A 144,179-nucleotide genomic window follows, 5' to 3' on the forward strand; every position below is an offset into this window, starting at 1 on the left:
ATCGTTTACTTTCTCCGTCTTTATATGTAGATATTACTTTTCTCCGTTACGTTGTTTCCAAAGCAACAACAACTTCCTGTCAACAGCGCTACCTCTCCTTCAAAATAAAAACATATCCATAAATAGGAAGCCAAGCCAAATTACAATTAAGACATATACAACTGCAACGAAAGTAACAAACACAATGCGATATCCTTTTCAATTTCAAAGAACACAAATTGGGTTACATTAACAAATAACTATAAAACAACAATACTGTAGAATAACAAAATGAATGCCGTGAATACACCGAAACACACGTGTTGAAGTGGTTCGCTGCTGATTACGATTGAATGGTGTTACTCCAGTAAGATGGAAATATAATACTTTGTTTATTCATGTTATGTTAAGCTGCTGTTGTTCATTTCATTATTACTAGACTCTTAAGGCTAGAATTCTGCACTAAGCCACATTTTTATTTTATTTTATTATTTGTGACTGAATGTGAACTTGTGAAGCTAGTCAAGCTACCTCTTTCCACTCAATTTGTTTACATGGTTATTTTGTGGTGGACCACTGATAAGCTTTATTTTGTTTTGATCCAATGCTGCACAACTGAACTGATCCAATGCTGCTGTGAAAAAAAGAAGCTATATCCATGTTGGATAGCATGGATAGTTGGGTACTGTCATTTAAATAAAATAATAACCTTAAGGGACAACTTGAATGCTTTATTCCTTTTTTTTCTCTTAATGCATTGCATAAAGATCGGATCGGGAAAAATCGGTATCGGCAGATTGTCAAAATCAAATGATCGGAATCGGATCGGGAGCAAAAAAAGGTGATCGGGACATCCCTAATTTTTAGGCAATAGCATAGGTCCCAGATACATACAAATATATAAAAAACATGTCTATGAAGTGTTTTGCTCAAAATACCAAACAGATCACCCATTCTAGCCATGCCTCATATCCCTCTATTTCACTTCCTGTTTCAAAAGTGCTGATTTGGGGTATAAAGCTTTTTTAAAAAAAAAAGAAATTGATAACAAAAAAAAGGAGGGGGCTGAGCTCATGCGGGAGATTCTACCGGCAGGTTCTCCGGTGATGAAACGCCATATCATGGATTATCAAGGACTATGTCTGAAACAGTATGGAGCTCAAAGGCTTTCTCTCTTGCCGGTTATACCACAAAGTAAGTTCCTTTTTATTTCCTGCTTCTTCACACACATGCTCTCCAGTACAGGTTAGCTCTGAGTGTTAGCGATGCTAGTGTAAACATGCACCGACCATATTACGTCCAAAACAGTCGGGCATTGTTTCTGATAGCAACGTTTCTGATAGGGCCGTGGGTGTAAAGCCAGCCTACATTTCCGCTATTACGTCATATCGGACGCAAATCTGGATCAGCTCCGTTGTGGCCCCGTTTTTAGCGATTTGGGTACGGAGGAAAAAAGAGAGGGTTTTATTTTCTGACGCTGCGTGAGTTCCCTGACACACCGGGTACACATATTTATGTATAAAAGACATCAAAAAGCGCATCTTGCATGATTTTGTCCCCTTTTAAACACTCTCGACACTCAACCCTGATTGTGACAAAGGAAGTTATTGGAGTAAAAGGCAGAGTTATGGGCTCTGTGTGTGTCCCCTCAGGATTTGTTTCTAATGACAAAGCGGACAAATCAAAAACACTACTGTGGGTGACACACATTCACAGACTTTGAAATATTGTGACGTGTAAAAGAAACATTTCAGAACCAGAAGCCAAGAGACGATTTCCTGGGAAAACTTGGGAGCAGGCGTGCGGTAACCCCCCCCCCTCCCTCTCCCTTCCTCCCTGCTTCACCCAGCCCCTCTTTCCTGTGGGTGAGGGGAGGTCGAGGGAGGGGAGAAAGGCTACACCACGAACACCCCGACACCAAGCAAAACACCCTGAGCAGGGAAGTCCCACTCCAGCCCTGACAGCCTGCTGCCGGCTCGGAGGGACAGACTGTGCGACTTCGTAATGAGACCGCAGCGCTTTCCTGGACGCGGTGTCGAAGGCAACAAGCCGTGCCAGGAGTAGAGTCAGAGAACAACAAGTACAGCCACGTCTGTATTTTCATTCGTCATGTGCTTGTGGCTCCTGCTTTTTCAATATAAAAAAAAAATTATTTGAACTTAATATGTTCTTCTTCAGCACATCTCATCTAGGCTAATGTTTTTCAAGCAAGATTCATCATTTAGCCTCTTTGATCATCACAGATGTGAAGATATTGAATTTCCATACTGTCAGAGGAATAAGAAAAAGTGTGCGTCCTGGTTAGAGATCAGTAATTAAACACTAGCATGCCGCGGAGCATTTCCCACTGCTGACAGCACTGTTAGCTGAGTCTCTCAACCAGGACAGTAGGGGTTAAAGCAGTGAACAGAAACATGCCATGGCTTCCATCAGACTACTCACATTATACTGAATTACAGGGGAACAGTCCAAACTATATCTTATAGAAAATTAATTATTTTGCTTACATTAAACCAAAAAGGCTAAACTTACTGACTTAAAGTTCTGGTAAGCCATGTTTGACGATGTAAAGGTTTCGACTCACATCATTATAGCTTAAAAGATTGACAAGAGGAGTCGCTTCATAACACTACAAATCCCACAAGAGACAATTTAGAGCTTTAAAGTGGTTAACTTTTAAAAAAGATGGCATGCTCCAAAGTGTAACTGGTAGGTTCTGAATGCTTCTCAATATCCACCAGCTGACGGTCGTTTAAACTTGATTATTAACGAGCAAGCTGCTAGCTAGTCGTGTGAAGATGAGGTGATGACCTTGATTGTAATCTAGACTTGTCGATTGTCTGTATTTTATACTTTCACAAAGAAACAGACCACTCTACATCATTTCAAGCAGTCAAATCATACAGTGATGTGTGTAAATAAATGCCACACACATGCCTGCAGGGAGCACATTAACCAGCCAATAGTTGCATTATGCACCAACGCTGTGAAGCACTGCTAATTGGCTACAGCCGAGTAAGGAGACATTTGTCATTACATTATTTTCCAGACTAAACTTAAATCGCAAGGGGTGGTTAATAATATAAGTTGTAATTAAAATAGTGGTTCTTAAGATTGGAAAACTGTTATCTTTTGCTAAATTGCCATTTTTCTACACCCCAACACATGCACATCCTCTTTTAATGAACTAGGACATGTGTTTTTAAGAAAGCAAGCTCTTATAGTTTCTTTCATCAGCAAAGATTGTTATCTTAAATGTATTCATGTTCTTTTCAGATTTCCTGCACAATGTTTTGCTTGATATGCTCCATTTTGCCTTTTTTATTAGAAATAAAGGGTAGCCATATTTATTATAAAACCCTTCACCCTTTCTTAGCGAGACCACAGACAGAAAAGCATTGCACAAAAGGCCTGATGGATTCAAGGCTAGGGGCAGAAACCGGGAATAGACTGCGGATCCTAAATATATCCGAGAAGTGACAGGACATCCGAGAGCACAGGGAAGTCTAGACTCAAACTACACAGCTCTACCTCAGATTCTGTCTCAGTATCGAGTGTCTTAGGCCTTGTTATCTCACTGTTTCTAGAAAGTCTGTGGCAAGTTGTTCCATGGAATGACCCAGATTGCATTGATATCACAGCCTTGTCTAATCTAATCGGCTGGACGTTTTGACGTATTAGCCAAATGTCAAAGAAAGGAAAACAGAAGATACTAAATGAAAATGAGAGGGGAGGGGGAAAGGGTACCAGCGAAAGAAGAGATGAGGAAAGAAAACAGATCAGAGAGAGAGTGACTCATCAGAAAAGGAATGTCGCTCCTCTGCCAAAGGAACCACAGACACCACTGCAACGATCGCTCCCTCTCCAATACTTTAAATCATCCCCACCCTCGCTCTTGTCGTCTCTTCCTCTCACACAATGGCCGCCTCTTTGTCCCTCTGTCTCCCTCCCTTCCAACCAATTGAAGTTGTTGTTTCCCAACATTAGCACAGCTTTCATCTCCGACAGGGCATTTGTGTTTCGAAGGGGGGTGATAAATCTAGCTGAACACGGCCAATGGACCAGCACTGCAGCCAATGCTTACATCACTGCATCACAACCACAGATGTTAACTTATTATTACTACCACCACAGGATATGATGCAAATGCAAGGAAGTGGTCAGGAACCCAGATCACCACAGTGACTTCAATCATGACTTATCATTCCTGTTACCTGTCATGCTGTGCACTCATCACACAGGAATGGCTTTAATACAATTCACAGGCTCTGGAATACGAAGGTCAATTGTCGGAAATAAAGAACATTTCAGTTAATGCTAGGGATGCACGATAATTACCGGCCCGATAATTATCGGTCCGATATTAGGAATTATGACGTCATCCCGATAAACCCGATACAAGTATTAATAGCCCCGATAATATACAATATATTTTTTGGGTAAAAAAAAAGAAAAAAATACTGCGGTGTGGGTGGATTGGGATGAGGGGCGCTTGTTTTTCACTCGGCTCCTCCCGTTTTGCCAGTACTGTGGTATTAGTGATTTAGGAAGAGGGGAGTTCTTCACAAATCCAGCGCTCCCTAACTCATGCCTGGCTGTGACGTAAATGGTGTGCGGCCGTGAAGCCAGGACAGTAAACAAACATGTCGTCGGTCGTATGGGACTATTTCAAAGTTTCAGAGTTGGAAAGTTCGCTTGCTATTTGTAACAAATGTAATGCAGAAGTTCCACGAGGAGGGAAAAAGGCAACGAGCTACAATACTACGAACCTGATCAGTCACCTGAAACATCGCCATCGCTACGATGGTGTGTTAAAAGCGTACGAAGACGCCTGCGCTGCTAAACTAGCGGCAAATCCAAAGCCAGCTGCAAAGGCACCGGGGCTTTTACCTATCGACGAGGCTTTTGAAAAAGGCAAGAAGTTTGCCAGTTTCGCAACTCAAGGCATATGCTCGAACCGGAGCTGCAATCATGTTGCGCACTATCCGTGCCGAGTGTGCTGACTTTTCGTGCAATGTCCCACTGTCTGGCTGCCTGCATAAAGTCAAGTGCTCGGCGCAGTTGTGGCGAAATGTCGCTCCTCTGTTTTCATTTAAACAGCTCCTTATATCCGTTAGCGCAGCTAGCTAGCACCAGATGCTAACAACAACAATGCACGTAAGGTCTCTCTCTCGGGCCACACATACACACACCCTCCCGGTCCTCCAGATGGCCAGTCGGTGCCTGCCGGTGAGCGTGGAAGTGTGGTCTGCCACAAGCAGGCAGCAGGAGCGGGGCTGTCAGCATCAGCTTGTAGATGGTATTTTAAACTCGATGCGCTCTGAAACTACGGGGCGGCCAAGGAAAAAAAATACACATGCGTTAATCGCGTTAAAATAATTAGTGGCGTAAAAAATGTTTTATTATCGGTTATCGGTATCGGTCTTGAGAAGCAGGAAGTTATCGGTATCGGTTTCAAAAAACCAATATCGTGCATCCCTAGTTAATGCCATTTATTTTGAGTGTTTCTATTATTTAGACTTTACTCTTACTGCTTTGAGAAGATGATATGCGTCAGAATCTGAGTGGTTTGCCACTTCTAGGGGGAAACCATGGTCAGGTTTACCATGCCAGGAGAAGTTCTCTCTACAACTTGTTTTCATTTTCAATGAAGCCAATCTGCAGAATACTCTGATACATGTATCGTTAAATGAACAGCAATCAAAATACAGCAATGAAAATGTAAAGCCCAGAGTTACACCTACAGACCACTTATCTAACAAACAGTTACAACTCAAAGATATTCAGTACAATGTCAAATAGAAAAAAGCTTTAATGGAAACGATCAATTGATAACTAAAATAGTTGCAGTCTGTCAATCAGCTCTAAACACGTGACCAGAAATCAGGTTACCTCACTCTAGCACAAGCCGATCACCTATACACTGCCTATAATAATGATGGTGCCACCTTCTTTCCCATATTTAGTGTGGATTAATTGCACCACATTCACCTAAAATACAACAATATGCATATTTATTCTATACTGAATTTATCAACTCCAGATGAAATGCTTTCAGTTTGACACAACTGCGAACAAAACATTTGCAAGAATGGATATAGTCTGAGGAGCCTTTCTAACACATCTAGCAACCAGAGACTTTATGTATAACAACATGTAATATGCATGTGCTGCTGTTCAAATGTAAAACTGCTATAAAGTGGCAGAAAGGCTGACTAGGCAGAAGGCTCTGGAGTTTTAATGTATGCCATAAAGCAAGCCACAATCTGCATTAGTGCCAGGGTATTGATAATGCATTGCAGGGGATTTATTGCAGTGTATCGTATCAATGAGTTGTCCCCCCTAAGCAGGACTAAAGCGCAAAGCACTAATTGTTCATTCTTGAATATAGCATTGTGTCTGAAATGTATACATTCTGATCAGTCACAAATAACACTGTTATCTGATGATAACGTTTGCTGACTGATGCATATCACCAATGAAAATGTTTGAGCACAGTGAACAACAGGAACATGTTTGTTGTAAAATCTCAGCAAAACCAAATGTTATTAAATTCAATACTTTTTAACTAATTAATTAAGTATTTTTCAAGCTAAAAATAGGTAAATATAAACAGAAAGTCTCTGTTAATTGTGAGATTTGCAACACAAAAAGGATTTATGCAAACCCAATCCAATAACTTTTGGTACTGATGATTGCCCTTCATCAGCGGGATATGCAAAACCATTCAACTCATCACTAATCGTTGACAACATTACAGATATCGTATGTAGTGCTGCACATTTTAATGTCTTATTTGGTCTTTAAAATGTCGATCAGTGATTCCCAAAAGCCAAGTATACTTGTAAACCAATTAATCAAATATCAAAATAGTTGGTTATTCATTTAATAATAGACAACTAATGGATTCATTGAGTAATCTTTGCAGCTCTGAATGCATGTGACATGTTTTAAATACAGCATGTTTTCCAATTACAGCAAATATTTAACTCGGCATATCCTGCCATTGTAGCTAGGGATGTCCCGATCACCTTTTTTTGCTCCCGATCTGATTCCGATCATTTGATTTTGACAATCTGCCGATACTGATTTTTCCCGATCCGATCTTTATGCAATGCATTAAGAGAGAAAAAAGGTAACAGATAACGGCTGGTCATCCAACGCGATGAATTCAGCTATCTTGGCTGTTATTGTTTTGGTCTTTTCACTGTTCTGGGGCAGTTTCTCTTTCCTTTTAAAAGTCTCTGAAAGTGTCGGTTGTTTCAGTGCCGTTACCTGAGTGGCCGCTGTGTACTCGCCGTGTTGTTGTTGGCGTTTGTTTCTCAGGTAGCGTATTAGATTGGTCGTGTTGAACATAGCTCTGTTCTTTCCACCACGCGGAACCTCTGCCTTGCAAACATTGCATCTGGCTGTTACACTGCCTTCACTTTCAATGTTATAATACTTCCAAACTCCTGACATTTTCTCTGTCCCGACTCCCGAGTCACCAGCTGAACGTAGCCTCTCGTTAGCTTACTGCTACTATTAGACACTGCGCCCACTCTGTTGCCTGATTTGAGAGAAATAAGCAACCAGGTCTATGAAAACAAGCCCAAAAGAAGCAACACATATATGATGTTGTGTAATTTTAAACCAAAACTAAGGCCTCATGATGACTTTAAGACGTGAATATGGTCATTTTTGTTTTGTAACATTAAATAAAGTAAAAATATTTTATAAAAAAAAAAATTCCCGATCCCCGTTTTTTTTCTCCCGATTCCGATCTTTTGAAAATCACGTGATCGGCTCCGATCCCCGATCGGATCATCTCTAATTGTAGCCATTAGCTTCTAGCTCCGTTATATCCTTATGCATAACAGTCTCCAGCTAACATCTGTCTATCTACTTAATTGCAGCAGTTGAATGCAGCAAAGATTGAAGATATGAGAAGACTACCAAAGTAAATCCTAGCTTTAGAACGAGTGCAGCAAAACAATCCTGGAACTCGCTGTAGTTGGCCAATTTACAGAGGCACCTGGGGCCTGTACAGCGTCTCTCATCACGTTCATGGAGTGTGGTGATGTGTTTGAAAGTCAGTGAGAGTAAGAGAAGACAGGCGGAGAGGAAGAGGGGCTGAAAAACCCTTATGCAGCTGATCCGGGAATGATGGGGGTGTACGTGTGAAAGTGCAGTGATGTGGAAAAGACAACATCAGAAACAGAAACATATAAACAAAAGAGTGGGAAAGTGTGTTTTTGCTAGCGTGTGTAGTTCCTCCTGAGAGTGAAAAACGTGTCTGTCCTCGCATGCTTCCACAGGTCATTTGTATGCAGAATAACATGCACACTGACGATCCAATCACCAGGCAGACTTGACAGCGAGAAGACAGTTGAAAAGTGAGGGCGGCCAAGAGTTGACACATAATACGGCACAAGTGTGCGTGGAAAGAAAGATAACAATGCAAAGCTGAGCAGAAGAAGGCGATTAGATTCGAGCATGTGGGTGAAAACTGTCCAAAAAAAGAAAGAGTGACACAGACAGATAGACAGGGCGACAGATGGAAAGAGAGAAAGGGGGCCCTATTATTCAGTTTCACACCCTACAGGATGAACAGGGCCTCTGTGCTCCTTCTCTGTTCAAACACACCTCACGGCTGTCTGCTCCCTGCAACAACAATGCACAGATACAGACACACACACACACTGCAGCCTGCCTGACAGTGAGCACAATAACCCTATTGAGAGGCATCATATGGGGCAGAAAGAGAAAGTGAGGAGAGTGAGATAAAGAACAAGATTGAGAGAACAAGATTGGCGTGATTTTGCACACACACACACACACACACACACACACACACACACACACACACACACACACACACACACACACCACACACACACACACACACACACACACACACACACACACACACACACACACACACACACACACACACACACACACACACACACCACACACACACACACACACACACACACACACACACACACACACACACACACACACACACACACACACACACACACCTTGTCAACTTGACAGCCTGGGATGAATCCTCTCTCTGCTGTCCTTAATTCAGCGTTCATCTGTCCAATCTGGACACGCAAATATGCACATGCCTACACACACTCACAGTATTTTGGTCAAGGGCGTCCCATTGGTATTGTTTCTCAGGGGAAGCAGGGTAGTGATAACGGATCTCCATACTCTTTATCTGATTGCTCACACACACCTGCGCAGAAACACACACGCGATCACACAAGCATGTACGCACATGCACACTTTCCCCGTCTCTTCTCATCAGCTTTGGTGTGTGACCTCGACCACACACAGACTAACAGGTTGGTGCTGCAAGGCAAGAAAGTCCCAACACCACACACACACGCACGTCAGCCCATCATAATTACATCCAATCTGCCGAACTCTTTGGGGTTAGCTGAGATATCGTGGGATATTTTTGGTTGTCTCACATAGCTTCAAAAGGTGACAGCTCACATTACTGGATTGCTATTTCTGTCTATCTCCATGCGCGCTGACGGGATGAATAAATGCCTGTGTGTCTCCTATTTTTCCTGCTTATTAGAAGCTACCTTAGCAGAAGAAGGGGCCATCTTGAAAATGAGGCACTTTCATCGCACCGAAGCCAAACAAACACGCACACCAAAACAGTCTGCAGTGCTTGGTCCAAAATTGAGCCCATAAATGTCCAGGTCACTTTTTCCATAGTCAGCAACTCCTGTATAGAATGCTACAGGGGGAGGGCGAGTAAATAAAGAGCGAAAGAGTAATGATGTGGAGAAAAGAAGCGAGCAGAAAGCGGGGAGAGGGGCAGAATATAAACCTTATATTAACAGCCCATGAGCCCTAAGCAATTACATCATGCAATTACATCACACACACACGCAATTACATCACACACACACACAGTCACACAGTCTGGATGTAGAGCAAGCCAGCAGGGCGAGGAGACTGAAAGGATAGAGAGGGAGGGAGGGAGGCAGTGACGGAGAAAGAGTGAGGATGACTGTGCACCATTTCAACGGTGGTTCAGTCACTGACACTTTCATTCTTGGGGTTAACGCTAATACTTTCAGCAAACCAAAGAGAGTGTGAAGCTTTTAAAAACGCAACCACGGCCTAAAATAGTGAGTCTCAGCTGTTTACTATAACAATGTGTACACTAAATGGTAAATTATCCTTAAAAGGTTTCATTTGTTATGCTTTTTGACAAGCACGTGTTTTGTACACACCACCTAATTGTACACTTAGAAAGCATGTTTGCAAATGTGACGCAAAACAAGAGACAGGTATAGGGAGAGAAACCTCAGTGGTGCACGCCCTGAACAGCATACAGGTCCTCTGCTAATTCATGTTGCCATCAACAACGTCAGTGTTGCTTCAGAGACACACGTAGCACTAGTTTCACCAGTTCTTCTTCTTACTACCCAACATGTCCAGTCCTTGTGAAAGTTAATCAGCAATCACCTGGAGAGAACGATTTTTTTAAAGAAAAGTCAACAATAGCTCATAGTCCCTTTAAGTCCTCAATCATAATAAATCTATACTCTGTCTCTGCCCTCCCTACTTTCTAAAACAGGAAAGTTATTGAAATCATTCTCTAGATTGCCGTAATTACATGACATAAACAAGCCATTAAGTGGATCCATGTTTTTATAAAACAAACAGGCATATTATCTCCAGGGCCTGGCAGAAAATAGCCGAGCAAGGCTGGAAACGATTAGCTGCGTACAGCCAGCACCATGCACCAACACAAGCCTCATCCCTGGGGGGCATGCACGGCCTATAGTCAGACTTTTCCACGTAATATGCGCAAGTCAAGAGAATACCCTCCTTTATGCTTGTTTCTGTCACAATGAACCTCTTTATTACTTAAATTGATGCTTAACAACGACTTGCAGGGGACAAGACACAGAGAACAGCCAGGAGTCAGGAGAGCCAAAGGAAGGCATCAAGTGACCTGTCCGGCTTCCAGCACTGAAACCATTTTAACGATGAGAGTCCATTGATGTTTTGTTTGTTGATGGAGCATTTGCTCCTTCTCAAAATATAAAAAGGACTTCATAGTTCTAATGGAATACATACCATAAGTATAACCTGTGTTTTATTTGAGCTTTGTAGTCACTATGAGTCAAACATTTTAGTTCACATGTTAATTGCAGGCTTTGTTCTAAAATTCACTTACAATTAAACCTAGTCTCTTTACCTGCCTCAGACATATTGTTAGGTACCATGTTTTGAGGGCATTCTGCATTTAAATGGTGCAAGATAAATATCTTCCAATACATGTCCAATATATTTTGAAGAGTACAAAATACATACATTTATTGATGAGCAATACAAAAAACAATAGAGCCTCTGGTTAAAAGCCTTGCTATAAATAGCAATCCAACTTGAAAGTCAATTTCTGAAGAAATGTCAGGGTAAATGCTGGATGAAGAAATTACGCTAAAATGCAATGCTGGCTAAAATATATAAGAGGAGCAAGCACCAGCATCATTTGAAGTGTGAATAGGCTTAATGTAGTATGACATTTATATTTAACTAATAACATTAAGGAATACTTCCTGCATTGACACCCATAGAGTTAAAAGGTATAAAGGTGTTGCAGGATATAGTGAATTTACCTTTAGTCGTGTTAACTTCTAAATGAATTGCCTGTTAGTAGTCAGTTTACCAACCACTTAGCTTACCTGCAGAAAGGCCCTCTCCATAAACAGAGTGTTGGAGTCGTGAGCTTCAACTAAAGACTATATAAGGGTTTCATACATGTAAAACGGCTCTGTTGTATCGATTTTCAAATGATTTCCCCATTAAATCCCCCCCAACATAGCAGCAGAGTCGTAGTTAGCTAACCTTGTAAGTGGCTGTGATCAACGGACGGTTGCTCCCCGACAACGGCTCTTCTCATAAACAACCGTTGCATTCCCTGACACTACGTGGAATATTAATTAACAACATATCCAACAATAAACTCAAAAGAAACACACGCTGGCTCGCATAAATGCCTCATCTCCCGCCGCAGCCTCCCGGTCTCCTCTCCCCCACCATACACGACTTATTTGCAACACTGCGGGCCCTCAGATGCCAAAGCAATGCGTCGTCTACAAGAATATGGAAAGTTAACTCACGTTTCCACTCAAATGTATCGCCGAGGAAGACGGTAACGGCCACAACTCTCTGTATTCAAGCGAACATTCTCGGCATACCACATCACTCACCTCCTCTACGGTGAGTTCACGTCCTCCTAGCTGCGTTCCTGTCTGTTTTCTCCTCCCCTCCGTTTTCCTCGGCTTGTTCCTTTTCTCCTCCCTCCCAGATGCCGCTGTTTTCCGACAGGGGGAACCGGGGGACGCTGCTCCGGAAGCAAACGCTCCTCTGTGATAACCCCCCACTGCTGCTGCTGCCTAATGTAATGTCATTTCTTTATACAGTCGTGCAACTGAATTTTATTTCGTAGCCTATAACATAGAAAGGGTAATTATAGGCTTTTGTAGGACATTTGCCAATTGCCATGTTTATATTTTCTCTATGCTTTGGAGGTTTTTCCCCAATAAAACACATGTTAAACATGGTCTAATATGTGGATGATGGTGATTAAAATGTAGTCATATACAACTTTATTATTTCATAATAATAAGTAACAGGACCAGTATTCAGATGAGTTATATATATTATAAACACATATTAGCCGAAAAAAGCCAATACAGATAGGTTAGAAATCAATAAACAATAGTCTACTTCAAACTAAACCAGGTTATATCAAATCAATAGGCTAATGCTGCTTTCTGGCAATCAAGATAACATGGACACAGTAGATATGTTTTTTTTTTAAATATATAGACAAATAAACATTATAATTCACTTGTAAGGATTACGACCCAATTTCCTCTCTCTAATAATTATGAGCAAGCTGACTTCTGTCTGCTGTATTGTTGATATGTTTATGAATAACAAATCAACCTTCATATGAGCAAAGCCACCACATATGGCAATGTTTGGAAGCATTCCGTTTTACAGCTATTTTAATGTCTTGACAAAGGATAACTAAAATAGCGTTTAGTCTGCACATAAGGGATATTACACACTTAGCACATGTATTGTTTGTTTGTTTTTTCTCAAACGGATATGCTTTGTTGGATGAAATGTACACGCCCCAAAAAACTGCTAAATCATCATACATCAATATATTTTTCTACTTTTTTTTTTTTTTCATGAATCACATATACAACTTCTAACGTACTCAAAACTACCAAACATTCAATCATTGTCAGAAATGTAACCCTTTAAATGCCTGTTTCATTATTTTAATTATTTAATTTCTCTCAAAAATGCCTCATTGACTTCCATTCAAACCACATGTTTTGATCTCACTGCCATTGCAGTATAAAACCATGCATTTTGTAATGTCAGCATTTCATTTAGAAGAAAATTAGTGATATTTGATATTTCTACCTATTCCACCACATTCAACCTTTTTCCCACTGCATGAAATTCTTACATTTTTGCCAGTTATATTATGGAGCCGTGTGACAGGGGGCCCTGAGAATGGTGTGTGTGTGTGTATGTATATATGTCGGAGGTTGTTCTCCCAGGAGCTGGGGAAATCCATGGTGTCCTCACAGATTGTGAGAAGAAAGCCCCCCGCAGCTGCTGCTGCTACCGTGGTGGTGGACCGGACCCTCAGTGTCCTCTCCACTTTCAGAGGAAGGGTCAGAGGAACTCAAAGAAATGCTGGACTCCAGAGAGCATTCGGTGTCAGACCCCCCCTCGAACCTTGTGTCTTCTTCAGATGAGTCAATCAATCAATCAATCAATCAATCAATCAATCAATCAATCAATCAATCAATCAATCAATCAATGTTTATTTATATAGCCCAATATCACAAATGTTACATTTGTCTCAGTGGTCTTCACAGTGTGTACAGAATATCAGTATGACAATACGACACCCTCTGTCCTTAGACCCTCACATCGTACAAGGAAAAACTTCCAAAGAAAACCCAGTTTAAAGGGGAAAATGGGAGAAACCTCAGAGAGAGCAACAGAGGAGGGATCCCTCTCCCAGGACGGACAGACGTGCAATAGATGCCGTGTGTAAATTGAAAAGATAATACATTTGCAACATAGAGTCCTGCAGCTCGCTGGCAGATGAAGGCTGCAAGATTATTTCTGAAGTCTCTTCTGCAGTGACATGCTTCATTTTAGTCCCTTCTCTTTGCTCCAGGTCTTTCTGCTTCTTTGCTCACTAATGAAATAAGTTGTTGGTCAAACTGCATGTTTATATTTGGCAGCCAGGTGCATAAACACACTCACAGCTGTTTTTTAACAAGCACCTCTTCAAAGGTGCTGTAAACTGTAACAGACATTTGACGTCTTTAGGATAAATCCATGTGACTTTGGTTACCCCTACAAGGCGGTCAAATTACTTGTCAATCACTTCGGCTTAAGACAGGATACCTTTTAAACGAATGACTATATTTGTCTAGCTCTTCTTTGCGATTATTGTTTAACCCTGTTATGTAAGCTAAAATAGTTTTACATAACAACCTCATGGGGCTAATAAACATGAAGAATGGTGTCAAAGTTATCTTTGTATCTTTTCTGATGCACCATTGATTTATTAGGATAACTGGCCCATTGACTAAGCAGTAGCCTACAGTCTAATAAAATGGGGACACCTGGTGGTTAGACGTATTTAATGCATTGTTTATTACGCCTGTAAGGACATAATGTAATATAAATGTGGTTTCCACTTTGTGTTCATTTTATAATTGATCATTATTATTATTATTGAAGTATAATTATACCGTCTTTAAAGTGTACAGCAAATTCATCTCTATAAAGATATTTTGCAATGCAAAATGTTGCAACTTCAGACAAATGCTTAAAATGTGTTCACAATTCACATACATGTAATGTAAGAGATGCTTTGGTTTACTGTCTTTGAATACGTTTTGCTATATTCCATGGAATGCCCGGCTTAACATCCCGATAGCAATGAATATATTAAATGCTTTGACAATAAATACATAAAACAATTTCATCTGTGGAAGCCGTAGCGCTGTAAAAAGCACGACCAATCACTGGATGGCCTACCTGCCTGTCAGCCTTCCATCTGTGCACATTGCACACATTTATCTCGTGCCCTCATTGGTCATGTGCGCGTTCGTGTGTGTTGGAGGAGGGGCTCTGTAAGGAAGTCTGAAGGAAGAGGCAGATTTTTTCCGGTTGTGTACTTTCAAATTCTAGCTCACTCGAGCTGGTTTCTCCAAAATCACCTACCCCACCTTTAACTAAGACATGTATTTCTATGTCATCAGTTTGCTTGTTTAAAATGTATTACTGTGTCGTCTTAGAGACTTAGAGCATATTGCCTGCATTTTCTGTTCCTTTTAGAATAGATGTATAATGTTCTGTTTTGTTATGCTTTCTAATGTATGGTTGTTAAAATTATACATTTAAATAAATAAATAGTTTATTAAAATCCATCATATCATCATCATATCATAACCATAGATGGTTGTAACCATAGATATATATCTATGGTTGTAACTACTCCAATTCGCCAGGTGGCGCTCTGATGACATCATCACCGACTGTTGACCAATCATCGGTGACTAGCAGTTTGAAGAAGAAGCGGGTACAGATTCGGGATAATAATGAACGACATACAAAAATAGACAATAGCTACCAATCATGGAGACGGGTAGAAACATCTGACTTTATGTATTTTCTATGAGTTTCGTCGATCACTGTTGATCAATTGTATCTGGGCCTTGATAGAATAAGCACAGTTTGCAAAAGGTCGAGCTTGCTACAGTTAACGGTCGGTCGACCGGCAACGACTAGTGCATTTTAACACTCCTTAGCCCATTAATATTACTTAAGTTTCGTTCATATCTATAATCTTAAACATGAATCGAGCACAGCCAGTTTTTATCAAGACATACGGTCGGGAGAGGCGAATGGTGTCCGCCTGGATCTTACCGGATAACCGAAAGAGAGACTTCGACAGCACACACTCAACAGACGGGGACAGCTTCATCGCGGAACCCTCAAAACCTCCGAGGAACAGGTGACGTTATGTTCATGTCGACGATCTAATGGAGAAACTTTATTCAGTTAAATACTCAGAGGTGGGAGAAGTACTCAGATCTTGTATTTAAGTACAGAGTGTAGGACACTAGAATACTCTGTTACCAGAGTGTAGGAATACTAAGTCCTGCATTCCAAAGGTTACTCAACTAACATTTCAAAACGTATTAGCATAACAATATGCTTAAAGTACCAAAAGTACTCATTATGCAGATCGGCCCATATTATAATGATATATTTTATGTCTTGATTATAATTACGGATGCATTAAAGTGTCATTAAAGCTGGTAAAGGTGCAGCTAGTTTTAATGACTTTCTATACTGCATGTAGATGTATTCCAGGTGTAACTAAAGTCTGATTTAAGGGTTGATTATATTTCATATTATTAATCCAAATCTGTAATGTAACTAAAGGTACAACATACATGTAGTGGAGTACAATTACATGATTTACCTCTGAATTGTAATGGAGTAGAATTACAAAGTAGCATAACATTTTAATGCTCAACTAAAGTACAAGTATCTTCAAATTGTACTTAAGTACAGTAATTGAGTACATCTACTTAGTTACTTACTTCCCACCTCTGTGAATACTGTTATTCTTTAATGACTAACACTAGCATGACCAATATATCATAATGGTTGATTACTTTGCTTATCACACATGGCAAATAGTATCAGTCAGCTTATAAATCAAACAAAACTATAGTACACACATTTCATTAAGTGACAGTCCAGCCATAAGCTTGCCCATCATAGAGTATTGACATTGACAACTGCTTAAAAATGTGCAGCTCAGTCACTCACTTACAACATTTAAGTATTATGTATTGTATAGTATTATACTATAGTATAATTATTAAGTAATCCTTTTTTAAAATGTTTATCTGATATCTGAGTAGTATGTTAGTAGACACGAAGAAACACACATGGCACATTTCATTTTATAGAAACAAGTTGGCTACTGAAATACACAAGGCTCATACTCATGGGCTATTGTTTCAACTAACATGTTCATCCGTTTTTTCTTGTCATAGAGAGAAAAAGACTAGTGTTGCTGCTCGTAGAGAGCGGATTCCTGCAAAAAAAACAACTAAGAAATGTCTGACTGAGAGGAGCTTTAAGGAGGAGAATATCCCCTGTCCTCAGCGTTCTCTGAAAAGCAAGACAACCAGGTGTGTGAAAAAAAACAAGTCTTGCAATGCAGTAATATTAATATACATTTATCATAAGTTAACTGTAAAGAAATATTAGTTAATTCGACATATTATCCTTGAGTTTCTTTGCATCGTTTGATCGTCTTATTGGTTTTTTTCCATGACATGCTTTCTTTTGCTCCTCATCCTCCCTTGCTCATTGGTTGGTTTTAATCTTTTTTGTTGTCAGTGGTAGAACATTCCGTTCTGCCAAGACAAAAGCCCTGTTATGTCTGGTAGACACCAGCAATGATGAAGAAGAAGAAGAGAACATCAGCACACCCTCTTCTCCGTGTCCTCGGCCCGCTCAACAGATCAAGAAAACCAGGTCTGTACAAACAAGGATTTTCTGCATGATCAGAGCTTCTGGTTCTTTTTTTTATGTTACTAGAGCAGTTTCTGCGAGAAGACTTTAGACATTGCCTTCCATTTAAAGAGCAACATGCAGGTTAGAGACACCAGTGAATACATGTGTAGGAAAATGATGTATACCAGGGGTACTCAAACTTTTTTGTTAAAGGTTCACTTGTGAATTTTATACAAGGTCAATGGTCCGGATCAATCCCAGTAAAGCCCCCCCCACTCCAATAGTGGAGAAACAAAACTGAAATTAAGAAGTAGTTTCGCTGCGCTATGCATGGGGCCCCCTTGAGGGGGTTTCCCGACATATCGTTGCAGTAAATTAAAGGGTGTTTCATGTTGTCGTTTCGTTGCTGTGGACATTCTTAATCTTTTTTTATTTTGAAATTGTTACGTTTATTCTGGTTTGTTTTGTGTTTGTATCTTTTATTTTAGATGTATTTATTTAATGTTTTGTGAGCTGAGCTGTGTGATTTTATATTGTATGTATCTCTCTGTACAGCACTTTGGTCTGGAGGTTTTAAAGTGCTATATAAATAAAGTTGGATTGGATTAATCTACTTTATTTGGGGGCCCCCTTCTGGTCCAAGCACTTGCCTGTCGGTAAATGCCACCCCTGTATACACACACACATTCAATACATACATATGATGGCTTGAACTAGTGGAAGAAATGGCACTGTTTGTCTGTAGCCAATGCCTTGATACATTATTATTTATTTATGTACATATTCCCCATCATGTCTATTTAAGTCCCATTTCCTGTTTTTATAGTGTCTTATTGTTTTTGTATTGTCTTGTTGTTTTCATATTGTCTTGTTGTTGCGTGTTGGCACCTTGAGTTCATTGTAATTTCGTTGTACCTGTACAATGACAAATTAAAGATCTATCTAACCTCGGCAAAAATGGCATTAGAAGCATTAGAAAGTCAAGGTAAACTTGCGGTTAACTTGCGGTCTGCAATGCGTGTCACGCTCGCGCACACAAGTAAATAATATATATGCACGTTCATTCTCACAACGCGTCAGACACAAGAAAATATACATTAAAGGGGACCTATAATGCAAAATGCACTTTGTGATGTCTTTTATACATAAATATGTGTCCCCGGTGCGCCGGGGAACTCACGCAGTGTCAGAAAATAAAACCCCACTCTCTTTTCCTCCGTACCCAAATCTGTTAAAAACGGGGCTACAACGAGCGGATACAAATTTGCTGCCGATCTGACGTCAAATCTGCAGCGGACCAACAGAAAGTTGCTATCAGAATAGAAACAATGCCTGACATGTTTTGGACGTAATCTCCTATTTGTTTACATTAGCAAGTCTCGGTAACACTCAGAGCTAATCTGTACTGTAGAGCACATGTGTTTAAAAAGCAGGAAATCAAAAAAGGAACTCACCTTGTGATGAACCCGCAAGAGAAAAAGCATTTGAGCTCCATACTGTTTCAGAAATAATCTTTGATGTGGTTTAGAACAGGATGGCGTTTTATCACAGCAGAGGAGCGAACCCCCCTTCGTTCCTCTGCTGTGATAAAACAGCACCGTAAGACGTAGTGTGGAGTTGCATTAGGTAACGCGAGATACGGCTGATACTTGCGCATTAGTTTCTGTTATGGATCAGTATCAACAGTGATGTGATGTGATGTGACTGACGTTAGCTAACATTAACTGTAGCTAACGCCGGTTACTCACCAAGACAGCTGCCCTGTTCCAGAGTCCTGCACGGGTCTGATTTTCAAGACCCGCACCCGCAACGTGCAATACCGAACCCGCCCCGCTACCCGCACATATTGCCAATTAGTTCCGCGACCCGACCCCGTCGGCACAAGATCCGCGACCCGAACCCGCATAGCCTATATATGAGCACTGAAAACGTGCAATTATTAACACACAGTTGCATATTTGTCTCAAAAAGCGTGGGGTGTTGGTTATTTTCTCCATCTAGGATGACACCAAAAGCCTCCCAGACGTTGGATTTCGCTCTTGATGAAGTGTTATTGAAAATGCTGTATTCTCCGCTAGAGAGCTTCACCTCAGCCATTTCTAATGTGGCGCGCACAGCAGCAGATTGATGCGCTGCAGAGGTTATGATTATGCGCGGTCCCGCGGGGGAGAGGTCTGAGGATTTTAAACATTAAACTAATTTATTATTATTTGAATATATTTATTATGCAATACCCGCGACATCTTTGTTTTACCCAGAACCGAACCCGGAAAAAAGCGTTTGAAAAAATACCACCCGCGAATCACCTTTTTTGTGGGTCACCCATCGGGTACCCGACCCGATGCAGGACTCTGCCCTGTTCTCCACTGATTCTCCTCACACCACAGCTCCCTCTGGGAGAGAGAGGAACGAAGGGGGGGAGAGAGATTTAATACGGTTTCCTGATAAACGTTTCGTTTGATAGGCCTCAGCTGTGGAGAGTAGCTCCGGTCCTTTTCCTGTTAAGGAAACTGTAGACTCGATGTCCTGACAGGCAACCTGCACAAACTTCAGCTCACCATGATTACAAATGGTGAAATGCAATGTAAAATTACCGAGAAAATACCAGCTCACTAAATCACAACCGCTCAAACCACTACAAACTACTACCGCGGATTGGGCAGAGAATGAGTCCGAGAAAGTTGCGACGTATATGTGACGTATATGTGACGTAATATGACGCGTTTGACATATGATGTTAAAAAAAGCAGTTTTTAGTAGCAGAGCTCAAAACTGCTCCTTTCCCCTCTGAATTCCTGCCCTTATGTCTCGTAAAACATATATAACCCTGCATTAACTTTTTTTTTTAATTGTAATTTTCAGGCAAGGTTAAGCATAAATCTAGTAAAAAAAAAACCTGCAAGTTGCTCTTTAAGTATATTGATCAAAGTGTCTTCCAACTAATGCTTGTACTTGCTGTTTTCAGTTTGAATGAGAGCTTGGTATTTCCTTTTTTTCCCAAAAATTATTTCAACACCCTTCACAAAAACATTCAGCCCACTGTCTCTATGTGAAGCAAATCTGGGTATAAATGTTCCAGTAAAAGTTTTTCTGTCTTCTTTTTCTTAGTGGTAATCTTCCTTCTGTGAGCCGCTTTGTAACCCGCCGCAGACATGCCGCTGCCACCACACCCAAAAAACCTGAAGCAACTTTCACTAATATACTCAACTCTTCAGAGGAGTTTACTGCTGGAGCTCCTGGTAGGGTTTTCCGGCATGCTAGGAGGAGGGTCCCTCCGTTGTTTGCGGAGAACTCTGTGAATGTTGGAGCGCCTGCCAGATTTTCCCCCAACCCGTTCCAGGAGATATCCCTGAATGAGTCGACGGAGCACAGCCTCGCAGCCTGCCCCAGGAAACCCATCTTCTGCTCCACACCCTCAGCAGGATCCTTCATCAAACGGCCACACCTTGAACCCCTGTCAGTCACCGATCAATCTTCCAGCCTTCCATTCCTTTCAGTTAGTGGTGTAGGTGTCACATTCCAAGAAGACTTGGCTTCACCAGGGCGGCCCTCCTCCCCACCATGTTCTTCACCATCCCTTGGGCTTCATTTGGAGGAGAAGCCAAAGTCAAGTCTATGTGAACAAAAAGCAGACCTGGATCACCATGAAGAACTTTCTGATGATTTGCTTGTGGAGAGCAAAGGAAGCAGCTGTGGTAAGGGAGCCAAAAAGCCCAGTGAAGACATAAAGACAAAGGATTTGGGGGAATTACCAAGTCTAATTCAGCTTTCTACTGATGACCACAATCAATTTGTATCAGCAGCAGAAGGGTTAGAGTTTATGATCGAGGCTCTGAAGGAGCAATGTTTGACAGAGCGCTGCAGCGTGTACTTGGAAAGATTTGGCGACCTCACTATTTCTCTGCTATGCGGTAAAACAACCTTCTCATCCTGTTTGGCAGATACAAGCGTAGCCCACAGTCTCCGAACAAGTGAACATCCATCATCCGTGGATGGCTGTCAACCTGTGGACCCCTCACAGTCTTTAGTACCATCATTTCATCTCTCAGTATCTGCAGCTTCAGGAACTGACAGTCAAAGCTCTATCAGTTCTCCATCAGCTGAGCTCTCATCCACACAGACATCCATGGAGAAGCTTGCGTCAGTTCTAGAAGTTGAGTCGACTCACAACAAAAACAGCAGTGTTGAGTTTCTCATGGAAACACAATTCCCAGCCAACCACATAAAGGATGAATGTGTTAATAAGAAAGGCACAGTTTCAGTCAGAAGGTCAGATACAAACAAGTCTGGAAATGACAAAACATGTGACATTAAGGACCCAGAAGGTCCCATATGTTCAGGAGAATTCCCTGAGGGAGGGGTGGCGTCTGTTAGACATTCAATAAACCACAGTGGCCCAGTAGATCAGACACACTCTAATGACAGAGAAACAGAAGAAAAAACAGCGCTGATCGTAACAGTCCTTAAGGAGCGATGTCTTAGGGGCAAAGTCAATGTCAAGGTAAAGAGATTGACTAGATTGCAACTAAAAGAACGTCCGCGGCTCAAAGACACAATGCATAAATCACCCACAGTTGTGGCAGACTTGAACAGTGATGACCAGCCACAGAATGCGGGGTCTGAAAGTGACACTAAACATTGTAATGAAGACATTTCTGCCAGGAAAGGCAATGTAAAAAAGAGGGGAACAATGTGCTCTGAGGACAAGATCGTAAAGACTGTCCCCAAAGGAAAAATTATGTCTCTGGCTCCTAAAGAAAAGAAAAGGAAGAGCATGGACCAACCTGGGACGACAAGGAAGGCATGTGTCAGCGGTCTGAGTGTGAGTCGCTGGAAGAACAAAGGCAGCTCCAGCAAACAGAAGGTCAGAGGCAGCACTGCACAGGCGTTTGGAAACACAACGGTGAACTGCAGCATCAACGAGCTGATGTCCACACAATACAAAAAACCACGGGTGAGAATAACACACAGCACTGTACTGCAGAAACATTAGGTTGACTCTATGCTTTTTACTAAGGAGTAGGAGTCATTTCATTTAGAGGCACACAAAGACTTTCAAAAGCACAGTGAGAAATGTTCAATTTATAGCCTATTGTACCTATACTTGTTGCACTGTTGTTCAACTTTCTAATACCTGACATCGTGTACATCATCACAGAAAAAAAATTGGATTTTTGTTTATAATGTGTAATTTTTAGTTTTGACTACAACCCACCCAACAATTAATAAATATGTATTATTAGGAAGGTTTTCAAAAATGTAGACAGGTGGAGCTGTGGCGTCATTGACAAACTGTGATATCCATCCTGTGTGTAGGAGCCGTCTGGAAACATGAATTTCTTCACCCCGGTGAGAGGGGCAAAGCTTAACCTCTCATATCTGTTGGCTGACCTCACACCCAACACACACACCTGGAGCCGACTCAAAGCTGCCCTCTCTGTTCATCGCAAGGGCATGGGTATGACACACACACCGTAAAGTTATTTTTGTCACTCGATTGCTCTGTTCTATTTCATTTCCTTTAATCGTTTATTTGAACAGGGACAATGCACATTAATGAACACTTTAAACAAATAATGATTCAAGTGTAAATATGCCGGATTTTAGCTTTGAGCTCATTTCCATCCGTAGTCCCTCACACACAACATTTAAGAACATGACATTTATATACATAGCAAAAATAAATACATGATATGCAGAAAGAGCAAGAGCAGCATACACAAGTATTTACCACATGGCAGTACAATGTAGCAGCTACGACATATAAAGTGCAAGAGGAGATAAAAGAGCTACATAAAGTGCAAGAGAAGATAAAAGAGCTACATAAAGTGCAAGAGAAGATACAAGAGCTACATAAAGTGCAAGAGAAGATAAAAGAGCTACATAAAGTGCAAGAGAAAGATACAAGAGCTACATAAAGTGCAAGAGAAGATACCCCTGTGTTAAAGTGCATTTCTATTGACATAAAAATGTAATTTAAAGCGGCCAGACACTAATGAGAGTAGGGCTGCACGATTTTAGGAAAAAATGTAATTGCGATTTTTCTGACAAATATTGCGATTGCGATTCGATTTGCGATATTTGTTTTTAACGGAAGTTTATTGTAAAATGCGGCCATAACTCCGGCTAGGAAGGTCGCATCAACATGCTCCCGTCTCTAGCTCGTCCGAGCTACGAGTGAAAGAACTAAACTTACATGAAACTTCCGTTGGGTTGCTTTAAAGTCAAGCTTCAGTTTAAGATTCACCCTGTAATAGAAACATGTGATGGAGCATTACTAACCTGACTCAGATGATCTCACCAAACCATCTAGGAAAGCTCCATTGGAAGCCATTTGGAAAGGGCAGGCACTTTCAATTGGATCAATCTGTCTTATCACCTTCTATCATGGAACATGTTAAAAAAAGAAAGAGGAAGAAATAAAATTAAAAAATCGCAGGCTTTGCGATTTGATAATTGCATCATTTCAAATCGCGATTTCGATTTTAAAATCGATTAATCGTTCAGCTCTAAATGAGAGGGGGCAGAATTAATGAAAGGGTAAGATCATACATGTTGGGCTGTTGATTCATCTTGATTGATGGCATTTTCAAGCTTTTTCTGGATTACTTTCCATTACGATTTTTCGAAGGTCAGAGTCAGCTGAGCAAAGATGCACAGATGTTTCAACAAGCCAGACTAGGTCAATATGTTCACTAAATATATGAATCACTTACTGCAATAAGATACAGTAGGCCATGCTTTACAACAATACAACTTGATTAGGTATTTTGACTCATGCCTAGTTTTCATCTGATCAATATTTAGTGGGCACACTTCAACATGTTGGTGATCCTCCTGAAAGTATGAGTAGTCTGCTTTCTCTGTGTGAATTTATAAATACAGTTTGTTACATTTCCCATTTTCCAGTGTCTTTTTTAATTTCCCTTGCCTTTTCTTCCTCATTCTCTTTACTCAGTAAAACTTACTCTGGGCAGTTTACGCCATTCGGAATCAAGTATGAGCGCTGCAGATTTAAGCCAGGACCTCTTTGCTACTCCCTTTCGAACACCGTTTCCCAAACACCTCCGGTCACAGCTGCAGAGCTGCGATTCTCCGGTACAGTACACATCTCCAGCCTTGAAAGAGTTATGATTTTCTATTTTGCACTGCTTACTTTCTACATGCTTGTTGTTTGACTGATAGGAATGTTTGACACGTCCTCCTTCCTGTTAATTTCCCAGCTTGTGTGTGAGGATCTGTCAGATGCAGAGAAGGTGTATGCTGAGTGTGGCCAGCACCACACTCTGCCCTGGGAGGAGTGTATACTCCCTCAACGTATGAAACAGTGTGTGAAGATAGGAGAGGGGACCTTCGGGGAGGTCTTCTCCACCACCAACGCCTCAGGGGACAAAGTTGCACTCAAAGTACGTGTTTTTGTGTTATACGATGTGTTGTTTACATTACATGTTAGACGCTTTTATCCAAAGCGACTTACATTCTCAATACTGTGGGCAAACCCCACAGGAGCAATTTGGGGTGAAGTGTCTTGCCCAGGGACACAACGACATGCTGACTGCAGTGTGACCATCTGATCCCCAGATCAAGGCTCTATCCACTGCGCCACACGCCTGTTTAAGATCTAACAATGTAATAAAACATATGACATCTTTAGTAGACAGTATGTTTAAAGAAGGGGACTTCCCCATTGGTCAGAAATATACTGAACAAAAAGATAAACGCAACACTTTTGTTTTTGATCCCATTTTTCATGAGATGAACTCAAAGATCTAAAACATGTTCTACATATATATATATATATATATATACACAAAATAACCATTTCTCTCAAATATTGTTCACAAATCTGAAAAAATCTGTGATAGTGAGCACTTCTCCTTTGCCGAGATAATCCATCCCACCTCACAGATGTGACATATCAAGATGCTGATTAGACAGCATGATTATTGCACAGGTGTGCCTTAGGCTGGCCACAATAAAAGGCCACTCTGAAACGTGCAGTTTTGCTTTATTGGGGGGGTCCGAAAACCAGTCAGAATCTGGTGTGACCACTATTTGCCTCACGCAGTGCAACACATCTCCTTTGCATAGAGTTGATCAGGTTGTTGATTGTGGCCTGTGGAATGTTGGTCCACTCCTCTTCAATGGCTGTGCGAAGTTGCTGGATATTGGCAGGAACTGGAACATGCCGTCGTATATGCTAGGGATGTAACGATATACCGAATATCGCGGTAAATAAACGTCCCAATACCGTCGTGAGACTGAAAAAATCTACTGCGATTTCTTTTTTAAATTAATTTAACTTTTTTTTTTTTTTTTTTAAACACTTTATTTTGTTTTAAACCTTTATTTAACCAGGTGGTCCCATTGAGATCATCGATCTCTTTTTCAAGAGAGACCTGTCCAACATGGCAGCAAGTAGGTTACAACATGAACATAAAACAACAGAACACAAAAGGACATCGTATTTGCTACATTTACACACCTAGAGACATTGACAAGTACCAACAGTATATTTATATCTCGCCCTGTCAATAAGCCTCACCTTCTTGGCAAAAACTGTATTGTTTTTGAAGTGGTGGAGAGACAATGTACAGTTTGATCCACTGCTGTCACCCATGGCCAAAGCATATCTCTCCGTCCCACTGAGGTGGCGTTAGACTTTTTCGGATCGTAAAATGTCCGTCATAATCTCTTATTAACCGTCGGGTCTGAACTGTTCACAAGAGAGCACGCTCGTGAACTTTCAACGGGGGGGGGGGGGGGGGGGCACCTCGCGGAACTTTTATGCGTTTTGACTTGGCTCCAAAAACCATTACCTCAGTTTTATCTTTGTTTAATTGGAGAAAGTTCTGACACATCCAGTCATTGATTTGTTCAATGCACTTACTCAGTGTTTGAATTGGAGCATAGTCTCCTGGTGAAATTGTTACGTACATTTGTGTGTCATCTGCATAGCTATGGTAACTTATTTTGTTGTTTTTCATTATCTGAGCCAGTGGTAGCATGTAGATGTTAAAGAGAAGAGGCCCCAAGATGGAGCCTTGAGGAACCCCACATGTCATATTTGTCAACTCAGATGTGTATTTACCTATAGAAACAAAGTTGTTTCTGTCCTTTAAGTAGTCACTTTGTTTTTGACACTTTAAAATACTGCTATCCTACTAAAATGCTGTACAAATCAGATTTATTATGTAATAAAGAAACATTTTCTGAGTAAAACATTTTTTTATTGAAAAAGAAAATATTGAATATTTTTTTAAAATGTATTATTCAATATCGCGATAAATACCGTACCGTGGACTTGTTATCGCGATATTATCGTACCGTGAGTTTTTGGTATCGTTACATCCCTAGTATACGCCGATCCAGAGCATCCCAAACATGCTCAATGGGGGACATGTCCGGTGAGCATGCTGGCCATGCAAGAACTGGGATGTTTTCAGCCTCCAGGAATTGTGTACAGATCCTTGCAACATGGGGCCGTGCATTATCATGCTGCAACATGAGGTGATGGTCAAATCAAATCAAGTTTTATTTATATAGCACATTTATAAACGATTTTTGGTCGAGCCAAAGTGCTGTACATATAATAAAAATAGCCTACAGTAGAGACACTTTACAGCTAATACAACAGCACAGATTGTTCGGAATATCAGTATGAGAAAAACTACACTCTATCCTTAGACGATAGTCGTGGATGAATGGCACAACAATGGGCCTCAGGATCTCGTCACGGTATCTCTGTGCATTCACAATGTCATCAATAAAATGCACCTGTGTTCGTCGTCCATAACATACGCCTGCCCATACCAGAACCCCACCACCACCATGGGCCACTCGATTCACAACATTGACATCAGAAAACCGCTCACCCACACAACGCCACACACGCTGTCTGCCATCTGCCCTGAACAGTGAAAACCGGGATTCATCCGTGAAGAGAACACCTCTCCAACGTGCCAGACGCCATCGAATGTGAGCATTTGCCCACTCAAGTCGGTTACGACGACGAACCGGAGTCAGGTCGAGACCCCGATGAGGACGACGAGCATGCAGATGAGCTTCCCTGAGATGGTTTCTGACAGTTTGTGCAGAAATGCTTTGGTTATGCAAACCGATTGTTGGTCTCAGACGATCTTGGAGGTGAACATGCTGGATGTGGAGGTCCTGGGCTGGTGTGGTTACACGTGGTCTGCGGTTGTGAGGCCGGTTGGATGTACTGCCAAATTCTCTGAAACGCCTTTGGAGACGGCGTATGGTAGAGAAATGAACATTCAATTCACGGGCAACAGCTCTGGTGGACATTCCTGCTGTCAGCATGCCAATTGCACGCTCCCTCAAAACTTGCAACATCTGTGGCATTGTGCTGTGTGATAAAACTGAACATTTCAGAGTGGCCTTTTATTGTGGCCAGCCTAAGGCACACCTGTGCAATAATCATGCTGTCTAATCAGCATCTTGATATGCCACACCTGTGAGGTGGGATGGATTATCTCGGCAAAGGAGAAGTTCTCACTATCACAGATTTTTTCAGATTTGTGAACAATATTTGAGAGGAATGGTTATTTTGTGTATATAGAAAATGTTTTAGATCTTTGAGTTCATCTCATGAAAAATGGGAGCAAAAACAAAAGTGTTGCATTTATATTTTTGTTCAGTGTACTAATGACATCATATTTTAAAATCAAGGTTCACTAACCAGCTTTTTCTATACCGTATTTCATAGCTTTCATCAGTGAATAAAAACTTGCTCACTTGTTTTAACACAAACTAAATAGGGACTTTTGGTCACCAGATAACAAGCACTTGAAGTTAACATAGTGACATTGTCATTTGCTTAAGAAGGCTGTGAGAAAAGGTTGAGTTTAAAATATTTGATAGCATATTTGGTTACTTAGGTGATGATCAAATCTGCATACTGTTGGAGAAATATTTTCCTAGGCCTCACTTACCTCATTCACACCAACGCAACTCCGGTTCAAGCTCCGTGCTAGAGCTTTTCAGGTTCAGAACCGGTTCTTCGGTTTAGCTCCGGCTCTTTTCACACTGCCCAGAGTCCGACTGGTGCTGCGTCATTGCGTCATCGTTTGCGTCATGACGTAACCGTTTGCGTGCCTGCTTCATAAAGCCAAACCGCGCGGAAACCCCTCACAGCTGACACCGACAACAACAACAATGGCCGATTGTGCTCCAGCTTCCTCTGTACCTCTTCGGAAGACCAGATTCCCAGTAGGTAGCTGGTCTCTTCAGTGGACCACTGCTGCTTGTTAAGTTTCTCCATCGTTGTGTACAAGCTGGATAAAACGCGGGCTTCTTGTTGTTGTTCAGGAATTGATCCCGCCCCTGCCCCCGCCTCGACGTAAGCGTGACGTATGTGGTGCTTTTGCTCTGGCCGGACAATTTTTTTGGTGCTTGAAACGAACCGGATTCCGGAGCTAAGAGGCTGCTCCGCTGCGGTGTGAAGAGGAAAACCCGGTGCTTTTCAAGCTCCAGCTCCGAACCGGCCCCGAAACACCGTTGGTGTGAATGAGGTAACTGAGTTCAGGCACCTGTAGCATTGGGTGCTGTGCACTCAGTGTTTTGTCGCCCTATTCCTGCCTGTTAGCGTCAGCTGATAGAGGTGCTATGGTTTTATCTTGTTATGCACAATGTTGATTATTCTCTCAGAACTAGCTAAATACAGTACATGGGTCTGGGGTAGAGATCTTCAGAATTTGTTTGGCATCCTCTGTCAACTCGTGGCACAGCACATGTCTTGTGAATTCTCCGGCCGAAGCTCCAAATAAACCGTCAGTGTTCGCCATCAAAGTCCCTGCTCTCCTGTGTTGAGTTTCGTCTCCATTGCTTCAGAAGTTTCCATCACACATACTATTCTTACTTATGTTTATATTTATTAAAAAAAACTAGAGCAAAACATGCTCGATGCAATTTGCTTTTATTAAGAAACCCCATAGTGAAAAATATAATACATATTCAATGAAATATACAGTATGTGTGTTTGTGGGGGTATTCTGGAGTAAACAGTGGCTCTTGTCTTGACAGGTCATTCCAGTAGAGGGCAGTGAGAAGGTAAATGGGCAGGACCAGAAGACATACGGAGAGATTCTCCATGAGATTATTATCTCAAAGTAAGTGGTACATGACACTGCCCATCACACTACTCCATTTGCCGTGATTCAGCTAAACAGCATTGTTATTTTTTTTATTTTTCTTTAAGGGATCTGAGCAGCTTAAAAGACAAGCAGCAGAACAAAACTCACGGATTTATCGGACTCGACGAGTAAGCAACTCTCTCTTTTCTTAGTATTTTTGACCGTTAGCGTCTCAGTAGTTTTCAGTGGTGATGTGACCCAATTTGTTCCCTTTCAGTCTCCACTGCGTTCAAGGCTGCTACCCTCCAGATTTCATGAATGCTTGGGACACCTTCGACAAGAATAAAGTCTCTGAGAACGACAGACCAGGTCAGTGAGAACAAAGCCTGTTACCATTTTTCAACATGTCTGTAAGGTTGGAAGATAGAAGTTGAATGCTTATTTTTTTTGTACAAGATGATCTGCCTTTTAAACGAATACTTGACCCCAAAAAGACAATTTCTTTATCATTTACTCACCCTGTGTTACATTGACTTCTTTAAGAAAACGTTTTTTTTCCCGTGCTTCTTCAGTAAACAAAGAATAAAGAAACTGAGATATATTTTAGTGTTAATTATTCCTTTAAGGGGACAACAAGCTATGTGCTTCCGGCCAGGCTACCTGTTTGTTTCCCTCATTGTGTCTCTGTTGTTTTTCTCCATGCTCAGATTTCTTTGAAAAGGATCAGTTATTCATCATCCTTGAGTTTGAGTTTGGAGGCACGGACCTGGAGAACAGCGATGGAATGGTAATCACACCCCATCATAATGAAGACTGCTGGATATTACCTCCCATCTGTGCAGGGCCGTGTTCTGCAGTGATGTTCAGCATTTATCAATGATGTCAGTGACGACTCAAAGGATCTCATTGACTCTGAAAATGCTGAAGCTAGCAAACTTAGACAGTTGTTTTACAAATACAAGTGCCATTTTGTTTTGTCTTCCCTGGAATGATTTTTGAAGTATTGCAGTCGAGTCTGTCTGCTCGTTAATTACAGAACTTCACATAACTTTAACTTCAGCATAACCCACTACACTCTTCTGTCATCACTCGAGATAGAGCTCATAATACTTGCACAGATGCTGTAAAGATGTGCTTAAACATTAATGAAAAGACTGCACAGTACTCCCTTGAATTTAGTTTTCACACCATGATGTCAGTCTACTATGTGCTGGAGATAATGCTGAAAGATTCAAAAGAAGCTGAGCATGTAAACAACATGTGTGGCAGTTGATTAATTTGGGTGGAACATGTTTAACTATTTTCCTATAAATTGTTTAGTTGTGGTGTTGAAGTAAACGGGCTTTCCCTAATTCGGGCCTTTCTTATGTCGTCAAGCTGTCGTCTTTGTTCGTGGCAAAGGGCATCCTTCATCAGGTGACAGCTGCCTTGGCTGTGGCTGAGCAGGAGCTACACTTTGAACACAGGTACAGTACACTACACACACACACACACACACACACACACACACACACACACAAAATCACAAATCATAGCATCTATGATAGTCTGCATCAATCAAGCCGAGCAGGACAAGACACTATGGATATAAAGTATTTAAAATATCGATCACAGAAAAAGAAAAAAAAGAAGCATATTGTCAATGTACTTAACAAAAACAACATATATTTTTTTTATTTGAGGAGCTTAAAGGTTAACTGAATATGTGTGACTGGTGTTTAATAAATGTTCTGCTGTGCATGATGGACTTATGGACTTTTGTCTTTTTAATAGATCTATAGAGCAATTAAACAAAACTGATAAGACTCCAATGAGCAGCACAATGAATTCCTGAAAACGTGTGTTTAGCTGTACATAGTAGGTTCTTAGGCCCTGTCTCAGGACGACTATTTTCATTTCCTCGCTCCTCGGTAGGGTTGGGTATCGTTTGAATTTCCACGATTCTGATTCCGATTCTACTTTTCGATTCCGTTTCTTAACGGTTCTCAATTCCGATTCTTTGAGGGGCAGGGTAAAAAAATGATACATTTGTAGCCTTTATTTGACCAGGTGAAAGCCCCTTGAGATCAAAAGATCTCTTTTTCAAGGGTGACCTGCAGAACATGCTTCTTCCACCAAAAAAATTACATTTATTCGAGAAAGTTTTACACAGGTTAGTTTACAGTAATATTCACATTAATCAGTCTGTTTATATTCACTGCTATATAACTGTAACCTGAGAACCACTGAAGCTACAACAGTGCAACAGTCCAACTTTTAAAGGAAACCCCCCCCCCCCCCCCCCCCCCCCCCCCCATTTAAAAACAGTTCTTGTTGAGAAAAACAAGCATATCTGCCTTCTCAGGCATACCGGGAAGAAATGTTTGAACATTTTAAAGTAAAATGCTTAAATCTGGGGCACTTTAAGCAGAATTACTAGAGACTAGATCTAGGGGGTACAACTCTAAACACCCATATGAAAAAGATTTGTTTACATTTTAATAATTAAATAAGTATGTGAACATAACCAATAACCAATAACCTTTTTTATCCCAATAATTATAAAAGAGTGCCTTGGAAATATGTGTTTACATAAATTGTAATCAAAACGTTTGAGACCCACTGAGATAACTTGGACTAAAGTGAACTATCTAAACACTCAGAGTCCTTTACCTCACTGAGCTGAAGTTATCAGCCTCAGTCTGACTGGAGAGGACTCTCCCTCCACATCATTGTAGAAACATCTTCTTCTTCCGTTAGAGCAGCTAGCACCAGATGCTAATAACAATAGCGCGTAACGGTGCACCCTCCCTTTCTCCCTCGCTCGCTCCCACGCTCACTCGCACTTTGGCTGTGAGCTGCGGGCGCCAGATAAGCCAACATCCCCCATTTTCATCACTTACAGCGCCCATCGTACAGGGCAAATGAAAAGTGTAACCGGGATGAAAAGGGTGTAACATTTACTTAATTATGAATGTTGTTACATCAAGGCCGAAAAGTAGGATGAGCACCAATGGTCACAAATGTGTTTTCCCTCCCAGAGCTGCCAGCGCAGCGCCTCCACAGATCTGGCGCCCTAGGCGAACATCTATAACGCCAGTGCGACGGCCGGCCCTGGTCTCAGGTTACGCTGTAGGAAGTGTAGGTACAACCATATATATATATATAAACCTATGATATAAACACGTGTTTATATATATCTATGGGTACAGGGTACAACGCTACATTTCCCGCCCCGCCGCGGTCATACAGTAGGCTACGGAGAGCGGCGAGAAACATTTCCTCAGGCATTGAAAAGCAGAACCGAAATTCACATTTCTAAATGATGCCGTTGGAATCGAAATGTTGGAACCGGTTCCGAACCGGAACCGGTTCTCGGTACCCAATGTCACTACCCGATCCGTCCCCCTGCCCGATCGGTGCTGCGCATGTGCGAGATGGTCCGCCATGTTGGACAACTCCGGACGGGAACCCAAGATGGACACTTGACACAGTGGCTTTTAGCAAAGCTCAAAAAGAAAACTCGAGAGATGAGTTATTGTTATTACAACGTGACTTCACTATTATTTAACAACTCTTTTTATTGGGTTCTTTTATTTGGGGTTAAGTACATTGTCAGAATAAGTGAGAAATGGATTTAACTTCTGTTAGACAGCTATCATACTGAATAAATATTTACTGTGAATGTATGCAAAAATGTATGGCATATGGCTATCTATATATCTTCTATCTATATGGCGCTGGCTTCATCTATCGGGAAATGATCGTATAGAGTGGCGAAGTCCCTCCACTTCCGGGGGACCTCCGTGGGACCTTATTTCGGAAAAATCATGTATTGAAGTCAATGGAGAGAGAAAGATTATCTTTTGATTCCGTTTGAATTGTGCAACGAATTACACATGATGTTTGTCAATTTAAAAGATAATTTTGCAAGTCAACATTTTTTTAAATGTGTCGTAAAACTGTGAAGTAACAAAAAATGTTGTGTGAAGCGCTCAATGAACTACAACTCTGGTCTTGCATACGTCACCAACACCAAGATGGCCGTCACGTTAGCACATTTCACCTCTTTCTTTCAGAATGAAGAGAAAAGTCTTAAAAGAGGTGAAAATCACTACAAGTCTGGCCATGTTGAGAACTGTACATACACAAAAGGGGAGTTATTCGTTCCTTAAGAGCCAGCATGCGGGACCGGCTATACAAGGTTTCAGTGAGTAACATGAGTGTAATGTGTAACGTTAATGTGCGCGACTCTGGGATTTGTAGTCTTTCTAGTTGCGTATTTTTCAACAGTTTTAAGACAAACTGTGACTTTTTTGACATCGAAATTATTTTTTAAGATTGACAAACATCATATGTGTAATTCGTGGCACAATTCAAACAGAATCGAAAGATACGTTTTCTCTCTCCATTGACTTCAATACATAATTTCTCAGAAATAAGGTCTCGGCGGAAGTAGATGGGCGTGACTTCGCCACTCTATAGAGCAGGGGTATTCAACTAAAATTCAACGAGGTCCAGTTAGAGAAAATCTCCCCATGCAAAGGTCCGGAACATCAAAATGTCTAAGTTGCCTTATGAATTAGTGTGATATATATTAAAGTAGCCTGGAGCTTTATCAACGTCTGCATGTAATCAACAGCTGACTGTCAATCAAATAAAGAAAGTACAATTCAAAAACAACAATATTTATTGTCAATTAACATTGAACTATACAGATATACTGTGGATATGTGTAATGTTCCTCTCGGGCTGCATTTAAAAATACAATAGAGAAAATAAATAAAATAGCTTTTGAAAATATGTGCATCTTAAAAGTGCTTAATTTTAGATAAATCAAATAAAGTGTAGCAGCAGCTTGAGTTTCCCTTTTTCTTTGTTAACCATTTCACATCATGACTTAACTGTTTCAGACGATTATGGAACAATATCAGTCTTTACACATCGTAACAATTGAACAGTTTAAAGTTTATTTTTCTTTCCCTCTTATATTGCAGTCCCTCACTCACTTTTTTGTATTCAGTGCGAGAATTGAGCTCGAGCTTGTCCTGCCAGGAGTTTGTAAATCTGGGCTGAAATGGTGTCAGGGCCATTCTCATACACACATGCAGGTGTTCATTGGTTAGCCTGGGTTAGCCTGGGTTAGCCTGCGCTGGAACGATATTTAGTTTTAATTTTGATCCTGGTCGACTGATCATATTGGGCTCTGAGACTGCTTATTTTTTGTGACCTCAGTTCTGACTTGAGAGGGAATGTTTGGTCAAACACTTTGTATTTGTCTCATAGTGGCGTTTTGACACTTTTAATGAGCGCCACGGTCTCTGAACAAATGAGACACATTGGTTCTGTGCTCCCAGTGGGCAGGATGAACATGAATGAGTCCGTCCACTAAAAAGGTTAAAAGCTCTGTTCTCACTGTCCACTTTCCTCTTCTTGGAGAGCGCCATGTGTAATTATTTGTCTCTCCCTGTCTGCCGCTAACATGCCTGTTCACTCTTCTGTACTCTTCTGTATCGCTAATTATTCTCTTCACTCACTTTCCTCTCCGCTTCTCTCTGCCGTGCTCTCATCTCGTCTTCTGTGTTTCTCTCCCTGTATCGCTCACTCGTCTCTTTCGCCCCCTGTCGGCAGCGGTTAAAATAGAATCGCCCCGTCAAAATTGAAATCCCCTATTAATGTATTGATTATAGGTCCGTATAGGCCGGCGTCCGGGTCCGGATCCGGACCGTGGTCCGTCTGTTGCCGACCCCTGCTATAGAGTCTTACACACGGAGCCGTTTGCCCCCCCCCCAGAGCGTTCCGTTTGCAGATCTATCCACCTTGGGACCCGTTATCGTTTGTGGGATCCGTTTCTGTCATTTTGTTACGGCCTTGTGTAAACGAAAGGGCTATACGCAAGAGAAACTATGCAGAACACGAGGACGAAACGGGTTGTATCTGCATAGTATCTGCTTAACTTCACATCAGATGGGAAATGTGGCACACATTGTGTTTTTAAGCCGCCGCAGTGACGCAGTTGGGTGTGTGTATATGGTGTCAGTGTGATTGTTGGTGTCCTGTTACAGCAACTTTAATCCTGTGCTCCTCACTGCAGGGACCTTCACTGGGGCAACGTGCTGGTCCAAACAACCAAGGAGAAGAGAGGGAGCTTCCTGCTGAACGGAGCAGCCCACTCTCTGGAAACCAAAGGGGTGTTGGTCCGCATCATTGACTACTCTCTCTCCAGACTAGAAATCGGTCAGTATGTTATTCCCTCCTTCTTGCACAAAATGTTTATCTAACAACACGATGAGTAATAAGAGGCATATGTTTTGTTCCCTCCAGATGGTCTGACGGTCTCCTGTGATATCTCAAATGATGAGGAACTCTTCATGGGCCAGGGAGATTACCAGTTTGAGATATACAGACTAATGAGACAGGAGAATGGGTCAGTGTTTGAATGTGTCCTTGCTAAACTCAGAAACACCAGTGTGACATGTAACTGGAGTTTCTATGTGCTGTAAAGAGTCATCTTACTATATACTGTACATACGCATACATGTATTAAGAAAGGATAAGGATAACAGAGCAAGCATTGGATTTCTTATTGATTTGACTTTGTCGTCCAAAAATAGAACTCGTGGATTACTTCAAAGTTTGACCACAGAGAACTTTACTGTTAAAGACTCTTAATGAGGTGGATTTCAACAAACATCGATCATTTGTATGAGAGGATATGACTTCTCTATGAGCCATCCAGTCCGACACTGATATTTATTTGGTTGTCCATTGTGATTTGTCTTTAAGGAATGGTTTGACATTTGACAAAAATGCTTACTGTCTTTGCATGGATAACAAGAACTACCTCTTTCGTATTTATTTGTTTACTTGAAGCTGATTTAATAGAGACTGGAAACAGCTGGTCTCTTTAAACACATATCCATCTACCAGACTCATGTTCTGAATTTGTAATTGTGATTTCATCCATCTTGTGGATGATTGGGTTTATTTGAGTGTTTAACACCTCAGAGTTGTTGTGTCACTGATTTGTTTGTACTCTATTTGTCTCAGAAACAACTGGAGTAACTACCACCCCCACTCCAACGTGCTGTGGCTGCACTACCTGTGCTCCAAGCTGCTCTCCATGAAGTACCGGAGCGTTGGAGGGAGGGGGTTAAAGGCAATGCGAAAGCAGCTCACTTGTTTCTATGACAACGTCCTCCAGTACAGCTCTGCGATGGAGGTGCTGCAAAAGTGCCCCATGTTACAGTAGTACGTGAGCACTGAACACAGGACTTTTTTAATATGAGATGTATGAGTTCCATAAATACATTTGTGTAGTTTCTTTGTTAAATGGAAAGATAAGACGGTAGTTTCTCCTTATTCCCCAACCTAATGTAAAGTGTTTCAGAATTTTACTAAGGTTAAGCAACCGTTTGTATTCTTGTCTTACATTTAATTTTAAAGTGTAATAATGCCTGTTCTTCCACTGATGTATTTTTCTTTTAATAGCCGATAGCTAATAGTTCATTTTGTTACTGTATTTGTCCTGAATACATTAATACTGTATATATGCAGATCAAAATATTGTTAATCAATAAATTGTATCTGATTGTTAAAACAATCTAAAAGTTGTATGTGATCACAATTTGTGCAATTAAAAATAACAATGTTATTTGGTAATTTATCAAAACGTTTTATTATTAATAACTAACCATCCAGTGAAACACACACAGATTTAGACACTTTTGTGAACATTATTTGAGAGAAATAGGCCTTTTGTTTAAGTCTTAGATCTTTGATTTCAGCTCATGAAAAATGGGAGCAAAACAAAAATGTTGCATTAATATATTTCTTCAGTGTATTTATTTTTTCAAAATATGAAGGGCGAAAATTCATTAAAAAACGAGACCTTTTAGTTGCTTGGGGTCAGTGAAGTTTATCTTCGGTTAGTTAGGACAAATAAATAAAAAAAAAAAAAATAGTATTTATGCTGTGGGGCATTCGGCCATTGTGGACAATGTTGCAAGTCAATGCACATGACTGCTTTAAGGGAATTAGAACATGAGCAATTTGTCTGCGATATGAGCTCATTCCTATTGTATAAAGTATATTTTATATAAAACAATACGACTAGTTAAATATGTTAAATCTTGAATTTTTCCACTCAAATATCTATTAGAAGGATTATATTAGTTATTGTCAGTAGTATGCAGTTGAAATTGTATTGACAAAACAGACATTCCCAACTGGTTATTTCATAAGTTTAATAAGAAAATTCACTACGCCATATAAAATTAAACACATAGATGTTTTTATACTGGTAGTACTGGTCATTTCATACCTATGATTAAAATGTGCATGTAAACCTGGTCATTCCTTTGCAAAACAAAATATTTTATTCAATTTGTTCAATAAGATTATCATACATTTTTGCATTGACACAAGCTTCATTTTGGTATGGTGAGTCGTGTGTGTCCGTTTGACGAGGATCTTGATTGAATACGTCGAATGCTTCCATACTCAGAGACACTTGGTTGTTGATTTCAAGAAAATGTATGTTTGCCTGGAATAATCATGTGATGGGATAAGAGCAAAGGTTGCATTTAAAAAAAGGAAGACTGCTTTAAAAAAAAGGATATGGAGACATTTCAAACTATACAAACAAGATCCAACAGGCCTATGTTCAGAGAAGAGGTCAGGCATGTGTTTGAGAAGCACTTTTTGGTTGAGCTTTGAGGCAATGTTTGAGATGGCCTTGCTGGTGATGAGCCCGTGTGTGTGTAGTATGTGGGAAGCAACAGATGTGTATAAGAAGCAATGAACTGTGTGAGTGTGTGTGAGAGATTGTGCTCAGAAGGAGAAGTATTTGGTGAACCACTCCTGTTTCAGCACCTCTGTCCCCCTCTGCTCCAGGTAAGGGCCTCTACAAAACACAGAAGAAAACACATGTATTGATTTAAAAATAATCATGATTAATACATCATTATGTTTATGTTTGAAGCATCATGCTTAATTTAAAACTCGGGGTATATGAACCTATTAAGCTGCACTCTATGATGCATTCATGATAAGTCAGGCCAGTCAACTTGAAATCCAATAGAAGGAACAACTGAGACAATTTAAAACTAAGTTTCCAGATGTGTGAGAATGGGTACATAATATACCAATTATGTTAATACACTTTTCAAGTGATTTACAAGATAAATATGGCAGGCAATAAGAAACAACACTTTTCTCATGTTTGTGGATTTTGTAATTATGTGGCCATGTTTTTGGTGTCAGGTGACTGGTATCCCATCCTGAATAAGACAGTTTGCCGATATGTTGATATTTTATTGGAGTCATTAGTTTGCACCTCTCCCTTTATGGATTTGTAACATCACAGCAAAGATATTCAATTGAAATGACCTGATTGATTGGGCTTGTAGGTGTGCATGTGGCTCATGGCAGGAAGGCGACACGTAGCGGATGCCCGTCTGCGGCGAGGGGCAGACGGGGAGCGGGGCGGTGGGCGCCGGGGTGGGGGGGATGCAGGACGTCCGGGATCTGGTGGAGCGAGGGAGGGAGGGGGAGGCATGTTGGTTGAGGGAGAGGGAGGAGTGCTTGTGTGGAAGAGAGGAGGTGGAGTATTGGGTGGTGGGCTGGGGCTGGGAGGTGGACTGGTGGGGGAGGGTGGAGGAGGAGTGCTGATGGAAGGAGGAGGAGGAGGAGGAAGACGACGATGAGGAGGGGGGGACGAAGATGCTCCTATCGTATGAAGCGGCGCTGGGGATGCTGGTGACCCGAGGAGGAGACTCCACACGCTTCCTCTGTTCGGGGGACAAATTCACACATAGTCGATGGTTCAGGTTGGTGTTAGAAAAATAAAAACGCAGTATGTTCAATATTTAAGTTTGGTCAGTTACACTTAAATAATATAAAAACAAATCTTAAATAAGAAGCTCATTTACAGGGTTGCACGATATGTACTAAGAAGAAACTGTATAACTATGTGCTTTACATTTTGCAATTTAACACTCAGGAAAAAAAGTGTGATTTGTTCTCTTGACTGCTAAAACACAAAAGAAAAAGGGTACTCTTGTGAATTTAATTAAAATATAAGGCTGTTCATATTCTATAATCTATATTCTTCTTTTGTCAAATAAAAATAGATCAAAACTTACATTTGACATTGTCTTATTATCATGAATACTTAGTAGCATATAATACATTATATGTATTCACATCTGAAAAAGGTTTTCAACAAACACATTATTTGCATATTTTGTGGGTGGAAATAACTTTTTTTCTTCTGATCTGTACTGTATATGAAGTTACAAATATAATTTTTCTTTAGATGCAGTATGGCTGGTTCATCAAGTTCAAGATGTAGTGACTGCTGTGTATATGTCATTCATTTAAACTGACTTTTTATTGATAAGATGATAATCTCATTTAAAATGGAGAGAGAGCATTTTAGCCTCAGGTGGCAGTGAGGGATAGGCTGGAAAGTGTGAGTTTCAAGCGATACGCAGCCCAACATTTTATTTGATGAGTTTCAAACATTCACCCACTGTAGTCTGCAAGATGTTTGATCTTTCCTTATTTTATGCAGAACAGTGGCTGTGATCAGCTTGAACTCATATGAGTCTTAATATTATTTTAGGGAAGAAGTATCAAATCTTTATAAAAGCTTCAAATAAAAGAAACTCCTGCAGGGTAATTAACCATGTCCTAAACCAAAATCATTGTTAAAAACAAAACCTTAATCCTGCTTCTTTGAAAGGAAGGTGTGTATTTAGCCCCAATATGAGCATATAAATAGTCACCACAGAAGTAGGTCACACTTCAGGAGTGGTTTGTTTTGATCACTTTTTTTTTCTAAATCCAAACTGACCAAAGCATTTTTTTAGCTCTCAAAAAATAAATAAAGTATTTATTACCAACAATCTTTCAAGTGTGCACAGGGTGTGAGTTTAATAATAAATGCATTTTTAGAAGACATGCCTGAATTACACAATCTGCTTAGATTAACCACAACAGATGGTCTATGATCATTTAACCATAACAGACACTAATATGAACGAATGCAAGTGAATGCAAACTGAATACTACATTTATTTGCAGCCTCAGAAGCATCTTTTTCATTGAAGCTCATACATACAGCCGGAGAAAATACACTTTAAGATTACTATTCAAAGTCAAATGGTTCAAGATTACATAATTCATTATTTATTTGAAGCAACCAAGCGTTCATTCTTTAAGAAAATGCTGTATTATTGCTGGCTAAGTTATATGTTTGTTATGATTAGTGATTGAAAGTATGTCTCTGCGACAGACTGCTGATCTGTGGAGTGGGAAGTGTGTCAGAGAGGAACTTGGCTGTGAACCAGTGAGCACTTCTGGCTGGAAGGAGGCTCTTTTTGATGATTATGTCCACGAACAGAGCAGACCAACTCACCCTCATGGTTGGCGTGACGCTTCCGGGGCGGGACTTGCTGTCACGAAGCCTGAGGGTGCTGTTGTCCCCGGCAACAGGAGGGTGGAGCTGCAGCTGATGCCGCTCTTCCTGGAGGGAAGGAGGACGAAGAAGGGCTTTCATTGGCCTCATTCACAGTTGGTGCTGTTGTTGTTGTTGTGGTATTAGAGCTGTGTCTGGAGGCTTTACTTGTGTGCTGCTCTGCCTCATGCCCCACAGATGGTAGACACAGCACTCTGGCACTTGAAAATATGTTTCCTACGCATACATGACCGCTGATGATAAATTAAGGTACTGTTGCTATTTGATTTGAGTCAGTGGTTCAAATGCCCCAGTTTTACATAATCTCTTAGTCACCACTTTTTTTTTAAATATTGCAATATGGCATATCGTCCTGGTTTGAAAGGCTGCCTTACAGTAGACTGTTAGTCATTGTGTCCAAATGACTGACATTTGTTTAATTAATTGTGTAAATATTTTGTCACAACACTAAAATACTACTCTAATAGTTGCAGAGGTGAAAAGTCACTAAGTATATTTACTATACTCACAATTTTGTCGTACTTTACTTGAATATTTCAATTTTATTCTTTATAAAAATGTCACTCCTCTATATCTCTGAAATAAATAAATATGATACTCAACTACATTCATTTGACAGCATTGAAGTATTAGTATCTAATATTGACCACAATGCAAACTATATAGAGTTTTTACAAATGTTTTGTTAAACACAACTTTGAGTTGATAAAAGCTCGACAAAATAAAGATAATTCCCTCTAAGGAAAAACTCGAATTTTTTTATCTAATGATATCAGTCAGACGGACAAAATCAGTACTTTTATATTAATCTTAAAATGCATTTCCTACAAATACTTATGCAATTTACCTTATGTAGGGTCCTTTTTGCAGAACTTTTACTTGTACATTTGTATTGTGTGTGTTCTCTCACCACTAGTCGTTTGATGAGCTGGTCTCTCTCGGTCAGTCTCTCCTGGAGCCTCCCGAGCTGCACGTCGTCGGTCCGAGGCTCCCTCCTCCTGCACCGTTCCTCCCGCTCGCGCAGTCTGCAGTTAAATCATATACACAAACACACACACTTTTCTCACATACCCGTCCTTCTTTTTAAACTTTGCGCACTCTATTGTATCTCCACATGTCCCTCCTCAACTCACTCGTTCTCCAAGGCCACTATGCGCGCCTGCAGGTGCGTCTGGGCGCTGCTGTATTCTGACGCCAGACTCTGCAGCTCCTTCTTGTGCTTCTTCCTGATCTCCTCCACCTCCTCTCTCCTCTTGTCCTCCTCCCGTTCCTTCTTCTTCTCCTCATCTGGCTCCTCTTCTTTTACATCCTCCTCTTTCCTCTCCTCCCAGTGTTTCTGAGATTCCTCCAATTTCTCCATCTCCACCCTCAGTTTCTCCACTTCCTCCTTCAAACGTTGTGCTTCTTCTTCCAGCTGGGCGTCTCTGTTTATCCGCAAATCTACGCCTTCCTCTTCTTTTTTCTTTTCAGCTTCAGGATTCTCCTGAACTGATCTGATACGAGAAAGGGGATACAAGACAACAGATGAAAATAATAGAAATGGCTGAATTAATGCAATAAAACAATTGTGATAAAAAGTGATCCTGAAATTAGCTGGAACATCACCAATGATGTTGCTAATTTGACCCAAATGTACTGTTTTCTATATCGTTTATGTGTACTTTCTACTTGTTTATGAATAGATCACTAAAAAAAGTAAATGTACAGAAAATAAAGCATTTGTACAATTCATTGTCATACACTGGATGGCATACCTGCAAACTAATTGTAATGGTGTAAAAAACTAATTTCTTCAGTGAAAAATTATCCTAAATGTTTAGTAAATAAATGAGCATCTAGTAAGCAGAGATAATATAAGAAGCCTGCTGACAATTCAACAAATCGTAGCCAATTTTTTTTATCTTTAGAAGTATTAATAGTTGTATGTTGATACTAGATAATAGAGCCAGGCTAACTGGTTCACCTGGTTTTCCATCTCATTAGTCGTAGTGATCTTCTCTTCTAACTATCAGCAAAAAGAATATAAGCGTCTTTCCAAATATGTCATGTTTTTCCTATAAGTTGTTGCTTGCAATTCAGTATGAAACATTGATTAGGTAAATTAAATAGCAACTACTTTTTTGAATTGATTTACTATTTGTATTTTTCTTGTCATCCTTTGAAAAAAGCTTGGTTCCGGCAGCCATTTCTGTCTTAAATAACAGTGTAACTGCCATGTGCGACGCTATCTGTTGTTGTCTGTGTCATTGTTTGTTGTTTATATATTTTATGTTCTCCAATAACTTGGAGTTTCAGGCTCTGCACTTTCCCTCATCACCTCATACCTCAAAGACCGCACCTACAGGGTTACTTGGAAAGGGTCGGAGTCCGACCCTTGTCAATTAACTACAGGGGTCCCTCAGGGCTCTGTTCTTGGTCCCCTCCTCTTCTCCTTGTACACAAACTCACTCGGATCTGTCATAAGCCCGCATGGTTTTTCATACCACTGCTACGCTGACGACACCCAATTAATTCTGTCCTTTCCCCGCTCAGAGACCCAGGTCGTCGCACGCATCTCTGCTTGTCTAGCTGACATCTCTCAGTGGATGTCTGCTCATCACCTCAAGCTCAACCTTGACAAGACTGAACTGCTTTTCCTTCCGGGAAAAGATTGTCCCACTCTTGACCTAACAATCAACATTGGCACCTCTATTGTTTCCCCCACTCAGACTGCAAGGAATCTGGGTGTGATCCTAGATAAAAACCTGTCCTTCACTGCAAACATAACTGCTACAACCCGCTGCTGCAGATACACGCTTTACAACATCAGGAGGATACGTCCCCAGCTGACCCAGAAAGCGACGCAGGTTCTGGGTCCAGGTCCAGGCTCTCGTCATCTCACGCCTAGACTACTGCAACTCCCTCCTGGCTGGTCTACCTGCATGTGCCATCCGACCTCTGCAGCTCATCCAGAATGCAGCTGCTCGTCTGGTCTTCAACCTTCCTAAATTCTCCCACACCACGCCGCTCCTCCGCTGCTTTCACTGGCTTCCGATAACTGCTAGAATCCACTTCAAGACACTGGTACTTGCGTACCATGCTGCGAATGGATCTGGCCCTTCCTACATCCAGGACATGGTTAAACTGTACACCCCAGCACGTGCACTCCGCTCTGCATCAACCAAACGGCTCGCTGCACCCTCGCTGCGAAGGGGACCCAAGTTCCCATTAGCAAAAACACGTGGGTTTGCTATCCTGGCTCCAAAATGGTGGAATGAGCTCCCCATTGACATCAGGACAGCAGATAGCTTACACACCTTCCGGCGCAGACTGAAAACTCATCTTTTTCGACTCCACTTCGAGCAATAGAACTATTAACAAAGCACTTATATACTAATAAAGGACTGGCTTACCTAAAGCCAGTTGAGTAGCACTTGAAATGTTTTTGCTCTATGAAACCTGATGTACTTATATGATTCTGTTTTCTTCAAGTTTGTATTTTGTTGGTCGAACGCACTTATTGTAAGTCGCTTTGGATAAAAGCGTCAGCTAAATGCAATGTAATGTAATGTTATGTATACTGTGTACAGTTTGGACGGTTCATTGTATAAAACAATCTATTGTACGCCCGCTTTGGTTTTATGGAAAATATGATTTTTCACTGCTCTCTTGACATTAAGAAAGAATATCATAAGGTGAACAGATCATTAAAATAGTTATAATTTTCATGAATGATGTTGAAACAACATCACCACTTCCTTTACCTCTCCTTTAATTGCTTCTTCAGAGCTGTATTTTCCCTCTGCAGCTCCAGCATGGCACAGCGGCTCTCATCCAGCTGTCTCTCAAACACCTGATTCTGGTTCTGCTGCTTCAGATCCTTCTCACACACACACACACACACACACACACACACACACACACACACACACACACACACACACACACACACACACACACACACACACACACACACACACACACACACACACACACACACACACACACACACACACACACACACACACACACACACACACACACACACACACACACACACACACACACACACACACACACACACACACACACACACACACACACACACACACACAATGACATGGCTTGTCAAATACATGTATTCATTTTCATGTGTGTGTGTGTGTGTGTCTGTCTGTTACCTGTTGCAGAGCCATCATCTGTGTGTGTGCTTGTAGTTGTGCTTGTAGGTCTTCTATCTGCTGCATGTGTCTCTGGGTCATCTGCCTGCTCCACTCTGTGTGCTGCTGGGTCAACTCTGCCCGCTGCTTATCTGATATCACACACACACACACACACACACACACACACACACACACACCAAAATACAGTTGGCCCACTGTAACAGGTACACTTCTGCTGCTGTTGCCATGGTGAAGTGTATCCATGGCAATAGCAACTTCACTGTTGAATTCATAATCTCAATGTGTAAATCGCTCTGTGAGTGTGAGTGGCCGTGCAGCTCTGTATGTGTTACACAGAGCTGTATGTGTATGTTTGTTAATGCTCATGCCTGTTTATGTGTGCGTATGAGTACGCGCGCGCGTGCGTGTTATACCTAGCTCCAGGTGGTGCATTGTCTGCAGTCTGTTCCTCTCAGACAGCAGATCTTCTTTCGCCTGTCTCTCTAACGCCTGCAGAGCCTTGGCGTGACTGTGCCTCTCTTCTCCTGAAGTCTGGGTTTGGGGCTCCTGTAACACATTGTTTGTTACAGAAGCCCCTCGCTAACAGTAAGAGAAACGCACACTCTGGTAGGAGAACATTAGGGTGCCTCTTCACTGCAGCGCTTTCATCAGGGCTGTTTAATTATTCATCACAGAGAAATGATTTGAGTGTACCTGCAGCAGATCCCTCAGTTTCTTGTTTATTTCCTTGGTGTCTTGGACCTCTTTTCTAAGCCTGTCAATTTCAGGGTTGCCATGGCAATTTTCTCCCGGGCACTCCTTCTCTTGCTCCGCCTGTGTTGGCAAGAAAAATTGTGAGCAAAGGATTTTTAAGGCTCTTGTGTGTGTGCAGTAATCCTGAATTGATGAATTTGGAATTAAATGCGAGAAGCTGCTTTTGTTTAAGAATTTGCAGACTCAAACAAGCTTTATTAAAATAAATAAATAACTCACTTCATTGTGCACACAAAATAGACTTATGGAACTAATTAAAAGAGTCCTCTAGCAATTTAGTATTTGCACTTCCATTAAGTTGGAGAACAGTTCAATTGATGCAACTCAAATATCCATACTTTTAGTCTGAAGCAGGGCTTCAAAACACTGGATCCCACATAATCAGGATAAAAGCAGGAAGAGTGGTAGACCCTTCCTCTCTGGTAAACTCAGAGTTATTTTTCTCAGAATTACAGAGGTCATTTTATACAACAGCTTTCACAGGAAGTATTTATCATTACTACTAAATCTAATATGTGGAGTTTGACACATTTGATTGGTCAGGCAATATAAGTATAACCCAAGATAAATACCAAGATAATTTTGAAGGCAATTAAAGGTGAAGAATCATCTCTGACCCTTAACATGTGGTATTTAAAATGATTGTTAGAAGAGTAATTGGCAAAAAATTGCCAAATAATTAGCTGGTTCCAGCTTTATAATTATCTGTTGGTTTTGAATAGTTGTTTGGCCATAACAAGCATTTCAAAAACAGCATACTCGGCTCAGATAAATCCTAATAGGTATATTTCTTCGTCGGTCCACAACTAAGCAGCAAACTTGGCTTTATCAAAAAAACATTTAGTGGATCAAACTGGATAACTTTAGTTAATATGGTTTTAAGAACCTTTCGATGCCAGTCTGGAACAGTGGCAGACCTCAGGTTTACTGTCCACATCTTTATCTCTTCTTTCAGATACTAAAACGATTAACTAAACAGCAATCCAGTCTGCTTATCAAGCTATAATGAGATAATTTTAGGAGAGAGAAATCAGCATGTCGGAAGGTACTTTGAAGAGGGATCACAGATGGTGGTTTGAAGGTTTCCCACCTTTGACTTCAGCTCGCTCAGCTGATTCTGCTGCTCAGACATCTGGCTCTGCAGCTCCTGCTCTTTGTTCTGCCACCTCTGTTCGCTCTCTGCCACGGCAGCATTCATCTCGATCCTGAACTCCGCTCTGAGACGATCCTCACACTCTGCCCTGCAGGCGTGCATCACAACCAGAAGTGAGTTAACCTACATGCAAATGTTCTACTTATTTCTTCTTGTTATTCTCACTGTTTGGGGCTTCTAACGATTACGTTTCAGGCTTCGTAAATGTGGTAGTAACCTAATTATTTCTCACTTTCCTTCATAGCTTTAATTTTTATAAAACCTTGTTTTCTGTTTCATATTAAGCAATAAGTAATTCTGGAGTCGAAACATCTTATTCTTAGGTCTTGTGTGCCTTTGAATGGAAAAGACCCAAAAACAGGAAAGTCATGTTTCTATTTTTAAAGAATAGACAACAATTATGATGCCATACGTTTATAAGAGGGGACACCTGCATGTTAAAGGTTATTTTAGATTAGTTACACCAATTCCAATAAAAATGAATTGCTGTTTACAGCCTATTTATATAGTAATGAAACAGAAGATGTGTTGAATCATGATATGAGACAAGACAGGAATAATTGCCAAATTGTGAAAACCATTATAGCTAGAGTTTATATTGTGGTATTGATTTAATTTTCACTTATGTACTGACACTGTTGTTTTTATCAACATGAATCGTTTTTATCACTGCGGCTTATTTCTAGTCATGTGTTTTACTGGTAAAACATATTACCTGTCGATAAAGCTCATTCTAATCAAAATGATAAAATGCAAGCATTGGCACCCGAGCAATGGAGCAAGAAGTGCTAATGCATTACATTACATTTAGTTTACGCTCTAATCCAAAGCAAACACTTCAATACCGTCCATAGACATGCATACAGAAGCAATTTGGGGTCAACACTTCAACGTGTTAACTGCAGGGCAGGAGATTGAACCACTGACCCTTGAACCTGATACCCTAATGGTATACACCAATTTACCACCTGGGGGAAATGGTTATTTCTTCTAAATCAGTGATTGTCTTAGAAAAAAAGCACATCATCATAATCCATGCATATACTGTAGATGATTATATTTAAGCAGCCTTTTCCAATGATCATTACTAAAACGGACTAAAACAAGCTAAACCTGTCGCTGATTGTTGATTTTGGCTTAACTGTGATCATGAAGTGAAAATATAACATAGAAAAAGACAGTTTCACATATTGAATGAACCCTGTTGGCACACTGACACTAGCTAAATCTTATATGAGCTTAAGGTACTGTGGTGTTGTGCGATTGCTGAACTCATTTGTAGTCAGTGTTTGCTAACTTTGCCAGCCAGCTCCCCTAACGTTAACTTGATGATCAGACAGGATTATTAAGCGGTGACAACAAGACGTTTGCAAAGTAGGTGGATGAAATAGTTGGCTATTTTTGTGCCTGGTTAATTTCAATATGAGGTATGTTAGTTTTCATGGCACCCACAATCTAACTAATATAGGCTAAACCAGGTGGCTGTGTCTTGATTAACTCCAAGTGGTTAAGTGGTGAAGACAGTTGTTTTGAATTACAATTTGTTTCTGGGGGATCCACACACCCCCTGCCAATTACATATCATTCTGAATTGTGCTTGCCCATTTTAAAACAGGACAGCCGGCTGCTGTTTGTTATGAGCCACGATAGAAATGATTTGCTTCTCAACTTTGATCTTCCCCAGTGCTCTTTAACAGGATGACAGGGGGGATTACAATCCGAGCCGAGGCTTTGTAATGTAAGCCTAAGCAGTTCTGGCAGGTTGCTGTTTGTTCTGTTACCTGATCCGGTCCTCAGTCTGCCGCTGACTCTGGTCGAGAAGACTCCTCTCCGTGTTCAGTCGGCTCTGCTCCAGGACTTTCTCCTCCAGCCGGTGTTTGTCAGCTCTCAGGGAGGCCATCTCTCTCTGCTGCCTGTCCCGCTGCCTCTGTCCCTCCTCCTGCGTTCGTGCCAGACGACTCCGGGTCTGAAGGAGCTCTTCCTCCTGACGAGAGCACTGCGGTCCACACGAGGCTGCAGCTTCAGGGGCCCCATTTTCTTTCTTGTCTTGATGTTCGATCGCTGACTGCAGCCTACAGGTCTGAGAGCAGAGGAGCTTTAATTTCACATATTACCACACATATTTTTCACTGGTAGAAAGGCTAATTTTGTATAATTTAACCTCTGACCTCATTGGAGGCATCTTTCAGTTTTGTCCTCAGCTCCTCTCTGTCCCTCTCCAGCTCGTTGCGTAGCTCCTCAGCGTTCCTCCTCTGTTCATCCAAACGTGCACACACCTTCCAAGAAAATGTGTCATCACCATTATTACATTCACAACTTATCTCCTTTATAGCACTTTAACCCAACTATACTATCACCTTCTTATTACTAAGCCTAATTATTAAATTGTCATGATGAAGTTCACATTAACAAAAGGCTCACAGAGCAGGCAATTATGTGATAAAATCTCATTATATTTCTACATTTAAACGCTTTAAAAAGATTCATTAAGGCTGCTCTTTAAAACCAGTGGTGAAGGAGTTGTGATATCTACAATATAGTACATGAAAGAAAAAACGTTAAAGCTACACACATTGTTTTGATTTTTCAGATCTTTGCTTTTTGCTTGCTAATTAATTTAAGATGTTATTTCTTAAGCCCCTCTAAAATATAAATTATTCCCTTTGTTGTTGACCTCGTTATCGTTATACGCTTATAGCTAACATGGGGTCACTAAGGCGTAACCTAATTATTTCTGTGAACGCTTAACAGAGTTTCTAGATTTCTTTTGTAATATGTTGCAACTGTGTCAGACGATGAAGAGAACAAATATTTCTTACAGCGATGTCCTTGTATAGTAAGTAATTAAACCCCAAATCATACTGAAACTGAAATAATGAAGCCGATAGGAGCTGGCAGCCACAGTTACACAGCAGGCTATTTTGACATTTTTGAAATCACTGCACAATAGGAAAAATCTCTACTTTTACTACTGGTTCCTCTTCCTGCTCTTTAAATGTTCAGACAAAAAAATTAAGTAAACCTCTCCCCATTATGAGTGAGGGACGCTGACCTCTTGGTTGGTCTTCCTCTCTGAGCTCAGAGCTTCTTGGACGCTGTGGAGTTCGGCCGCGTGCCTCCTCATCACCTCCTCTATCGCCTTCCGCACCTGCTCCTTCAACCGCTTCCTGTCCTCCTCAGCCTTCTCCACCAATCTCTTCTTCTCCTCCTCGAGCTTCTGCTGCACATTGGCCCTCTCCGCCTCCACCTGTTCAATGTTCTTGTCCAACTGTGAGCGTACGCGAACCCTCTCGACCTCCAGTTCCTTCCTCTGCCGGTCCACCTCTTCGTCCTTCTCTCTCCTCAGACGTTCTTTGATCCCTTCCACCTCTTCCCTCTCTTCCTCCCTCTCTCTGAGCAGTCTGTTTCTGTCCTTCTCAAACTTATTCTTTTCTTGTTCCCTTTCCTTCTGTACGGTTTCTCTCTCTTTTTCTACCTCCTTCTGCAGTTTGTCCCTCTCGTCGTCTGCATGTTTTTGGATTCGACGCAGCTCCTCCGTCTGAGCCCTCACCATCTCAGAGCGCAGGCTGGACAGCGCCTCAGCATGCTGTCAACACACACAACATACGCTCAATGGCCACTTTATCAAGCAAAAATGTACAATCCTTTTCAATACAGCAGCTCTTCATTAAGGGTTTCCTATTATACCATGTTTAGACATATATTATAGGTCTCTGATATATAACAATTTATAAAAAACATACCTATGAAGTGTTTTGCTCAAAATACTAAACAGATCACCCATTCTAGCCATGCCTCATACCCCTCTATTTCAGCCCTGTTAGAGAAGTGCTGATTCTGGGTCAGTAGCTTTTCAAAAATTGAAAGAAATAAAATAAAAAGAGGAGGGGGAGCTAATGCCTGCTCAGAATTCTACCGAGATACTCAGCTAAAGGCTGCCGTGAGTAAATGGCATATCATGTTCCACACCGCATCAAGGATTATTTCTGAAACATTATCTCAAATGCTTTTTCTCTTGCAGGTTTACCACAAGGTTATATCCTGATTTTTTACACATACTCTCTCCAGTATAGCTTAGCTCTGAGTGTTAGCGATGCTTGCTAATGTAAACAAAGACCATATTACTTCCAAAACACGTCGCTCATTGTTTCTGATAGCAACGTTTCTGATAGGGCCGTGGGCGTAAAACCAGCCCACATTTCCGATATTACGTCATATCTGCAGAAAATCTGGATCAGCTCCATTGTACCCGTTTTTAGAGATGTGGGTACGGAGTAAAAGAGAGAGGGTTGTGTTTTCTGACACTTTGTGAGTTTCCTGACACACCGGGGACACATATTTATGTATGAAGGACATAAGAAAGTGCATTTTGCATGATAGGAGACCTTGAGTGTGTTGGTGCTTTTCTTTACCTGGCGTATCTGCCGGGCGTGGTCGTTGTTCCTGCCACTGCTCTGCAGCTCCAGCTCTCTGTTCCTGCTCTGCATTCGGCTCACCTGGCTCCTCAGCTCCTCCATTTCAGTACACACACACACCTCACAGCCCCCGCGGTTCAGCAGCTCCTCTGATACACACACACAGAACGCACACCAAATAAACACCCATAGTGAACACAGGCACGTATTGATCGATTATGCATAATAGAAGCAGAATGGACCTACAGCAGACCCATACTGAATGAGGAAGCGCCTAAAACAAAAAATCGTTCTTGTGCAATAAATAAAATTCAGGGCGTTCTTGCTGACTATAGGTACGATGACACTTTGATGAAACTGTTTGCCTTTATGGAGGATGAATAATGTGCATTTGTTGCATTTTCTGTATATATTATAATGGCGTGAGGCGAAAACTTAATTAGCACTGAGTCAGAATGAATCATGGAAATGCACTGAGCTCAGCTGATTTTCGCCGATGTGAGCTTTCTTAAGCAGACAGGTGAGAGGACAGGTGAGACTACCTGCTCTGCTCTGCAGCTCGTCCTCCTGCAGCAGCAGCCTCTCCTTGGCGACCCCAAGCTCCTCCTCCGCCCGCTTAGCCACGCCCTCGGCCTCGGACACTCGCCTCCGATCCAGCTCCAGTTCCTCCTCCAGGTCCTGGAGGGAGGCCCGGGAGGAAGTACGGCACAAGGGCAAGTAAGGAGGGCGATGCAGAGGAGTGTGGGTTTAACAAAGAGCACAGGTGAACAGAAAGGAAAACAGACAGATGAGGGAGAGAGAGAAGCCCACAGAAACTTTGACACAGATTAGGAGAAAGAATAGAAAAGAAGGCAAGTTAGAGAGAAGGGGAGGGCAGTAGGAAAAAAAAAATTGGGGATGAAATGTGGTGAGTCAGGGAGCTATCTCTCCCCGCTATGAGCCTTTAATGGTCTGCTGTGCGGGCTTATGTCAGCTCTATGCCAGCTCTCGTAGGGCTTCTTAATGCTCATCCGTGAGGTGGTAATGGTGGTGGTGCAGCGAATCTATCCTGCTCAAACTACTCATTAGCAGAGAGTTGGCAGTGGGAATAGCACTCAGGGAGGGCAGCCAGTGGTTAGACAAGCAAATCGCCCCCCCCCCCCACCCCACTCTCTCTTTGCCTCAACCTCGCTCCCTTTCCCATCAACACAATCATTAGCCGGGTGCATCAGAGACAGGAAGCTGCAACATTTCAATTTCCTTTTACCTCCATTTTCACAGCATTCTAGTTTTAGTATGATTGAGAGGGTTATGGGTGTGTGTCTGTGTGTACCTGTATACGCTCTTGCAGCTTGACTGTGTTTCTCTTGCTCTCTGCCAACCTCTCCAGGTGACTCTCCACCTCGGCCTCCGCCCTCTTCACTCTCTCTCGCAGGGCGCTGTGCATCCCCTTCTTCTCCTCTTCTTCCCTCTTTTCCCACCTTTGCCGCTCCTCCCTCCATTCTGTCTCCATCTTCTTCCTCGTTTCCTCTTGCTCCTCATTTAGATCATTCAACTTTTGCTCCCATTGCTCCCTCTCTTCTTTCACTGCTCTCCTCTTCTCCTCGTCCGCTCGAACACTCTGATCCCTCAGCACTTTTACCTCCGCTAAGAGTGCTTTCATTCTTTCCGAATCCTCCCGCTTCTCCGTTTGTCTCTCTTTCTTATTGTCCTTGTCTTTCCTCTGCCTCTGCTGCTCTTCCCGCTGTCTCTCCTCATCAGCTGCTTTCTGTAGCGCCTCACATTTGGCACCCATCTCTTGGATCTGCTCCATGGTCTTCTCGAGTTCTTTGCCCAACCGCAGGCTCTCCTCCTGAGCATCACGGATGTGGGCCTTGGCCTCCTGGAGTTCTTCCTCTGCAGCCTGGAGCCTCTCCTCAAACTTTTTTCTCAACTCTGCCTCAGTTTCACGTCCCCTCTCCTCCGCCTGGATCCGAAAGCACTCAAAGTCTGCCTGTACCTGGAGGCAGAGTGGGAAATGTGTTACACACTGCACTAACATTCAAAGTCACTGCTCTAAGAGTGTGCATCCTTAGTAGTTGGTTGGACAGCCTTCCTTTAGAACTGCTAGAATTAGTCAGTGCATTTGTTCAAATAAACAGTTTTTTTACTCACAACAACACTATGGAAATCTGTCAAACTCTTTCCTGTTAAGCCCCAAAGCCCCCCTCGGCGGGTCTCTTTTTTTTTTCACGACACTGTGTCTCAGGGCATCTTAATATTTAAGAACCTATTAATGTGTTATACCAGATTAACGGGAATAATCTCTGACGATACAAACCATTTTTACCAAAACAAAACACAAGTCTCATAACATCACAACACGTACCTTTACGGAGCTTTTACGGGAGATCGTCTCACCGTAGCTGTCAATCTGATCAAAAGACGTGTTCAATGGCATTAAAACGAGAAAAAACGTGGCTGAATCGGTTAATCCATAGGTTGATAATGTTTCTATCGATTTGAAAAAATTATTTATAATCCATAATTCCATTTTTATGTAAAAATCGGAGAGTAAAAGTTAGCTGCTAATGCTAGCCACCAGAGTTATCGCAGCTTCTGGTTTTGGCTATGCGTCACTCTCACACACACACATTACCAAATAAGGAGTATGTGGGAGTTCCCCTCGATTCCATTGGCTCTGACGGTTAGAAAGACATGTCAATCATCAAAATCGACCGAGGGGGGCCAGAGATATGGAAAATCCACCCAAATGACCCCAGAAGTGGTTTTGTTTTGCTAAATCTCTCTAAAAAGGTCAAATTTAACTTGTTTTGCATCAATCTTGATACAGTGTACTTATTAGATGTTGTAGTTTGGATTCCTAAAGCTTTTAGGCTGCGGCCCCACGAGGACGAAAACGGCTAAACGCATAGGATTAACGCAAACGCAATCGCAAACGGCTTCCGTCCACATGCAATAATTATCCGGATAGTGTCTGCCCACACGAGACCGCTCCGTTTAGCTCCAACCGCTGGAGAAGCTGCAGTACATATGCCGAGCCTGTACGTGGCGCTGTAACTTCCTCCACAAAAGCAGCGAAGAAGCATGGTTGTCATGGTTGCCCTTCTGTTTATTCTCCGCGGTGGGGGCCGAGGGAACCGGGCAGAGTTTTTCGCCAGTCAGCGTGTATTAAAGTTGAAATCTTCCGGACAAAATTATAAAAGTGCCGGTCAAAGGTCTTCTTTGTTATTTATTGAGCTTTAAAACAAATGAATAACGACTCTATATAATATAATGATAAAATACACGGAGCCTCTCTTTTTCCTCCCTCTCTTCGGACAGCGCCAGTGTCTGTCTCATGCAGCAGCTCATCCAGTAATCAGTGACCCGGCCGACAGTAAAAAATAAACATATTTATAACTAGTTTAGGGAGTTTGAGAGGTAATTAAAATAGCTAAGGGTGATGATCTGACTTGAAGTGTGTGTTTTGCTGCAGCGGGAGGAGCTGTAGGTGGGCAGAGCTGCGTGTCTCCGTCCTGTCAGATTAGACTTCACTCGCGAGAGAAAGATAAATAATCTGAATTCAGGATGCAGTTTACTTTGACGTGGGGGTGAGCAGCAGAGGTGGGGAGAGGCGGGGCTATTGCCTCATCATTATTGCTGTAGATGTTGCACAAACAACTGTAGCATGGTCAATAGCGTCCGGAGCACGATAGCAACTCTGCGATCCGCCATTGTTGTTGTTGTTGGTGGCGAAACACTTCAGCACTGGCGCGGGGTAAGCGGAGGTGAGCAGAAGAGGTGGGGAGAGGCGGGGCTATTGCGCAATCACTATCAGTGATCTGAAAATGTCCGTATAGGGCGCACACACGGAGCTGTTTGACCCCCCAGAGAGTGGCGTATGCATTTCTATCCACCTTGGGACCCGTTGTCGTTTCCTCAGTCGTTTAGTGCCATATTCGGTCGTCCTCGTGTGGCCGAACGGTCTATATGACACTAAACAGTAACGCAAACGACCAAATTCGTCCTCGTGGGCCGCAGCCTTAGTCTACCATCCCATCGTCCAAGGGTGGTTTTCACTATAAATAATTTTTTTACTGTATTCAATCTGAATTTACTTTAAAATAAAAACATCTATATTGATTCTGACACTTCTACATCCAACTCACTGTAACCTGGCTTTGAGAAAAAAGATTATTAATTTAACCCTTTTAGAACGGAAGATATGGTCATTTGTTCTGGGAATGTCATTTTCGAGACTGAGACCTGAAAAACAGGTTTGGGGATTAACAGGATGACACCCTAAATGCTGACAACATCTTGCAGTTCAAATATTTTTGTTGGTGGTACATTTACAATGCAAAAAAATGTATACCATTTAATCTCAATGAGATCTTCAAGAACTGCACGAACCACTGAAATGAACAGTGGAAATAGGAAACAACTTTTTTTAAAAGGGCAAGATTGAAGCCACCAAGGTTTATCAGCTACACTGTTGACCTACTCAGTGAGTAGCAACACATTATTCCCTGCTTGCACTGTAGATTAGATCAAAACCTTTATTCAGCTTCTCACCTAACTAGCATTCGTTAGTTATAATATGCAGTGAAGACTCCAGAAAAATATAAGATTGCTAAGGAGGAGGTATTTATTTTGCAGGTCTGTTATCTCTTCATAACTTTGCAGGTAAACTATTCATAGAAGGTAATTATCAGGAAAGCTTTACGAAAAGATATGACCGAAGTCTAATACTTTCTCAGGACGATTGTGGTATTATGCTAATACCATGGTCACTAACTTCAGAAAAACACTGTATATAAATATGATGGCTGCCTGCAGTTTTACGATGTTATGTTATATATTCAAAGAGACAGACTGGTGAAGTATGAATTTCACAGATCTGATACTTTCCAATACTTTCTGGGGACACAGCATAAGACTTCAACGCGGTGTTATGTTTATTGCATTGTTATAGTTGTTGCATTAGTTGTACTATGACCTGCTCCACCTATAAGAATGTATTCCTTCTACTACCAATGTATTCATCTTCTTCTAGCCCATAACCCAGGCTGCACTGCACCAGGATTGTGATTGGTCACAAAATAAAAATAAATAGAGCCCAAAGAGTGCAGTCATTCAAATACTTTCCATACAGGGATGTATTTCCCAGCAGTTTTCTACAATCAAACCGTGGCTTCACTCTTCAAAATGTATTTTAAATGGTAGGTATTCATTTTTTTTAATCTTTTTAATTGTTTAGATAGATTCTGTTTCCAAAGAGCTCATAAGAAACTCATGTGGGTATTTATGATTCATGTTAATGTTTTATTGTGGTGCGAGGCATGTAAATTAGGAATGAGGTCTATGGCCGGGTAAAGTCGCAGGCTATCTGACTGTTGTAGGTCACATGAGATGTGCTGTTTACACATTAAAATACATCGATACAACGTGACCTTGAGGGAGGTCTGTTTATCTCCTGATCAAGAGGGTAAAAGTGCACACACACACACACACACACACACACACACACACACACACACACACACACACACACACACACACACACACACACACACACACACACACCACACACACACACACACACACACACACACACACACACACACACACACACACACACACACACACACACACACACACACACACACACACACACACACACACACACACACACACACACACACACACACACACACACACACACACACACACACCTGGGCTCCTGCTTTCTGCTGCTCATGCAGGGAGTCCTGCAGCTCGAGGAGGCGTGTCCTCAGCAGCGACCCCTCCCCTTCGTGACATGTCTCCACCAGGATGCGGTGCAGCTCCTCGTGGTGGGCGTGGCTCAAGGTCAGCAAGGCCGCCTCCTGCTCCTCATTCTTCATGTTCAGAGAATAAATCACCTGGAGAGCATCAAGAACACACAAGGAAATATGACACAGTTGTGCAAAGTTCTAACCAAATATATATTTTGAACTCATCTTTGAGGGATATGTCAGTCTTTTTCTTTGAGGAACAGGTCGGCACCACTTCCCTTGACTCACGTGAATATGTTCGTGTCTCATACTGTTGTGCCTCCTACATTCCCCAGGAATTGCACATCAAAGATGTCCATGTTTATTAAATGCTCTTTTATATTTTTGGTTAATGAAGAAGTATTTGTAGGTCATTCAGGCTTTCTGCATTAATATTTTCTTCTTTGTTTTTAACAGTAGCTGAAAAATGTTCTGTTTTTCTGTCCTTCAGGTCAAGAGCTTGAGGAAGAAGGGCTTTCTTGAAGTGTTGTCTCTATTTTTGGAACTAACTGCAGAATAATTTAAAGCTGAAACCGCCAGTCATTGTTGAGTTTAAGCTGACACTGAAAGATTTAAGATGTTTCCTCTTTGATAAGAAAAGATAAAAATGAGCCTCCTCATTTGATTTGTAAGCACACATTGAGTATAAAACACTTCTGTTTATGGACTATATTTCAGATTCTATTCAAGGTTTCACATTCCTTTACCTTTTACATCACTAACAGGATATAAATGTACAGTATGTCATTGTTTGTTGATGTATTTTAATGTTACTTTCTTAACTAAATGTTCTTTGCAAAACAATCCTCAGTATAATTCGACCTTGTTACAGTTTACGTCCTCGTGGATTCAGATGATTGCCTCTGCGGGGTTGTTTCCTCGCAAACAGCTGGAAAACTGACACCAGCACTTCTCCACAAACACAGACATTATGGAGCCAATATTTAGAGCTGGCTGCTTTCTGATAACAAATAGTACACTGACACAGATGACATGGAAACACACTCATCCTCAAACACAAATAGGACATAGTGTTCATCTACTGTAACCAAAGTCCGGTGAGTTAATATAGTCCAGGCCCTGCTGTGATTCTCCTGCCGGTCGCATATGACATCTCTCCCCCTCCTCTCAATATAGTCTGTGACTAACACCTGCAATATGGCCCGTTTCTCCCTACTATTCACTTTACCCTCTACGACATGTCTACAGTGTCATCGTATGCGTCTACTGACCCTGATGGCTCACTTACCCACCCTCAGAGGTATGTGTGTGTTTGTGTGTGCATGTTTATGGGTGTAGGAAGGGGACACATAGGCTCATATTTTACCCAGACGCCTCTCTGTCTGCAGCACACAGCTGGCACAGCACTGCCGGACATTCCTTCTCTGTGTGTGTGTGTGTGTGTGTGTGTGTGTGTGTGTGTGTGTGTGTGTGTGTGTGTGTGTGTGTGTCCTCTCTCTTACACAGACCCACACACACACGTACACTAACATGGTCTCAACATTGTCAATCTCCATTAATCTATGGTGTATTATTTATAATTCAACGACAGCTATCGTTGATGGATTTGACATCTTCCAAGATTCTAATCACAAACCCCCCTCTCTCTGTCATGTCAGTATAACACTCGTACAGTATGTCACACCAGATACTCAATAACGTCACTGTGCCTGAATTCTTGCTCGTGAACCAAGGGTCATGACTCAAAAGACTGAAGGGGACACGAATAGAGGGCAGACTCTGAGGGCAGTGTGTGTGTGTGTGTGTGTGTGTGTGTGTGTGTGTGTGTGTGTGTGTGTGTGTGTGTGTGTGTGTGTGTGTGTGTGTGTGTGTGTGTGTGTGTGTGAGAGCTGTTCTTGTATGTTCTCTTATGCCAGTTTGAGTGTGAGAGCAAGGAAAATAAGAAGAACATTTAGCAGGAGAGATAAAGATAGAGGACAATTTAGCAACCATCCCCATCAACAACCTTGCACCCTTATGTGATTAATTAAAGTTGAGTCACAACATACTTTGTAACTTCCTCAAATTAAACAACAAGCCCATCAGTGAGTCCTCAGAACCACAAAACCAAGCAAATTAAAAGGACATTTAAAACTAAAACTGCTAAATAAATTGAAGGCTGATATAGAACAACTCTGCATTATAGCTGCCAATTTCCAAATGTAATTTGAATTTTAAAATGTAAATGCAATGTTAGTATCGATACATATTTGTGGATGCATACTTTAAGTCTAAATTCAAATTTAAATGGAATAATCGATTTCCATTTTTATTTCCATTCTGACCTAAATGATTTGACATTTCATTTTCAAATGACGCATGCTTTACGGTTGAGAATATTCCAATGTGCCCAATTGCCATTACAGTGTAGTGCTGTTAGGCTGTTTCCCTGACACAAATATATGGCAAATGCTAATGCACGAGCATTAGGCCGAAGCAAGGGATCATCAGTTGGCATCTTTGTTTTAGACATTAGACATTGCCTTGCCATGTTCAGTGTAAAAGGTGTCACACTTGGATTGAGCTTTTGGAGTAAATTCTCAAGACACTTGGCATGGCGGCTCACTCAGTATGGACACTTGCTACTGTAAATCCTGTCTCGAGATCCCCATATTGATCCTGCCAATCGATAATGTTATTCATGTATCTTCACAAGCTGGTGCCCGTGCTTATTGACAACAACTACATAGTCAGCAAAGCATGAAATTCATATTCGGTTCTACATTGTAAAGGAGACCTTTGATGAGGCTTTTTGAAACTGGAGTGAGATGAGGAGTGAATGGTTGGTGCACAGAGGAGTGCTTAGACAAAGAGACAAGCAAGCATGCACACTTACATCAGTCCTTCACACACACTCACCCATACCTCCACACATATCAAAGAGGGAACCGGCTGTGCTGGATTACAAAACAGGGAACATTGTGACAGACAGTGTAAGGATAAGTACAGGAAATCACATAATCACAGAATTAGAGCTGCCAATCAAAAGTGCTGTCGTATATATGCACACAAACACACTTTAGTATGCTACCGTTGATCTCTGTGACTCGCATAAAGAGACTACTCTCTTCTGTGTATTCATGTGAGCGTGTGCATGTCTGTTCACACACAAGCTTATGTGAACATTCACAACAGCTGGCCTGACATGGTCAGCGAGGCTTTCTTCCCATTGGCTTGTTTTCCGCCGCGTAAACACACTCCGACATGCTGCTGGTTTATCTTTAGCAGTACCCATTCAACCAGGGTAGACCCACTCTCAGTCGGGGGAGGGAGATGTGCAAGTTGAGCATAACTGTGGATGGGTGAGTGGAGGAGTTAGGGACAGCCAGACGTGAGGAGGTGTGTAAAGTGCATCAGTGTGTGTGTGAGCAGGGGTTGATAAATATATTAAGGTTACCACAGCACTGACCCATTTCCCGCTTCCTCTCCACTCCACACCCCGCCCCCAAAACACTCAAATACACTTTGTCTCACATGCCCAGCATCCCAAAGCTCTGACAAAATGCTTACACCAAATATCCGATATGATGATTCTTATATTTCATCAGCACTGGGTCTCGGATTTGTTTTTACTGCGGTCATCAGAGAGCTAAAGCGGGCTGGCTGGACTTGCATAGAGTTTCAAGAGAGAGACATCAGTCCAGGCTTCTTTTTGCGATGGAAGGAGCAGAGGGCAGGAGAGGTAGAAGGACGAGGCTGGCAAATCCCCCTAACAAGCAAAGACACTAGTGCTGACCCCTCATCTGTGTCATCTTTGTTTGTGTGCATCTGAGAAGAAGCTTTATGAACAACACATGCAAGCTCAAATGCAGTACAGCTGAAATAATAAATAAAATAAATCGACTATTAGATACACAGAATAATTATCAATTCGATATTCGATTAGGTAATTTTCCATGCAAAAATGGTCTCTTCTCAGCTAGATTATGTTAGGCTTACATGTTTAGGTTTTGGACTGACAAGACATCACCTTGAAATTGGAACACACACACACACACACACACACACACACACACACACACACACACACACACACACACACACACACACACACACACACACACACACACACACACACACACACACACACACACACACACACACACACACACACACACACACACACACACACACACACACACACACACACACACACACACACACACACACACACACACACACACACACACACACACACACACACACACAGGCTGCAGAGGTGAACTGCACAGTCATCAGTAATTGTCATAGCTCAACAAGCGATGGGTCATGCCCTGCTTCTGTAAGCGTTATGGTTCACCAGAGAGAGGGAGAATCCCCATATAGCTATGCTTACTGTATGAACAGAGCAGATACTGCTCCTGCTGCTGCAGCTGTCAAGCATCCCTGCCTGCACACTCACACTGTATGTGGAGGGTAAACAGCAGATGTTCATGCCTAAAAAGACATGATTATAATAACGATAAAAGATGTTTGGATAACCCAGTGAATGCATTTTTGTTACAAAGAATGTGGTGGTTACAGCTTCTTTAATGTGGATGTGTTGCTGCTCTTATCCCTGTTCATTGATACCTTGTTATGTGTGTCAAACAAAGACACATCCTTTTGGGCTGTGGCATTTATGCAATCTTTGAAATGTGCAATTCTCTTCATTTTATTATTATTCAACCATCTGACATGAATTATAAATCAATGCATGGTGAAGATAATCCATAAATCAACTGATAATTAGTCTACACCAGTAGGTTACTAATTGCCTCGCTGCAAGGTTTGGCTCTCCAAGAGCTGAAAACCTGCAGCCAACATCTAGAGCTCTGACGGATCGCTCATGTCTGATTACTGTGTCAGTCACGAAGACGAATGAACCCTGATCCAAGTTTCAAATCATTATCCCAAGAGATGTTGATGATTTGTAACACAGTGCACATCTAGCCTAATGGTGTTGAGGCAATGTATATGCTGCAATATTTACTTACATGTATATTACTAATGCCTATAGCCTTATTCTCCTGTAACTATTATTAACATTATTAATTATAGTATTTTTTTTCTTTGTAATCCATATGGAAACAAATTATCTTTCCATAACCATGTAGGGTGATTTCTGTAGGTGTCCCAGTAATATGTCATTTATCCCAGGATCAATAAAGGTCGCCTTCTCGATTGGCTGTGCAGCTTTACTATGTTTCTAGGCATGGGCAGATACTAGTGAGGCAGATCTCAGATCAGCATCAGCCTGACTCTCCCGGTGCCACCGGAGGCTCTTACCTTGGTGAGCTGAGCGATCTTCTTGCACATCTTGCTGTGCATCTGGTAGTCGTACAGCTCCTGCTCGATGTTCGGGAACTCTGCCGCAGTCCCGTTAACGGAAGAGCCTGGCCCGAGGGGCTGAGCAGCCTTACCGGCGCCTGAAGCCATAATGAACCCCCCCTCCCCCCCCCCCCCCAGGGAACTTCCACACCGGAGGATAGTCAGAAACCTTCCTGCTCCCTCCTCTCAGATGAAAATTCCCACCAAAACCGTGTCAACTTTTTACTTGTGCATCTCATTCCTCTGTCGGTAGACCCCCTCCCGTGAACAGCAGCTCGCCGGAAAACATTTGGTTGTAGATCGGCGGGGCTCTCGGTTGTTGCCCCCCTCCTCTCTCGGTGCGCCCGGTGCTCGCGGAGGTCACACGCTGGAAGTCCATCGGGGACGCGCTCGCGCCGACCGACTCTTCCGTGCTGTCAACAGACACGTTTTATTCTAAGAGGGAGAATAAAAAGGCATATAGTCCAACCACCTGTCTCGCGGCAGGGGCGGAGAGGGGCGTGTGTTTCCTACGGAACATTACCGGAGACAGCTCGAGAGGCGCACTGCTGCAGTGAGCCCCGCCCCTACCGGCGCTGCTGTATCAATCACCGGGAGGAGGGTCTCGGGGGTCTGCTGTGTGGTTTTACTCCATCAATCAGATAAACTAAACATGTGACTGCTGCCTACTGCTTTTATTTAACGGGGGTATTTTAATCGGCAACGTACTTCTATACTATTAGGCTACTACCACTGGGAAGTATAGGCTATGTACATTTCCTCAAGTGGCTACTGTACTTAAGTAGGCCTACAATTGTGAGGTAGGCCTACTTGTACTTTATTTGAGCATTTCCATTGTAGCCTAAGCCTATGCTACTTTAAACTTCTACTCCACTACATTTGAAAGGGTAATCATTTAATTTTACTCAACAACTTGTACATTTAATATATTGAGTTACCATCTTAATAAAAACAAATTCCAAATACCTATACATACAAATACAAGACATTTCTTAGATAATCTGATGTGAACATGTTTAAAGGAATATCTTTGAATATTGTTTTCATGCCCAGATTTACATTATTACTCAGTTAAATACAATTTACCTTGTATACCTGGAATTATTTTTAGCAGGCTACTTTTTAAATATTTTATTTACGCAGGAGTATACAAAAACAGGCCCTGTTTGTTTAGGATTAGGGTTAGGTTTAGGTTATGGTATATCATAAAGGCTTGTTAGATGAAAGAACTCAAGCACTAATCTGATAATAGATTATTTCCCACATTTGACCCATATAGACCATCAGTGTACAAGATCATTGGTGTTGGGATGTCCAGGGCTGCAGCTGTCAGGCAGCTGTGGAGGGGTCACAGGAGGGTATATCCTACCCAGGCTCATGCATTGGACCTGTGTGCATGTGAGTGTAGGATTATCTGAGAGGTCTATTATCATAATGATTATGCTTTTGGAGGCAGGGTGTATAAGTATACTCCAATAGTCCACCCACTCTCTCTTTCATGAGCTAAACATATGTGATAAAACAGCTTCTTGTACAAAACACAAAAGTACTCATTCTGCACAACACTCATTTCAGAACAATATAGATTCGAATTGTAATTCAATATAATACATCTTACCTTTAACTCTGCAGCTTGTTTCACTGTGGGATCAAGTTGTAGTTAGTTAGTTAGTCAATTTATTGAACATGTCAGAAACAAAACAAATATATAACAATAATATATATATATTCTCCTTTCTTTTTTTTTTTTTTCCTTTTCACTCAGATTAATAATTATAACAAAGTACCAAAAAAAAAAAAAAAAAAAAAAAAACAATAATAATAATTTTCAGATAGTCTCTGTTCATGTTCAACAGGGGCAAGAAGAAGCTTAAAAAACTTTTCTGGTCCTACCCCCTCTAACATATATTTTTCTTATAAAACATTAGGTCATCGTCATCAGCGACATGTTTGTCTTGTTAATCTTTTCTTTTTTTTTTTTACAAAACAATCAGAAAGAAATTACTTTTTACAATTACAAGAAATAACAACAAATGAGATTTTACAGGTCCTGTTCATAACCATTAATGATTAGACTCCTAAATAATACTTTCATTTTAGATAGACTTGTACAATATTTCAGTGCATCGTTACAGTTATTCCACAGACTAACACCTTTTGATGAGATGCAATGAAGTTTGGCATTTGTTCGTACGGGTGGTTTTTTGAAAATGCAGTTTCCTCTCAACATGTGTATGCTTTCTCTCTGTGTGAAAAGTCCCTGGATATTATGAGGTAATTGTTGATTTGCGGCTTTGAACATAATTTGAATAGTTTTATAGTCAACCAGGTCTTGTAGTTTTAGTGTTTTTAGTTTGATGAACAATTTATTTGTTGGTTCTCTGTAGGTAGTTTTATGTATAACTCGTATGGCTCTTTTTTGCAGGATGAAGATAGGATGTGTATTTGTTTTATATGTGTTCCCCCAAACTTCCACACAATACATCATGTATGGAAGTATGAAGGAGCAGTACAGCATAAACAAAGAAGCTTGATTAATTAGGTATTTGGCTTTATTCAGAATTGCTATTGATTTGGATATTTTGGCTTTGATATAGCTATCTAATATTGTATCTAACTTAAAACATAATGAGGTGGGCTTTTTTTGATAGAATATATAATGTATCTGAATCTCTAACCCTAACCATAATCTAAATTAGGACACATTATTATCTTGTTCTTTGAATGCTTTAAATTACAATTCACAAAAAATCCAGCAAAACAAGTGTTTTTAACAATTTGTTTGGTTGTCTCCCAAAGTGCCTTACAGTGGAGTACGTGGAATATTGTAGGCAATGTAAACATTTATTTCAGAGATGTTATTCATACATTTTCCATACCTCAAATCCATTCCCTCATTTCTTTAGGTGCACTCGTTGCAAAAAAAATAATCACAGTAAATATTTAATCCCAATTGATGTACAACAGTAGTAATAATAAAGTCATGTTGAACCATTGAAGTAATAGGATTTGCCTTTTCTGTAATGGCGTGCAAGAAAGATTAATGTGATTTATCATGTCAATTTACTAAACGATTATTCAATCTTTAAAATAACAGAAACAAAATTGCTGCTGCTTTAAAAAGTTCATAAAGTCGCCTGACCGGTATAGCCTTCCAGGCAAGACTCAGGGCACACATTTGAACCCGCCGTATACGTCATGCGTAGTAGTCACGTCTCAGTTCTCGCGAGACCACACGGCAGAATTTGAAAACAGGCGGCAGTGTTGGAAGAGGAAATCGGAAAGAAAGGTACATTTCTAATTCTCATAATTTGTCTAATTGTATTGTATAATATAACGTCAGCTCCAACGTTATGATTACATATAGTTGAACGTGTCACCAGATACTTTTATCCCGAAACAAAGTAGCCAGGTTACGTTGTTTTTCTGCTCTCCTATAGTTAGAGTGTGATCGACGAGGGGCTTTTAGCTAATGAGGCACTAGAGACAAACGGGCTGCTGAAGTTAAAACGTTACGGCCGTGTTGTGAAGAAAGCTAAAGCGACTGTTGGACTAATTCTGTCTTTCAATGTGGTTTTCTGTGAAGGAAAGATGACTGCAGACAGTGAAATGGACATAAAAGAGGCTTTTCAGCGCGCTCAGAAGGGCCACAATAACAAAGCAAAGCTGGTGGCAAGCCTGAATAGCCGCTACAACAAGGTGAGTGATATGTGGTGTTTAATGTACTTTTAATCTCTCTATCTTTATACAGAATACACTTACTCAGAGTTTATATCCATGCTGTAATAGTGTGGTAAAATGTTTCACAAGACACTATGAAAACAATCATAGGAGAACAAAATGAATAGGGCAATGAGAGATTTTAATATAAAGTCACAAATAGAACTACATAAAAGAAAACAAACATTTAATCCACAAAAGTTTTTAAATTCAGACTAAGGTTAGACTAAATGTTTTCATGAGGTTTGTTCCAAATATGTGGTGCACAGAAACTGAAAGCTGCTTTTGTGTTTTATTTGTATAAACTGAAGACATAGTATGCTAGATGTCTTTTTATTTCCTATAAAATACATCTTCTTTCCCTATTCAACTTTTTCTACACTACTTGTTTTTTTGTATTCAGTTTTATTATATATTTCTTCTTTAAACCCCATGATTTATGACTATTATGTGTTGTGTTTACCAAGTATGTGTGTGTGTGTCTAGTGTGGATACAATATTATCTTTGTTGACAAACGTTGCTCATTGACTGTTATTATTTCAGTCTTTTATTTAAATGTTTTAGATTATTTTTGGAAACATGAAAATGGGGTAACATGTTGAATTATTGAATGTAGGGGAGTCAAACCCTTACTCATTCACTTAAAAAATAAAATGATATATACAGAAACATTGATATTGCTGAAACTGGTTACGTAATTTCCTCTAAATCCTCCATCCCCTCAACCAGCTGGAGGACAAGACCCTGTTCCATGAGGAGTTTGTCCACTACCTGAAATACGCCATGATCGTCTACAAGCGGGAGCCTACAGTTGAAAACATCATAGAGTTCGTAGCAAGGTTTGCCACAAGCTTCCTGTCTCCACCGAAAACAGAGGAGGAGGAGCTGCAGGAGGAAGAGGAAGAAGAAGATGAGGAGGATGATCATCCATTTCTGAGTTTCATCTTCAATTTCCTGTTGGAGGTATAAACATTGTTACATGAGTTTATGCACACCGGTTCTTCTGTGATTACAAGTGATCAACTTTGTGACTAAAACATGTATCACGTTCACTCAACTTTTTCTAGAAAATACTTTCTGAATTTATTTCAAGCATTTGCAAAGAATCCCTGCTGTGATTGATGTTTCTGCTTCTTCTTAATCAGATGTTGTCCTGTCCCATCTGTTTCCCCTCTCCGCCTGTTGGCCTCCATCTGTTTCTTACTCCTACACTTTTATGTCTCACTTTCCTTTTTCCACTTCTTCTCCCAAATTGTTGCCTTGTCTTCCCAGTCTCACAAAGCCAGCAGCCATGCAGTGCGTTTCCGTGTGTGTCAGCTGATCAACAAGCTGCTGGGCAGTATGGCGGAGAATGCCCAGATAGACGACGACCTGTTTGACCGCATCCACCAAGCCATGCTGGTCCGAGTCACTGACAAGTTCCCCAATGTGAGGATTCAGGCTGCTCTGGCCATGACGCGTCTACAACAGCCCAAGGATTCAGACTGTCCAACTATCAATGGTGTGTTTTTCTATCCCTGCTTGATTTATTTTTGATTTGATACAATACACTACAACATATGCAGAATATAGTCTTTAATTCACATTTTTAGAGAACATAGTTTTGTGTTTAATCAGTAGTTTTTCAATTCTCCTTTGTTTTTTTGTGATTTGAAAAGTCTGTTTTTAAATCTTTCTCTTTGTCATTGGCCCTCAAACCGTCTAATGCTCAGATTTGTTCCACTTTTTAGCGTATATGCTGATTCTGGAAAACGACACCAATGCAGAAGTGCGTCGTGCCGTTCTTTCCTGCATCGCAATGTCCCCTCGCACTCTCCCCAAAGTACTCAAACGCACCCGGGACATCAAAGAGAATGTCCGCAAGCTGGCCTACCAGGTAACTTCAGATACAGTCAAATGCTATTACATTGTTCTTGCCAAACATTGTGATTGTGGTTCAAACTTGCTATCTTTTCTATTTTCTGTTTTTAAGGTTCTGGCTGACAAAGTTCACATTAAAGCTTTGACCATCGCACAGAGAGTTACTCTAGTGCAGCAGGGTCTCCGTGACACCTCAGGTAACAATTTCTGTAATGAGTGTAATGTGTTTTTTATCGTACTTGCTGCAAAAACAATATATTATTAGTTAATCTGTTAGAATTATTCTATTTCTTATTTATTTAGTCCATTAAATAGAGACTTTTTTTCATCACAATTTCTCACAGTATAAGGTGTTGTCTTTAGCTTTGATTTGTCCATCCAGCATTTTAAACTCAAATACATTTATACTAGGGCTGTCAAACGATTACAATTTTTTATCAGATTAATCACAGCTTAAAAATTTATTAATCATGATTAATCACCATTCGAACTATGTCCAAAATATGCCATTTATGTATGTATATTGTTGTGGGAATGGAAAGATAAATGAAAGCAGGCGGATATATCCATTTAACATACAGTATCTATGTTTATTATAACATTTTTCTGCATGTCAAAATGAAAGACAACCCACACACCTATCAATCATCAAACCGTGGGGTCTTAATTCATTACGTGTTGATTTCTATCAACGGGGGAGTACTTCAGGAAAGTCGACAGAGGGGGGGGGGGGGGGGGGGGGCGCTAGTGGAGTACTTCGTGACCACAGAGTGTGAACGTTGTGATCAGCTGTTTTAGCGCAGTTCTCCAGTGAAGGGGGGAGTCTCCCTCCGCAGCCGGTTGGCGTAGTTTTGGCACAGTTCCGTTGTACAGACCGACGTTAACAGCAGTCCTGTCTGTGCACACGGAGACCGACTCTGTCGTCCGGTGATCTAACCGCCTTCTGGAAAAGCGTCGGTACGCAAATGCGCTTTGTGACACAAGTGACGGTACGCATTTCAGATTACGCACATAACCTGCGTACCAGTTATGTGCACCCCTGTACCAGAGCCATATTATTACTATTATATCGCTCTGCCCTGTACTACAGCAAAAGTCTTCTCCGTCGGGACTTCCTGCAACAACACCACGCCGTTATCAAAGATGTTCTATTGAGAAGACGATCACTACGTGACAAAAGTTTTCAAAACCGTGGCTACTGAAATCAATCTTACTAACTGCTGTCTGTGCAATTTACTCCGCGAGAGTTGGCAGACTTTATTTTGCTTACTTTAACATCATTTTTCATGGTGGGGCAAAGCCATTTCTTGGTATTGGTGTAGCCTACCCCAGCCATACCCTGGCGCTGCCACTGGTGGCATATATGGGGCGGACCATTCTGCACATGCGTTAAATGCGTTAAATATTTTAACGCAATTAATTCAAAAAATTCATTACCGCCGTTAACGCGATAATTTTGACAGCACTAATTTATACCAAAATGATGTATAACAGATTGCACATTCTCACATTGGAGGTCAGTAAACCAGTGTTTTCAAAAAACAACAACAAAAAACCGACTAAACTGACAAAAGAAAAACTAAAACTGGTTGTTTTAGCTCTGAATTCCATCATGTACGTTTCATATTTGTTATTTGCTGTGCTGTAGAAACGGTGAGGGAGATGGTTTCTTCTCGCCTGCTGCCGGCCTGGTTGCTCCGGGTGGAGGGAAACGTTATTGGTCTGCTCCATAAGCTGGATGTGGAGAACTGTGCCGACACTGCTCTGGAAACACTGAAAGCCATCTTCAAAGGCACTCTGACTGAAGAACTGACGCAGAACAGAGCGCAGCTCGACAACAGGTACACTCAAACCTCCACTCTGTGGCTTTCATATATTATCACATAGTTACCCAATGTCTGAAGTTTTGCTTACGTGTGTTTTCAACAGGAAGCTGATCCCTGTGGACTCTCTGTCCTGTGAGAATGTTCTGTACTGGAGAGCTCTGTGCGAGTTCCTCAAGGCTCAAGGAGACGACGGTGAGGAAATGCTGGAGCAAGTGTTGCCAGACGCTGCCACTTATGCTGACTTCCTCTACCGGTAAGAGAAGAGCACGTCTTCAAACAATATTCAGGTGCCCATAAGAAAAAAAAATTCTAATCATTCTTGCTACTTTTACGGGGCATTACATTTTTCTCCAGTGTTCTTCTTAGTAGGCTTTGCGAGTTTAAGATACACTTAAAGTTGTGAACTTAAGTAGTTGTAAGGGAAACTTCTGTGTAGCAGCAATGCAGTGGGAGTCACCGACTCAGGAAAGAGACACGGGAAGAGCAGGAGCTTTGATGTCAAACACTGATGGTTTATTTGGAGCTTCGGCCGGAGAATTCACATCACAAGTCACAGCAGCCACGATCTGACTGCACGGTAGAGTTGCCACGTCAATTCTGAAGAACTCTACCCCAGACCCATGTATTTAGCTAGTTCCGAGAGCATCATCAACATGCTGCATAACAAGATAAAATCATAACACCTCTATCAGCTGACGTCAACAGGCAGGAACATAGAATCATAACACTGAGAGCACAGCAGCCAAGGTTACGAGGTGCGTGTGCTCAGTCAGGACAGTTTTGAACTGATAAACTGGGTCAAAGCATGTCCCCCCCACTTTTTCAAATGATTAGTTTAGACCCCCCCACCTTTACTATGTGGAAAGTCCGTGAATCGGTCTATCCACTCGCCGCACTTTGAAGAGCGCTGTGTCAGTGCTTCACGATCAAATCCATTCCACTTGCTTATTGAGAGAATGCCCAAATCAATGAAACTCCGTGCCATGTTTTCACTGCTACTTTGTACCAAGGCAGATTCTCACATAGCGCGCGCATGTTCAAGGAGTGTTGTCATAGTTGGACAGCTCGGATCTGTTGTATGAAGCGATGCCGGTAGCGGAGGTAAGGCACACACACCAAATGCTCAGGAAATGGTTAATACAGTGAAAATCAAAGCTGATGATCTCTTGGTTTGATATGTTTTCTCCCCCAGACAACATGGACATAACAAACCATTTTTCAAAGAATAGGAAAGTAAGTCTTCAGCTGGTAGCAGTTAATCAGTTAACAGTGATGGCTGCGGCGGCGGCAAAATCGTCTCACTTCTGGAGAGGAGTTTCGTCTTCATGTCATGATAGAGAGATACAAATACTGAATAGTTTAGATGAGAAAAGGCATCGAAATGCCAGGTTACTAGTATTTATCATGTAAACAGGGAACATGAATAACCCGATCTCTCTGTGCTCATGTAAACACCATGATGTCCATCTAGAGCTGCAGTCAGTGTGTTTGACTGGAGCCTCAGTTCGATAAGAGATTAATTTCTGAGTTCTTTAACTTCGGTACTCTCTCTCAAAATGGTAATGTGCATTATGTTTTAATTATACTTATCATTCAGAAGCTTTTTGTGTGTGTTTATGTTTTACTGAGTGCTTATAGGCAATTTCCATCCCAGTATTCAGTTAACTGTTTATTTTCTGTGCACATTACATAGACTAGCTAATATTCTACCTACTGCTTGGGACTTTGAGTCTTCAAAATGTCCAATGTCACAGACTGGGACTTACTTTAGAGTCAGTTGTATTTACATTCAGTATGACTTGTGAATTGTGACATTCAATGTGAAAGAGTATACGGCTCAATAAATAATGATCACTTCACAACCTCTCTTGACATCTAGGCGCTTGAGAGTGAGTCACACAGGGACAGTGGAGAGAGGTCCGTTGCTGAGGTGAGTGATGAAAGGGAAATGACAGTTTAGAGTAAATTGTGATGTGGACTCTCATCCCAGAATGTTAAGGAAATCAGTGGGGATATTGAACAGGAAACATTTCAGTCAAGGGGCATCATATGACCAATATAGACAGAAGAGCAACATTTATTTGGACATTTAAGTCGATACCATTCCAAGGTGAACTTAACATCTGTATGGAGTCAGATCAGTCTCAATATTAATAAATGCTCACAGAAGGATTCACAAATGTATTTTACGATTTATATATAAATGACTCTCCATAACAATATCTCTCAATGCACTCACAAATATTTATTGTTGTATATAAATGTACAAAAAATGGGCATTTAAACTGCTTTTTATTAATTCAAAGATGGCTCTCAATTAATAATCAAATATGTTTCCTTTCTTTACAACTGGATGAAATTACAAAATGTACCCATCATTTTCCTCATGCTAGTATAGCCACATAAAAGTATCAAACCACCTGATAAAATGCACCAGAATACAGGAAATCGTGAGGGAGGACCCCCACACCCCCCGTTAAAAATGCCCCCCCACATTCAGGATGCTTCCTACGCCCATGGGTCAAAGTTATGGGCCTTGGAAAATATTCCCCCAACAGTTTCTCTCTTTTTATTAATTTTGATAATCTAAAAACCTTAGTCTAATAATATTTTGTTCAATACTTAAATCAATGGGAATCTTCAGATTTGAGTGTGGATTTACACAACATCAATAACAATCACATTAAAGGAATGGTATGCTCATGACACTCATTTTTAAAAAATTATCATCCGATAAAACAGACCAGTCTCTGCCAGTCTCTCTCTTTTTTTTTTTAATCCGATGACATTATCAGTGATTTTAAACTGATTATATACCGAAATAACATCAACACTGTGGGCGCCGCCATTTCCCGGACGTGACGTAATCCATGCGTTTGGTTTTCGAAGACACGTTGATCTCCATGTTATTTACTGTAGTTTCTCTATTCAAATATGCCTCACTGTATCGTGAAATATTGCCATAATTCGGATAGGAACAATCCACGGAATGCTCGGTTCCATCTGTTGCCAAAAGGTAAGCATAAGAAGTACATTCGGAGGCAGTGGCTAGCGAAATGTGGCCGGCCCGAACCGAGAGATTTACAGGCTCATGTATGCAGCGAACATTTCACATTTCCGGACGACTACTCTGAGAGTATGATCAAACATAACATGGGATTTAAAGAACAACCATTACTCAATGGAGATGCAGTACCATCGGTCTTTCTGGTGTCATCACCGACCAGGACACCAGTTCGGCCAGTAGAGAAATCGCCCTCTGCAAGTGTGAAGCGACGGAGGAGCAGAAGTAGTGCTCGGAGTAAGTATAAGGTATGTTATAGCGCATTTCCATTGCAGCGGCTAGCCCCGTTTTAACGTCCTTTAGCGTCCAGGCCAGGACAGTTTTTGGTGGCCTTTCCATATAGCGTAGTACCGGCTAGTGTGTATTTTACCCCAGTTTTTTCCGGCCCCATAAAATCGTGATTCTATGGCCAGGGACAACGAAGCTGAGTATGCTAAACTAGAGAGGGAATCGCTAGCAAGGGTGGTACTACATGCATACATATAGTATATTATATCATCTTCCTATTATACACACATGCATTTCCAAACATTTGGACTACCTATGTTGTATTATCTTTTCAATGTACACACGGCATCTATTGCACGTCTGTCCGTCCTGGGAGAGGGATCCCTCCTCTGTTGCTCTCCCTGAGGTTTCTCCCATGTTCCCATTTAAACTGTGGGTTTTCTTCTGAAGTTTTTCCTTGTACGATGTGAGGGTCTTAGGACAGAGGGTGTCGTATTGTCATACTGATATGTATGGCTGAATTCCCCCATCCAATCTCTTCACATTGGTCAAAACTTGTTCCTCTGCTGACGAGTCCGAACTGAAATACTCCACCATATTTCCGTGTGTTGACAAAGTGAACGCATGGATGACGTCACGACCATCACGTGACTACTGAAAATGGCAAACATGGCGGCGGCCAGACGGAATATACAGGTCTTGATAAAAAAGAGCTATAAAATCATTATTTACTGGGGAATATCGCTGATTTCTTCAGGGTATGGTTTAAACATAACGTTTCACTAAATACTGAAGTTTTGATTAATTATCTAATGAGTGGACCATTCCTTTAAGAACAACATAATAAGATTGAAACATTCAATCACAATGATTGATACAGCCAATCATAATAGAAAAATCATCTCATCGGTGTTTGGATCATCTTTTGTCAAAAGCATAATAATGAACACACATAAAACAGGTGCACAATAGCAAAAATATTTGTTTTGAACTAATATCTTTTATCATTTAACCATTAGTTAATCTCATTTATCAAACTATAAAATCAAAACCAGCTTGCAGCTTAAAGGTTTACTTCAAGGCAATCACTAGTCAAAAGCATTTAAAATTTAGGATCCTAAGAGATCCAGCTTAGGTATACAACTCACAGTTGTGATTTTATCAATCTGTAATCTGCAAAAGTGCAGTGTCCTCAATTTTAGGATTACTTTTATGTTTACTTAAATACGCTTTAGTCAAGAGTAAGGCACTTAGTCAAATCAATACATTCATTTTAGTCAAGTACATTGTTCAAAATCTGAAAAGTTAGGCAAATATTCAAAGACTTTTGTAAAAACCTGGAAAGGAAGGATTAAACATTCTTAAAACTTGAATTATTACATTTGTAAATGCTACCACTGATCTGTACCAAATTAAGTCTATCAATTATTCCTATTAGCCATACTTACCTGAGCATCTACTTATGGTACTTGGAAAGGATTCTTCTGTGTTTATCTAATGTTGAATATAGAATATAAATTTCTTTAAATTATACTTCATCAAATATGCTACATAATTGGTATATGAAATATTATAAATATTTGTTTTGGGCCAAAACTGAATTTAATCCAGTACTTGAAACATCATTTTAGGTCTGTCTGTGCATGGATAATACATTAAAGAGTAGTGTTGTTAAGCCTGATTGCTGGACGATTAAGGATATTAACATTATCTGTGATAATAGTAGAAATATCTTATTATTAAATACTTTATAATCTGAAAATATTAATTAATTAATTTTTGTTTAGTGCGAAAGTGTAATCTGATCCGGCAAAAATATATTAATCACCACTATTCAACACATGTCTGGTCATTGGAAATATAAAAAGTCATTAATTGTACATCTGTAAACATCCAAGGTATAAAATCAATTCAAAGTTCATCTTTGTACGAGAGCTGGAAGAACATGTCTTTCTGACTCATTTTCCTCCTCTCTTTATGACAACGAGTGTCTGGTGTGTAAAGGCATCCTGATACTGTAGATTAGCACTGAGGTGCTGATTGGCTAAAACTCTTCTTCATCAGAGCGCCATATTTCAACCCCCCCAATTGCTCTGCTTTTGTGTGGCTCATTCAGTGAGCACTGTATGATCCCCCAGTGAAACGGAGACTCATCTGCCTGCATTCCTTCTGCTATCTGCTTGAGAGCAGTGCAACTGCGTATTCCATGTGGCGCATCCAGGTCTCCCCCGTGATGGGAGAGGTTAGGAAGACATCAAACTCCTCCAAGAAACAAGGAACCTTATATGAAGCCTCTGAAGCCCTCGCTCGTCCTGCAGGGTTGTCTGCTTGAGCCCACCGAGCAGAAAGATGAAGAAGCATCCCATCTCCTCAGAAAGTTGAAGATTAGAATCCTCTCTTCTCGAACGACCTCGTGCCTCCTTGCCCTCTGCAGCCGGAGAGTGTGACCCTCTCTCTCTGACCCTTGGCCTTCAGAGCTGTCCTAGTTATTGGGTTAACACCTGATAGGGATGTTTTCCTGAGTGCACACAACTCAAAGTAATGGATTAGCACATTATCATTTAATTACAAAAATAGGATAGGCCCCTCAGAATTATTTGGGAGCCTTCCTGACACATGCACATGCATAAATGTAAGGTTTGTGTTAGTCATTTAACATGCAAGAATCATATACTCATCAGTCCAAAGCAGAGAAATGTTATTGTAATTTAAAGGTGAGCTAGTCCCTGTGGATATAACCCCTTCTCAATGATTCTAAATGTTATATTAATTCACCATTTACCGTTTGATAAAATATTAGTTTATCAGAAATATATATATATATTTTCTCTTCCATAAAACAGGTTTGAGAAATAAATGTTCCAATATAAAATCAATTACACAATATAATTGACTCTTCCCTCCCTTTTCTTACTAGTGGGGCAAAAAAGTATTTAGTCAGCCACCAATTGTGCAAGTTCTCCCACTTAAAAAGATGAGAGGCCTGTAATTTTCATCCTAGGTATACCTCAACTATGAGAGACAAAATGAGAAAATCACACTGATTTTAAAGAATTTATTTGCAAATGTTGGTGGAAAATAAGTATTTGGTCAATAACAAAAGTTCATCTCAATACTTTGTTAAATACCCTTTGTTGGCAATGACAGAGGTCAAACGTTTTCTGTAAGTCTTCACAAGGTTTTCACACACTGTTGCTGGTATTTTGGCCCATTCCTCCACGCAGATCTCCTCTAGAGCAGTGATGTGTTGGGGCTGTCGCTGGGCAACACAGACTTTCAACTCCCTCCAAAGATTTTCTATGGGGTTGAGATCTGGAGACTGGCTAGGCCACTCCAGGACCTTGAAATGCTTCTTACGAAGCCACTCCTTCGTTGCCCGGGCGGTGTGTTTGGGATCATTGTCATGCTGAAAGACCCAGCCACGTTTCATCTTCAATGCCCTTGCTGATGGAAGGAGGTTGTCACTCAAAATCTCACGATACATGGCCCCATTCATTCTTTCCTTTACACGGATCAGTCGTCCTGGTCCCTTTGCAGAAAAACAGCCCCAAAGCATGATGTTGCCACCCCCATGTTTCACAGTAGGTATGGTGTTCTTTGGATGCAACTCAGCATTCTTTCTCCTCCAAAAACATCTAGTTGAGTTTTTACCAAAAAGTTCTATTTTGGTTTCATCTGACCATATGACATTCTCCCAATCCTCTTCTGGATCATCAAAATGCTCTCTAGCAAACTTCAGACGGGCCTGCCCTGGACATGTACTGGCTTAAGCAGGGGGACACGTCTGGCACTGCAGGATTTGAGTCCCTGGTGGCGTAGTGTGTTACCGATGGTAGCCTTTGTTACTTTGGTCCCAGCTCTCTGCAGGTCATTGATTAGGCCCCCCCGTGTGGTTCTGGGATTTTTGCTCACCGTTCTTGTGATCATTTTGACCCCACGGGGTGAGATCTTGCGTGGAGCCCCAGATCGAGGGAGATTATCAGTGGTCTTGTATGTCTTCCATTTTCTAATAATTGCTCCCACAGTTGATTTCTTCACACCAAGCTGCTTACCTATTGCAGATTCAGTCTTCCCAGCCTGGTGCAGGTCTACAATTGTGTTTCTGGTGTCCTTTGACAGCTCTTTGGTCTTGGCCATAGTGGAGTTTGGAGTGTGACTGTTTGAGGTTGTGGACAGGTGTCTTTTATACTGATAACGAGTTCAAACAGGTGCCATTAATACAGTTAACGAGTGGAGGACAGAGGAGGCTCTTAAAGAAGAAGTTACAGGTATGTGAGAGCCAGAAATCTTGTTTGTTTGTAGGTGACCAAATACTTATTTTACTGAGGAATTTACCAATTAATTCATTAAAAATCCTACAATGTGATTTCCTGGATTCTTTCCCCCCATTCTGTCTCTCATAGTTGAAGTGTAGCTAGGATGAAAATTACAGGCCTCTCATCTTTTTAAGTGGGAGAACTTGCACAATTGGTGGCTGACTAAATACTTTTTGGCCCCACTGTATGTCACATATGAAATAATAATTTAGGAGTCTATTTAAGCATGGTGTAGTTTATAATCTATTACTCGAGAAGACTCAGTATCACCTGTGTGCAGCTTACAAAAAAACAATTGTGAGAAACATATATTATGCAGGAAATGTATACATTTGTTGAAAAACAAATTTGGGAGGAAAAGCTTCATCCCCCTTAACATCTGAGTCACTACTGATGGTATAGCATGAATGATAGTGGGTGTCTGAGGGTGTCACTACTGAGAAACGTCAAACAAATTCAAAACCTTACATTTGAAAACAGGTTTGCATTCCTCCACTTAAGGTGACGTTATCATTGGAAACAATAAAAGCTAATTGTTTTGATGTAGAATCTATCAATTGAATCGTTAGAGCAGAACAGAATAGTTGTATTGTAGCCTGAGTACCGTGCAGCCTCTAGTTTTACCAGGTGGAAACATGGTCCATATAATGTGAATACATGTAGAACTAAGAGGCCCTTGACATTAGGCCTATTTTAAAAATAGTAGGGGCTTTTAACAGCTTGCCAACTTACAGGCATCCTCTGCATAGCAGTATGAATAGCCTTAAAAAAAAAAACCCACTCTGCGGTAATGAGAGTCATGTATCTGAACCAAATGCCCCAAGTGAAGCCGTTAGTCCCATCTGACTGACCCAAGGGTTGGTGCTGGTGTGACAATGAGGCTTCCAGGTGTTCAAAGCCGATGTCAAGCTTTCAGTTCATGGCTCGGTGGGGGGGAGCAGACCCACGTGAGACAGTATCAACGGCTGTAATGTTCAGTTTGAGGAGCGTCATTCTCTCTGGGAGCAGGAAATTGTGTCCATTCTCGGACCAGACCATTAATGTCATGTAGAGCAACCATAGCATCTCTGTGACTGCACTCAGCCGGACTTTAGCAGGGCAGAACTGGGTGACTCTTAGTGAAGCCGTCCAAGGCCATAGACAAAATGGAACCACGTACCAACAAAAGGGACACAAGGTCATCAATGTCTCTCTTTACCTTTGGCCTAATTGCACAACAAATTAGTGGAAAAAAATGTGGAACACTAATCCATCATCATGTGAAATGTTGAGTTAATCTAAATAATTACTTATGGGTTGAAATCAAATTAACATTAGAACTAAAGTCAGTTAAAATTGGACTTGCACGGATCAGAATCTAAGCAATACACCATTTTTCCAGCTCTGTAACGAAAAGGATAACAAGATTAGGTACATTACAGGAGTGTTAAAACACCCAAACATGCACACGTATCTTATTCTAGTAGAGATTAGAGGACAAGGTCTAATGTTGTGAACAAAATTATCAAGTCAAAGTTATTTTATTTATTCTATGTACCACATGTAATGTAATAATTAATCTTGAATTACTAATAACTTTAAAGAAGGCAACAATTTACAATTTGGATAAAGTGAATACTTATCGTGTGTGTGTGTGTGTGTGTGTGTGTGTGTGTGTGTGTGTGTGTGTGTGTGTGTGTGTGTGTGTGTGTGTGTGTGTGTGTGTGTGTGTGTGTGTGTGTGTGTGTGTGTGTGTGTGTGTGTGTGTGTGTGTGTGTGTGTGTGTGTGTGTTGCTTAGACTAAACTCGAAGGAAGCTAGACTGGAACATTTTAATTAAATCAAAGCACTTGCACATTAATTAAATACATTTGACATTTAGCCTGAGCTGGGTTCAATACTTTTCTTTATGGTATTTAAAATTGGGCTCGAGTAGAACCCCTGGATTTGGCTTGCAACACAAAGTGATACTGATCTCTGTAGGACTTGGAAGTGTCATGATTCAAAGTGTGGGCCTGTGAAAGAGAGGCCCTTGGAAAACAACATCTATTTTGTAACTGTAATTACTTATTTTAAAGAGATTGCAACATTATACTTTTTAAAGAATTGCTCAATTAATTTAACACATTTATTATGCACACAATAAAAACTTCAACAAATATATTGATCCTGGCTTAACCAGCGACTAGGGATGTCCCGATCACCTTTTTTTGCTCCCGATCCGATTCCGATCATTTGATTTTGACAATCTGCCGATACCGATTTTTCCTGATCCGATCTTTATGCAATGCATTAAGAGAAAAAAAAGATAACAGATAACGGCTGGTCATCCAACGCGATTAGGGATGTCCCGATCACCTTTTTTTGCTCCCGATCCGATTCCGATCATTTGATTTTGACAATCTGCCGATACCGATTTTTCCCGATCAGATCTTTATGCAATGCATTAAGAGAAAAAAAAGGTAACAGATAACGGCTGGTCATCCAACGCGATGAATTCAGCTATCTTGGCTGTTATGGTGTTGGCCTTTTCACTGTTCTGGGGCAGTTTCTCTTTCCTTTTAAAAGTCTCTGAAAGTGTTGGTTGTTTCAGTGCCGTTACCTGAGTGGCCGCTGTGTACTCGCCGTGTTGTTGTTGGTGTTTGTTTCTCAGGTAGCGTATTAGATTGGTCGTGTTGAACGTAGCTCTGTTCTTTCCACCACGCGGAACCTCTGCCTTGCAAACATTGCATCTGGCTGTTACACTGCCTTCGCTTTCAATGTTATAATACTTCCAAACTTCTGACATTTTCTCTGTCCCGACTCCCGAGTCACCAGCTGAACGTAGCCTCTCGTTAGCTTACTGCTACTATTAGACACTGCGCCCACTCTGTTGCCTGATTTGAGAGAAATAAGCAACCAGGTCTATGAAAACAAGCCCAAAGAAAGCAACACATACATGATGTTGTGTAATTTTAAACCAAAACTAAGTCCTCAGGATGACTTTAAGACGTGAACATGTTCATTTTTGTTTTGCAACATTAAATAAATTAAAAAAAAATTATAAAAAAGAAAAATCCCGATCCCCGATTTTTTTGTCCCGATCCCCGATTTTTTGAAAATTTGAAAAATTTGAAGAAAAAAAAGTGATCGGATCGGGACATCTCTACCAGCGACCTTTACTCTGTTGTTCATAAGCTCGGTTTCAGAAAACTTGTCAGTAGTTTAACAACTATTTTAATTTTAGTAATGTCTATAGACCAATTGGTTGGTACGAAAAATAATTTGAAGCAGTTTAATAAAGAATGTTAAACTATTTTTAAAACTGTAATTGAACTTCAACTTATATTAATTATCTGATTCCAGTGGCCAGTTGGAACAGATAATCAACAAAGTTTCCATTTTGCAGCAACAGCGCAAAAGGTTTCAACAACAATTAGTATTATGTCTGAGTCTAGTTCTGTCTTATCTGCTTTGTTTCGGAATGTGTTCAATACATTACGTTTTTATTCATTATTACCATACAATACATAGATTTAAGAATAAATTAAACAAATAATACAACATTGACCTAAAAAAAACAAACAGATTTTGCAACCCTGATCTCCTCAGGCAGGTCTCTGAGGGTCTCGGGGCGCAGGACGGGGCATGGGGTGTATACAAGGTCACAAACATATCTTAACATACCAGCAATACCATTTAAGAATGGATTCTTAAAGCAATATAATCTTCTTTTCTTCTTACACCTACAGCGCACACCCTGAACAGTGTGCTTCTTGTTTACATTTTCCTCTGCACACTGAGAGGCAGGACATAGAAACACTCTTTTGCTATTTATTTTCATTTTGCAGCACATTTATACTACCAGAATTTTGCTTTACATCTTTACATTATTTATTTTTCTCAAGTCATTTACTTTTGGTGAGATAACTAAAGTTTAGTTCATTTTACCCTGGCTATGGACTGATTCATTATTAGTTGTTACAAAACATACACAAGACGGCGGGTAGACAAACCAATATAGACCCCCCCATACAAATAATCAGACAAACAAACATAAACTCGTAACAAACACCAGCGTGACAGCAAAGTTCATCCAGCTCAATTTAGTCCGAATTAAGAGGTTTCAGAGGGCGTAGGGAATTATCTCTAGTGGGGCGCCTTGACTCAAGCATCCGCCCTTGTATACAAGTGCTAAGATCGTGCCTGAAGACCGTCCAAAAGCGATAACTAGCTTATCCTCTTGCGACAACCACTACTCTAGTGATGTGTCGGTCGCGAACGAGCCGGCTCTTTTAAGTGAACGACGGGAGCCGGCTCTCGCCCGCGAACGAGCCGTTTTTTGTTGTGTTTTTGCGGAGGGATCTCGATCGGCATGAAGGCACATTATGCAATGTGCACATTATCCCACTTAATACACATGGCCACATTCTCAACAAAACGAAATGACTCCCAATATTAATTGAAATGCTTTTATGGATTTAGAAAATGATTTTATTGATTTAAAAAATAGTTGTATGTATTGATTTAAATTGACATGCATCCGCTAAGAAAAGTAGTCCGTTGTTACTGTTTGAGCTAACGTAACAACGGCAGCAACTGCTTCGATAGTGTTTTTGAGGAGCTTTTTGATTACAGATTTGAAAACATCGTTGCTTGCTTTAAAAGTAGCACAATTCATTATGTCAAACCTTGGAAAGTATCTAGATATCCCTGCCCTAATGCCAAAGTAACTGGCAACTGAATGTATCGCCGTTTGATGTCTATGTCTGGACCGCTGCGTACAAAGGAGGGTTTCTGCCCCATTACTTCTCTTCTTACTTCTATAAGAATAAAACACGGAGGACGGAGATCTCTTTTTGTCCCCCTCTTCTCCCCGATGCAGCCTTGCAGCTGATCTCAAAGCACGCTCCCCTCTCCTGCAGGGTGGCGTGGTCAGCTGCAGCTCACAGAATCAGCCCCCTGCAAAAACAGCGCTGGAATTAGCAAATAGAGCGAAATGAGTCATGGTTAAAATGCAGGAGCTTTTTGGTATTTTTTTTTAATAGTTTTTATAGGTGTTGCTATCTGTTTTGTGTAGCGTGGTTCTACAAGCAAGTCAATGCATTCATTGGGTGGTATCAGAGAGTTACACAGGTCTGTAAATGCAATGAAAACAATTGGCCTCAGCAAATCATTTATATTAAACATGTACTTTTTACTTTTGAATACTTCAGTACAAAGGATGTATTGAATAATTTAAGTGATATATGTGTACACATATAAATCATTAGTCAAAACAGGGCTACATTTGATTGAATTAAAAGGTATAATATGTGGTGAACTGAAGAGCCGTTTGGGAGCCGAAAGAGCCGGCTCTTCTTGGTGAGCCGAGCCAAATGATCCGGCTCACCAAGAAGAGCCGGAATTCCCATCACTACACTACTCCATCAGTGGCGCTATGAACCCCCGACCAGGAGAACATAGACTTTTTTTCCGCTACCCTTTCTCTCCAACAACAGCACGGTTGACTGTAGTCCTACTCGACCAGCCTATACACTTGCTATCGAGTTCATCACAACGATGAAACACAGTTTTGTTCTACACTTGCTTGCCACTACCCACCCGTGATCAATTAGCCTATAATTTTATGTATGCACCCCGGACCGCCACCAGCTCCTCTAGCCATGTATAGGGAACTGTGGCGCATCGGGTGATGCACGCACCTCTCGCTGCCCCGGCCTTGTCAGCAATGTAGAAGACGGTCACAAACAACGAGTGCTTTTAGACCATCTCGTTTTTAATAGAGACGGCAGTGGTGTGAGTTAAAGCTATAGACAAAAAGCTGTGACTTTCTCCCTCAGCTGCACTTCTCCAGCCCCACAAACACGGGCAGGTTTTACACACACACCCGCGGCTGCAGCTGGAGCCGTGTTTACAGAGAGGCGATGGGAGTAATATCTCCAGCTGCTTATTTTCAACTGCTGTGTTGGCTGCTGAAACCCCCAGAATTTGGCGATTTGTCCAATACAAATCTTTACATTGCTTTCATACAGAAGCTCCACTTTACTGATGCCTTTCTTTAAGGTTTCTCTAAACATGAGCTGTGCATGCTTGTATGGCACTTTCGTCCCGAGCAGCATACACAGAGGATATCAGCCAGGACTTAGTCCCCAGACACTGATCCACTGGGTTTATTATCCCCAAATGTTCATTAACCAAAAACGAAACACAGCCGCTCAGTTTCACAGGTAATTTTAGGATACCGTCAATCACAGATTCTGGTAAGGCAATGTCCAAATGTAGATTTGAAATTACACTTACCAGTTCTGAAGATTTGTTGGTATCCTGCCGACAACGCCAATTTGTAAGGGAAACTTCTGTGTAGCAGCAATGCAGTGGGAGTCACCGACTCAGGAAAGAGACACGGGAAGAGCAGGAGCTTTGATGTCAAACACTGATGGTTTATTTGGAGCTTCGGCCGGAGAATTCACATCACAAGTCACAGCAGCCACGATTTGACTGCACGGTAGAGTTGCCACGTCAATTCTGAAGAACTCTACCCCAGACCCATGTATTTAGCTAGTTCCGAGAGCATCATCAACATGCTGCATAACAAGATAAAATCATAACACCTCTATCAGCTGACGTCAACAGGCAGGAACGTAAAATCATAACACTGAGAGCACAGCAGCCAAGGTTACGAGGTACGTGTGCTCAGTCAGGACTGTTTTGAACTGATAAATCAAAGTTATGGGCCTTAGAAAATATTTCCCCAACAGTAGTGAATGTAGTTGATGCTCAGAACAGAACACCTAACAGTTTGCTCAGGTATCTGAAGGCAGGTCCAGAGGAGCTCTTTCTGTATGTAACTGTGTGGCAAACTCCTTGCTTATTTTCATCTTAACATGGCTAGTTATTTTAAAGTGTGGTATTTATATAAAAACATACAATCCCAGTAAAACAAGCACTACAACATAATACATGACCTTTAATACATCACAGAATGTCTTCCACATTTATTTATAGTTTAAATCCCAGCTCTCAAATTTCCGTTCGATGCACCAATGTTGTAACACTGTTTTACCACCTGCCTAATAACTGGGATGCTAATGCATGAAATGCTGCAAAATGACATTTGCTGGTGTGCTTAACCTTTATCTGCACAAAATAAATGTGTTTTTAATTTCGTTACCAGGTCTGTAAAGATCTCTCAGGTGCTGTCTAAAAGCAGATAGACGTGTGTAGCTGGTGTGTTGCTGCAGCTTGTAGGTAGTGCTGCTACAGTGTTGCAGTATTGCAATTCATATTATTGTGCTGTTTATTCTGTGACGTATAACTTTGGTTCTGGTAATCAATGACAGCAAAATCCAATATACATTAAACCTCCTGAACATGCCTGTTGCAGATATCTGAAGGTGGTGCCTCTGCTGACGGAGGAACAGAGGGCCGACTTTAACCAGTTGGAGCTCGTCATGACCAAGGAGTTCATCTCCCAACAGCTCATCCATCTCATCGGCTGTCTGGACACCAACGAGGAGGGCGGCAGGTAAGAAGAGGAACAAAGATGTGTTTGTTAAAGTAAAAAACTTGGGAGTGAAAATAAATATCAGTATTTGAAAGAGTTTGTTATTCAGCCCTTTTTTGTTCTGCCCGGCAAAGCCCTTATTAGGCGCGTTCACACCGGAGTACTTTTCCCGTTTAGTTCCGTTAGTACCTCTTATTTTGCGTTCACACCAAAAAGAGTACTTAGTGCCGGGAACTTTTACCCCCCTTAGTCGCTTTCACACCAAGTACTTTGCCGTACTAAGTGCCCCGGCACTAAGTACCAACCGTGTTCGCCGTTCACACCGGAATAAGTTCCCTGAGGGAAGATTACGCAAATGAGCCGCTGGCGTCACTTCGTCTTCTTCTGCTTTGGGTTTACTGGCAAATAACTTCACGATGTATACTGCCACCGGAAGTCCCCGGAGTTGGGGACTGGCTTCTATTGAAGCCTTTCCGAGTAAATCGCCAGAACGCCGACACCTCCTCATCACTCCACCGCTCCCATGTTTTTTTTTGTGTTGCCATAAGCTATTCTCTCTCCGTTGGTGCGTGGGGCTAATGCTAATAATGCTAATGCCAGCAAATACAATGGCGGCTTCACAAAACTTTTCAGTTTCACGGGGCGTGGTTTGCAATTCGCCCAGCCAATACAAATTGGTACTTTTTTGGTACCAGGATAGTACCACCTCTCTAGCAGGCACTAAAAATGGGGGTAAAAGTTCCCGGCACTAAGTTCTCTTTTTGGCGACATAAGGGGTACTAACGGAACTAAACGGGAAAAGTACTCCGGTGTGAACTCGCCTATTTTTAGTGCCTGCTAGAAAGGTGGTACTATCCTGGGGAGAAAAAAGTACCAATTTCTATTGGCTGGGCGAATTGCAAACCACGCCCCATAAAACTCTGAAAAGTTTTGTGAAGCCGCTGTCGGTACCATATGTGTTCGGGGTACCATATGTGTTTGGGGGCCGTCTCTTACCAATGACGTCACGCATTGTGATTGGCTGTACGGTAATTTACCCAGGGGTGCTCGGGGGCGCTGTCTAGAGTATAGCGGGGTTTTTTGATCATTACATTACATTGCATTTAGCTGACGCTTTTATCCAAAGCGAATTAGAGTAGATGATCAGTGGGGCCTTCTTTTTACTGAAACATGATGTTTCGATGTATATTTCCATTGAAAATGCTAACCGCTAGCCGCAAAGCTAGCATCGCAGCCACTGCTCCTTTCCCGAGACTTTGCACACGTTTTTCACAAACATTTTCACACGCTAGGAGTATTGGAGTACTTCCATTCGCTTCGTCTTGGTCTGTAGATGTGATTTGATGTCGTGTGTCCCCCAAAAATAACAATCGACAGTGTAAACATAATTATGTAAATAACCCAATTTGTATTCTGTGAAACGGAAAAGGATTTTACATTGTTTTTGTTACTTTCGTTGCAGTGTCTTAAATATAATTTAGTTTGAAGTTGTTTCTATGGAAACAACATGACGGAGAAAAAAAGTATCTTCTACATATAATAACGGACAAAGTAAATAATGAAGTGTAGGCTATGTTTAAATTAAATTAAATTTGACCGTGTATGACGGTCCTCTTGAGTTGCCGTACAGCCAATGCCGTACAGCCACTGCTCCGTTTTCGGAGACTTTGCACACGTTTTTCACAAACATTTTCACACGCTAGGAGTATGGGAGTACTTCCATTCGCTTCGTCTTGATCTGTAGATGTGATTTGCCCCTGAGCACCCCTGGGTAAATTACCATACAGCAATGGTAAGAGACTGACCCCGAACACATATGGTACCCCGAACACATATGGTACTGACACCGCCATTGTATTTGCTGGCATTAGCATTATTAGCATTAGCATTATTAGCATTAGCATTAGCCCCGCGCACCAACCGAGAGAGACTAACTTAATGCAACACAAAAACATGGGAGCGGTGGAGTGATGAGGATGTGTCGGCTTTCTGGCGATTTACTCGGAAGGCTTCAGTAGAAGCTGCTGGGAGTCCCGTCCCCAACTTCGGGGACTTCCGGACTATTGTCCAGTTGGCCAAAATGTATCATGAGCTTGTTAAGTTGTTTTCTGACATGTTGAATGTTTTTGCAGGAAGCGCGTGTTGTCGGTCCTGCAGGAGATGTTGGCTCTGCCTCAGACTCCCTCCTCCCTGGTCTCCCTTCTCACTGAGAAACTCCTCACCCTCATACCCGATGACCACAGACGCATACAGACTGTAAGTACAATTTTTCTATCATTATTCAATCCTAGGTGTACTTCTTTTTCACACACAGGAGCAGATGTCAATGCCCTTCATAGATTCAACTGAAGAACTCTCTTAGGCAGACCTTATACAAGATATTTATCAACATTTGCTGATGGATTCACTTTGAGGCGGAAGGGGCGGATTATTGTTCTGATGGAAGCATGAATGAAACCGTTACTAAAGGTCTTCTGCTTGGGATTAAACTAAATGAAAGGGGTTTTCCATTGTGTGTTAGGATCATTACCACTGAGGTATGTGTCATAATGCGAGCTGGTTTTGTGTTCCTCAGGTGGCAGAAATCATCTCCGATGTGAGGGAGCCCATCATGGAGGCCAGCGTGCCGATGGACGAGAACATGAGCCGCCGGCATCAGGTCCAGGTGGGCAACACTCAGCCAACTGAAAGCCCACAGGAGCAATTACATTCAGTAATCCTCTCCAAACACTCCATTGTTTTTTGGATGGAGGAAAGCACCACATTGGCACATCTCTTCTTGTATTTGTTCAAAGGTTCAATGAATTTGCTTCAGAAGATTTTCTTTATTATGGATAAACCCATTAACTAAAGGAAAGGTTTACAACTTCTGGAAAATGAGAGGAATAACAAATGATACATTTGTTATTTCTATGTCTTCTCTTCTGTGCCCTTTTTACACTCCCTCTCTTTCCGTTTGTCCATCCCTCTGCACCACCAGCTGGCAGATGGTTTGTATTTGGAGGGAAAGCATGTTTTCAGTGAGGTGGAAAGGGCATAATCATGTACGACAATCTGGTCTTTCCCTTTGCAAACTCTTGCAAAATGATATACGTGTCATTTATCCAGATGTAAGCTTACTACTTCCTAAACGCATGCATTTTATTTAAAACCTTCCAATTTACAGGTTATTAGATTTGCTGGAATAAACCCCAGCCTTTACTTGTTTTGATCTAAATTTGAGTTTAGGATGCATGCCAGAAAAACAACCTTTTATTCAAGAATTGAAGGTAACACAGGGTCGAGTAATTGATCTACACATGGTCATTGTGTGGGGGAAGTATCTCCTGAAGCTCAGTGAGAGTCTGTGGTTAACTATGTGCACAAGTACTCACACAAGGATCTCACCTCTCCATCTTTCAACATGCACTTAAAGTAGATCATATCTCGGAGACCAAACAGCTGCTGAGGAAGTTAATCCTTGCCCCAGGTGTTTAACTTCCATCCCTTCTATGCACCTGCTTCCCCCCCACACCGCTCCCCTTTTCAGTCAGTAAAGGCAAAGTCGGCTCTAGAGGGTCTTCACCTGGCCCAGAGCCCCAGGTGTTGTTGTTGTTCCTCCTGTAACGAAGGTGCAGTTGCCCTTCTCAACAGTCAGGAATCCTCCAGAGTGTATTTCAGCTGAGGAATGACGTCTCTCCTCTTCTGTTCCTCTCCCCTCCCTTTCAGCTAGCAGAGGTGAAGGTGAGCATCATGGAGGCCAAACAAACTCTGGAGGACTCTATCGCCGCCCAGGACTTCAGCCGCGCTGCAGAGCTGAAGGACTCCATCACAGAGCTGGAGAACCGCAGGAACCAGATCCTCCAGGAAGTCCAGGAGAGAAGCCAGCCGGCCGACAAGGAGATCCGCACCGAGAAGGTATGTGACATGTCATAAATAATATTCACCCCGTAAACTTTAGATTTTCCTCCTGGTGTATATGGGAAACAGACTTAATGCTTACTGGTTTCGTTTTTCAGAATGACCCCGAGACTCTTCTGAGGTGTCTCACAATGTGTGCAGAGCTACTGAAGCAGATGGGCATCAAGACAAGGATTGGTCCAACCATAAGCGCCTTAATGTCCTCTCTGGTACAAACTCGCACTAAACACATCATCTTATTTTCACTAAAGTTTCTGTTAATGTACAGATCAAAATTAATTAAATCAACAGTGTCACAACAAAGTTACCTACCATAGATTCTTTTAGCATTTATGGCATGCCAACCTGTCAGTAGTGTTTTGTTTTTGTTGTGCAGGTAAAAGCATTGTCTATATTTGTTACAGCTCTTATTTAGCTGTCTATGTTCAGAACAACAACCTGAGAGTTGAAATATGCTGCACGAAACCAAATATGTTTTTATTAAATCTGGGAATGATGCAGAATGTTTAGATTAACCAATGTTGTTTCACTGGCATTTCTAAGCAGCATGACATGTATGAAGTGAGTAAAAGGGACAATGTTCTCCCTCTCTGTCAGGTTCTGCCCAGTATAGCAAATGCTCACCCGGCTGTCCGTAACATGGCCGTTGTGTGTCTGGGAACATGCACTCTGCACAGCAGGGAGCTGGCCAAAGCCCACATGGTCCTCCTGCTGCAGGTAACGCTTCATTCACCAAACCTCAAACACATCTGTATACAGGCTTCGTTTAACAGTCCCTTCATGCACATCACAAAGAAACAAGCAAACCCCTGGTGATGTTTGCCTGTGCAGATAATAAAAATAACTAATATATCTTTATATTTTTGCTTAATGGCGCAAAAGAAAGCATGAATACATCCGTTGTGTGTATTTTCAGATTGCTCAGCTGGATGAGGCCAAAATCCGTATCAGCGCTCTGCGGGCGATCGTCGACCTGCTGCTGCTGTTTGGCTTCCAGCTGCTGTCTGAGACAGCTGCCAATCTGACGGCCCTAAACACCAAATCCCCAGACCGGCGGGAAGAGGACGCCCCGGCGGCGGCGGAGGAGAAGGGAGACGCTCCAGAGGACACGGCTCAGAGTATCCTCGTGATGCTCTCAGAGTTCCTGGACAGTGAGGTGAGATTGAGGGCGTAATATCTACCTAATAATTAGGTGTGTGTGTGTGTGTGTGTGTGTGTGTGTGTGTGTGTGTGTGTGTGTGTGTGTGTGTGTGTGTGTGTGTGTGTGTGTGTGTGTGTGTGTGTGTGTGTGTGTGTGTGTGTGTGTGTGTGTGTGTGTGTGTGTGTGTGTGTGTGTGTGTGTGTGTGTGTGTGTGTGTGTGTGTGTGTGTGTGTGTTTTCAGTGGAAGAAGTTCGTTATTGAAATATCTGTGTTTTTCAGGTGTCTGACCTGCGTACAGAGACGGCAGAGGGTCTCGCCAAACTCATGTACACCGGCCGTATATCCAGTGCCAAGATGTTCTCCCGTCTGGTGCTGCTCTGGTACAATCCCGTCACCGAGGACGACACCCGGCTGCGACACTGCCTCGGCGTCTTCTTCCAGCTCTACGCCCGCGAGAGCAGGTCACACATGCACTCACACACAAGCAGACCATCTTTTTTGTTGCACTAGCTACACATTTGTCTCATGTTTACATGTGCAAGATAAATTAAATATACGAAATGATGTGTGGCGGGATAGCAAGCTGGCTATAATAACTGTGATTACATGCCTAGGAATGCAATATAGATTGTTTCTTCTGTATCAGGGCCCACCAGGAGGTCGTGGAGGAGGGTTTCCTGCCCACGGTCCGGACCCTGATGAATGCCCCCGTCACCTCTCCACTGGCTGAGGTGGACGTTAACAATGTGGTGGAGCTGCTCGTCGAGCTCACCCGTCCCAGTGCACTTATCAAGCCCTCGACCAACACAGAGGTGAGAAACCTGCTTTGTTACTTATTAAAGGTGGGGTATGTAATTTATTTCAGAAACACTTTTTGTTATATTCCATGGAATGCTCTTAACATCTCGATAGCAATGAATATCTGAAGTGCTTTGACAATAAATACATAAAAAAAATTAATCTGTGGAAGCCGTAGTACTGTAAAAAGCACGACCAATCATTTTAGCCGGCCCGGCTAAAATAACTGGGTGGCCTACCTGCCTGTCAGCCTTCCATCTGTGCACAAACTTATCTCGTGCCCTCATTGGTCATGAGCGCGTTCGTGTGTGTTGGAGGAGGGGCTCTGTAAGGAAGTGTATTTTCAAATTCTAGCGCACTCGAGCTGGTTTCTCCAAAATGACCTACCCCACCTTTAATGTTTGGGATTTTATTGGTCTACTGAGCTTTGCCTCATTGCTTTCTTCCTCCAAACACAAATCCATTTCTATGACGGATGCAATTGGTTCTCTTACATGCTTCAGTTCACGTTCAAGCATGCAGAGCTTTCATTTAATATTGTTTAATTGTAAACTACTTCTATAACACTTAATTTGATAGTGGCTCAATGAGTCAAAAACACATTTAATTTATTGACTTCATATCTTATTTAGGAGGTGTGTGTCCATGACTACTTGGCGGTCCGTATTTGCGGGGAGATGTTGAAAGACCCCACGGCCCCTGAGGTGCGTCTCTATACCAAGACTCTAAGCAACCTGGAGCTCAGCGGAGATGGAACTGTCAAGAAAGACCTGCAGACACTTCTGCAGCAGCTCGTACAGGTACACACACACACACACACACACACACACACACACACACACACACACACACACACACACACACACACACACACACACACACGCAGCAGTGAGGTTTTATTACTGCTTCATGTATATTTCCACCCCTAAAGGCCTGATTTCTCATGTTTCCTCTTTCCTTCAGGAGGTGAAGGATCGTATCTCTCTCCGTGGTCTGGAGAAAATGATCGGTCAGCTTGCGGACTCTAAAGAACAGGCAGAGCTCCTCAGCCCCAGCGCATTGCAACCATTAGATGTCAACGCAGACGGTACGCATGCAATCAGTGACAGTCTGTTGGAAAGACAACCTGACATCCAGCTGAGCATTTACACTACACACACATGTGACAAATCCTCCTGTTAATGGATTATGTCTCATTACCAGAATCTTGCTAAGTGGATTTATGTGCCTGCACATCCCATTCGGTGTCGGTCAAGACTAGAATAGCACAGAGGAGCTGCAAAACATCCGTTGTCTGTCTATCTTTCCACAGAGGCCGCAGCAGACGATCCATCTAAATCTGCCAAGAGAGCCAAAAGAGGAACCACAGGTACTGTATACTCATCTAAAACTGCAGTTGTTCATAGTGACACTTTATTTTTAGAGCTCTTCTTGTCTCAGCACTGTTGGGTAACGTGTGTGTGTGTGTGTGTGTGTGTGTGTGTGTGTGTGTGTGTGTGTGTGTGTGTGTGTGTGTGTGTGTGTGTGTGTGTGTGTGTGTGTGTGTGTGTGTGTGTGTGTGTGTGTGTGTGTGTGTGTGTGTGTGTGTGTGTGTGTGTGTGTGTGTGTGTGTGTGTGTGTGTGTGTGTGTGTGTGTGTGTGTGTGTGTGTGTGTGTGTGTGTGTGTGTGTGTGTGTGTGTGTGTGTGTGTGTGTGTGTGTGTGTGTGTGTGTGTGTGTGTGTGTGTGTGTGTGTGTGTGTGTGTGTGTGTGTGTGTGTGTGTGTGTGTGTGTGTGTGTGTGTGTGTGTGTGTGTGTGTGTGTGTGTGTGTGTGTGTGTGTGTGTGTGTGTGTGTGTGTGTGTGTAGGTCAGAGGAAAGTCTGCGCAGCCAGATCGGGCAGGAAGCCGAGCAGGAGGGCAGAGTCATCAGAGGAGAGGTGAGTGTTCAGTTGACTATCGGCACCTATACCTTGTTTGATACCATCGCTTTATTTTCAAAAACTCATATTCATCTGCTCTTTTTTTGCTTTGGACAGCGATGGCGAAAATGTTCCAGAGTCAGTTCCTCAAGTGCGACCCTCCCGGAGGGCCAAGACTGCAGCTCTGGAGAAAACAAAGCTGGACCTAAACACGCTCATCAATCAGGAGGCCAATTGACAGGCAGGCAGGCAGTTGATGCAAAGATGGAAATGAAATGGTGCGGTTTCAGTGTTGTTCAAGTACAGCCGTCTAATATACAGAGCTTTAAGTTCATATAATACTTTCATCACATTATCGTACTCGTTCTTTTGTAAACTGTAGTGAAAGTAAGTGAGCCTTCACAATGTTGTAACCTCTTTATATGTTGTCATAGTTCCTTTTTAATCTGTGTTTCTTATTTTCAACTTTTATCATTTTAATCATTAAAGTGAAATACATGTCAATAAAACTGGTCCTCTTTTCATTATCCCAACACCAGATCAGTGGTGCCAAACATTGTAACAGTGCGTGGATTATGTCACACCAAGAATCAGTTTCACACTAAAAAAAAACGGGACCATAATTATATAATATAAAACTGAAAATGAGGATACTTTATAATATTATATAATTAAAGCATGTGAGCTTATATTATATGTAATCAGCACTATGGCATTTTCAATTAAGCATTACATGAACAATAGCTTTCAAATAATTTCATATTAACATACTGCAGGTGCTTCTGTCTCTACCATGAAGTCGGTTGTTTTTTTAAATAATGTATGTGGTGCAAAAACTAACAACCCTAGATGTGAGCACTTCAAGCTCCTTCGATAGAAGAGGTGAAAATACAGCTTTTGAAATGAGCACTAGCCAAATGCTGGTGAAATATGCAAGGGGCTGATGCATTTGCTTCACTTTCCAGACAAAAATAATGGTTTTCTGTTGAGTCGCACAATTTTTTAACCATTTCATATTACATTGAAATCTTCAGGTTGGGAAATGGCAGCTTTGTGCCAATGAAGAAAAAGATCAAAAGCAAATTCCTTAGATAATCCTGAATGTTCTCAGTACCGGTGTCGAGCACTACACTCTACTTTATTTTTTTACAATAATATTTCTCACTGGTTATTTTTAGAAAGACTCTTTATTATTCCGATCACAGACACCTCTTTGTTGCATCTGTAATGGACAGTATAAAAACACATGATAAAGAAAATATACAACAGATGTTTAGCACCAGGTTCTTCAATAGAGCACTGATCACAAGACTGGGCCACCCCACATCCCTCGTGTTGAGGGCAACCACAGTGACGCACATACAAGGATAGTCAGACACAACACACACACTACAGGTTTAAGCTTTGACCTACAGCCAGACATCTTGGATCTCCCTGAGCTCTTAACACTATAATGATCCAAGATTAGTGTTAACAGATCATCAATCTGGCCATGTCTATCACTCAGTTGATAAGCAAAATAGTCTTAGCTGAGCACCAGTGGAGGTCTTGCTGCAAACACAGAAACTCAAGAGAAAACGCAACAGCAACACATATTCCACCTTATTAACAGTAAATAATGCTAGTAGATTTATGATAAACAATTTAATGCTATTATAACAATTAAGGATCTGTTATTTTTCAGCTTCATGAGGAGAACAAAGCAGGTGGGAGAAAAAATAAAGTATGTAATATCCTCTAAAATCACATTACATGGCTATGTAACTGAAGTAACATCCCAGGCCATTGGTAATTGTGTACATCCATTCATCTGTCAGCAATAAAATAATTACTACATATTGATAAATCATCTGGGTTTGTATTGCACCAAATAGATCCTCTAGTTTTACAGTAGGGTTTGGCAGTGGGACACGGGATGTGCAAAATATCGGGGAGGAATCTGTGTAGTGGGGTTAATAATCTCAGATGAAATAGTGCAAGGAGTAGATCCGACACTAACATACAGTATCTGCTTTGGGTGAAAACAAGATGACATTCACATAAAAGTAACTGAATAAAACAAGACGGATACCACAAACCAACAAATTAATAAGAATACCTTCTTTCCCTCTAAAACTGCATCACTTCTAAATCTCTTCACATATGACTACATTGTGTGGGGCTGTATATTTAGTCAGCTAAAACATGTATATTGGGATTAATGGCCGTTTTGTTGCTTAGACTTGCAGATATTTGTTTTAAATAAACTCAAAGAAATAGTGACATAGTATTTGGTTTCAGTACAGATGGATCGCCAATTACTGTAGTTAAATACACAATGTCATAGTTGGAGCCAATTTACAGAATGATTGGGGTAAAAATGGGGCTTCTTTAAAGAGATAAAGAGTCCTTCATTCACACTACATTTTGGCTACTAACTTGCAATACAACAGCGACAGAAGCATCAACAAATATATTGCAAACAGGGCTCGGATTAGGAAAATAAAATTAGTTTTCAACATACGTTTACCAAAATCTAAAAAACGTATTATATTAAATTAGCATTTTATTTTAACAGTGCCAAAGTAAGGGTGACTATAAATACAAAAACACATTAAATTAATTTTGGGGGGGTTTTTAGGGCTGTACATTCGTAAGGGCATTGTCTAGAATAAGTGGTGGCATTGATAATGAGGTATGTTTTGGGGGAGATGGCACTATCGGCATGATCTCAAGCCTTTCCTTTAATTACAGCTACTCTGACATGGCTCACTGTTTTAAGCACATATCCCCAAAAACTCTCTTCACCGTAATGATTTGATCTACTATACGCGCTCAGAAAGAAAAATGCAATAAAAAAAAATTAACATTTCTGTACATATCCATAGATAAAAATAGTGCAACATCAAGCTTTTGTTAAGTTAGACTGCTACATAATTGCTGAGTGTAAGACTGAATCATAGCGGGATTGGTCAGTCCTTGTGGTCAGCTCAATGTCCAAAGGCACCACGTTAAGCAACAGTCCCTTCCCCAGGTCGGAGGAGGAGGCATCATGCTTCAATTAGTTTTCTGTCAGAGAAGAGAAATGGGAAAAATTGATATAGAAACTCAAAATTGAAAATAAAATGTTAATAAAATAAGCAAGGTAGTTACCAAAAACAAAGTCGCACCATCTCGGCCCGGTAAGGCCTCTCACTCGCGATTGTCTCAACATTTTCGCTGGTGGTGGTTGCGGTGGTTCAGTAGAAGCAACCAAAGGACTTTTGTATTTGCCATTCCTCCTCCTCTCTGGCATCTCATCCTGCACCTGGACTGATTTCAGTGCAGAACCGGCTTGCTCTCTTGAGATGGTACTCCTTATTCTTTCAGTTTTCACAGCTTTAACAACTCCTACAAGTTCTTTCTTCCTTCCTGCTAAGAGGTATGCCGAAGGTGACCCATCATCCAGTGTCACAGTACAGGAGTCCCACTCTTCCTCAGTTGATTCATTGTCCGGAGAGTTAATCTTCCTCAGAAACACTCTGCATTCCTTCAGTGTCTCAGGACTCCAGGCTTTGGAGCAGATGTTGTGCTCTTTCGGTACCTCCGCAGGCTCCTGCGTTTGGTTAACAGAACCGTTTTCCAAACAGTCAGATAACTGACCTCTTGCTGATCTACGTAATGTTTTACGTTTTGGTAGTAGTCCAGTTACTTTCTGTCCATTTGAACGTGTAGCTACATTTATGTTTTTCTTACTCCTGTGCTTCTTTTGACACCTCTCCCTTTCTTTTCGGGTTAGGAACTTTATCTTTGCTCTAAATAGAGTGGTCAGATATTTGCCAAATGATCTGCTTCTCCACCATTGGGCTCTTTGATTGAGCCGACCTGTGGCAAAAAGTTGTCGCCTTATCTTCTTATTTCTCTTCCTCAATCTTCTTTGAGCTTGTTGATGTTGCAAAGGACTTTTTGGCACAGTTTTGGCAAATTTCTTGATGTGTTTGCGCAGTCGCTGGGCCTGAGGACTGGTGCAAACACTCTCTTTATTGATAGTACGAGGAAAATGCATCAGTTCGTAAGAATTACGTGAGCTTGCCTTCTTGACAATAGAAAGGGACTGTGTCTCTGTGGTTTTCATAAACCAGGAACAGACCTGCTGCATACTACAGGACCTTGGTTCCTCAGGAGGACAGTCAAACAGGGTTCGTACCACAGAGGAATGTTTGGACCTCCTGGCAAATGAACTCGTGCCTTGTTTCGATTTAAAAGCAGTCTCTTTTACTTGGTTCTCCCCAGTGTTTGAGACCCAAGTGTCAGAGATGACTCGTATTCGCCTGGCAAGCTCCTCACTCATAGTATTTTCTTCTGCTGATGGTGTCCACCACCTTAGCGTCTCCCTTGGGGTAAAGATTGAATCTACAGATACTCCGGCCACTCTGCCAAGGTCCTGAGATATGTGATTCTTCTCTTGTTCACAGGGCCGTCTTCTCTCCCTTAAAGTCTCCACACTACTCGGTTGCTCCCCCTGTCTCCTTTCATTGCTGGCCTTGTTGAGCAGAAGTTGTTTGGAGCGCCGTAGCAGAGCATTGCTGTGGCTGTATGATCTAGAGGTGGCAACAGCGTGCAGAAAGTGGATTGAAGGCTTTCTCACTCTCATTGAGTGACGCACTGCAACAGGCTGCGTTGGCAATTTGTCTTTATTTTCATCCTCTATTTCAATCCCTTCTTCAATTTGACTGATTTTGCTAGATGACTGTCGACTGATTGTCCGGGGCTCAATGGCAGATTGGAATTCTGGTAGGAGTACTTTCTTAGGAATTAGTGTTTCAGGAGTCTGCCGAGTATCCTTATTTATCAGAATTTTACGATGACGAGGAGACACTGTAGTTACTGTGACTGAGATTCCAGAGATTTTAACTTTTGCAGGTCTACCTGGTTTCCTTGAGGGTGCAGAGTCATCCCGTTTCTGACATTTGATGGTACTGCTAGATTGAGGGGCAGACTGTTTAAGAGGACTGACAAAACTGAATTCATCTGACAATTCTGATGCTGCTCTTTTGATGCTACTTGAATTGGTCTCAGAGTTGTGCACTAAAATACTCAAATCACTTTTAAGGCCAACTGCTTGACAAGCATCATGGAATTCTGTTTGCAGCTGGTCAAATCCCTCGGCCACGGTTCGTTTGTTTCTCCTAGAACGGCCAAACACGACTGTTATTTTTAAGTTCTTGTTTACATTTTCCTCAGCCTCGTATGCTGTAAAAGATTTTCCATTTACTGTTTTTTCCCCCAGTACTGAATCCACAGCCTTCTCCTTGCGTGGTCGACCGATTGGCCTCTTTGCCTTTTGCTCAAGTTGTGGCCCCAGCTTCTTTGGCCGGCCTGGACGCCTTTTTGGAGTGGTTTCATGGAAAGACATTGAGCCACCTGGTGATCTCTGGCTTTCAGCTACATCCACATGCTTAGTCGGAGTGCCTTCGCCTGATCGCCTGGAACCTATTTTAGGTGACGATGAAGCAGACTTGGGTGAAGATGCTGACTTGAGTGGTGAAGAACCAGACTTGGCTGGTGAAGACGCTGACTTGGGGGAAGATGACGACTTTGGTGATAAAGAAGCTAACTTGGGTGAAGAAGAGGACTTGGCTGGTGAAGGACCTGACCTAAGTGTTGATGAAGCAGATTTTGCAGGAGAAGTTGCAGATTTCGGTGTTGAAGAAAGAACCTTTACTGGTGAAGTACACAACTCAGTTGTCTGACTTTTTGTTCCTGACCATGAAGACACTATACAGGGGTCAAAGGGTTCCTGTTCACTAGAACCAGAAGATGCAGATTTAAGACTATATCTGACCCCTTCCTTATACTTTACTGGTGATACAAACATAAGCTTTATTGGACTAGTGTACTGGACTTGGGAGTTGGGAGGGCTTTCAAAACAGGTAGCAGACTTCATTGGGACATCCATATTTGATGGGTTTTGGAGAGTACTTGAAGCTGTCTTTGAGTACTGCATTCTTTTTGGAGATGACCGCAGCCTTCTAAAAAGCTTGTCATCAGAGTTGCTGCCATCTGTTTCATTGTCCATGCTTTGCTTTGTTTGACTCTTTGCTTTGGCAGCAACAGGGACCTGTGGAGTGACCTGATTTGTGGAAAAACCTTTCGATTCTGTGTAGGATGTTTCACACTCATCTCTCTCTGGCGATTGAGATGAGGACAAAAGGGCTTCCCTTATTGATTCCAGTTTAGAGCCCTCAGCGTCTGGAACTTTGGATAAGGCATCTATGGTGCTAGATGTCAAAACGTTGTCCATTTCAGTTTCCTGGTTGGAGGTGTTTTCAGAGAAACATGAAACATAAAACATCTTCCTGGGCTCTGTGACATAAGAGGAGAAACGCTGTGGAGGCACTATATGTCTCCTGGTTCGCCCTGAGTCCTTGGAGTGGTGTGACGGACCTTTCTGCCTATTTCCATTTGGATTATGGTAATCCTTACCTATGCCTCGTCTATTGTCACCATCAGTGCTTTGACCTGAGGAGGCTTCGTTATCACTGTTCATTTCCTTTACAGCATCAGTACCCATACCATCGGGCCTGCTGCACCGTTTTGCCGAGGTTGCAGTCATTGCCATCTTCTTTGTCTGTACACTGTCCCCCTTCAAGCCTTGTATGCCAAATGTACTCAGTAGCTCAGGGGTAGGTAAAGTGCCTGAGTGGGTAAGATCTTTTCCCCCAAAGGATATTTCCCTTTCTTTCTCCTCTGCTTGAATGATCTGAACTCCTTCTGTTACTATATATGCTTTTATCTCCTCTTTTATTTCATTGTCACTTTTTGCAATGATAATGTCCAGTGGTCCCTCCCTAAAACTATGGTTCTCTGCAGGTTCAACACCTAGCTCCATTTCGTTTTGAGAATCCTCTTTAATTAGGTTTGAATCTGATAAAGTGTGTAATGTATTTGCAGCAACATCTCCATCATTCAATCTTTGCCTCTTTGCCTGTCGCGCCTTCCTTCTACTGTAAGACAGGTCAGCAAGCTCTCGTTTAATTTTTAAGGTTTGCCTTCTGGTTGAAGCATCATCAGCAGGTGTTGCTATAGCAGCAAGGACTTCTTGGCGTCGTCGTGAGCGAGTATTAGGTGACTTGGGCTCTTTGCTGTCATGGCGATTGAACAGCTCACTGAGATTGTAGTCACTAGCACTGCCTGTGTGAAGCACTGTTGTGATAATTTCAGTCAAATGGGCATCAGCCTGAAACTGCAGGTTCTGACTTGTCGAGGGACACTGTGGCCACTCCTTTTTAGAGACATTAACGGCTGTGAATACCAGAGGTATATCCTTCTCTATAGGTCCGATTGTCTCCAGTTTCTCACTGAACCGATTCACAACATCTTGCAGTGAAGTCCCACTTGGGTTTTGCTCAGAATGTATACTGCTTGGGGTGCTACAGTATCGCTCCATTTCTGTAGCTGTATCCACACCTGCTTCCTGTTGGCGTTCATTCACCATGCCATCTTTAACAATTAGGTCAGTTTCCTTCTCTTGTCTATGGTGAAGAAGAGAGGGTGGCTTTTCATCAGTTTTTGTATCCATGTCTGAGGGCATAGGGGACAGTGGAGGAGGAGAGGGGCTCTGCTCTCTCTTCAGGACAGGACAAGGAGGATCTCCATCTCCCATCCCTTTTTCTATTGAGTTCCTGACCTGCGTCAGACAGGCATGGCTTGAATAGCAGGGACAAGAGTGGGGGTTGTGTTGGTTACAGCAAATCGATGAAGAAGGGCATAAACTAGAGGAGGGGGTGCAAACTGAAGAGGATTGGGATAACGAAGGAGAGGATGTAAATGAACACACTAGGTTGTTTATATGACCTGCAGCCAGGCTTTGGCCGGAAATGCAGTGCAGCCTCTTGGGGCACATAGCGGTGTAGGTTTCCCTCCTGCACCTCTGCACACAGCTGTAGCTTGAGCCCAGAGGACTGTCACTTTTACAGTCTGTTAAAGAGAAGTGATGGATGCTACATTTGGACGTGGAGTCTCCTGGATGATACATTGCGCTGCCAAGATCTTGATGATCAAAGTCAATTGAGGGGCAGAATGAGTTGCTGTTATGGGCTTTACATTCACTAAATGGGACTGCATTAGGGGTAACAATATCCTGTTGGCTTACACCACAGTAAGAGGAGTGAGATTCCGTTTGACCTTCAGCTCTGTGATTAAGAAACAACAGCATTTTTTCCTGGCATGCCAGCTTCAGGATGTGGTAGAGTAAGGAACGATGTGCTGAGCAGAGCAAGCTGAGAACAGCACCTAACGCAGAGCTCTGACGGAGCTGAGTCCCTCGCTGTCCCAGATCTCCCAATTCTTCCTTTGACGACGACAACAGGAAGCTAAAGACAAAAATAAAAAGAATGGAGTTTTACTCATAGCGAAGCACAGTTGAATATGACAAACATTAAAAAAGTACTCAAGGTGTCTGACACATTTTTATATTAAAATATTGTGTTAATTAATCATGCCTGGTAGATGGTTTCCACTTCCTCCATTAGTGAATATTCTGTTATCTTGCACCTTGTTAAATGACGCAAACATTTTCAGAGGTCTACAACCCTAATGTCTCCATGCATACATATGATGTGCAATGTTATTGATCTCTTATTAATTACTCTTGCATGCTTTTTCCTATTGCTGTATTATAGAAGAGATAAAAAACATGTTTACACCAACACATTTGGCTTTTGCTGCATACACTTTAATGTGAATAAGATCTCAACTGGATTACAAAATTCTGGTTGAACAAACTGACTTTTTCTAGCAGACATGCAAAATAATTTATTTAAGTAAAACAACCATTTTCCTTGTAAACTGTTGATGATCCACAAACCACTTTTTTTAGAAAAATAATGACAGGCGATTGATTAGAGAATTGTTTTATTGATGAGTTGCTGAAGGCAAAAGATAACATTCTGCTAGAGCAGAAGGAACGATTGTAGAACGCTTAAACAAATTGTTTTTTTAACAGCACTTCCAACAACAAAACTAACAGCACACAAAATCTAATGTTCAAATCAACTTACTTTTAAATCAGGTACAGTGAGTGATTTATTTCACTTCTTAACTAACTGATTTTAATATATTATTTTAAGTGTCTCTGTTTTTAATTGGATAGTATTTCCAACACTTCGAGTGCTGTTTAAGTACAGTCCTTGTCAGGGTTTTGTTGGACTGGACGCAGTATAAGAGTATTACATTATGTAATGTGACTGTTGAGGTTTTTTTTTTTAAATCACTTAAATAATGTAATAATAACATAAGCACTAAACAACCACAATAGTAAAGGGTGTCTTTTTAGGATCAAATAAATTATATGGGCTAACATTTAAAGCGTCCATGCAGAAATACACATTTCACATTGCATCAAAGTGCCCAATTACAAATCAATTACTACAACAATCAAGCTAGTAAAATCACAGTTCTGAAGCACAATCATAAATAAGTATGCAGCAACATCAAAAGAAGGTTTCTACAATAAAAATGCTGCTTATAAATCATAGTGCAATAGTTGATTTATGCATACATAGAAGATATCTGTCATTCAAAAAACTTGCCAGTAGTCAAAAACAATAAATGCAAATTAATCTCAAGTTGAAAATAAGCACCAGTGTGTTCTAAGAATAAACTGTAATTAAACACATACAATGATTACTTTTCAATTCTAAGAGGTGTTTAGGCTTGTTAAAAAACAGGCCGTTTGATAAAAATAGCAGATAATTCCCAGAGTAGACACATCATGCTGCGGCCCCGGACACAGGCATTGTGTACTGTACAAAGCGGAGACATTCAGGAGCGGAGACATCAGTAGTTGTATAGTTGCCTAAATTACAATGATTGAAATGCCTATCAATCTGACCAAAAGGCTTAACAAAATTAAAAACTTGTACGTCGATTACCATTCAAATTACAAATACAAATATAACCAACAAGGACAAAAACTTGCACCAAGTTTATCTGCAAGCTAAAAACATGGCATATCTCCTGTATGCCACAGGGTCGAATTAAAACCATTTAAAAACAATTATTTCACAACAAAACGGCTGAAGAATCCTACAATAATTAAAACAATTACTTGAAGGAGTTTAAATGTTGTTGATGGCAATACATTTACACCCTAGTGTTGTTCCTTGAGAGACAAACTTCTCAGACGTGTTTGTAAGCTAACAAGAGCTCATACCCCAGCAGATTCAGTATCGTATCACAGAGTCCTTGACGTGAAACCTGACACTGGGATATAGGCAGATAAAATTCAGAGGTATATATGTGGCAACGAGGTTAGAGAGAGAGAGACAGGCAGACTGACATTGCAGCAAAATAAAATCAAAGCAGCTTTGTGTGGGTAACCCTGAACTGCTGCTTTGGTAGTAGCACTGTTAATGGAAATATGCCCATCTCAGAGGCAGACACAAGCATAGACGCAACATTTAGCATTTCCCCAGACACAAACAAAAAAGCCTGAAAGCCTTACACTGAATCAAGTCATTGTCAAAACGACTGTAACCTCCAGTAGCCTACACAATCAACCATCAAAAACATTAAACCCTATACATGCACCTAATCTCATGTAAATTACACACAATGCATTGAAATAAGTTAAATGAAGCTTCTTTGTTGTAGCTACGCCTCTTTGTGCCAGGGAAACAATCCAGTAGAGTTCAGTTTTAAGCAGCAGTCATGAATGAGGTTTACAGTAATACAGCTACAGTAGCAGAATTAATAAATATATGTGATGACAAAACAACATCTTTTACAAAAGGTAGACATACACAATAACATACATTTCCCAAGCTTATCAGTGCACATTGAAAACATGCTGCACAGTTGCATTCCAACTACACTCAATACAATGTTCAGACTAGTTTGCACAAATAGAAAGGAGAATTATGAGGACACAAAATGGCTTTCATAAACTAATCTCTTCAACAAAAACTCAGTGAAGATGCAGCGACCACAGCAGTTTATAGTGTACAATCTCCCCGTTTGTTGAGGTCTCTAAAAACAGCAATGAGTTTTTAATCTGTTATAATGGCTCTAAGTCACTTCAGTAGCCCAGGTAAAATACCCAGAGAGAGATAGAAAGCTGTAAATGACAATCATCAACGCTCCTTTAAGAAGGAGCTTTAAGAATAGAATCAAACCTGAATAACCTAATAGCTAGCAAAAGTCATACTTTATTTGATAGCTCTCAGAGGTCCACAACTGTATTTATCATACTTAATCCTGGGCAATCTAGTGAAAAACAATCACTGTCAGTTTTTCTCCTTGATGAAGAAAACGAATAATAGACATAAAAACAAGACCAAAACCAACAACTGATTGATCATTGTAGCCAGTGAGTAATACCGTGTTGTAATGCACAAGCTCTGTGCATTACAACATTTTGTTTACAAAAATGGCTTTGTCTTCAAAATATAAAGGGCACCTGTAACACACCGGATGATAAGATTAATTGTAAAAGTAGTGGACAAATGCAGAACATTTTCTGTTATACCTGACTAAAGTTTAAGACAAAGTTTATGGAAAATTTGACACAAGCCATATCTTTTAAGATCTTTTAGGTTTAGTGATATAGAAAAGAAATGAAGCTACGAGGAGTTTTGCTGAACCAAAGCTGCACGACGGCCTCATAAACGCGTGTAGCTCCACTAAACAAAGCCTAGGAAAAAGCTAGAAATACAGCGAAAAGTATGACTGTCACATAACAGACACATAGTTAAAAGACCTGAATATCGATATCCATATACTTTGTAAAGGCATGTGTTGTGTTTAAACAAGTGCCTCCAGAAAACATGTATCTTGTCAGAGGTGATGAGTTCAAGTGTTGAGGAGTTCTAGAGGCGTTATGTGTTCTAGAACATCTTTGCGCCAGCAGCTGAGGCAAGAGTCCCTGAGTTAGTGGAACCCGTCATGGTTCCAGAACCAGACGAGTTGGAATTGGATGAACAAAATATGGCAGATTTCTTCTTGGGCGGGTTCTTCAGAGTTCCAGTGCGCTCTTTGACTTTGTACTCCAGTGTGCTATGGGGCACCCCGTAAATCCCCTGGGCCTTGGACACGCTCATGCGACCTCCCATCACCATAGTGATGGCCTCCTCCAACAGATCGAAGTCGTACTGGCGGTATCTTCCACGCTTCTTTCTTGGTTGCTTGTCTTTATCCCTGCCCCCGTCTTCTGAGTCATCCAGTGAGGACCCGCGTGGTCCGAGGCGATGAGGTGACTGGTTGGCACTGCCTGGACAGCCATGTGGTAAGAAAGGGGGTCTGAGTTTGAAGAGAGATGAGGGTCTAGCAGTAGCTGTCGATGAACTGGCAGTACCCTCCATTGATGAGGTACGTTGATGCAGGTTTTCAGCCGAGCAGCCATTCTCAGCGGGGATCGCCCTGTTATGGTCAGCCATGGAGCGAACTTGAGGAATACGCAGGGACGTTGGTTGCTCCAGACTGGGAGTGGGGCTTGGTGGAGGCTGGAGAGCATCCCTGAGCTGGGGAAAAGAGTTGGGGAGGGTTTTGTGTAGACCACTTGGCTTATAAAAGGAGAGGGAGGATGAAGAGAAACTAAAGTCACCATTCTCCTCTGCAGCTCCTCCAATTTCTGCCTGCTCCGCCCACGCCGCCACCTTCTGAAGAACAAGACGAGCTTCGCCGCCAAACATTGATGACATCACATTGTATGATGTCACTTCATCCCTGCTTCCTGGTGCGAGTTGATGAAGCATCCCCAGCCTCCCTTCAGCCAAGCCGTCTAGACCTTGCCTCAGGGTACGAAGGGGAATCCCATAAAGCAATGCGGCCCGCTGCTCCTGCAGCCTCCCTGAACGTATGTCCTTCAAGGCCTTGGACAGCAATCCCTCAGACAGCTCCAAGCTCCTCTCAATGTACTCCTCCTTCTGCCTTCGCTGCCTCCTAGGGAATGGAGGACCAAACAGCAGGGTCAGGATGGAGGAGATGGAGGGGGTTTGATTTTGGCATAGGGGACAGGGGGAGTGCAGAGCGAGGGGTCCACTCATTTATGTATTGTGTTGGTAACATCACTGCGACTCTTATGTTTCATGTCTGTCTGTTCTCACACACTGCTGCTGTGTGTCTCTTACACACGTCTTGTGTGTGTGGCAAAGCCTCTTCACGTCCAGGTGGGACTGTCTGTGAATGGCTGGGCTTACTTTGGCGCTCACACACAACCCTTGTAGTTTTGTGATATCCTTCAGCGAGAGTCCTACATGCTTGAAGGTTGAATAATCAAACTCATCATAAAAAAAGGAGGTAAAATCGTTATGAGGTACTGCAATGTTCTCCTCATTGTGCAATCATGTTCGCAAATATGATAGTGCCAGTGCTGTGACGTTACCGCTCAAAAGATAAAAGAGTCATCCCCATAGAACTAAAACACAAGACACAAGCTAGCTCTCCTAATAACTAACAATGAACAGATATCCTCAAATAGGCCAGAGAGTAGCGCTGTTAAAAACAACAGTAGTACAAAACAGTGTTGATGCTAACCTTTCAATTTGAGCCTTGCTGTTCAACTATGAAATTACTGCTTATAATGCTGAACTCAGTTAAAAATCGGTATTTCCTCACATGCAAAGTCCTACTGGGTTTGGACAAAAATGCTTAGGTCCTGTAATTTAATTATTGTATTCGGGAATAGCCCCCCATTTAAAAATAATATTAATGATAGGGTTTCCTTCTGCATTTGCCACGCGGAGGAATACCACGAAGGTGGAAAGTACGAGCCAGAGGCAATTCAAATATAAAGAAAAACTCTTACCCTGAAGCTTTTCCTTTTATTGATGTTGACGAAGCAGAGTTCCTGTTGGAGAGGTCGAGCACGGCATCTGTTACAAGAAGAAATCATGTTAACTGATTAGGGTTTGAGTTACAGAGGTTTCGTACCTTAAGAAAACATCAATGTTACAGTCTTAAAACTTTGCAGGCTGGAAACATTCATTTATTGGCATTCAATTCCTAATATTTGAAACACCTCTACTACCTGGGTCACTTTCACTTTCTTTCTCGTTTCCAGTTCGGTTCACTGTGAGGTCCAGAGGGGCATCTGATGTTTGTGACAGAGGTGATGAGGTCCTAGTTGTAGCACCATTTGTACTGGTGTGTTGTAGGCACTTGGATGCGTACTCCAAGGCAAACTGATGTATCATCTTCTTCATTAGCTCCTGGGCAACCAGAGGGATTTTGAAATCGCAGCCCAGTGCCACATCTAATGAAGAACAGGACATTGAATTCTCTTTAGACTTTTATATCTATTAAAAGGTGGGGTAGGTAATTTTGGAGAAACCAGCTCGAGTGCGCTAGAATTTGAAAATACACAGCCGGAAAAAATCTGCCACTTCCTTACAGAGCCCCTCCTCCAACACACAGGAACGCGCACATGACCAATGAGGGCACGAGATAAGTTTGTGCACAGATGGAAGGCTGACAGGCAGGTAGGCCATCCAGTTATTTTAGCCGGGCCGGCTAAAATGATTGGTCGTGCTTTTTACAGCGCCACAGCTTCCACAGATGAAATTGTTTTATGGATTTTTTGTCAAAGCACTTAAGATATTCATTGCTATCGGGATGTTAAGAGCATTCCATGGAATATAACAAAAAGTGTATCTCAAACCGGTTTCTCAAACTTACCTACCCCACCTTTAAGAAAGCAACTAGATAACTACTGTGCGCCTTTGACAGGAGCATGAGTGTATCAGAAGTTACAATGTGTGTGCCATGCATCAAAAGGCTTACCTTTCTGGTAAAACACAGCATGGAGAAACCTGTGTGCTGATTGGCTGCTCTCAGAGATGTTTGGAGCCTGGCAGGGAGAGTAATCAGAGGGGGAGGAGAGGGGCGAGGTGGCTGCAGGTGCATGATCCTACAAGAAAAAGATACAAGGTTACTTATCCGATTGCTGTATATCTTATTTTTTCTTCATCTTATATTAAACCATATCATATAAATACGTTCAACAGACAAACACACTAATATTATCTGGACTAGAAAAATACTCACACTGCTGAGCTTGTCAAGGGGAAGGTTGCAGAATGAACATTGAGCGCAATTTGTTTCTAGGGACCAGTCATCCAACTCTTGAGGTTCGCAGTCTGAAAGACACAATTACACATAACCAGGCATTAATACGTAAAGACTTCAAACAGCTTACTCGATTGACAGGAGGTTGTTTCCAAACATCATCATCACACACATGTATGCCACGAGTGCGATTTAGATTTGAATGGGGCCGTAGACGGTTATGAGCATTGTTGCAAATCAAAGAGAAAGACTGCATTGTAACAATATTGGATTGGTTGAAGTAGTTATTTAATAAATTAATGTTTTCTAAATAAAAGTTCCAGAACATTTATTACGATATTAAATACACACACATTTTAATATATATTGTATACAATTCAAAAGCAATGATGAGTAAATATTTGATTTGCCCTCAATAAGAGCTGTTACAAGCACACTTTGCTCAGCCCTTTTAAAATATAAAGGCAGGATATATGTTGCAAATGTATTATCTTTTCAATTTACACACGGCATCTATTGCACGTCTGTCCGTCCTGGGAGAGGGATCCCTCCTCTGTTGCTCTCCCTGAAGTTTTTCCTTGTACGATGTGAGGGTCTAAGGACAGAGGGTGTCGTATTGTCATACTGATATTCTGTACAAACTGTGAAGACCACTGAGACAAATGTAACATTTGTGATATTGGGCTATATAAATAAACATTGATTGATTGATTGATATGAATGTCGTCAATCATTTCATCATGACTGCCATGTCTCTATATAGTCATTCACACCCATGGTGTTTCAGGGCCGGTTCGGAGCTGGAGCTTGAAAAGCACCGGGTTTTCCTGTTCACATCGCAGCCTCTTAGCTCCGGAATCCGGTTTGTTTCAAGCACCCAAAAATTGTCCGGCTAGAGCAAAAGCACCGCATACGTCACACTTACGTCGAGGTGGGGGCAGGGGGAATCGGAATCGTCGTTGAAGTTGATGATTACGATTGTAAAGCAGTTTTGAATGTAGCATGTAATGACTGTAAAGTTGGTAGTAAAGTCGTCCCATTTCGTTTCGACAGAGCAAAACCAAAACGAGTAGCGCTTCAACACAATCGGCCATTGTTGTTGTTGTCGGTGTGAGCTGTGAGGGGTTTCCGCGCGGTTTGGCTTTATGAAGCAGGCACGCAAACGGTTACGTCATGACGCAAACGATGATGCAATGACGCAGCACCAGTCGGACTCTGGGCGGTGTGAAAAGAGCCGGAGCTAAACCGAAGAACCAGTTCTGAACCTGAAAAGCTCTAGCACGGAGCTTGAACTGGAGTTGCGTTGGTGTGAATGAGGAAAGTGACACATCATCAGATTATGTTCCTGTCTAACCTTACTCAGACTCCAGATGGCACTGCTGACTGCATTGAGAGAACAGATTGTGTCAAACGAGCTGTGTCTTTTTGTTGTTGTAAGTGCTGGAGGCCTGTGATGGCAAACTGAGATATTAAGAGCTGCAGTGAATAAAGTGGTGTATACCCCTGATAGATACAATGGATACATTTGCAAAGATCAGATAATAATGAAATGAGCTGGGATTACATTTGCAAATAATTTAAGATTCTTTTAATTATTGGATTTTTTTTTTATTACCTACACTTATGTTAATATGTTTTTTTATTTTTAAACATAACTAGGAATGCTGCATGTCTTTATTTTTTTATTTTTATATTTTCTGAATGTTTTGATGGCACCTTAAAAAGGAGTAACTCTTCTCTTTTCATTGTATAATGGCAATTAAGGCTTATATTCTATTCTATAAAAGTGCCAAACAAGAAGTATTATTATGATAACTACTGAGTAGCATGATGTTTACCTGTTTGCAAGTTAAGGCGTATGCCCTTGAAAAAAAAATATTGTACTCCTTAATTTATTAACTTTAACTAGGAGCAATAAAGGTGCCATGTAGTGTTTAGTCTTGTTTGATACCAGAGTGTAGCAGTTAGTAGCTAGGTTTACTTTAGGATATAGCTGCATTTTCTGTTTATTGCAATTTAAAAAAAGACAACCCATTTTAACTTTTGATTCCCAAAAATGTTCAAAGGCCAAACATTGGCTGGCCTGCAGTAGACATGAAATAATGTAAAGTGATGTGATTACATTATGTTGGCCTGGCAGATTTGGGTTAAACTATATTTTCATAGTTCTACAGATGTTATAGATCAATTCAAATTATAAATGTATCATGAATGAAAACACACCATACTACTCGATTTAACAAGGTTAATCTCATATATTTAAGTTTGGTACATTTAAGTGGCAAACTTAAATGTAACAAATAATACGGTATTTAGTTAATAATGTACAGGTTGACTAAATACACCATACGTTGTCACACTGCCATAAATATTCACTAGAGAACCGAATGTTCAAAAATCCTGAAAATATTGCACAAAGAAAGCACCATTTACTCCTGTCTAAGTAATGTCTGCTTAAAACTTGATATTCAAATATAAAATATGTCTAGGATTACAAAAAGTTAGGACGTTTAAAAACCCACCATCAAATAAATTGAGGTCCTTCAGCAACAGTGGGCCATAGATTCCCTCCAGAATGCTTTCAAACCCTGCAAGACAAAATGAACAGAACAGTCGTTCAGTACTAATACGAATAACTTATGCATATTTGAGTTGCCTAACATTAGAGTGATATGTGTCCCTCCCATTTTATCCGTGTACTTTACTGGAACAGTGTGACGGTAACAGATCTGACAGATAAGCGGACTACGATACCCAACTGTCAGCAACACATACACACTTGAATAGAGTCTAAATATTAACTTGGTAAACTCCAAAGAAACAAAATTCGTAAATAGTATTAACATTGTTACTTTGATGTTTTTATTGGTGTTCATGCATAACGATGTTGATGTCACTGTGATTGAACATTAGCCTACAAAGCAGATAAAATCCAGCTAGCTTCGGGTGAGCTAGCCTAAAGTGACCGGTTTCTGAAGCATAAAATATGGTGTTTCAAAAAGCAAACGGTGCGAGGAAAACCATTAGTCGAGACCCCCGTGATGTGTGCTTTTCTATTATTGCACTGACATGAGCAGCTCTACCGTAGCAACCATCCCCTCCCCCAAATAACATCAACAACGTTAATGTTAGCATAGCATGTTAGCAGTATATTAGCATAGCCAACATTATGTCAATAAACTAATTAAGCTTACGGTTTGGCGATCAGTTCATTGCAAAATATGTGTTATGCCTTAATGCTACATGTACAGTATCATCCAAGTCAGATAACACACTTTGACGGAGCTAGCACCGGTGGGTATCAAGCTAGCTCAGAGGGACAAAGAAAAGGAGCCAAACTCGACGGGCTAGCCAGCTGGTAAATATTAGCCTGCCAGCTTAACTTAACGGCTAACGCTGGCCACCTACAGTGCCAGGCTACTAGCTTAGCTAGCACTAGCTAGCAATCTAACATAGCTGTGGGTAGCGATCCAGCAGCTACCGGGCGAAATCACTTTGACGCTGGTTGATTTTTTACAAAATATGCAACTGCAAATTGATCATACCAACGCAGTGTATCAATTTGTGTCGCCAAGAATCAAGTTCCCGCCGAAACCCTCTTCTTTCGGCCGTGCATTTGGAGCACTGCACGTTCGCCATTCTGCGTCCTTCCTCCCCCCTCTCTCTCCCTCCGTCTGATCCACAGGAGGAAGCGGCTGTGGACGGTTACTGCTGCCCAGATATCAGTGGCCGCTAGAGGGAGAAAACCTGGACAAAACTGACTTGCACTTTCCGTGTAATGGCTAAACAGCCATGGTCGATCTATAAGAAAACAGTCAAAGACATGTTTGTAATCTATCAATAGATGGAGATTGAAGATTCTTATGAGGGGTTTAATGTAATTGACTGTGAAATGATGATGTGGATGATGCTTTCCTGTTGCAGTTGCATACTCAAGTGAGCAGCAGTTGTTGAAATGAATGCTACAACAATATTGTTATTGTTCATTTTCCGTGCAAGCAGTATCTGTATGACATATGGTCAGGTGGGTGGATTGTCACATGACCAAATATAGGCTACCCTACACCATATACACCCATATACAGTATGTTCATGTGTAAACACCCTATTGGCTGCTAAACTATATAGGCCACAGTATGCATGTATGATTGGTTAACAGGAATATGTTTGCTGTTAAATTATTATTTATTTATGTTTGTAAATATATGTTTTACTATTAAATATATTGGCTATGAAGTACAACTTCTACAGTGAAAACAATACATCCTAAATCCATAGAATGAAGAATATATTCAATTTCTCAATAATCCTGAAGAAAACAGTAGCCCCCAAAGTGTGGGGGATTCAAAATAACAAAGCTTGGTTACAATGCTGCTTGTTCCTGTGAGTGTTTATACTGGTGGTAAATGAAGGAGTATTTAGACTTTAACAGAACTTAAAATATCTTGGGATGTAGAGAAAAAGGTTTCATATGTAGATTTGGCCACCATGCACCATCTAATGCATGATGGGAGAATACAATAATAAAAACAAACCTGACTTTCTAAAAAACACCAATACTCACTGCCTGCTCCTCCTCAGTGCAACCACATGAGGGCAGCAGAGAACTTTCGTTTTTTCTGGATAGACTTGTATCAATAGCGTGCAATTGCATGGTGAACACGAGGTCAAATGTTAATGGTAGGCCTTATTCTGTACTATTTCCCATTACCCAAAACCTTATGAATATATTTTTCTTTGTTTACATTCAGGCAACAGGGCAGCCAAGCTCCAGATCTTTAGGGGACCCGCCTTCCATAGTTGTATTGCCAATTTGTCGGTACAAACTGTAATTAAATAACATGCGTGTATAGCGGCAAACTCAGAATAAAAAAACAGCAACATATTTTTACCAATCAAAATAATATTTCTGTTTGCACTGCACTTGTGGGCATATAGAGTGAGCAAACAGGGTTTAAACAGGGGGCCTCCAGCTTATTTCTGCCCCATGGCCCCCTGACTGGTCAATCTGGCAGTGCATCTCGTAATGCAGAAGATCAGAAGGCTATGAAAACAGCCGACACAAAGGGGGTTCATGGAGAGTGTGTGAGTGATTGAGTGAGGGACAGAGCAGGGAGGCCGATTAGACATATGACATGGAGTTAGAAAGATCTATGGAGGGCTGTAGAGCAGATACGGAGATGTGGTTGAACGTTGGTCTTAGAGTAAAGGAAGCAAGTGTCCCAGGCCCAGGTGGAATTCATTGTCACGGTGACTTAAAGCGTGGTTACCGTGGAGATGGTGATGAAAGACAGCGGCATGGTGGACGGCACTTCTGGGTCAAAGCGTGACCAACAGCATACAGCCCAGAGTGCCTCAGGGACAGAGATGATTACATGCAGGGCCGCCAACATTTTGTGTTTTTAAGTATACACATGTGTGTTTGAATGCAGTGTTTAAGTAGTGTAACAGGGCAGTCTATTTTTTTTGTGCGAATTGTGCGATCAGAAAATGAGCGGCAGCTAAGCACCAAGATGGTGGTCCTACTGCTGCCCAGAGGAACTTTTAACACCGCCCCAAGCCTGTTTTTCAGGTTTCAGGCTCGAAAATGACATTCCCAGAACAAATGACCATATCTTCCCTTCTAAAAGGGTTAAATTAATAATCTTTGTTCTCAAAGTAATGATAAACCTGTGAGTTGGATGTAGAAAAGTCAGAATCTATATAGATGTTTTTTATTTTAAAGAAAATTCAGATTGAAAATGGTAAAAAACTGTAAATTATAGTGTCCGTCCAAAAAATATGTTGTACTTATAGTGAAAACTAACCTTGGATGATGGGTTAGTAGACTAAAAGCTTTAGGAATCCAAAGTACAACATATAATAAGTACCCTGTATCAAGATTGATGCAAAACAACCTTTTTAGACAGATTTAGCAAAAACAACCTCTTCTGGGGCCATTTGGGTGGATTTTCCTTATCTCTGGCCCCCCTTGCTCGATTTTGACACGTGACATCTCTTCCTGACTGTTAGAGCCAATAGAATCGAAGGGAAATCGTCCCGCACACACTCATGTTGAAAAAAAAAGGTTGCGTCTTTGCCTTTATATATACAGTCTATGGTCTTTGCGCATGCAATCTTACTACAGAGCGTAGGAATATCCCTGCTCTGATATTTGAAAACGGAATTGCAGTTTTATTCTTTCACACACAGTGACGTCACGAGCTACCCACAATGCAACCTGCGCCATATATATATATATATATATATATAAATACGCCATTTTCCTGGAGGTTCAAATATCCTGGAGGTGCAAATATAAACAGCTAGCTAATGTAGCCAGGCAGAGCGCACTAGGTTTTTTTTCTGAATTAACGACCGAAGAAATCGCTGCATGTCTTCGGATTACATCTCTGGACTTGAGGGGTGTGCTCTAGGTTGTTACCAGCGTAAACTAGAGCTGTGTGGGTTGTCGGATTGTCCTTACAGACTGCCTGCAGATGTACGGAAAAACGACCCTCGAAAGTGGCCTTCGTCGATTTTGGCTGCATCTACGTCTAATTTCTGGAAACACCAGGTGAATACCCCACTTGTTACAATAATATTATCATGCCATTGCATATATGTGGTATTTTAGAGTTGACTAGATATTGATTAAGGCAATAGACTATGATATTCAGTACAGGGAGCTTAGCAACACCTAGACGGTGTAGGCCTACGGCTAAACCCTCTGCCTGCTTGCACCTAGCGTAAAATGGCAGATACCGGAAGTACGGTGTCGCCCTCGGCCCAATACCCGTATGTGTGTGTGAAAGAATTGCTTATAGATTATCACAACATTTCAAAGGGGACACAGTCACATTGGATATTAACCTATGGATTAACTACAGCATCGTTTTTATTGTTTTAATGCCATTGAAGTCCAGTTTTGACCAGACAAAACCAAGGTAAGCCATGTTAGCGTTTTAGGCTACATAGCACCACATGTTTTGATGTACGTTTTTGTTGATGAGTTTGTATCTTTCAGTGTTGAGGTGGGCACCGTTAGATTCTGTGTCTTTACGATCATAAACGATGTGTTGGATGTGCAGCTAGGATAAGTAATAAGGGAGCTAGGAGTGATTTTCGGTGCAGTAATAGGTTAGTATTTTTCGCTCGGGGCTAATTCAGAGGGTCAGTGTTAGCATTGTGTGTTTTTTTTGAAAAAAAAATGAAAAAGATCAGTTAAATGAGTTTGTTCCCGCTATATGGATATACAATATTCATAGTTTATTAAATATTAAGGTCCCTTAGACGTTGTTTCCTGCAAATGACGAGATTTCGGCCCCGGAAACCGGGTCCGTGGGGCTTAAGAGGTAACCACCAACATATTTAATTACTGCAACTCCACAGTGTAGTTAGGGCCACTCAGAGGTGTGTGTGTGTGTGTGTGTGTGTGTGTGTGTGTGTGTGTGTGTGTGTGTGTGTGTGTGTGTGTGTGTGTGTGTGTGTGTGTGTGTGTGTGTAAGAGCGCACCTGGATCTTGTTATAGTTCAGAAGAGTGGGGGCACAGTAGCTAACCATTTTGATTTCCCTCAGTTTCACCACCTCAAGTCCAAACACAACAGCCAGAAATATACGGTGTTGACAAACTACCAGGTAATAAATGTATCCACCCGGTTAAAATAACTAATTTCAATCATGAATAAATGTCAAGCAAAATAACAAGGCAAGATGAAGACCAAATCATCAAATATATTAAATGTAGCTAATTCTTCCATTCTACTATTTTGCGACTCTACCCCATCAGGCATCACCTCTCCAGTTTCTCTATTTTCCCTGAAGAGGGCAATGTGGTGGTTGCTTGTTAAAACACTTTCAGTCAATTACATTTACAGGTGCATACCATAGACCATAAGATATTTTAATATGATTAGAACCAGTTCTCCATATGCTATAAAAGAAACACCTCACCTATTTAATATAAACAGGATTTAGCTGGTATTAGTAGGGTTTTATTGTTCACACTAACAATTAAATGGCTCAGTTTGCCGTACTGGCGCAGTATGGACTCACTCTCCTCGATCTGCGTGCCCTCGAACCGACTGTGATGCATATTTCCCGTTGTTTTCTTTTGGTTTCATCTCGTCCTAAATGCAAGACGTCTTGCTGAGTTTAGGGGTAGAAACCTCTTGCACACTTATGTATGTGGCATTTTGTATTTTTTCTGACTAAAGTCTCAGAGAAATTTGACTTAACTGCCCTGTAGCGTGCACAAACCAGTGGGGATCATGTTTAATTGGAGGGGGTTTGATAAATTAGAAGAATACTGCAACAAGGGGTTTATGTCTAAAAGCTATAGGCTTACAGCTGGGGCCTGGCTCTTTGTAAGGTGCTGATGTGTGACAGTTGATGGATTGAATATGCTATTTGTGCTAATACTTGGATCCAATATATTGAATCATTTGTACATTGAATGAATCAAAATGAGCCAGGGTGACCACAGTTACAACAGATTGGGAGAGTCCAGGGTCTCATTGAGTTTTTGTCAATAACATCCCACATAATCTCTGACATGGTACAGACGCCCACCACACTTTGAGCGAGGCCCTTCAAATGGGATTCCCAAAAATCTCTTATTTAACTCGCTTTGAGAGGCTTGGCATTGTTTTAATGAAAACATACTGAATGAAGGGGAAAGGAATATGAATACAAAGAAAAATAAATATGGAAATGATTACCTGGGTGTTTTTTGAGCATGTGTGCCTGAGTATCTGCACATGGACAGTACTGTATATATGCATATGTATGTGTGTGTGTGTGTGTGTGTGTGTGTGTGTGTGTGTGTGTGTGTGTGTGTGTGTGTGCGCGTGCGTGCATATGTGTGTGTGCATACGTGTGTGTGTGTGTGTGCATGTGTGTGTGTGTGTGTGTGTGTGTGTGTGTGTGTGTGTGTGTGTGGTTAGAGTCCTGGGGATCAGTATTATGCTTGGACCGTGGCCATTGTGATTACTACTGAGGTGCAGTTTTCTCATCCCTACAGAATCCAGTGTGACCCCTCACTTTAGCTTCCCACATCCAAAAATGCGGCTATGCTCACTGTTGTGCAAGCAAATGCAAAAAGACATCTGTTTAGAATTCCTGGCTTTAAATGAGAGATGGTGGTATCTGTATGATCGGTTGATGTTTATTTGTGATTCATTCCTTGATAAAACTCTGCAAAAACGTTTTGCACGCCTCACAGATGTATCATACATTTCAGAAGCTGTGTGTGCCACGTTACAGTGATAAGCTGCGTAAATAGAAAGGAGGAAGGAAGGGCAGTAAAGTGAGAAAAGAAGAGTTTAATATGAGCAGGAGTGTGTGTGGACATGCATGCAAAGACCTGGAGAGCTGCACTGCTGTGCAGGGACACACCAAGCGGCTGCCGATTTGAAGAGGTCTTTCATTACTTCTGCTCTGTCCAGCTGGTTCCAACTGACCCCCCCTCCCATTTCCCTGTCCGTCTGAGCTGTCTGTCTTTAGTGCGTCTGGGCAGATCTTTAGGCAAGATGGGGCTCAGAGAGATGCGTGTTGTTGTGGAGGTAAAAGGTAAAAAGGGGCTCTAGGGGCTTATACGGCACAGAGGCAGTACGGAGGATTATCTTTAATTCTGCACACAATAATGCACTTGACTTTGAAGACACACACACACACACACACACACACACACACACACACACACACACACACACACACACACACACACACACACACACACACACACACACACACACACACACACACACACACACACACCACACACACACACACACACACACACACACACACACACACACACACACACACACACACACACACACACACACACACACACACACACACACACACACACACACACACACACACACACACACACACACACACACACAGGGTGAAAGTGGAGGGGGGCTGGTAGGTGGAGGGTCACTTAAAGTAGAGGTGCACAGGGCCAGACCTTGCCCCAGGGAGGATGAGAGGAGGGAGGGATGAGAGAAAATAGCCAAATTAAAAACACATGCAAGGTCAAGTGCAATCCTTCATGTTGCATATAATGGAGGAAAGAGCCAAAAAAGGTCCATGTTGCTGACTTGTCAGTCTGGATTTTCCTGTCTGCTTCTTTACAGTACATGTATTTCATTTATTTAGCTTGTTTGTCGATGGGTCAAGTCTCAAATCTAACGAAGTACGGAGCGTGGACTGGTACTTTGAGAGGTACCAATTGTTCTCCTGTACTCTGTCAAGCTGCTCTTGAGCAAGACACCCCCCCATACACCCACACTAGATGTTACTGTATGCGCGATGCTAAGTAATGTACATGTACAATTAAAGACGATACAAGTGGATTTCAAATGTCCATTAACATTTCCCAAAGGTGAAGGAAAGCACTTGGTCTTTCTGTTATTGTTAGTTAATTGTAACAGAGATCAGCAAGATGTACATTCAGGGTTTTACTTTAAATCAGCATGTGCTGATCTTTAAAAAAAGGAAACAAATTAAATCCATATTTATATTAACAATCTATCAAAAGACAATGTAAAAACAATATGACAGATATAGTGTTGTTTTCAAAGGCATCAGGCAGCTTCTCTGAACTAAACAGCAGACAGACACAATCAGGGGCTAGTTTTTAGTAGCTAAATAGACCAAAACCAGAGCTAACACAAAATGAATACTATGTTACATTGGAAAGGAAAACAAACATTTGTAACTGTATTGTGAGAGTTCAAACATATTGTACATGTTTCCTGAGTGTGTCATTTATTTCTTAATTCTTTAATTTGATTTCAGGAACTTCAGCCGGAGGTGAATTTTACAACGAGTATATCAAAACACTGGCTTGTACTTAATAGTTGAATGCTCCATTGTCACTGGCAGATTTAAAGAGACTGCATTTTGAGATGTTTGAAAGGGCCCCAAAGCCTATTTCCGAGAGAAAGGAAGTCTATGTGTCAATGTGGAGAAAGATCACCACCTGCTTTTTTACGTTCAGTAATTCAGGCAAGTCTGATATTTATGTATTGATAGTGAAATGAAATAGTAGATTGATATTCGTAGCTGTCAGTGCTCAAAGACCACTCATAAATCCAGACAGCCGTCTTCCTATGATCGTGTGTCTGTGTGTGAGCCTGCTGTGAGTAATGCAGTTATCAGGGAACTACCAAGTACTTTGCCAAACTCTTTGAACCTGGCTCTAACTGTTCTTTTAACCCAAATATGCATGTTAGTGCAAATCTATCACTTGAGGTAAACAGACTTCCGATAAGAGTTGATGAGTTAATGAGTACTTATTAGTTTATTTTGCTGCTTATACTTTTGTAATTTTATTTAAGTAACATTCTGAATACAGGACATTGTCTTGTATTTTTACCTTTAACACTGGAAACAACAATGGCAGTCAGACAGTGTCAGCAAGGGGTTGCTATTAGCAGCAGTATATTTACCTGAACAGAACACCCTGTTTCTAAGAAAGAAAACTCCATGTGAGTGTGGTGTTTGTGTTCCTGTGTGTATCTTACAGCGTTGTTGTTCAGAAAGGTGAATGAGTGTGTGTGGCCTTCAGTATCATCTAAAACCCAGATGGTACTGTCAAGATGCCCACAGTGCAATGATAAGGCAGGCGGCTTGTGCACTGAAGCAGCACACACCTCTGCCCTCATACAAATGCGCAAAAGGGGTGAGTCCACATGATACCGCAAAAAGGTTGCCCACACTGTTATATATTGCATGCTGAAAACCTTAAATATCTTACTTTGCATGTGTGCTAGTGTGTACATATTCGAGAGCAAACTCCATCTTATATAATGCATGTGTATGTGTGTCGATACAGTGTGTGTGTGTTAATGCTCTGTCTCTAAGTTGTCGTTCTTAAAACAAAGAGGTGAGTTTCCACTGCAGCACTTTCATTGTTGCCCGTCTGTCTCTGGTGTCTTTAGTGGAAACTTGCTCCTGTCTCTCAATTATGTTTCTTTCTGCAAAATATATTAGAAAGGACCCCCACCCCCTCTCTGTCTCTGTCTGTCTCAGCAATAGAACAAGGTTTATAAGGCTCGGCAGGCCTGGCTAATCTAACCCACATGCCAACAGCGCTGTGCCCATTCTCTCTCCTGCTCTAATGAAGCTAACACAGACCCTGAAATCTACACTGTGTGTGTGTGTGTGTGTGTGTGTGTGTGTGTGTGTGTGTGTGTGTGTGTGTGTGTGTGCGCGTGTGTGTGTGTGTGTGTCTGTGTGTGTGTGTGTGTGTGTGTGTGTGTGTGTCTGTGTGTGTGTGTGTGTGTGTGTGTGTGTGTGTGTGTGTGTGTGTGTGTGTGTGTGTGTGTGTGTGTGTGTGTGGAAACACCAGACCTGGCAAAAGAAAACCCACCTCAGTATGGGCCAACAATGAGACACCACAGGGAGGGAAAGTAGGAAAGTAGAGTTTCTCGCTTTAAATCAGTTGTGCTTTACACACACCCACTCTCGCACACACATGAATATAGGCTCATCCACCCACAGATGTTTCAGCTAATTGATTGTGAGTGTGCGGTGCGTAGACCCATTGCTCGTGATTGGCTCTAAGTGTGTGGTGTGTTTCTGGCTGACACTAATAGACCACACAGCCATGCTTCCCTCCTTCCCCACCCACACAGACAACATTTAATCAGGAATTGAATCGAATGCAACTGTGCTTTATATGAAGATAATTTGTTCTACTACGAAAAGACAATAGAGATGTGTGTGTGATTGTGTGTGCCTACACAAGCTGTGGTATAAAGCTGGAGATGTCTTTCAGTGAATGTGTGAGTCAGGTTAGTGACTAATGTTGTAGTGGAGTAATAGTGTTAGCCATGTCATCTCACACATTTACAATACCCAGCTCGCCACCATGACATCTAGGAAGGGCTGCAGGATGTCTTTTTGAGAAGTGTGTGTGCGTGTGAATTCAAGAGCGAGCATTTTTATAAGTTTGACTGGAGGAAGTAGGAAAAGGGAGGGGGCCTCTGTGGAGATTATTCTGGCACTTTGTCCAAGCATGTTGAATATCTGTGTGTGTTGCATGAACGTATGTACAGTAAGTGTGTGTGTGTGTCTGTGTCACAACTGCTACATGTGTTTGTATCACAGTTGGTGAGACATCCTGTGGGGCTTGGCAACACAGCAGGAGGCAGCATAACCTTTTGACTCCTCTGCGTGTGTATATGTGAGTATTCTATGTGAATGTGTGTGTGCACATGTGTGTGCTGACAGGATTTACAATTCATCAGTCCATCCTGTCATCGACTCGTAACTCTTGGACCGGCTGGGATCCTGAAAAGAGACGGACGACTAACAAAAAGTGCAGTCTTATGTTCATGAACGGCATCACAGCTCATATTTCTTCATGATATTGAGACATCAATCTAATTATGTTTTTCAGAAGTTGAGATCGAACGTCATGCCGGACCTTGGAGACCAAATGATCTCCTGCTGCATTCATGCAAAGTCAGCAGAATAGTACAGGAAGACCTCCTAAATAACATGCATTATTGCCCCTACATCTCGCCTTGTAATCATACCATCTAATTCTGATTGCTAAGGCAGTTTCTCTGAACTTTTTAATTTCCTACAAACTAGCCTAAAAACCTCACAGCAAACCAGCTAAAATATTCTTCAGCTACAGTGCACACAATCTATTTGAATAAGCCCTCAAGGCACCAACAAGGAACTGACAGTGTGAATAAAAACACTGCTGGGAAGATCAGTTTGCAATAAAGTGTTGTCCTACATGTAGTAAACACACAAAACATAAGTATCCAAATATGTAAAGTACACACTGACATTCATTTTGCATCCTAAGGCTGTTCTGTTGAAGAAATGTTCTCACAGGTTACATGTAAGCATACACACAGCAGTTACACATGATACTTTTCATACAAATTCCTTAAAACAGTCATAATTAAATATAATATGTCTTTAGGTTAGAGAAACAACACATGATAGGTCGGGAGCCTTCTCTGTACACCACTGTTCCCATTGTAACCTACAAATGTCATTGTGTGGAAGGGGAGTGATTTGGTTGTGTGTTTGTATATGTGAGTGTCTTTGCCTGTATGCATGCTTGTGAACTTGTGTATGCAGGCTTTACCGATCAGAGTGACTTTCCCGTCTCCTTCTCTGTCTGTTCATGCAGCCATGATGTGAATACAGCATCAGGCTGACAGAGTGAGTGAGACAGAGTGAGGGAGAGCGGGAGAGACAGGAGCGTCTGGGGCCTGTCAGTCAGACGGATAGACGGACAAACTGACAGACTGACTGTGAGTCAGAGGCAGCAAGGGCTTTGATTGGCCGATTCCCTCCAAGGGATGTGATGTGGTATTTAGTGGTCATTTTGGCCTAAGCTGCCGTTGATCCCCTGCATGTCACCTCCTGAATATATTACACAAGGACAGAGATTTAACTTTTCATCGTTTCCATCTTATTTAACTATACATTTTCCCTTTTTATTTTACTGTTCTTTTGTTGTTGTTTAAAAATTATTTCATATAGATTATGATTTACATGACTACTTGTTTGTTATATGGGTCCCTCATAGTAAAAAATGATAACCGATCTCTTCATCTCTCCTCATTTTAGCATAACCTCTACTATTTTAGTTCACTATTTTAGGCTACAAAATGAAGCTGTACCAAAAATCTATAAAAAACGGTTGCTACCTGCCCATCTTCTTTAAACAGCAGACATACCAAGCTATTGACTAACTGGTGAAAATAGTTGATAATTTAGCAGCTAAATACCAAGATATTCCCCTTAGGAGTTGGATCAAATCAAAACAGCAGCTAAAAGCAGAGTGAATTTTGAACCAACATTTAATAGGAGGCCAGAAACACGATGATAATGTTGCTCCGTATCTGCTGGATGTTTAAACAGGCAACTATATGAACTTTAAGTTCCCTCCAAGAAATCAACTATTCAATAACATGGTTAACTCGAGAATGCAATTCCTGAAGAAATTGCTTGTGGGAATGCTTTATGCTGAAAAGCTGACACTAAACTGCTATGCTGAAATGTAATGTGTAAGATGAAAGTGAAGAATTTAGATTGAAATGATATATGAATACTGGGGGCTTGAATGTGTGACGAGAGAAGAAAATAAAGTAAAAAGGCTTGGAAAAGCAGCAGAATATTTGAACTGCAAACTTTTGAACTAACTTGATGGCGAATGATCTGTCGCCATGCCTACGGCATTTGATGACATCCCATAATACGCTTAGATGCGTTGATGGCTGCATCGTTACCAAACCTGTGAAGTTTTGGGCCGTTTGGAGCATTTTCACTGAAGTTATGAGAAAACTGTGTTTCATGGTGAACATTGTGTTGCCATGGCAACGGCATTTGAAGAAATCTCAAAACTGTCCCGTAGATGTCTTCACGGCTGGACTGTTAGCACACATGTGAAGTTTGAGCACTTTTTGAACATTTTCAAAGGAGGAAACGGCATATGATGGAACCCCATAATTGACGTAGAGCTGTTGAGGGCTGGACTGTTAACCATTGTCTGAAGTGTGGTGCTGTTTTGACCCTTTTCATAGGCGTTACGACAACATCGTGTTTTATGGCGATGGATGTGTTTCCATGGAAATGGCATATGATGACACCCCATAATTGATGTAGAGCTGTTGAGGGCAGGACCATCAATCATTATCTGAAGTCTGCTGCTCTGAGCATGTCAGTTGGAGTTATGACATCATCGTGTTCCATGACACAGGTGTTTATATTTGTGCTAACGACGTGTTCAGAGATCAAAGGTTTCCATGGTGATGTGCAGTAATCAGTGAGAGAAGAGCATTTCCATTGTTCTGAATGAGAGATAAACCTCTTACATGTGAACGTTTTGTTGAAGAACCGTAACAGATATCGGTGACATTTCAAAGCGTGAAGCATGTCAAGGAACTTGAGCATCTGAAGTGTACTTTTTGTGTACTTTCGGGTTAATAATGTGGCCTTTTTGGCAGATTAACTAAAGGTGTGCGGCTACTGTGGTGGGGAAAGATGAGGCTGAATTTACAATGGGTTTAATGGAGACATGTTGAAAGTTTTTGTCACTTCATGCCCTCAAGAGGCATTTTGTTTAATTCTTTTGCTTAATTCTTTTTTATTTTTCAAGCTACGAGAAGTTTTCCTACGTTTCTCATGAAAAATTATGTCTCAGGAATGTAGGGTTTGGGAATTATGGCAGGTTTAAAAGAAAATATGAAGGCGAAATGAAATCTGTCCTCCACTCTAGCTGTGACATCACACACTCTAAAATCTGAAGAAGGCATCTTTACCAAGGTCTGAACAATGTTTAATATCTCTAAAAGTACGAATCAGATTTAAAAGTTGTGTAAGATGAATAATGTCAGAAAGATGTGTAACATTTTAAAGTTGGAATGAGGTTTCTGAGTTAAAGTATGAAGGAGCAGTTAGCAGTTGAGTTGCATGAAGATTGTTCAAGTCTGAAGAGTTTCTCCATTGACTTCCATGTAAAGATTTTGATGAATTATGGGATGGATCTCTGGAATTATGAAAGTTATGTATAAGAAAAGTAATAGCCATCGATTCCCAGTTTATAGTGAGGTAAGAAAGGCAATAATAACAGCCATACGGAAACTTGTGACAAAGGAAAGTAACAAAGCCATCCCGAAGATGTATTTATTGTTTGTCATATCACTAATCATCCCATTTCATCTAATCCCTTTCCTTCCTCACAACAGAGATCGATTGCCCTCCAGAGGTTCAGATATGGAGTTTGTCCTAAAGGGGAAGCGATAACTGGAGAACCTCAATATATTCTGATAGTGGGATCGATAGAGCATGCAGGCTTATTCAAACACATGTTTCTGCTAACATCCATCTGGAACTCATCTGAATATTATCTGCATACCTTGGACTTTAAATAGAATTGAGGAGTGTTGATATTCTTCATTGATATATGGTTCAAAATTACATTTGCAACCTCAATCGCAGACTCATCATTTAAATCTTCCACTGTTTATGTTTATCGCTGTGTAGGAGCCCATGAGTGGGTGTCTTTATGTATATCTCTTTGCGTATTTAAGTGCTGGCAAAGGGGTTATTGATTTGCAAGGGTGAATGCGTGTTGAAATTCAAGGTGGGCTTTCCGTCTCGTCCGTTCCCCTTGGCTGACAGAGCTCCCTGTAGATCTGCATGCACTCTACGCACCCTCTGTTCACTAATTCATTAGTTTCACTCTCACACAACTACAGTATCAAACACCATCATCTGGCAGGGAAGTAGCTGCTGAAGCAAGTCTGCAATTTCACCTTTTGGGAGGAAATGCACAAAGCAGCATACTAAACGCAACACAGATGTAGAAAGTGCACAGCTCCCAGTTTTGTCTCTGTTAAACAGCAAAGTACTGCTGCACTAATGTTGTCTGAAGGGATATGTCTTGGATACTGTTGTTCTTTTATAAGATAGTAATTTAAAACCTAATTTATTTGAGTCATATTTTTGAATTAAAATGATTAAAATGTATCTCAAAAACACATTTAATGAGTTTGTGCTGTAGAATAATAACCGTGCCAGACTATTCCTCTGAAGGTATTTAATTAATCAGAACATATCACTTACACATAATGGACTATGGTGGGCTTGTTCTACTATTTACATTGTTTTACAATGTCATTTGGAGCAGTATTGTAGATACTTTGGGCATTAGATCTAAATAAATCCTCCAAAGTAATGCTTTACAGGTCACTGAATAAAGCAATTTCTTCGAATATGTGTGAATAAGATCAGCTGTCTTTCATTTTCTCTACTTTCCTCTGTCTCCCTTTTTTGAAAATATTGTCTCTTGTACTAGAATGGGACAAGTCGAAGGACACGTTGGGTTATTCCCCCTCTAAAGCTGTCTCTCTCTCAGTCAGAGACCAGTAGCGTCATCATCGAGTGACCTTTTGAATGCTGTCCTCCTTTTGAACGGTGACCTACAGCCAGGTTCAACAGTTCCCGCAGCAACATAGCAGGCATGTCATCTCATCCACAGGGTTTCCCTGGTTAACCACTGCCCGAAGGAGCAGGATGTGTGTGTGTGTGTGTGTGTGTGTGTGTGTGTGTGTGTGTGTGTTGAAAGCGAATGACTGTAACACAAGAGTTTTCTAAGTGTGACCAACATAAAAGGTCTCAATGAGCCTCAGGATACCCAACTTACATGACTGGCAAGCACGCACACACACACACACACACACACACACACACACACACACACACACACACACACACACACACACACACACACACACACACACACACGCACGCACGCACGCACGCACGCACGCACGCACGCACGCACGCACACACACACACACACACACACACACACACACACACACACACACACACACACACACACACAAACACAATGGCTGATGGTTCCCATGGTGACTGTGTTCCAGAGAGTGGGATTTTCCAGGCGGTGTCCGGAACAGTGGACACTCCAGAGTTTGTCTTGGAAGTTCGCTTTGATGGGAGTGGGCAGATCAGACCACAGGAAGGACAACCCTTCACACACACACACACACACACACACACACACACACACACACACACACACACACACACACACACACACACACACACACACACACACACACACACACACACACACACACACACACACACACACACACACACACACACACGCACGCACGCACGCACGCACGCACACACACACACACACACACACACACACACACACACACACACACACACACACACACACACACACACACACACACACACACACACACACACACACACACACACACACACACACACACACACACACACACAGAGATTTGGTGTTTCTAAACTAGTGGGGATGGGCCTAAAGCATATTTAGTTTTATTAAGTGTTTTCGTTATTTAGGGGACAGATAAAGAGCAACATTATCATTCACTTGGAGTCTTTGTTTCTGTCCACCAAAATATGTTAATAAGCCCAGTGGAGCTGAGTGGAACAGCAATATCGGGTGACAATTCTTTTGTTTCAAAAATATGAATTAGTGCAGATTTAACTCCAAAATCAGCACAAAGCAGCTTTTTAAATTGGGTGAACCAGACACAATGTCGCCAGTCCACAAAAGTGTCCTCACCCTCAAGGTCTTAAACTTAAATTGGTCCTCACAAAGATAGAGCAACCACATACAAAGAGCAGCGCTGATTGCAGTTGTCTTTATGATGTCTATAGAGAAAGGGAGGACTAGACACCAGTTATAAACCCTCTGTCTCTGACACTAGATTGTATAGTACTGGCACTGGCGCTTTATACGTGCCTGTGTGTGTGTGACTGCAGAAGTAATGAAAGTTAGAATGTTTCTACCTCGTTCTACTGACACATTTATTATCTGTGTGAAATCGGTGCTGAAAACTCAGACACGCAAGTCCAGCTGAAGTTCTCACCACACAAAGATTTGAGACAGGGATGGTTTATCACGGTCACACATACCTGGTATAAAAACGGAGCAAATCCACCTGTTGATGGTGGTCATGGTAACATTTGGATGAACGCTACTTAAATGCTAGTGGATCTCTACTATTAAGAATGTATTTCAAGCATGTTATATTACATTGTACGGTTCTGGCTGTTATGCACATCATTTTCAATAATATTCTTATTTAAACTTTGAAAATGTTGCTAGTATTTCACAGTTTTAGCAATGGACTTGTCAGGTTTTTGAATACATATTGTTGAACATGAAACCCGCCCTAATAGAAACCTCATTGTTTGAATCTCGGGACTTTTCCAATGTTTTTTGGGGTGACTGAACATTTTCCTCATTTTGGGGTTAACACCAGTTGAGTCTGGTGTGTGTGGTTAGCTTTGGGAAACAAAAGTACTTTGGCTGATGTTAGGGAAAAAACTGGGATTTCTGTTAATAAAGGAAATATGTCCTGTCTCAGGCTTCAAGTCACTGTTGACTTTTTCAACATAAGACAAAGAACACAATCTGTTTCTAACCTCAACCAAGTGCTTGTACTGCTTGAACGCAATCAAACAAGTCATGCTTTGTTACGATGAGTGTATGTTGGGGAATTAACATGAATATTGTAGAGATATAAAACGCTGCATTTTAAACATCATATTCAATGTTGCAACTTAGTATATACATGTCATTTCATAGTCAAAAATATATATATATATTTTCAATTTTTTATATATTTTTCTTGTTTTTTAATTAAATCATTGGTTGATTTCCCATTACATCTTTTGTTCTGTTTACAGGAAATAAGCTTATTATCAACCAATCTGGTTAAGAAAAATAACTTTGTGTTCCTGCCTGGAGCTTCACTGTATTTTATATAGAGTTACAACATCTGCCCACATAAAATCTGATTTATAAAATTACTTTTATGTGGGGTATTGCAAGAATTTGGTCAGTCAGATAATCAGGTTTCCTACCATCAACATAGCTAATTAAATACATTTATGATTACCCAACTTTCACTAAATGTATTAAATGACATTTTACAGCTGAAAAAACGTGTGCATGGCCAGAAGAGGGCTATGTTCAAGTTACCTTACTGCACTGGGCAATGTTCTCTTGTGTGCCATAACCTCGCTTTCTGTGTGAGGGGACATTTCCTGTAACATTATCCTGAAATACACGTTTTGATTTCTGGGAAATGTTTTCACAATGTCACAATTCCAGCTTTCTACAACATCTGAAAATAAAAATGTCAAGTGATCAAAATGACAGAGTTGAACATATGAATCAGAGGTCGTGTCTATCTTTGTCTGTCTGTCTCGCCCTCTCTGCCTCTTTGGAAGAGAACACAGATTCTTCTCATTCTCCAAGTGGTAATTTCCTCTCTATTGATTGACGTGTCCTGTTCAAGATTTTACAAAAGAGCCTGTTAACACACACTCACCTGGGGGAGATTGGGTGACACACACGCATGCACGCACGCACGCACGCACGCATGCACGCACGCACGCACGCACACACACACACACACACACACACACACACACACACACACACACACACACACACACACACACACACACACAGAAAGCTTCCTTATGTTAGGAAGTAGGATCTGGAATATTATAGTAATAGTAAATGTCATGTTTTCAATAAAATCTTCTACAATTTTCAAATAAATTATATTTAAAGTTAGGAAGCATACTGACAGCTTAAGGCAGGGGTGTCAAACTCAATTTCATCGCGGGCCACATTAGCATTATGGTTGCACTCAAAGGGCCGGTTGTAACTTTAAGAATATATAAATAAATATATAACATATACAAAATAATGTATTATATTACATTATTGCCTCTGCATTGGATTATTATTGGATTGGGTAATAACTTCATAATTAACTATGTCTGAGGGCAAAAGTCTAGTGCAAATAATTGCAAGTCTCTTCAGTGCGTATGTCACAAATGAGATGCATTGTGGGAGATGTAGTTTATTGGCAACGTGCTTCTGTAAAGCGGCATGTAACCGTATAATTAACCTATTATATTCTTTGCAAGCTCTTGCAGGGCCACATAAAATGAAGTTGCGGGCCAGATTTGGCCCCCAGGCCTTGAGTTTGACACCCCTGGCTTAAGGTGTCGTGAAAACATTGTGATTTGGATGAAATTACCCTTCAATCTTGAACATTTAACATCCATGATGTGCATACAAATTCCACACAGGAAAAGATAGCGTCTTAATATGACATCACTTCGAATTGTATGAACCTTATCCCCTCCTGTCCTGTTAATTTGTGTTTACAGTTGATTTGTGTCTTTCCATTCCGTAATGGTTGATTAATAGCGTGAAAATGGCCAGAAGACATGCAAATACGGGCCTGTTTTTCCATTTAATTAGGCTACAAATTGTTGCTCAACTTTTCCATGTTTTCTTATTTAAAAAAAAAAAGCTGGTGAGCTGATCCTCTCTGTGGAGAACTGGGCAAAGGACTAGACTCTCTACTTTGATATTGTTATCTTTGCTGTCACTACTCCTGTATCTAAAACATGCACTGAAAGGCTGCATTCTCACTGTTCAATCCCCACAGGAACACAGAAATGTTACTCACAGTCTCATAAAAAGATTTTCCTATTACCCGACAAACCTCAAAGTCCCTTAGAGTAGAAGCACATAAATCATCCGAGAACTTGATATGAACATGTAATTAGTTGTTCGGTGTTCTGATCATGTTGTGGTCGTGTTCTGGTACATTTCTATCCAACATGTGGATGTTATGGATGTAACAGGAGACAAAGCCCCAAAGGCTTCTTATCAGAGCCATCAGCAGGTGGGCTTTCTCACTTTATAGATGCAAACACACACGCACGCACGCACACGCGCACGCACACACACACACACACACACACACACACACACACACACACACACACACACACACACACACACACACACACACACACACACACACACACACACACACACACACACACACACACACACACCACACACACACACACACACACACACACACACACATTTTCACTCTCACATACCTCAGAGTAAAGCGAGCGTAGCCGAGCACTTGCAGCTTACCCCCGCCCCTCTCCATGAGTTTAATCTGATTTCACTTTTAGAAATACAGGAACACACACATGCCACACAGGCCTTCTACATATACTCCAAGCACACACACAAAGAGGAGGGAGGGGAGGGCGTGTAGAGTTTCTGCATTGAAGCCTTGTGTAAACACCTGCCAGTAATCTACCAGCTGAGATGAATCCAGATGAAACAGAACCTGTTCCTGCAGTTCCTCTTGCAGTCGGCTTCAGTCCGCCTCACATCTCAGTGGGAGCTCTGAGCGGCCACACTCGACTCCGTGGTGCCCTGTTAGGAGCCCGACAGCTCGGATGTGATTCTGCATATGAATACGAGCCTTGGTCGCTCCACATGATTGTTATATGATTGCTGCACATCTCCTGCGCTGTTACCTGACCCTCAAGAAAACCTGTGTGGAGGATCCAGTGGCACAACTGCACAGGATGCAGGCTGGGGATGTTCTGCAGTGGCTACCACAGAAGACCGGTGGCTATGATTATAATAGAAGCATATTTCATGCTCTTTGTGGTCCCAAGAATCATAGAGTAGGGGCCAGCTTGTGGGTCAACCTGGGGTCAACCTACCAAGGTGCATGATCTCAGTCCAACATTGTTTCCTTCCAGTCATCCTTACACGTTTTCATTTCCTTCTCCTTGTCCGTTTTTTTGTCAAAATTGTCCCTAAAAGTAATCTGAAAAGATCACTTTATGACTATTTATTTTGATATTATTTTGAGGAACCACAGGGATGCACGATATTGGTTTTTTGAAACCGATACCGATAACTTCCTGCTTCTCAAGACCGATACCGATAACCGATAATAATATAATATATATATTAAATGTACCTGTAGTTTTTGCACACCTGGTGGTAAAAAAAAGACTAGTAGTGAGCAAATTACATGAGCATTACTATGAACAAAACAAAGCCAAGAACAGCTTTGACTCTTCAAAGTGACCATATTTATTTTCCCAAACAAATCTGGCAAACTTCTTGCCTTTTTCAAAAGCCTTGTCGATAGGTAAAAGCCCCGGTGCCTTTGCAGCTGGCTTTGGATTCGCCGCTAGTTTAGCGTCTTCGTACGCTTTTAACACACCATCGTAGCGATGGCGATGTTTCAGGTGACTAATCAGGTTGGAAGTATTATAGCTCGTTTCCTTTTTCCCTCCTCGTGGAACTTCTGCATTGCATTTGTTAATACAAATAGCAAGCGAACTATCTAACTCTGAAACTTTGAAATAGTCCCATACGACAAAACGGGAGGAGCCGAGTGAAAAACAAGCGCCCCTCATCCCAATCCACCCACACCGCAGTATTTTTTTCTTTTTTTTTACCCAAAAAATATATTGTATATTATCGAGGCTATTAATACTTTTATCGGGTTTATCGGGATGACGTCATAATTCCTAATATTGGACCGATAATTATCGGGCCGATAATTATCTTGCACCACTATAAATAATGTGGGTGTGTTACTACGGTTACTACCAATGATTAGACTAAATAAAATGGAAAAACACAAGATTTAATAGTTTGTAACTGTTTTAATTCAATTCCAAAACACAGAATAATTGCTTTGCATTAAAACATAAAAGCACCTTGAATTGCCTTGTGTTGAAAGGTGCTATATAAATAAACTTGCCTTGCCTAAAAGTTTACCCTTCACAGCATTGTGTTAAGAATATCACGAGGCTCAGGACCCAAATGCACAACACCAGAAACAGATCAGAATTAACAAGGTCTTTTAATTAAGGTCAAAACACAAAACGCTCACTTGGAGGATCAAAAACTCTAAACCAAAAAACATCTACATGACTATCAAAAATATACTTCACACGATCAAGGGATGACTGGCAGGCTTGACGAGACAAGACGAACTGACACAAGACAAAGGGAGACGCAGACTATATATACACACTAGGTAAGGGGACACAGGTGGCAACAATTAAGGGAGGGGCTGACAATCACACTGGTGGGAAAAACACACCAGGACAGGAATGCTCTGAAACGAGAGGGAAAGGTTATTACAAAATAAAACAGGAAATCACAAGACAAGGCAAAAGACAAAAGGACTGAACTAAATAAATTAACTTAACACAACTGTCTAGACACCACACATTGTTGCTGAATTACTGTAGATTCATATACTTTACTGGATCTCAAGTGCCAACAAAGTGCTCTCACTGAGTTTTTGAAGCAATCATCATGTCTATCTAATTCAATAAGATATGTGATTCCCTGTAATGCTGACAGCAACTTTTTCTATTTACTATGAAAACAGAAAAAGAAGACACAAGAGAGAAAGGGAGGCAGGATTTTTACATTTAGTGAGCACGTAAACCAGCTGCTTACATTTATTTGTTTGAGTCAGCTCATTTGCTTTTGAGATATTCACAATTTTAAAACTCTAATGAGCACAGCACATTCATCAATATGGAAATTGGAAACAGCTATAGAACTGAGCCTCAATACATCATGGAGAATTTAAGAGTTGAGCTATGTTCAACACTTTAGATGGATGGAGTGGATTGTTTTTCTGGAGACCTCTGCATTGTGATCCTGCTGTGCCGATGCAGTGTAGTCTGAAATAACAGAAGAGGATGCACTTTATGACAGATTGCTAACGTCAGTATGATTACGGCCCTACACCTGTGATTCTGTGATAAGTAACAACCCAGTAATAACTGTGATAAGTAAGGATGATAGCATACTGATACTCATACTTGTACAATAGTTCATAGATCTCTGTCAAATGTATGATCCTTTGTGAGAAGAACAGACCCTAATCAAAGGTTTCCTCAAAATCAGTGACAATCTGTGATGTAATTTTTCCCTGATTCTCCACACGCTGAACATGATTGCCTTTCATGATAGCCATGACTGCGGTGAGAACACAGCCCTCAGTGTTGGCTAGAGAGGGATTCTGTCCTCTCGCTCCACACCCTGTGAGAAAAATCCTGTTTTCCTTTCTCCTTTTTCATGGAAAGCGATTTCACATTCTTTCCTCAGGCAAGAGGATAGCCAACAAGGGGAAAACCTACTTTAATGTCAGTATTAGAGCACAGCAATGATATATGCAGATGTCAAGCCTAATCCACAGGTATGCATATGCAGGGCATGATGGGATTGATAGAAGCACTCAGGAATGCCTTGCTGCCACCCCTCCCGTGCTGCTGCTGATGGGGCTGCTGATTGACGGCCCAGTTTGGACCAGTCTGGTGAGGTCAGGCTGCTGGGATGAGATTCATTTGCATCCATTTACATATCAATCTACCAAACTGGAGACCAGGATTATGTAGGAATTGTCATTTCATTACTATTCAGAGTATCGTGTGAGCGTATTGCAGGTTATATGCCCTCTACATGAAGATTGTTAATATCTGCTGTCAAGTGGAAAGTGTGTGTGTGTGTGTGTGTGTGTGTGTGTGTGTGTGTGTGTGTGTGTGTGTGTGTGAGACAGAAAGAGAGAATATTTCCTCCTAACTGATATGATGTTTGACATTTCATTCACTGCTCCTGCCTGGAGAGGTTAATAATGCTACCAAAAGCAATCAGGGCCAAACACACATGCACAAATATGCACAGGCTTGAAGACACACACACACACACACACACACACACACACACACACACACACACACACACACACACACACACACACACACACACACACACACACACACACACACACACACACACACACACACACACACACACACACACACACACACACACACACACACACACACACACACACACACACACACACACACACACACACACACACACACACACACACACACACACACACACACACACACACAAAGGCGTAAAAGCATACGCACACACCCATTCACCCTAATGTATTCCAATCATGTCCACCTAGTTAAGTGGCCATAAATAAGATGTCATTTTAAAACTTGAATTTAAAACTGTCTCCGAATCACATCTCCTCATTAGCAAGAGCCTTTTCCCAGCTCTGTGAATTCAGTACACACACACACACACACACACACACACACACACACACACACACACACACACACACACACACACACACACACACACACACACACACACACACACACACACACACACACACACACACACACACACACACACACACACACACACACACACACACACACACACACACACACACACACACACACACACACACACACACACACACACACACACACACACACACACACACACACACACACACACGGTCTCAATGAAGATAGCAGATCTACAAATGTGTGTCCGGTGGTTTGGATCCCTTCACTAATTTTCTTTTAGTTACTTTCCAAGAACAATGACCACTGACAACATGGACATATAAGTTACCACTGCTGCTGTTCCTAGACCAGGATTTTCAGAAACGAGTTCCTACTTTTGAATATCCATAGTGATGTTTTTAGGTGAAAACAATTATAATCCTACAACTTTTGAGAGAGGCAAAAAACGTATTTTTGCTGTTAACAAATGTCTTGTCGTCTCTAACCATATATCCAGTACAGACATTGTTTTTTCTTTAATAAACAATACTGGTTTTCTTAACCTCTTAAGCCCGAAGGTCCCCGCAGTGGACCCCTCCCACCGTTTTTTTACGAGACTATGTCTCAGGGCTTCTTAAAATTTATGAAACTATTAATGTTTCATACCCTTTTAAAGGTAAGAAAATCCACTAACTGACAATAAGAACAATTGTTAGCTAAAAAAAACACAAGAGTAATACCAAGCCTTTGAATTAGCATTGAGCGAAAAAATGCTAACTAATGCTAACGCTTTTTTACACAGAAGTCACGGTAGAAATGCCCTTATTACTATCTTAACTGCACAAACAAGATATACGATTTAAAGCCGAGACTCCACAGATTCCACACATGTAATGTCATCACTGTATGACCTCGAATTCCTGGAGCGATCAGCCAGAAAAGAGAAAGTAAACAACATCCGGTTTCAAAAATATTACAATAATTGCGTCTTTCCTTTTTTGTTTTGTGATCAAAAGTTGTGTTCAACGGAATAAAAACGCCGCTCAAGGTTAATCCAATGTCTTTGTGTCACGTAGAAATTTTTATTGATAATCCATCATCATATTTATGGCAATATACTGGGTATAAAGTTTTGCCTCCAGGCTTGTACTTTCAGATATGTTTCGTTTGCTTCTCTATTACGTCCGCAATGGTAATGTTTACGTGGATTTGGGAACTGCCCATCGATTCTATTGGATGTATTGGTTAAGAAAAAGGTGTAAATCACCCAAATCGACCAATGGGTTCCAGAGATATGGTCCTGCGTAAAGTATAAAGAATGCCAGCCAGCTTAAGTACATTACGCAGGAGACTTTACTTATTGTTTACTACGTAAGGAAGCAGGAATTGCAGGACCCAGAGCGCATGGAGCACAGAGCGGACAGCAGATAACGGAATTACAGTTTTATTGCTTATAGATTATCAGAACATTTCAAAGGGGACACAGCCACATTGGATATTAACCTATGGATTAACTACATCATCGTTTTTATCGTTTTAATGCCATTGAAGACCAGTTTAGACCAGACAAAGAGGAAGGTAAGCCATGTTAGCCTAGCGCATTAGCGCTAGCGCCACTTGTTTTGATGTACGTTTTTGTTGATAACGTCGCGAGTTTGTATCTTTCAGTGTTGAGGTGGGCACCGTTCGATTCTGTGTCTTTACGATCATATACAATGTGTTGGATGTGCAGCTAGGATAAGTAATAAGGGAGCTAGGAGTGATTTTCGGTGCAGTAATAGGTTAGCATTTTTCGCTCGGGGCTAATTCAGAGGCTCAGAGGATAACAGAGTAGGCCTATGTTTTTTTTTCTTATTATTATGTTTTTTTCACAACAGTTGTATTTGGATGGAATGAATACCTATAGTGATAATTCAAAGTAATAAAATGATTTTTACAGTGAAAAAGTTCAAATGGAACTGGTGGTTCCCAAATTACCCAGAGGTGAGTCCCAGGCATGAGAATCACTCACCTTTCGGCGAAATTCGCCATTTTGAATCCAAAATAGGTCGTTTGTGTGATTCATGTAGATCTGCAATAAAAATATTTTTGGGGTATGGGGGGGGTCTGGGACCCGGAGTAATCTGCGGCCGCGAGCTGTTATGTGCCATCATGACACGCATGGTGTTCTTTTCTTATATATTATAATGCAGCGCGAGCTGTGTGCTCGAGTCGGCTCTGCTGCTCCGCGATGATGGTCTAGCTTCAGCAGCCACATTACCGACGGGTGCGTTCGTTAATATTAACTGTGCGGCCCGGAGTCACTGTGGTACAGACTGGACCGCTGGTGAACAGCTGTTAGAACGGGCCGTTCAGGTGTTCAGAGCAGAGCTCCCTGTCGGAGCGCAGAGCGTGATGTGCACTGAAAAGTTTTTCTGTCGCAATATTGTCGTTGAGCTAGCTAGCTAGCATACATTGTCACTATCTGCTAACGTTAGCTTTAGCCTTCGTTTTCTAATAGTTTTTTTTTCATAGGCTATAAACGGAGGTGGTATAAGTATAGATATTGTACTTGAGTAAAAGTAGAAGCACTCAGATATTGTACTAGAGTAAAAGTAGAAATACTCAGATCTTGTACTTGATTAAAAGCAGAAATACTCAGATCTTGTACTTGAGTAAAAGTAGAAGTACTCAGATCTTGTACTTGATTAAAAGTAGAAGTACTCAGATATTGTACTTGATTAAAAGCAGAAATACTCAGATCTTGTATTTGAGTAAAAGTAGAAGTACTCAGGTCTTGTACTTGAGTAAAAGTAGAAGTACCAGAGTGTAGGAATACTCTGTTAGTAAAAGTACTGCATTCAAAATGTTCCTCAAGTAAAAGTATAAAAGTATTCTCATCAAAATATAGTGAAAGTAGCGACAGTAAAAGTAGTCGTTGTGCAGATTGGTCCATTTCAGAATAATATATATGATATGTTTTATAATGATTGATCATGAAAGTGTTCTCAAAGCTGGTAAAGGTGCAGCTACTTTGAATGACTTTGTATACTGCAGGGTAGCTGGTGGATTTACTCCAGGTGGAACTAAAGTCTGATTCAACACTTGATTAGATTCACATCATTCATCCACATCTGTAAAGTAACTAAAGGTATTAATACATGTAGTGGAGTCAAAGTACACCATTTACCTCTGAACTGTAGAGGAGAAGAAGAACAAAGTAGCAAAACATTGAAATACTTAAATAAAGTACAAGTATCTCAAAATGTTACCCAAGTATAGTACTTGAGTTTATGAATTTAGTTACTTTACACCAGATGCCATAAAGATAGAAAGACTCAGCCTTGCACAGAGGCATGACAATAGATTTTCAAAATGCTCAACAGTGCTGCCAAAATTATAAACTGCTACACAATTAAAATAAATGCTTTTATATATTTTTATTAGATGTGACTCTTTAGTGTTTCTGTTATTATTAACACTGCTGCTTTAGTTGTTTTGACTGCTAAAATCCTCTGTTATTCCTCATTTTAAAGCCGATATTCCGTGGGGTCGGGTCCTTGTCACCTTTTCCATACCTGATGAGTTTGCATCCCTGATAATACTTAGTAAGGAGGCCATAATATTTTTGACTCATGGCTGAAGTTAAGTTTCTCCAGCTCTCCCCAGGTTGGCAAAAAAATGTATCGCAAAATGCATCAGATTGATGCTTTAAAATATGGAATATTCAAAATGTTCTTCTTGGGGAGCATGCCCCCGGACCCCCCCCAGAGGGATAATATCCTTCTCACCTTTTTCACAACCTGATCTCACCAGAATGCGTGACTCCACCACGACTCCTTAACACCGCATTGCGTGGTGGACTCACAAACTTTGTTACATTTACGTGTCTGCACCACGCAAACAACCCCAATGTAAAGTGAATGAGGCTCTTTTGTCGTGGTGCACACACGCATTTCTACAACGTCCTGCAGTGAGCTTTTATTCTATAAAACGTTTTTAAAATCTATTCTATAGCTTGTAGTAACTCACGGGAGGCTTCTTTTATTTTATTTGTATTCATAATAATTTTTATTTTTCGTCAGAATGTTATGGTGCATTAGTTACGAATTTTTGTTCTCAAAAAACAGTGCATTGTGTGTAATACAACTGTGATTTGTATTACATTAGTTTGTTTTTAAGGAAGGCCAGAGCTTCAGCTGTGTCCAATAGATTGTTCCCTTTAGTTAACGTTTTTTAAAAGCACATTATATTCCGATTTGATCATGTCCCCTTTATTGTATTACGGAGAGCAATGTGAGCATCCATTCCCATTGGATAACGGAGGATTTTACCCCAGAAGTAAGTAATCTCTTTACTGTCGATTGATTTTACAGTGATATCTGCACTACTCATCAACTCAAAAACACCAGATTATCCTTGTTGATTACACAACATTGATTGGTTTAAGTTGTGTACAATGCTTTTGTAATTTTCCCCTTCGATTCGGAGAAACAAATATTTGTTCAGTTTAGGATGGCCGAAGACACTACACTACCCAGAATCCTCAGCTATTGTTCCGCGTTGCCTCAAGCTCTGTGATTGGTTGACCTCCAACTGCATTCCATATGAAAAAAAACGTTTCGTAAAAGATAAATCATACTTTATTCAGCAGTGCTTGCTTTACTTTTTGAAAGTCATCACATGAATGCATTGTAAATATTACACATCGGTCGTAGTTCTTTATTTATCTACAGAGATCTGGCCTCAAAATAGACCGGAAACTATTCTTTTACCGTTCTGTTTTAATTTCACAATAAAGTTAGTAGTAATAATTTGTTTTGATATTATTGTTTTTTATTAACTACTCATGTTAAGACCATATTTTCTGTGTTGTTGTGGGGTTTTTCCATCGCTTTTTTGTTACAAATATCAAAACAATAACAGAATATATCCGTCGTAAACTAAACCAGAAACAGCAGTATATTTTATTTTGTTAACACTGTAAACTTGACAGCTTTTTAACCTATGTTTTTAACCCATACCTCCTACTGGTTAAAGCACGTTATTACACGTTTAGAGTAATATTGAAATCTTGAAAAGGGATGTCCAAAATAGCAATTATATACAGTTTTTAATTAACTATTTGTAGAGAATAACGAGTAATGTATATACTTTATAGGGATCTGCAGATAAATATTTAGTCTTCTCAAGCACCAACAATCATTACATTACATTACATTGCATTTAGCTGACGCTTTTATCCAAAGCGATTTACAATAAGTGCGTTCGACCAACAAAATACAAGCTTGAAGAAAACAGAATCATAAAGTACATCAGGTTTCATAGAGCCAAAACATTTCAAGTGCTACTCAACTGGCTTTAGATAAGCCAGTCCTCCAATCAAATATCTCTCCTGATTGTTGGCACTTGACAATCACCTTCCCTGAATTTTACTCAGGTGTAACTAAAGTCTACTTTAAGGGTTGTTTATATTTCACATCATTAATCAGAATCTGTAAAGTAACTAAAAATAAATGTAGTGGAGTAAAAATACCAGGTTAACCTTAAAGAAAGCCCTCAGGATTATAAAAGACCCCCATCACCCCAGTCACAAACTGTTCTGTCTGCTGCCATCTGGCACAACAGCCGCATTCTAGGAGAGGATGTGGCTGTTGTGGAGACTACAAGTACCTGGGAGTGCACTTATGGGCTGAACTGGAGGATCAACGCTGACGCTGTGTACAAGAAGGGGATGAACAGACTCTATTTTCTGAGGAAGCTGAGATCCTTCCATGTGTGCAGCAAGATGCTGGAGATCTTCTAGTCTGTTGTGACCAGTGCACTCTTCTTTGCTGCGGTCTGCTGGGGGGGGGCAGCATCAGAGCCGGTGACACCAGCAGGATCAATAAACTGATCAGGAAAGCTGGGTCTGTCATCGGCATCAAGCTGGACCCCTTTGAAGCTGTGGTGGAGAGGAGGACACTGAACAGGCTGTTGTCCATGATGGATAACCCCACCCATCCTCTCCACCTGCAGCTGGACAGACAACGGAGCTCCTTCTCCAACAGACTGCTGCAGCTCCGCTGTCACAAGGACCGATACAGGAACACATTCCTGCCCACTGCAATAACTCTGTACAGTAAATCACCTCTGGCTGGAAGAGAACTCTCTGCTCCATAGTTTCTCTTGTAATACAAAGTCGCTGTACATTTTACACATATATAATCTGTTCAATATTTGATATTCCATATTCCATTGTCATATATTTTTGAATATGTATATTTGCATATATAATATCTACATGTATATTTTCTATTTCAACACGTATATTTTCTATTTTCTTTTTTTTCTATTTTTGTTTATTTGTGGTTTTGTTTTATTGTAAAATGCCTTGTCTTTTATGCTGATGCAACAAAAACAATGTCCCAAATTGGGATCAATAAAGTACCATCTTATCTTATTTTATCTTACATCCGGACTAAAACCACCAAACTCAGGGACAGTTTCATCCCACAGGCCATAAGACTATTAAACACCTGCACTTTGAAATAACATCCATAACATTCATCTGGCTGCTACTTAGAAATGATTTGTCTAATATATCATATTCCAATCCCTTGTATAGACTCTTATTGCACTATTTCACTTTTTACTATTTTTGTTTTTGTATTGACTTGCACTATTTTTTCTGTGTATCTGTTTTATTGTGTTGCACTGTCGGAGGAGCCTGTGAGCTAGGGGGGGGGGGGGGTAGGAGACGTTCGATTCCTGTTTTGAATAGTGTGCCGTCATGGGTTTCATTCCATTTCAAAATGCTGTTTGTCGCTCAGCGTAAACTTTGCGCACTGCCACTCCAACAGTGGCGGCCGGCCCATAGGGGCGCTAGGGGCGCCGCCCCACCTCTTGCCAGATACAAAATAATTTTTTTTAAATAAATATTAAATAAAAATATATATATTTAAAAAAAAATATATATTTTATATTTTTAATTTTTAATGAACAAGGTAAATATCATACAATTGGTATCACAAAAATGTATAATCTACAATACAATCTCGTTTAAAATTGTGTTACGATGTCTAAAGTTACTGATAAGTCACCTGTTTCCTGCCTGGCCTTGCCCGTGGCATTAGTTTATCATTACCGGGCAGAGCCCCCGAGCCAAACAGCAGCAACCAGCACGTTGCAAAAGTCTCAATAGTAAACTGTGCCGCCGAAACATAATTTCAGCCAATCAGCGCCGTCAAATATTTTGGTCACGTGGGCGCTCACGTTGGCGCCCATGTTGGCGCCCATGTTGGCGCCCATGTTGGCGCCCATGTTGGCGCCCATGTTGCTTACGTGCGTTGACGTGAGTTGTTTTTTAGACTCGTGAGTAACCAAGGTGACGCAGTATTTGGATGAGAATGGTGTGCAGGTGGAGTCGCCGGAACCTCGGTCCGCCCAAGAGCTACTCTCCAATCCTTTTGAAAGGAGAAGTTTGGGAGATAAATTGATACTTAAAGACCTTGGACCGGACCAACCCGATTTGTATATATCACAGCAAGCTCGTGAAAAAGACAAAACGTATCAACAAGGCTTCTCACATGGCTAGCTGGATGCAAACAGGTAAATGCTATCTTTTGTTTCACATGCTTGCTCTTCAAACAGCCGGGGACAGATACGATCTGTTCAGAAACTAGACAAAAGTTAAACAAGTACAAACCACAGACTGTCTGTGTCATGGGGAATACAGTCGCTGGTTTATTTATGTCTGTAGGCCGTTGTTGTGAGTGTGGACGGTCGGAGCATATATAACGTTAGCTTAGCCAAGCTCCATTCAGGAAACAAGCATTTTAAAAGGGTTTTTCGCCTGCCGTCTGTCTGCAGACTTGTCAAAGCATTAATTCATGGTTTTTACTAACCGGTATCAGTATGTTGTTACGTCGGCATCATTTAGAAACGTGTATTACAATTTAATCACGGTAAAATATGTTCATGTTGTTGTAGTTGTAGCTCCCGAGCCAGCGCGTCTTGTTTGAATGATGCGAGTAAACACAAGCAAAACTCGAGCGACTAGAGCGATGCGATAGGAGCGTTGAGAGCGAAGCGAATATTCGCATCGCGTCCGGTCTGAACGCAGCATAGCGAGCTCCGCGCTGCACTGGAAACGTGCCATTACATCACCAGAAGTCCTAATTTAAGGGTTCATTTCTCCCAATTTTTTTTTGTTTACTCACTCTATCAATAGCCCCACCAAAAATATTTTCCACCAGCCGCCACTGCACTCCAACATCCAATCACAGAGCTTGAGGACAAATCACGGGGTTTGTCAAGCAAAGCACATGGTGTAGTCCCAAACGATAGCTGAGGATTCTGGGTAGTGTAGTGTCTTCGGCCATCCTAAACTGAACACATATTTGTTTCTCCGAATCGAAGGGGAAAATTACAAAAGCATTGTACACAACTTAAGCCAATCAATGTTGTGTAATCAACAAGGATAATCTGGTGTTTTTGAGTCGATGAGTAGTGCAGATATCACTGTAAAATCAATCGACAGTAAGGGGAATACTTACTTCCAGGTGTAAAATCTAAAGGGAACAATCTATTTGACACAGCTGAAGCTCTGGCCTTCCTTAAAAACTAACTAATTTAATACAAATCACAGTTGTATTACACACAATGCACTGTTTTTTGAGAACAAAAAATCGTAACTAATGCACCATAACATTCTGACGAAAAATAAAAATTATTATGAATACAAATAAAATAAAAGAAGCCTCCCGTGAGTTACTACAAGCTATAGAGTAGATTTTAAAAACGTTTTATAGAATAAAAGCTCACTGCAGGATGTTGTAGAAATGCGTGTGTGCACCACGACAAAAGAGCCTCATTCACTTTACATTGGGGTTGTTTGCGTTGTGCAGACACGTAAATGTAACAAAGTTCGTGAGTCCACCACGCAACCCTGTCTCCTAAAAATTACGTTCCCACAGAACTAAACTGCATTCTCAATTACGTTTAGCTAGAAACATATTTTCTCCCACGTTACGTTTGTTATGAACGTATTTCAAATACGTTTATTTTCTACATATCTTCTAGAAGCATATTTTCTTCCACGTTACGTTTGTTATGAACGTATCTTAAATACGTTTATTTTCTACATATCTTTGCCATTTATTGTCTTGTTTGTAATAATGATAATAGTTATTTATAAATATCATTTTAGAGCACACCTTTGAAATCGAGAATCGGGCTCGATATATGGTTAAATTAAAATCAGTAGGCGAGGCTGTAATTTCGCCAGCTGTTACTCGTTTATTGCACCTCAAACATTAAAACAAATCCAGAGTTACGTGTTTCTGTACTTCCTCTAAGAAGAAAGGACAGTAACAGAAGAGCTCTGTGGCTTCAGGCTTGATCGCCGTTCAAATGACAGCGTTGGTTTCCTCAAAAGTGGGCGGGGCTGTAAAGTGAAGTAGATTTTACTCTCATCTATTATTCAAAACCATTCTATTTATTCTAACGTAAATTACATGCCAGTGTTTTATCTTTTTATTTATTTGTTTTTATTTTAAATCGTATAATGTCGGACTTTTTTTGTCGTCTTTGAGGAAAAGAAATGGGGTTTTGAGATTCAAAATACTGAAATCTGTATTTTTTTAAAATCTCTTCCTTCTAATTTGTTATTCTTTTCTAAATAACACACAATTATCCTTGTTTTTATTTATTC

The 144,179-nt window shown here is 41.2% G+C and overlaps 5 protein-coding genes across 8 annotated transcripts in view; 2 read left to right on the forward strand and 3 right to left on the reverse strand.

Moving 5' to 3' along the window:
* The window catches only part of apbb2b (amyloid beta (A4) precursor protein-binding, family B, member 2b), a 61,936-nt gene extending 49,577 nt beyond the window's left edge, over positions 1-12,359 (reverse strand). Inside the window, exon 1 of one of the 2 annotated variants that reach the window (XM_034080458.2) lies at positions 12,219-12,359. The gene's annotated coding sequence lies outside the window, so the exon portion shown is untranslated. The remainder of the gene's footprint in view (positions 1-12,218) is intronic. The other variant, XM_034080466.2, reaches the window with a different exon arrangement.
* A 3,242-nt stretch (positions 12,360-15,601) lies between these two features.
* On the forward strand, positions 15,602-37,282 carry haspin (histone H3 associated protein kinase). The gene is made up of 15 exons (XM_034080497.2): positions 15,602-16,075; positions 17,133-17,270; positions 17,482-17,619; positions 20,707-22,552; positions 22,915-23,056; positions 24,557-24,696; positions 24,822-25,004; positions 29,644-29,729; positions 29,819-29,881; positions 29,971-30,062; positions 30,401-30,480; positions 31,071-31,159; positions 35,767-35,909; positions 35,997-36,099; positions 36,723-37,282. Exons 1-15 carry the CDS (start codon positions 15,915-15,917, stop codon positions 36,922-36,924), a joined length of 3,606 nt encoding a protein of 1,201 aa, XP_033936388.1. The 5' UTR covers positions 15,602-15,914; the 3' UTR covers positions 36,925-37,282.
* A 641-nt stretch (positions 37,283-37,923) lies between these two features.
* Positions 37,924-62,855, reverse strand: fam184b (family with sequence similarity 184 member B). Of its 2 annotated transcripts, none has more exons than XM_034080515.2 (18): positions 62,684-62,855; positions 57,335-57,523; positions 52,951-53,616; positions 52,181-52,316; positions 51,636-51,787; positions 50,276-50,809; positions 49,392-49,499; positions 49,005-49,303; positions 47,161-47,311; positions 46,011-46,130; positions 45,731-45,863; positions 45,315-45,445; positions 44,898-45,013; positions 42,288-42,647; positions 42,065-42,179; positions 41,095-41,202; positions 39,063-39,463; positions 37,924-38,577 (listed from the first exon to the last, which is right to left on the reverse strand). In XM_034080515.2, the coding sequence occupies exons 1-18, from the start codon at positions 62,831-62,833 to the stop codon at positions 38,505-38,507; spliced, it is 3,942 nt and encodes a 1,313-aa protein (XP_033936406.1). In that variant the 5' UTR covers positions 62,834-62,855; the 3' UTR covers positions 37,924-38,504. The 2 variants fall into 2 exon arrangements, with proteins under 2 accessions (XP_033936406.1, XP_033936398.1); XM_034080507.2 differs by having other exon boundaries at positions 42,065-42,191.
* Positions 62,856-65,924: 3,069 nt separating this feature from the next.
* On the forward strand, positions 65,925-93,449 carry ncapg (non-SMC condensin I complex, subunit G). Its single transcript, XM_034080526.1, has 22 exons — positions 65,925-66,014; positions 66,312-66,424; positions 67,176-67,409; positions 67,719-67,947; positions 68,177-68,322; positions 68,419-68,503; positions 69,955-70,147; positions 70,236-70,385; positions 85,085-85,225; positions 87,337-87,460; positions 87,780-87,869; positions 88,913-89,101; positions 89,203-89,313; positions 89,702-89,821; positions 90,021-90,260; positions 90,525-90,706; positions 90,892-91,057; positions 91,676-91,843; positions 92,007-92,130; positions 92,356-92,412; positions 92,890-92,959; positions 93,059-93,449. The coding sequence occupies exons 2-22, from the start codon at positions 66,317-66,319 to the stop codon at positions 93,177-93,179; spliced, it is 3,048 nt and encodes a 1,015-aa protein (XP_033936417.1). The 5' UTR covers positions 65,925-66,014; positions 66,312-66,316; the 3' UTR covers positions 93,180-93,449.
* A 660-nt stretch (positions 93,450-94,109) lies between these two features.
* On the reverse strand, positions 94,110-111,640 carry lcorl (ligand dependent nuclear receptor corepressor-like). Of its 2 annotated transcripts, XM_034080536.2 has the most exons (8): positions 111,511-111,640; positions 110,488-110,553; positions 107,945-108,036; positions 107,681-107,807; positions 106,929-107,153; positions 106,707-106,773; positions 96,074-101,274; positions 94,110-95,989 (listed from the first exon to the last, which is right to left on the reverse strand). In XM_034080536.2, the coding sequence occupies exons 1-8, from the start codon at positions 111,602-111,604 to the stop codon at positions 95,982-95,984; spliced, it is 5,880 nt and encodes a 1,959-aa protein (XP_033936427.1). In that variant the 5' UTR covers positions 111,605-111,640; the 3' UTR covers positions 94,110-95,981. The 2 variants fall into 2 exon arrangements, with proteins under 2 accessions (XP_033936427.1, XP_033936435.1); XM_034080544.2 differs by lacking the exons at positions 94,110-95,989; positions 96,074-101,274 and adding an exon at positions 101,799-105,841.
* Positions 111,641-144,179: the final 32,539 nt, after the last annotated feature.

This window comes from Pseudochaenichthys georgianus, chromosome 1 (assembly GCF_902827115.2).
Source record: "Pseudochaenichthys georgianus chromosome 1, fPseGeo1.2, whole genome shotgun sequence".
Classification (NCBI taxonomy): Eukaryota; Metazoa; Chordata; class Actinopteri; order Perciformes; family Channichthyidae; genus Pseudochaenichthys; species Pseudochaenichthys georgianus.

Coding starts and splice junctions, on each gene's coding strand:
- haspin (XM_034080497.2), top strand. CDS start 15,915: ATGAATCGAGCACAGCCAGTTTTTATCAAGACATACGGTCGGGAGAGG. Junction 24,697..24,821: donor TGCAGAGCTGCGATTCTCCG/GTACAGTACACA, acceptor TTAATTTCCCAG/CTTGTGTGTGAGGATCTGTC. Junction 29,730..29,818: donor CATGAGATTATTATCTCAAA/GTAAGTGGTACA, acceptor TTTTTCTTTAAG/GGATCTGAGCAGCTTAAAAG.
- fam184b (XM_034080507.2), bottom strand. CDS start 62,833: ATGGCTTCAGGCGCCGGTAAGGCTGCTCAGCCCCTCGGGCCAGGCTCT. Junction 42,648..44,897: donor AAGAAGCAATTAAAGGAGAG/GTAAAGGAAGTG, acceptor TTCTCGTATCAG/ATCAGTTCAGGAGAATCCTG. Junction 38,578..39,062: donor CTACAAGCCCAATCAATCAG/GTCATTTCAATT, acceptor TGTGTTTTGTAG/AGGCCCTTACCTGGAGCAGA.
- ncapg (XM_034080526.1), top strand. CDS start 66,317: ATGACTGCAGACAGTGAAATGGACATAAAAGAGGCTTTTCAGCGCGCT. Junction 67,410..67,718: donor TCTTCAATTTCCTGTTGGAG/GTATAAACATTG, acceptor TTGTCTTCCCAG/TCTCACAAAGCCAGCAGCCA. Junction 68,504..69,954: donor GGGTCTCCGTGACACCTCAG/GTAACAATTTCT, acceptor GCTGTGCTGTAG/AAACGGTGAGGGAGATGGTT.
- lcorl (XM_034080536.2), bottom strand. CDS start 111,604: ATGGCGAACGTGCAGTGCTCCAAATGCACGGCCGAAAGAAGAGGGTTT. Junction 110,554..111,510: donor CAAATTGATACACTGCGTTG/GTATGATCAATT, acceptor TTTGTCTTGCAG/GGTTTGAAAGCATTCTGGAG. Junction 108,037..110,487: donor GGACCTCAATTTATTTGATG/GTGGGTTTTTAA, acceptor TGTGTCTTTCAG/ACTGCGAACCTCAAGAGTTG.